The 144,179-nt window shown below is 41.0% G+C and overlaps 2 protein-coding genes across 19 annotated transcripts; both read left to right on the top strand.

The window, feature by feature from the left end:
* The first annotated feature begins 10,939 nt into the window (after positions 1-10,939).
* On the top strand, positions 10,940-43,559 carry znf618 (zinc finger protein 618). 16 transcript variants are annotated; one of them, XM_084035804.1, is made up of 17 exons: positions 10,940-11,176; positions 11,271-11,359; positions 21,875-22,214; positions 23,239-23,316; positions 23,607-23,651; positions 23,912-23,962; positions 27,364-27,453; positions 27,816-27,896; positions 28,747-28,836; positions 29,199-29,288; positions 29,443-29,532; positions 30,819-30,896; positions 32,940-32,984; positions 33,754-33,831; positions 36,592-36,750; positions 36,985-38,084; positions 38,431-43,559. In XM_084035804.1, exons 3-17 carry the CDS (start codon positions 21,902-21,904, stop codon positions 38,977-38,979), a joined length of 2,937 nt encoding a protein of 978 aa, XP_083891930.1. In that variant the 5' UTR covers positions 10,940-11,176; positions 11,271-11,359; positions 21,875-21,901; the 3' UTR covers positions 38,980-43,559. The 16 variants fall into 16 exon arrangements, with proteins under 16 accessions (XP_083891930.1, XP_083891933.1, XP_083891931.1 ...); XM_084035807.1 differs by having other exon boundaries at positions 10,940-11,359; positions 21,875-22,160; XM_084035805.1 differs by having other exon boundaries at positions 10,940-11,359; positions 29,443-29,520.
* A 12,955-nt stretch (positions 43,560-56,514) lies between these two features.
* Positions 56,515-142,262, top strand: pappaa (pregnancy-associated plasma protein A, pappalysin 1a). Of its 3 annotated transcripts, XR_014598970.1 has the most exons (23): positions 56,515-57,773; positions 63,527-64,631; positions 71,587-71,732; positions 72,034-72,327; positions 72,688-72,880; positions 73,113-73,234; positions 80,387-80,888; positions 88,543-88,671; positions 88,853-88,944; positions 91,700-91,896; positions 104,497-104,607; positions 105,220-105,355; positions 105,703-105,916; positions 109,396-109,570; positions 117,206-117,389; positions 117,711-117,912; positions 118,056-118,290; positions 118,930-119,077; positions 119,456-119,571; positions 122,805-122,876; positions 124,165-124,263; positions 136,144-137,059; positions 137,111-142,262. XR_014598970.1 is itself a non-coding variant. In XM_084036064.1 (22 exons), exons 1-22 carry the CDS (start codon positions 57,383-57,385, stop codon positions 136,246-136,248), a joined length of 4,968 nt encoding a protein of 1,655 aa, XP_083892190.1. In that variant the 5' UTR covers positions 56,515-57,382; the 3' UTR covers positions 136,249-142,262. The 3 variants fall into 3 exon arrangements, 2 of the variants coding, with proteins under 2 accessions (XP_083892190.1, XP_083892191.1); XM_084036064.1 differs by having other exon boundaries at positions 136,144-142,262; XM_084036065.1 differs by having other exon boundaries at positions 56,516-57,773; positions 118,056-118,260; positions 136,144-142,262.
* Positions 142,263-144,179: the final 1,917 nt, after the last annotated feature.

Raw genomic sequence — 144,179 nt, 5'->3', positions numbered from 1 at the left:
AAGGTTTGCCTGTGCCCTTGAATTAGTTTTCCAAAGGAATACATTTAAATAACTGCACCCACACAAGGACTCCTGCCATGTTTAGGCCTGGTATCATAGTTCTCTCTCGTTCTCATCTTTGTGTTAGGATCAGTTGTTCTTTGTATTCATGCAAAACACATTTAACTTGCATACTGAACTGTGGTATGTGAAGCAGCTACAACAGGGAAAATAGGCTTCAGCTCTCCTTTCAGCGGTGCAAACTCAGTAGTCAATATCACAAACCCACTGCAACGTGTGCAGATGGATGTATCCATTACCACGGTAGTTAAAACCTACACATGTGAGTCACTCACTTGGACTCTTACAGTGTAGATGTGTATAATGCATGCACATGCAGGTCTATGCATAAGTGTTTTGTTACATCCCTGTGATTCTCAATCCCAGTCACTGACTAGAAGATGCGGGGAGACTAAAGTAAGTGGAAACTGAAAAAGAAGTGAGACACTGAAGAGGACTGAGGACAACATAGAGGTATGGTAATATTCAGAAAAGAGAGCAGCAGGTTGCTGAATGAAACAAAAGGCACAGAAATAGTGCATGCTTTTCTTCCACAAGCCACAACCATAAAATACCCTCCACCTACTTATAAATGAATATTAATTAAGTGCTTAGTTGTTTGTCACGCTACATTCGGGACAAAGGAGACAAACCCAAGCAGCACAAGAGGAGCGTGAGAGCAGATTACACAGAAGGGTGATGAATATGGAAAATGGCTTGTTTGTTACATAACCTATAACAAGTTGGAGGAGCGACAAAGGTGGTGGAGAAGGAAAAGGATGAATAAGGTGACACGTGTCACAGCCAAACTAATGCTGTAAGGACACTGATTTCTACAGTAAGCATTGAAATGATCTACTCTTCTAAATTAGGAGCTAAATTAGCAATACAATACTATCAAAACACTCACGGGTGAAAGTAAGTAAAAGTATCAAAGGTATAATTATATTCAAGTACAAAAAAGTAAAAGTACACTTTACTGCTCCTTTCAGAATGTTGCATTCACATATAAACCTGGATTATTATTATTACTAATGCATTAACCTTAAAGCACTGTGGAGTCTAGTTTAATCTATACAGAGTGCAGACTGTTTTCTATAAGATGATCATATGTTTATAATGTAAAATCCTATTCTGCAGAATAACAAGTGACTATGGCTGTCGGCTACAACATTTCCCTATGAAATGTGGTGGAGTATAAATGGAAAATAGCACAGAATGGAAATATTTGAATAATGCACACGTAGCTGAAATGAATAATTAAGTACGGTACTTTAAAAAAATGTATTTAATAATTTCCCACCACTAGTCTGGTATGACCATGTAGCTTATGCTCACTAATATTAGCACACTTTAGCTAGATATTGGGCTGTAACTGACATTGCTGGGTCAGCTTGTCAAAAAATTGAGAAGAGAATCTTGAAATAAAGGGAAATTGAATATACGATTCTCCTGTAATTTCCACATATAGCCACAGGGGATGCTGTTGAGCAACATATGTGTTCTCAGACTTGTAAATAATCACGAAATTATTCACATTTGTTTTCAAAATGATATTCACTGCACCATATAGGCTAACACTGTCAAAGGTGATACCAGACGAGGAAGAGCCTGTCTCCAAGTTTTGCATCACTGGCAGAATTTAAAGGCCCCAGGGTCCTTTTTGATGCCCTGTCTCTATTATAACAGCCCGCTAATGAGGTGCCATTTATAGACTGTTCATTTATATGATGTCAATGCTGAGGTCAAGCCAACACTCACACACATGCATCTCCATATCTGCGTCTCCAAGGAGCACATTCCTAATGAATAAATGTCATTTATGAATACCTTGAGAAGTCTTGCTTTCCTAATTTATTAGTCCAGTAATTTAGGTTTGGGGTTCCTCTTGACCCAGATGTATTCTGTTACAGTTACATAACTGCCTTTAAATTTCACTAGAAACTAACTGTACTGGAGCATGATTGGTTCTTTGGATTGACCTTCCATCACCAAGCACGAATGTCATGGCTGCCACCCCGGGGCGTCACTTCATTGGAGCTGGCTGTGTGTCCGACTTGGTTTCGCACTGAAAACACGAAACATATTGCAACTTGAATTGTGTAACTTTAACACACAAACGTTCAAAATGAACTTTCCGACATGATTAGTAGAGCCATCTGTGCCTTCTTTGTGAAGTGTTCTCACCAGCTGGAGTTTCTGGCAAGTATTCTTTCCTCTGCAGATGGAAAAATCTTTTTGTTTTCCTTCATACTTGGGGTGCCTTGTTATCAGATGTCGTGCTAGCTTGGCTAGTGTCCGAGTTTTGTTCTCCAGCAAGTTATGACACATGGTGCATTTAGGTCAATGTCACCGTTTTCAATATGCTTAAACACAATTTATCAGTGATAAAATCAACTGTGACAAAAAGCATCACATGGTGGCTTTTTTGACTAAATATGAACAACAATGTTTTTATATGTAAATAATTCAAAAGTAACTTTCTTGGGTGTGGAGATTAGATGAATATTGTAGTAGTCCAAAATTATTTGTATCTCTTATTCTTTGCTCTGTAGGCAAAGAGCAAGTATGCACTTGTTTTCTTGTTTATCAAATGATAGAAAGAAGGGCCTTAATGCATATAACAAACGAATGGAAATCAGTTAACACCTCATAACTCAACTGAACTTCATTAAACTGTCCAACATGAAATATGAAGCGTAAAAATATAGATTCCTAACATTATTTCACCAATGGTGCTTTCAAATAAGACTCCTCAGGAAATGAGAAGCAGTTATGCACCAGAGGAGGACACGGCAGATAACGGCACAAACCATTTCCAAAAGAAAATCTGTGAAAACGAGACAAACAAGTGTTAGTACCACTTGGTGTTTGGAGTTTGCTGTCTTTTCCGTGGATAAAGGGGCTTGATGGAGGTTACATAAAGTTTTCCTTCTAATTAGAGGAGACATGAATGGAATGAGCTGTTATCCTTGCCCTTAACGTGAACTGCGGGGTGTGTGTTTTTTTGTTTTTTTTTAGCTCTCGGAAATAGTGACATCAAATCCGGCTGAACGCTGGATTCTAAAATACAAAGGAATGCGAATGTGGCGGTCCATGGTGGCATACAAATGAATATTTAAAAGGACGATGTGTTTTATTTCTAACCCATAATGCTTTGGTCTGCTCCTATTTATAAGCCACACCATTGGTACTGTCTGTCCGTCCAACTATTTGGTCCAAAGTGAAACATCTCATTCATCAGGATTAATTATAATTAATCTAATTTATTATTATAAAATAATAATTTAGTTGATCACCTGACTTTTGACTCAAGCGTCACCATCAGGTCAAAAATTTGAATCTGTCTAATATGTTTCCCCACATACAAAACTAATAACATCCCAATCAGACAACAGTCATTCTCTTTGTTTAGTGATAATTATCAATTATCAAAACGGAGCTGCTGACGTAGCTGAAGACTCCTCTGGGTTTTGTCCACATGGCGACTCTATCTCTATCCATCCATCCTTGTGTTGGAGTTTGGAATCAAACTTCTATCATGTCAGCGTGACATGACATCATTCTGAAGAATTCAAAGCATGCGTAGCATTCAGTCAAAGTAAAAAAAATCTCAAACATTCTTTATTTCATTTGGTATTGCACCTATCCAAATGAAATGACGAAAAAAAGTTTATAATTCAAACATTGTGTTATTATACAATATAAGTGTTCTTTGTTAGTTCCACATTTGACTAAAGTCACTGGATGCCTGGTAAAAAAATCTCTTTTTGATGAACTCCACTTATATTCTTATATTATTTTCCTTGATGATGATTTTAGGTTGTGGCCTTCTGACCAAAAACAACATCCAAGTGCAGAATGTGAATAACTATAATTAGCGTTGGAAAGGGTGCTGCTGTAATCAGATGATTTTTTTTTTGTCCTTGTGGGCAGCAGAGGTTTACTGGACAATCATTGTGTTATTCTTAGCTTCTACTTTGACTTCTCATGCATATGGAAGCAAAGGAGGTTCAGTCGCTTCACAGTGCCCTGTCATATCTACAATTACATTACTCACTTTCTCCAATCAGGTTCTTACAATGTAAGTGCAGGGATGGTGTTAAAGTGTGTTTTTGTTTTTTGTTGCCGTGCACTGTTGTTATGGTTTAAATCATGTAAGGGACAAAACAAGGAGCCTCTGATTACCTGCAGGTTGAAAAGGTTGACGAGAACATGACAAACAAGTTTGTGGAATATATTTTATGTTAAACAGGTTAAAATATACACTTATATATTCATACATCGAAGCGCTGCTAAATTGAATTACTTAGTTAGCTATTGTTAACATGTAAGAAAGTACAAACTGTAATGAAGTAGAAGTGTAAAGTAGCCTATGGTGACTTGAAATACTCAAGTAAAATACATAGAGTAAATGTACATTCAAATGGTACTTTGGGAAAATGTTATCAATAACCTTTCCCCACTAAAGCCAAATATAAAGCTGCTTCCATCCCCTAAATTATTCTATGAAAGTAACTCTTTCCTCTTTCAGTGTCTGAGGCCCTGGGCATTGGTGCTCTTTATTTTTTATGGGGATAGTGGTGATAAAGTCAAAGAGGCAATGATGTCAACTTTCTCAAGATAAAGAGAGAAGCATTTTGAAAATGCTTATTACCAGCGGCATCAATGACAACGTCTCACTTAATTCATTTTAGAGTTGTTCTAAAATATCTCTTATTTATTGATAAGAAAAAGTTCTCCTATGATCTTTTCTGATTTATTTCTTGTGATGTACTTAACACCACACAGCTGGAGGCTGAGGAAGTTTGACATGTCACCTAGGATCCTCAGCATCTTCTACAGCTGCATTGTTGAGAGCGTCCTGACCGGCTGCATGACTGTGTGACAGCACTGCTGCTGTGGACCACAACAGTGTTGAAGACTGGTGAAGACCACCAGGACTCCACTGCTCTCTCTGCAGAGCGTCTACTGCAGAGTCCACAGCAGAGCCACCTCCATCATCAGAGACCACCCCCACCCCCCACATGGACTGTTCACACTTCTGCCCTCAGGCAAGTGTCAAATGCAGGACCACCAGACTGAAGAACTCTTTCATTCCCACTGCCATCAGACTCCTAAACAGTGACCGCTGCCGACTGGGAAGACCCCACAAGAGCTGCAGGACTGGAGATGCTCGGACCCAGTCGTCTAGCCATCACAATCCTAACACTTGCCCATTTTTCCTGCTTCTACATCAACTTAGAGGACAAAATGTCACCGACTGACAGGTGCCATGATAACACGACAGTGTTATTCACTTCTTCTTGGTCATAATGTTATGGCTGATCTGTGATATATATTATGTAAATTATTACCATCCAGTCTTCATGCTAAGCTTAGCTAAACATCACATTGAAGACAACCGAACAAACTCTAGACACGACTGAAGACTTTAAGATGTGTTTGAAAGCTCCGGAAAAAGCTTACAATTGCACCTTGGGTTACGGTTTTTTTGCTGTTTATATATTTTGTGAAGCTTCACACACATTACAGTTCATACTGGACAGTTACGTGAAACATATCGTTAGCCTAATAGCATTATTGCCTAAGTCATTTTTTGGCCAAATTGAGATATCTGCCTAACCTTCCTCTCCTACCACTGCTGCATCACCTTGCCTTATTGGCTATGTCCTCAACCTATCAGAACACTTTTTAGAGTCCAAAATCACTATCTGCCCAAGTCATCTTTTTGACTTAGGCATGTTTGCCGGTATAAACAAACATGGCTGATCGCATAAGAAAGTTTAACAGAAGTGAAGCATTAGATATTCTCTTCAATTCATTTGGTAAGCTGGTTTATTCCTTCAACTTTCTAGACAGTAAATGTACTCTCAGTCAATCAAGGAGATTAGGAACTGTGTGTTTAAACTTTTAATCACAATTCTGCAACAAGATATGATGTAGTGTAAGAGCTAGCTTATGCTAGCAAAGCTTAATTTGAAGTGTTGATTTTAAGTGTTTTGACAAGAAATACAAGAAGTATTCTTGGTAATATGGTCTTTTTCACTTTAAGAATGTGGCTGCATTATTTGATTTAATCATCAATCATCATATTTGCATTTTCATTCTCATGATCTGCAAAATAGTGCACATAATTCAAAATGCCTTGTCAATGCACTTTGTTTGTTTTCATTATGGCATAAAATATGCAGTCATGAAGAAGAAAATGCAACTATGGTTGTTGATTAATTATATTTATCAGTCAAATGATGCAGATGCATTCTTAAAATGAAAAAGCATTTCTGCAAATGTATTTTAATTTAAACATTGATCACGATCGCTTTCATGTTGGCAAGATTTTTGAAGTGAATCTTTTCATTTAATATGGTTTACTGTTAACACACAGCAACACTTTATTTTCTTCTGCTTCAGGGTCAGGAAATGAACTTGACACTAATTTAGACACTAATTTTTTTTTTTTTCAAACTTGTTCACAGGTCTGGTTGAACTTGCTGTTACATTATCAATAAAAAATACCAATCTGCTTGATAGAAATTGTGTTTTTTCTCTTTTTCCGAAAACGTTCAAATATGACTTAGGCAATTATGCTATTAGGCTAACGATATGTTGATCCTGTGGTCTGTGTGAGGTGGCAAACAAGCACATTTTCCAAAACATCTGCTGCTTTAACTGTGTCAAACAAGGTCAGTCACCGTAGAAAAGCAAAACTATTCTATTTTTGATTTTCCAGTCCAGCATTAGAATTAGAATAGCTTTGTTAATCCTAAATAACACACTTCAAATGGGTGATGGAGGCCTTGGATCCGCCTTTGTCAAAAACATACAATTACCAGAGGCAACGTAACACACACCAGCCAGTATTCCTGGCTGCTTTTACTGGTCTGTGGCCAGCCAACAACTACTGTTGTCTTTTACCCACTATGCCTATTCGGTAAAGGATGGCCCTTTGTGCTGTAATGGTTGGTTACAATGAAATACTCGGTATTTTAACTGTCAACCGAGATCGGTCAGAGATCGGATTGTTCTGTTTACTGATCACGCTCATGCTGTATTTGTGAATGGATGTAATGTATGTGCACTTGCTGCTCATTTATGTTTTCATGGTTTGTGCATAAACAAGCACAGAAAAAAGTACAATATTTCCATTTAAGGTTCCAAGAGGATTTCTTCAGTAAGAGTGTGTTGTTTGTTGATCACTTCACGTAACTTTTGAGTTGGTGATCGGCGGACACGTTGAATTTCTGAAATTTCATTTCTGGCGAGGTATCATCTGTTCTCATAGTATTATATAGATTTGACAACACACATACACATGAAAACAACTTATAAGATGCATTTTGTTTTATAGTTCAGTATTTGATTGTGGAGCCGTGACACTTCTCAGTACCCCAAAAATCAAACCCAAATTATCACAATGTAAGTTAGTTTTGTGTCAAAGGAGCAGAGATAAATTATTCTGTGGGTCTGAATAAGATGTTTTCCGCGGTAGAAAACACCTCTTGTTTAAGTTGTTGTTCTCTTTCTACAGGTTATTTTTTGTCAAATCTTGTTAGACCTAAATCGTAATAACATGAAATGTGGGTGAAGAAAAAATAGCATTGTTGTCACTGTTGGTTTTTCTGCCACTTATTCTACAGAAAGTAGGCTGATACGAGGCCAGACCAACCTTGGGCTGTAAAAATGATAGAGGGAAGATATAGTGTGTGTTTGGTAATATAGAGGACGATACTGTGGTTGTATTATCCCATATTTCTGACCTGCCACATGTTTCAGCATGGGGTAAGAAACATCTTATGTTTAACATCTTAACACCCTATATGTCCTCAGCTACTGTTGTCATCACTGTGGAAATAAACATCTTGAAGCAACACTGAGTCAGCTAAAACACAGCTGAGAGGATGGCCGTTCAAAAATAGTGGGATTCACCAGTTTCTTCAACCACTTCCTGTCCACGTGCATCGGTACCATCACCAAAATGGTCTCACAAATTCAACGTTCAATCAAAAGCAAAGCGTTATTTTCCCTGATAAATATCTCTCTCAGCTGCAATATTTGGAGACTCTTTGCTGTCCGCACCTCAGTTATGTTGACGTTTGGTGAACAGTCCCAGCTAAAAATCCCCCTCAATACTCTGAACATGAACTTGTTTCAAACTCCAAGCAGCAGAGGGAGAAGGAGCAAAAAGTGAGCAGTTTTCTAAGCAGTGTACTTACTGGCTACTGCACTGAATGCAAGAGAAGTGACCATTTATTGGTATGTTGGTGCCCTCTACTGGAAAGAAATGATGAATACACCAAGAGAGAGTGGGTTCATCCAGTTTAAAAGGCTAAATAAAAGATCATAAACACTTCATCGTGATATGCAATGAATCACACCAACACCAATTTGTAATTCCAAGCGCATAAGAGATAGAATTAGCATTAAGAGCAACTCTGCATAACCGATGAAAATGACACCATCCTGACAAGGAGAGGGAAGTGCATCTGAACTGAACTTTCACTGCCCTGTTTTATGATTAGTGTTGTTTTAAATGAGACAGGATGAATGACCTTATCAGCCGCTGTCCATATAATCAATGATCTGAAAAAGGGAAATAATGTCATTATTGAGCATGTTGTCAAAACAGAGAATAACAGGTTGTCATTATGTCTCCACGATTCTTAAAAGACAGGAAATTGTGGAAGCTTTTTCAAATATGAGATATATCTTTATACCCAGCACAAATGGCCCTGCTTAATTTGATATAAAAGGTAAAATAAATAATGCAACACCCACGAGGAAAGGAAAATTAATCCTTGTAATGGATCCAGTTTTTCTGTTGTTTTACATTACATCATCTAATCAGCAGGTGTAATTAGGTTTCTGACACTGAAAAGCCCAATAAATTATGTAAAAGTGAAAACTATTTTTATTTAATATCCCCCCCATAGCAATGATAGCTATCAGAATTTTACATTTGGACGAAATGCAGTTTTCCCTCAAGTGCTCAACATCTGCAAAGTTGCGCAAGGGCCGCGGGTTATCAGCAGTTTCCAAGAACAGCCATACTCTTGATTGGACTCTCATAAACATTGTTATTTTTCAGTGATACGTGTGCAGCTGTAGCTTCATGTTTAGGGTTGTTGTCTTCCCTTCCCGAGTTGTAGACTGCAGCAAGCTTTCCTCCAGGATTTCTCTATATTTTGCTGCATTCATTTGACCCCCCACCCTCACAAGCCCTCCGGGGCCCGCATGCTGCAGAGAAGCATCAGCATGATGCTGCCTCCACCGAGATTTATGGTGGGGATGTTGTTTTTCTGCTGATGCACGGAACGTTTAGTGTTTAGTTTGAGTGTGATGTCCCAAAAATATATGCATTTGATCTCTTCAGACTATTCGTCTTATTCCATGCTGTTTCAGAGTCTCTCGCATGCCCTGTGGAAAACTTCAGCAACATCATGAGTTGTTTTTCCTCAAAAGTAACTTTCTGTTTTGCCACGCTGTGAAGCACCTGGATGTCTACAGCTCCGTAGAGTTGCCGTAAGCCCTTCGGTGGTTTCCCTCAGTGCCCTTCTCAGGGATTCTCCCTTTTAAAGGAGGCAGATTTGCAGTTATGCCACATTTATGATTGGCCTTACTTTTCTCTGAGAAATATTTAGTGTCTTGGAACATTCCCCTAATTAGGATACTTTTCAAAATCAATGTCAAAGTTTTTCCAGGAAATTGACTTTAAATCGACATGTGTTCAACCTGAAAAGACTTGACACGTTCAATTTATTAGGACGCTCCGAAAAACAAGTGTTTGATAAACCTATACTTATGCAACCAAATATTTGTTTCTATTTGTAATTTGCTTTGTAGGGATGTGTATTCACTTTGACATTAGATTCAAGGTTTTTTTTTTCTGTCAGGAATGTCAAACCTTTACAAAAATACTGCATACTACCACAAAACGAGAAGGTACTAGATGCAACCCCCCCCCCCCCCAAAAAAAAACAACAACTGCTATTTATGTCAGGAGTGCACCACATAAGGGCCACAAGTAATAAATAGCCTTCATGTTTTTGATAGTTGTGTTATTGCAGGCGAATACTGTTTCTGCTCATGGGAACCGTTGCTATATTGCATCTATGCCATGTTATTGTATAACATAATATAATATTATTGTTGTTATTGATATTATAACTGTTGTTTTTGTTGATATTGTTCTTAATATTGTTGTTTGGTGTTGATGTTTGTATTATTGTCTAGTCTAAATGATTCAACCCACATTCACAGTCTATATATGCAGAATTAATTCATTATAAATATATTATATAAAAATATTGTTTGTTGAAAAGCCAAAGCGGTGTCTTTAAACATCCTGGCACAAAAACTTTACTCTAGAAACAAACACTAAACTATTCTAAAAGAAAAAAAAAAGATTTGCTAATTCTCAGTAAGGTTTTGAAAAGAAATGTGTTGGCCAGCCAAAACCTTGCTCTTGGTTTAAAAACAACTGCTGCATTTATTTGGCTAAGGTCTGGTAAGGATTTTAATTTTAATTTAATTGCGCAAACTGAACAACTACATTGTTGGACAGTTCTCGAGCAAAGTGCAAATGTAGGGTTTGCATTACCCTCCCCAATATGAAATAAGTAACAAGGAAACACAATTGGATAAGGACTGTCAAATGTATCTGACTAACAGTTGAACCCAGAAAGTGTGCATCAGCCAAATATAACAAAAGCTATTATCTGATCAATAGTGCAGAGCTACCATCAGAACATCCTATTACAAGGTTCTCACACATGAGGCTCTATTTCTCTGCGTAATTTCCACTCTTTTTCCCCGTGTTACTTTACAGTCGGCCAACCATTTTTTTCAGTCTTCTTCCCAGACTTTTTTTTTTTTTTTTTTTTTTTCATTTTTCTTTCTTTTTTTTCATATAGGCTAATATACAGGCCGGCGCTGCAATTTCGGAATCTGCCCTCGTATATGGCGGACGAAATTTCCACGGGAGGAACCGCAACGCAAAGCCCCAGCGCCAGGCACAAACGGAGAGCTTGCACGGACTGAAGTAAACGTCGGCAAAAATTACCATTAATCACGCCATTACTCGTTTTCTAAAAAAAAATGTAACGTAGCGTGTCGCGGTGTGTGCGGAGGAGGAGGGGTGAGGAGGAAAAAACCCGCTGTGGTGAAAATTCTAACATTTGGAATTTCTCATAACTAATTCACAATTTTTTTTAATTTTTTTTTTTTTTGAGGAAGCAATCGTGCAGTCACCTCTGGTCGAGGAGGGAAGATATTCTGGAGCGGGAGCCTGTTTTCGCATGAGCTGCATCGTTTTTTGGAGGTATGTCACACCGCTGTGTTCTCCTTTTTTCTGATTTAGAAATCCTAAATTTTCTAGAAATTTCAGTAGCGGATGTAGAGTTCAAGTCTCCCCCTTGTACTTGACAAATGAGAGCTGGCAGTCCTGTTTCGCACTGTTGCCAGGTGCAGTCTTTGAAGCATAGGAGACAGTCCTAATCTGTTGATGTGTGTGTTTTTTGGGGGGACTGAATTTTCGTAATGAAGTTTCTCGTGTAACTGCCGAGCAGTCGTGTGTGCAGCTCGGTTGTTCATATGAACGCTGCGTAGGTGAAAGCCCCGTATCCACTCCGCTAGCTTGGAGCAACGGGACCGGGCGATAGTGGCAACATGAAGGACGATGAGGGGAGGAACAATCTGAAACACAAAAACCTCCTGCAGCCATGTTTTGTGAATTTCTCCTGCAAAAAAATTCGGAGTTTCCCCCTCTTCTCTGAAAGTCACACAACGCCGACGCTGCTGCTCCTCGCAGGCTATGTGACGGCTTTGTTATTCATTTGTTGGACAGACAAGAGAATTCAACAATACAAAAAAAGTGTCGTCTTGTCAAAATTCGTTTCGATTCTTTTTTTTTTTAGGAAGGATTTAAAATCCGGGTGTCGTTGGCGCCACCTGTAGGCAGCCATTTTGAGAAATTAACAAAACAATTATAACGAGACTAGTTTTGGTGACTTGTTTATATTCAGCTGTATGTCAGTTTGTGGGGATGATGACACACGGCCCAAATGCTGCTCGAGGTGGACACACGTCATCACAAATTAAAATGAAAAGTAGCCCATATGCTGCTTTTCATGCTAATTAATTCAAAATTCAATTTGTCCTCCTTTTTAAACCCTGCATTTAAACCACTGTGCAAGTTAATGTCACTCCTTCAATTGTCATTCACAGTTATCCTGGACTGGAATCATATTTTGCTAAATGTTTAAATCTTTCATTCAAATCAGTTTGTCAGTCTGTGAAATGAAGATAAAAATAAGCCAAATCCACCATGAATCATTTTAGTCTAACAAAACGTGAACGGTTACTGGTGTATGCATGAATGTGTCTTTTTGTGTTATTGTGGGTTAAGAGCTGTAATTTACTACTTAGTAAACATGGAACAATTTGGGCTTTTATTTCTAGAGATTGGAAATGTGTCAGCGGAAAAATAACTGTCCAAAGTGAACTGAACAGCACTGGAGGATGAAAGACCACTGTCAGCAATTTGAGGGCAGGAAAAACAATCACAACCAGTGGCTCTACTGTTTATACTAATCCTGCAGATTTTAATGTAAGGGAAACTGCGGAGGCCATTTTGCTGTGGGTAATTTTAATGCTGACCTTCAAATCCGTATGAATTTGAAAGAGCCGGTGGAATTTGTGCGGTCGGTATGCAAAAATCTGGGTGCAAATTCTGACCTTTTGCGTGGAAGGTCTTAATCAAAATGAAGGAGTTTCAGTTAAAGTCCAGAAGTGAAGACGAGGCAACCAGTGTTTTTAATGGGGCTGGATCACTGTGTGAGTGATGGAAAAGCTCCTGAAGGCCGAGTAATAAGTTAAAACGCTCTCAGGACTAATGCTGCAGCATTGCAATGAGAAACACCTTAAACCCTGATATGGATAATGGCAACTGCATTCTGGGAGGGTTCTCGTTTTAATAAGGTAAGAGGATTGCTGGTATGTCTGTCCTTAAAAGAACAAAAGCTTTGATTCACTGAGGACATTTAGAGCGGATAGTTTGAATGGAGAGGTGAAACTTGCCCCTCCAGGCCCTGATAAACAAGAGACGGCGAGGGATCATATCACAGCTGGGGGGGGGGGGGGGGGCGGGGGTTAGCTGTAATTGTCATTTACTCAGTGCAAAGGTTTTTGTTTTCAGTTCAAAAGGTGAGCTGTGTTGCACAAACATTCTGTCTTTGATGTCATCGCCAGTTGTTTTTCTTAATGCACAATTACAGATTTGTGATTTGTGTTTTAGATGTGTGTGCGTGTGTGTGTGAGCAAACGTGCATCCTTTTTTAAACATAGCAACCACCTTGTGTTCAGTTATTTTCTTAGTGGCATGTTGAAAATGTCGGAAAATGGCTTCACTTAAAATAGTCTCCAGGGAATGGCTTGCCAGGGGTTGGGGCTGCTGCATTAAAAAAAAAAAAAAAAAGAAATCTGTACATTCTGCACATATTTTTCCTGCCTCTTCCTTTGTAAAAATGAACCTTATTGGTTTCATGAATAATGCATAAGGACGTTCAATTGCTGCAGCAATGAAAATTAGGCCTGTTTACGTGCAGTGGTTGTGTACACAGAGGCTTCTTTTTTTTTCCATGACTGTTTTCCAAAGGTAGGGCAGAGCCTGAGTGGCTTTTCTGAAAATACAAATTTTCAGCATAGCAAATCTCATTTCTTTTGAGTGAAAAGGGGAGGGGCGAAACTCCCGCGGGTTTAATGAATCCATAAATCACAATAGTGCCAGGTTTGCTGCGCCTGCGTCAGTGTGCAGTGCAATTTTGATTTTCATCAAAAATTTAATCTGCCAGCCTACAAGGGTTTAGCAGCAGACCGGATGCCGCCTTGAATTTCTAATTTTAGGGGCCTGATCTTTCAGGATTTATTTTTGTATAATTCAAGTCTGCTTTTCAATATCTCTTGTTATTAAATTTTAATTCGTGGCATTAACATATAGATTGAAAAGGTTTTTATGGGGGTTTTGAGTGTATGCTGATGGAATTTTACTAGACGACAGTTTCTTTTCCAGAGCATCGTGTGTGTGTGTGTGTGTGTGTGTGTGTGTGTGTGTGTGTGTGTGTGTGTGTGTGTGTGTGTGTGTGTGTGTGTGTGTGTGTGTGTGTGTGTGTGTGTGTGTGTGTGTGTGTGTGTGTGTGTGTGTGTGTGTGTGTGTGTGTGTGTGTGTGTGTGTGTGTGTGTGTGTGTGTGTGTGTGTGTGTGTGTGTGTGTGTGTGTGTGTGTGTGTGTGTGTCCATTTCTCTGCATTATTGCTTTTTGAAATCATTGCTCTTACACCACCTTGGAAGACATTTATTACAGAGGACAGAAAAATGTGCATTTGATTAAAGAAACAGGGAAAGCAATGCATTTAGTGTGAAACAGATTTTGGTCAACCCTTGCTCTCTAGTCTGACGGCTCTGGATAATACAAACATGCAGTGATTGAAGTGACCCCCACCATCCCCCATTTTAGCTGATTCCTATTTTTAATCCATCCAGAGTGGAAACATTTACATGAGCCTTAAACAAATTTGTAATTTATATTTGGAATCTCTTTTCCTGTCTACTTAACATGCAGAGCACAGTGCTTTTTGGCGTCGCAAGGTACAATTCAAAGTAAGAAAAACTCTCTAAGTAATTTCTTTTGCTTTAACCAAGCATAGTGATTGATTTACTTCATTATTGTGCAGAGGCAGATACAGTACTACCCAAATATAGGCCAATTATTTTAAGTACCTCGACTAAGCGCTGAAGTCTGAACAGAGGTATGTCCCAGAGATGTTTTCTTTGCATGCCTAACCTCCTTATTCTGTAACCCCAGATAGATTTAGTACACTGCTTGATATATATTGTTTTTAATATGCATACACTGTCATTTTAAAACACAGCTGGGCCACATCAAAAAAGAGAACCCGTTTTAATTGATATAAATCACAATGTAAGCTACCACTTCTTACTTCAGTTCCCGTTCCAGTGATGGTAAAGATCTGAGATATGCAAATAACATTTGGTGATTTAATTTAACTATGTTCCCTTTCCTGTTGTTGTAGTTGGTTTAGGTTGTGTTTAATTTGTAAGGAACGTCAAGAAATGTGCATCTGGTTTAGATTTAAGTTCTGCATGCTGCTGTAGGTTACAGCACATCACAAGCCTCAGACTATGAAAGAACAGGAGGACAGACATTTAGCATTTTCACTTTAATTGGAGGAAATGAGCCTTTTCATAAAATCAGGGCATGCATTTAAAATGTTGCACAGGGAATAGTCCAGTTGATAGGGATTGATCTAATTCAGATATGCATGTACTGTATGTATCTTTGCCATTATTTAATTTGATTACAGATGACAAAAGTCAGTTAATTTAGCGATTCATTTTATTTTCCACCCACTGTCGGCTACAGAGTAGGCTGGTAGTGCTTAGTGAGCACTGAAGACCTTTGTTAGCATGCTATGTGCAAATGGTGCTAACAGAGACTTTCCTATTATTTCTAAACAAAAGCAGAGTTTTCGAAGATGAGGAAGACCCAGTTATAGAATGTAATGAAGCTTGGTGGAAGAATTACTTAGATCCTTTGCTACAATAAAAGTACCAATACAACCACATACAAATACTTAATGTATAATAATTAAAGTCAAACTCCTGTGTTTCAAATCCTACTTAAATAAAAGTACAAAAGTACTATGCTAAATATAAGTATCCAAAGAAAAAGTGCTCACCCTGCAGACAAAAATGACCTCCTGTGTCTATTTATGAATGTATTAGCAGTTTATTCTATAGTAGATTAGAAAATTAGATACAATTTTAGATAACTTTAACTTTATATACAGTTACATCTTGTCTGATGGTTTCCAACCGAGGGGTCAGACGCCTCTTAGATGTCACAATTAAATATAGGTAGTTAGATGATTAATTGCACCAATATAATGGACAAATGCTTCAATTTATCATTGTAAAATGAAAGTTTTGCTTAATCTGTTTTCATTTTCTCTCATCTTGGAAAAGAGCCTCAACCTGACTTCTTATTTTTATCGTCACAAGCCATGGTTGGTAGTGGTGTCGCAATATAAAGTTTCATGAATTGGATATATGCAACTAAAGTACAATTACCTGGATTTAACTTTAAGTGCAGTTGTTAAGAAAATCTACTTTAACTCATTCATCGTCAAGTTGAGTGTCACTACATTTGTGCCGTCTTTATTTGTTTTGGCTGGAAGTTAAGCTGACAGAGGGCCTTTAACCTATCATTTATAAAAGAACAATGATGATGACACATTGCTTTTTTTGTATTCATGGGGGATTAGACTTGTCATGGTAGAAAATATTCATATCAGTGTATGTTCTGCCAGAACAATGCCAAATACCGGTGTTGTCAACTTTGAAATTGCTTCCCCTAAGGCTATGTTAGAAAAGAAAAACGTAGAGACAGAGAAACCTGTCTTGACTGTATTTTCCGTGTTTCACAGTGAAATTTGCACAAAAACAGTTTTCTCACACCAAGACGAAAAAAGCACAACTTTTTTTAAATTACTGTGTTAACACAGACTGACCACACACTGTAGCTTTACAGTCTAGACTCTAACTGTAGTAACAATGGAAAACGGACATCAGGAAATTAAAATGTTCCAGTATATCTTCATAAAACTTGAGTCTAGAGAGGAGCTGGCTCAAGGCTGAGCCTAAACTATTGCCGTAGTGGAGAAGTTGATTTTGGCAAGCAAATTAATTCCCATAATCCACCTGCATACTGCAATTAGCCTACATCATGCCTTTCTTCATGAGTCAGAAAATGTTCAAATCGAATCTCTTTCACTCGCAGGTGCTGTTTATTTTTGTGGATATCATTTTTGTTTGAACACTATATGGTAATAAACTATGCTGCATGTCTGTGGTTAGGCTCATTAGGCATTTGTTTTACCATAACTCTACAAAATCGAAATCTAAGGTCTAAATCTATGAAAATAATGTTCTGTCTGCAGCAGGAAGCTAAGAGTACACTCTTGTAATGGTGAGTCTCCCCCTGACAGTTCAGTCCTAAAACTAGAAAATGGAGCGCTGACCATTCAGTTTATGGTGTCGCTGGGATGTAAAATTTGGCACTGCTGCGTGGACAATAAATGGGCGACTAACTTTGCTGACCCAAAATATTTCTGTGCGAGTGCCTGTATCTGAAATGTACCTTTTCATTTAGTGTGACGGCTGCATTTATGGCAGCACAAGTGTCACAATTTCAAGATGTTTTTGTGATTTCTAGCTTTAGATAAAAAGTGATGCATCTGTAAATATTGTCCAAACACAGGAGTAAGTGAACATGAACTCTTCAAAGTGGCAATATGAAGAGGCTGCTCCGGTATAGAGACCCATGATGGTTAAATATTAAATAAATAAACAAGACATTATGAATAAATTATCGCATGTGATTTGCTGTTGCTTTGGTCTATAAGTAGGCTGGATATACACCAAACAAAAATATAAATGCAACACTTTTGTTTTTGCTCCAATTTTTCATGAGCTGAAATCAAAGAGAGAATTTATCATGTATACAAAAGGCCTATTTCTCTCAAATTTTGGTCACAAATGTGTTGGGGAGCACTTCCCCTTTGCCGAGGTAATCCAGCCACCTGACAGGCGTGGCATGTCAAGATGCTGATTAGACAGCATGACTATAGGTGTGCCGTAGGCTGGTCACAATAAAAGGCCACTCTCTGACATAGGGCAAAAAAACAATAACGTAACTGTAGGGTGTATATATGACAAGTATTTTCAAATTCTTTGATTGTTTTATATAGCTCAGAGATTTCTGTGTACATACAATGATTCTGTGAAGGTTAAACCTTGCATTCTGTGAAGGTTAAACCTTGCATTCAGTTGGTGAATAAGTTGTCGAAGCCAGGTTTCTCAGTGTAAACAAGGATCTGGTCCATGCTCATGTATTCAGCTACAGTCCTGTTTATTTTCTGGTGACTTGGCACCATATTATTGTTGCTGATCAAATAGAGTTGGTAGAGCAGGCTGCCACGGTTTCGGTCTCTGTTTAATACTTGATTGTTGTTGAAACGGGAGCTTTACTGACTAGAAAGTCATCATAAAGACTGGGGTGTTGACCTTTTAAGATGCTTTGGCAACTTTGTTGTGCTACTCGACTTCGTCACCACCACCACATATCGGCTTGTTGACTTAGCCTTTCCCTGGTCGTTTGCCTTGTATGCAAAATACTTCCAAACGACACTTTTGCAAAAACTGGTAGGGAAGGCCCTCCAGCAGCAGCACTTTATGTGTTCAGTCAGTTCAGTGTTGAGAGCTGCGTGGCGGCTGCCTACTGCGGCGCTGCTCGGTAAAGTTGTGCGTAGACTAGAGGAGGTGAAGATGGCACCGTTAGATTAGATAATGAATTGCAAAAGTATCGATACTGATACTTATATTTTCGTGTCAAGATTATCCAAATAATTGGGCCATGAAAAGGCTTGTTGTTGCTGTATTGGTGTGCTATTATTACAAGAAAAATGTCTCTTCCCATAATATTAATTTATCCTGTCATAAGTCTGTTTTGCATGGTAGCTTTTTGAGCACATTCACTTGGCAAGGCCTTTTATAGCCTTGTCCTGAAGTTGCAAGTTATGTAATTTGGATAGTTTGGAAATTAGAGCATTTGGGTGTCAAAAAGAATTCATGCCATAAAAGGGCATTTAGTTATGCTGCTCTGTTCTAACTCAAAGTCAACTCAAACTCAAAGTTCAGTCTTTTTATCTGTTCTCAAAATTCTCAAAAGTCACTGATTATTCACGAGGTGTATGCTGGTTGTCAGAGTTATTAGGGGTCATTCCATGCCAACTTGTATACATTTCAGGAACCTCCCAAGGCCAACTCCTCAGATTTTGCTTATGTAGATCTATATGTTTCTACCCACCATGCAAAATAGTAGCTTTCAATTCCTCATAGTTTCAGAAATGAGGACCTTTGAAATTTGGCCCCAAATAAGCCATGTGTCCATTTTTTTTCCAAATTTGTGATCTTATAATTTTATAATGGATCGATCAAGGAAGCTAATATTGCAGATATTTACTAAATGGCATCCACATTTTTCAAGTAAGTAGTAGTTAGCCTCTGGGATACATATTTATCACCCTATAGGAAGCTAAAATGGCTTTTTGGCCAAATTGAGTGAAAATAAGGTATCTGGGGGCCATCCTGAAAATATGCAACAACTCAGAATTGTTTCCTTATGACACAAAATACAGACTCATTATCTATACACATGTATATTTTTGCAAGCATAACATATTTAGGTTATGAATTATAAAAGATTTAACATGAGCCTTTTCCTCCGAGGGTTCTAAAATGGGCCATTTTTGTCCCAGGATTTGACTATATGCCTAGGGGTTTAGGATCTCATCTCATATAAGAAAAATCTACTGACCAAATTATTTTAACAAACACCCGTGGCTTCGTATTTACTAATATTTGTTTTACTTCTCCTTACCTTATAAATCTGAAATGGAACTCTAGCAAAGTGATATTGCAGATATTTATCAACTGACATACACAATTTCAGATTATGGTACGAGAATGCCTGAAGAATGTTTGTTTTTCTATCTGTAGGCAGCTGAAAGTGGCAATTTGGCCAAAAATTGTAAATATGCAGTGGGTCTAACCCCTTAAGTATGGTTATGTGATATTTTTTTCTATTCATAGATGGTACATTATGAACATTGTCACAAGAAATGATGATGGAAATAATGTGAGGAAGGGGGCAATACATTCTCATAGCCTCCAGGAAACGGGAAAGATCCATGCTGGGTGCCATTACTTGATATTCTTTGTGTGGTTGAGACCCCTGACGTAAATCTGGGTGATGTCGGTATCAACACAACATGACTTTAAGCAAGTTCAAGATCTGTTTTCTAAGATGTAAAATTCTGTGCCTCTGAATACAATATATTGCCTGTCATGACAATTACTTTTTTGTCAGTTTATACAATTCTGCAGTATAGATCTCTTTCCTGAATAGTTCCATTTCAGATCTATAGCCTAAGCTGTTAAAAATGAGAAACATGTAATATTTCATTCCTGTACATAACAATTTATTTAAAAAACATAAGCGATGGGCGTTCTTTAAAATACTTTGGTCAGTACTAGAGTTGGGCGGTATCCAAATTTTGATACCGTCAAACCTCCTCCCTATTTTAGTCCGGGATTACCGTGACTAATTAAAAATTATGACGTAAGGCTCCGTAGACGTCACCAAACTCATTAGAGTTTAGCTTCTCTGCCCGAGCCCGACCCGAACCCGGCCCGACCCGGGTCGGGCCGAAATTTCCCAGCACTACCCTCGGGCTCGGTCGGGCCGGGCCTTTAAACAAGCGTTTGTGTTCGTTTGTTCGTTCTTTTTTTTTTCTTCTATCATTGCATTTATGCCTAGCCTTCTCCCCTAATCTGAGGAGAAGGCTAGGCATAAACATTAAATATTATTGGTTATATGTTTAGCAGAGTAGGTCTACGTAAGAAATGTGTAAAAAGTTACACAAAGTAAAAAGAAAAAAAAAAGACGCTACACATCGTGCGCACGCATCATTCATAACGGTTCCGCTCTGTGCAGCTAGATCAAAGAATAAAGGAGTTACGCTAAAGTGCAACATGGAACTTGGAGACATAAAGGATAAATTAAAACAGGACAATTAATGTTGAGCAAGTCATCAGGAAACTCCGAGGTACGGGATCATTTCAAGTGAGTAGTGGGAGAAGGCGATAACATACGTGTCGGCTTTGTCCAGTCATATCCTAATCGCGGCAGCACTAACGTAGCCTATAAATGATTTGTATATTTTTGGGACTGAGTAGTGGTGCAGCCGCACCCCCACTTCCCACGGATATGCACATACAACAGCCTCATGCATGAAAAATAATTGTTGGGTTGAAATCGGGCTCGGGCTCTTAATTACAGTTAATGTGTCGGGTCGGTCCGGGTTCGGACAGAACGCACACAGGCTCGGGTAGGGTCGGGCTTGATTTTATGGGCCCGAACTAAGCTCTACTTCTCATTAGGTCGGAACCCGAAATACTGCCAAACTGCAGAAGTCTTGTTCTTCTTTGAGACGCTCTCTCTCTCTCTCTCTCTCTCTCTCTCTCTCTCTCTCTCTCATATAAGTGCATTGCATTTTTTTAATGACGGTATTGAAACTGATACCGTTGCTATTTTTAAGACCCCTGGTATACCGTATTACCGCCCAAGCCTAGTCAGTACATACATCTTATATTAGACAATCTGAAGAAAACATTTTAAGATCCGAACCCCCTCGCCACAAAATGGCCCATTTTAGAGCCCTTGGAGGAAAGGGCTTATGTTAAAACTAACTGGGTTATCCTGGCAAAAATGTACCTGTGAATAGATAAGAGTTGTTTAATATTTTCAGGATGGCTCCTATAGTTTCACGTTATTTTAGCCTGTTTTGTCCAAAAAGCCATATTTAGTTTCCTATAGACTGATAAATAAGCGTCCCAGAGGCTAACTGATGCCACAATTGAAAAATGTGGATGCCATTTAGTAAAAATCTGCAATATTAGCTTGATATATAAGCTCTATTACATTAGAGATGGCGTAACTAGGTAGGTTCAAATCAAAGCTGGTATCTAGACGACCTGTTCTCTTTAGTTCACGTTAGCTTCTGTTACCTGTCATTTCTGATATTATGCATCAATGCCATATGTTGGGCTAGAAGCCACGCCCGAATCTAGGATGTATGTTGCCACAGGACGGTGAAGTAAAGTCTTTGTCTCTTTCTCTGTTTGTTGTCCTTGTACAGAAGCAGAGGCTCAGAGGAGGTGGGGTCATGAGTGCACAAGAGGCACCCAATCCTGGGAAGGAGCAGGCGGATGGTGGGAGTGCGGCCACAGATGGTCCCTTGCCAACCTTAGTCCCAAAGTCCTTGTGTACAAGTCCACCACCTGTCACTATAAAGAAAGAACCTGGGATCTCAGAGACGAGTAATGGGAAAGTGGGTGATGCCAACCCTGCTGAGATCTGTGTTGTCATTGGAGGAAATGATGGAGGAGCAAGTGAAGGTGGATCCCGTAGAGCTCAGACCGAGGGTATGTTTGCCCTTGGTACTCCTCCTCCAACGAAGAGCACAGACTCATGCATAGGTGTGTGAATATACATATGGGTATATACATGCATATCCTGAATGCAGTCTTGTCTGGTGTCTCTTGACCCTGACTTAACTTCCTGACGGACAAAGCAACAGAATTTAACTGCACAGAATTTGAATGACATTAACATTTTTTTTTTTTTTAAAGTAACAAAAAAATGTCTCTGTTACTCCAGACTTTGTGCACAGTTTGTTTTGGAAGTACTTTGTATAGAAGAAATGGCCCCTAAACTATTGACAGCGTGTTGCATGCAGTTTAATTTTTAGAATGTAACTTTCCAATCTTGTGAGCACAATTTAAGTTAATTCACCGCCATGTCATGTCGTGTTTAGTATTGGACTTGCAAACAACCCTGTCTGCATGGCTAGAAACTGTACCATTAGGCTAAATGACGAAATATTATGTTTTTTGTTATTTGGATGAGATGACCCTATTTTTAAAAGAGATTTTCAGAGTTTTGTTCATATTTTAGTCTGCTTTGCAAACTTAAAGCTCTCACAATATGGTGTTGGCGGTGATGGTTATTATTGTAACACCCACTTGGCAAATTCCTTTGTGAAAACATTTGCACAAATACACAGATGTACTATGTGTACTTTAGCCAGTTTATTAAGTAAACCTAGCTAAAAGTACTTAGGCCGGCTTATGCAGCCGGCCTGGAATAAACCTACTTTCATGGATTTTAAAGGGATTCTAATATTAAGTGTATCCTCATTTACAGTATCAACAAGGAGGACAAAATACTAGAAAAATACAAAAATATAAAAAATGCCTTGACTGGCCTTGATACCAATCTTTGCTCCTGACGATCATATTATTTCAATCAATAAAAATCTGAAATATAACCTTTTTTTAGCCAAAAGGTTCACCGTTTATAAAAATTCAGTTTAAATGTAAACTGAAAGACATTAACTTCTTATTCATAATATCTTGTATGACAATGAAATATGCAATATGTGTGTTCTCCTGATGATGCTGTCACTTTGTGTTTATGACACTGTTTTGAATACTCATGCAGGTTCCTATGTATGTGGGGTATGTGGGAAGAAGTACAAGTATTATAACTGCTTTCAGACACACGTCAGGGCTCACAGAGGTAAGACACTTCTGTTTTTTTTTTCCTGCATGTATTGTCTTTATGAAAAGCCACATAATAGCTGACTGCTCGCTGTGTTTTTCCTCTTCTGACAGTATTGTCCTAAAATTATTCACTTCCTCCGAATGAGTCATGCGTGTCCTGTTTCAGCTAGGAATTGTATTTTATTTATTTATTTCTGTCTTTTTGGCCTCTGGATTGTTTTTAATGTGAGATAGCAATTTTAGCACATTCATCTGTTCACAGATTTCTGTAAGGCTGACTGACCCGTCCCTCTTTCTCCTCTGTAGAATCAGATAATATGGTCGTGGATGGTCTACCCCAGACACCCAACAGTGAGTACACTTTTGCACGCTCATCCAGTGAACACACACAAGTTTATAAGCATGCCATAACAAGCTGTTTATTTTATACCAGGCTCATTTAACAGACATTATGCTATTTTACTACATATCTTTTTTTTAAGATTTTCATAAATCTGACTAAAACAATCCAGCACAACTTATAACTGAAGATACCTTTGTCTCTATGTGACTTTCGCAAGCTAAAAGCCATATTATTTACGCTCATTGTCCCCCTCCCTCTCTTCCATCAGTCTTGTCTCCTCACTGTAGCCGCCTTCCCATAGGTGACATCCTAATACCAGGTACCTATAAGGCAACATCCAACTTTACCTCAACATTTCTGACACAATCATGTCATGTGTGGACTCAATGTTCTGATTATCATAGTGATATTTTGTCTGACAAAATCAGTTCCTCCGATTTAAGTGAGGTAACCCCAAAAACTGAATATAAAATCAAATGCTGCGGGTACGGATGTTGCACTTTTAATTGCATTGTTTATCAGCTGCCAGGGCCTGTATTTATCAGGCATCTTAAAATCACTCCCAGGAATCACGGTGAAAGGACTAAAAATACTCCTACCTCAGAGTAGTACTTGAGTTATTTATAAAGCATCCTACACACGCACTCAGCAATCATTACATGAATGTGCACATCGCTTAAAGGCAGCAGTATCAACATGGCAGGGAGAAAAGAACGCGCAATCATCTTGATGGCGGCAGAACAACTGATTTTTTTTTCTTTTTTAAGCTCTATGAGGAATACAAACACGGCATAACCAAAAGGTCTGTGACGGTGTTAATAAGTAGGCCAGAGAAGCTGCTTGGAGAAAAAAACAAACTACCTTATAGATTAAATTCTTAAGAGGGTGGGGCAAGCTATAAAGCTTTTTTGCTTGATGCGACATATTTACACTTTATAGTTGATAATGGCATGCCAGTTTATAAGAGCATTTTTAAATATAACTTTAAAGCAGAGCAAGTGGCCCCAAAAGTCAGCAAGTAAAAATAAAGCACATATATGGGCAGCATAAGTGGACTGATTTCCCTAGGAAGAATGAAATTGGTTTAAAGCTCAGCTTTAGGGCAGCACAGTGAAGATAGAGCATTCTTTTAACCATGGCTGCTTAATACCAGACATGCTCTTAATTGGTTGCTATAGCCACTTACACTGGATCATTGCAAGCCAACATTTTAAAGCCAACGGAGGCAAATTAAGCCAGACCAACTGATAATGAGTCTGAATTTTTCCAGTTAGTATGGCTTGTGAAATATCCCTCTGTTGAAGGAGTGTGGGCATAGAATACACTTGAAAAGCCGGAGACAACACAGGCTGTAGTGTTGTGGAGTTGTTGGTGCTGAAGAGTATTTTGGGAGCTCGGCTAGAACAGACTTTTTGTAGTTCTGACTAAGTGGGTGTTTAGATAAAAAAATTATGTCTTTAAAAAAACAAAACAAGGTTTAGTGGGGGTGTATCACTGCAGGTAGCAGTCATCCAGAAAGTCTAGTTTGATTAATGGATCATGAGACATTAAAACAATTAACAGACGTTGATATACTTTCATGGTGAAACGGGATTTCACAATTCTTGCCACTGTTTTTTTCCAAAGTCTAACCCTGTAAAATGGATTTACCATTTTTCAGTTTTGTTAAATTGCCAGACAGTATAGTACTTTGTATACAGTATAGTAATATGTGTCATGCTTTTAGTGTTTATCAAAGGCAGATTAATATGGAAGTTTGCATTTTCGTTTGAATAATTGGAGGATTTTCTTAAATATTTCATAGTCATACACCAAAAGCAGTAGGCCAGTTATTACACCCATTACTGGCTGTCATGTCTAGCTTTTTATTTTTATTTTTTTAAGAGCCACTTGAAAATAAATAGAAAAGTAGCGTGTTTGGATCAGATCAGGCTTGTCTCTTGCTGTCCTTGGTGTCTTGAGAGTGTGTCTGTGTGATAGCTAGTGCACAGAAACATAATGGTAAAGGGACAAGTCCAACCTTGGATCATGCATCCATAACTAATTATCTATGTTGTTATTGTGTTATCGATTTACCCAGAATGTTTCCCCACCTGTGCTTGGAGCAATGCTGTTCTGTGAGCTTTAATTACATTGACAAATGCCAGAAACCCACTAATTTGTGGAAAATGGTTTTAATCACATCAATTTATTTTAACAGAATATACATGGTATTGGAGCCTTGAGGTGTTTATAAATGCAATTACTGTCAGGCACCCTAATAATCACCTTTCTTTGCTGTTTTTTTCTCATTTCAAATTAAGCACACATTGCATGAAACCTTTTGCTGTGAAGTGAAGAAAGTGGCTGTTTTAAATCAACTGTTTTGATTTAATTTAACCCCCCCCCCCCCCCCCCCCCCTGTATGTCTTGGACCATTATGTTTCATAAATGATAAAAATACAGTTTTACAAATGTCATCTTACACTTTAAAGACGTGGACAGGAATGATGGAGACATTTCTTTCAGGCTTAAAAATGATCAGTCCTGCGCGTAATAAACGCAGCTTGTACAATACTTAAATACCTCAGGAATTCAGCCAAGAATGCAACTGGTTGAATGGACAGAGTCAGAATGGACTGGAAAACATTGAGAAGTTGTTGCTCTGCTGCTGAATGATAAAACATTTGTCACTTGGGTGTGTAATGTGAGGGGCCCTCTGCTGGGGCAACATCAGTCAGGCATTTTATTATGGAGAGAGGACTAAACCTGGATCAACTGGAGGGAGGAGGTTAGAAATAGATTTTTTTCCTTTTTTTTTTTTTTTTTACATTTGCACTGTGCCATGGTGTTTATGCAACAGCTTGGCGTCGGATAGAATTTCACAGTGTTATGCCACGACGCACTTCAGGTGTTCTTAATTGTCAACAGCCACCTGGCTGCACGGTGCTTCCCACTGCAACAGAAGTAGCTCCAGCAGAGCAAGTAAACTGCTTCCCTTATGTCCTTTCACTCTCTTAGCCCTCCACAGACTCGGCAAGAAATGGCTGTGAAAGTTAATAAACTTTAATACATGTAGAAGAAGCGATGTTAGTGTACCTTCAAAAATGTATGTTGTATGATTTGAGTCACAACAAATTTCAATTCAGTGTTCCAGTTAACAAAACTAAATCTACTTTAACATTGTTTTGATTTATTTATTATAATAATAATAATAATAGATGTTAAAAAAAAACATTTGTGATGTCACTCATAAAAGTAATCAAATCATTATTACCTTTTCTATCACTTTCCCCCCGGGGATTCATCCGCCTATTCGTCTTGTTCATCTAATCTCATTTAGCCTCCCTCTGTTTGTCCGTCCCAATGCAATCAAAGCTTTTCTTATGCATTTTAATCCTATTTGTTTATCAATTTTTTCGAATGCAGAATGACTAAACACAGAACGCTGCCTTCCCTGCCTGTCTTTCTTTGGCTTGATTCAAATTGAGTGTGGAAAGCTATTGGAACACCTTGTGGTACATGGTTGCTTAAATTGCTGTGTTTTCAGGTTCAGTTGTTCCTAAAGCTTTGTCACATCTTACCTTCTCCCATCTCTCTTGCCCTAACCAAAATGTTGCTGTATATCTTTTTATTATTAGGTTATTATTTACCCATGTTTCACATTTGGATTTTAGTCATTCACAAAATATCCATTATCTTTATAAACAAGGCTGGTCTTCTCTATCTATTGATCTGCAGATAGCTTCCGTTACTCCTGTGACATCTGTGGCAAGAAGTACAAATACTACAGCTGCTTCCAGGAGCACCGTGACCTGCATGCAGTGGATGGTAACCAGCAGGTTTTTTTTTTGACAATTTTGCATGAGAATTTTTCTTCCCTTTAAAACCCCAAGACTTGAAAAGGCATTTACTGTCCCCTCGACTTCCTGCACCTGCAACAAAAGCTGAGCAGCATAGTAAAGAGGAGTAGCTCAAAAAAAAAACTCATGTAAAGTGTGTTTCAGACAGGCTAGTTCTCACATCAGTGGAGGTAAATAAATTCCACTATTTCAGAAATAACTTAAATGATTCCCTTCATATTAGCACTCAACTACAGAGAATCATGTAAAGTCAAGGGCGAGAAGGTATAAATATGTAGTAATTAAACAGTCGGAGGCCCTTGAAAAAACACATTTTCTATTCTCTTTCAGATCCATATGAGCAAGTAGTGTTACCTGTGGGTGGCCTTAAAGAGGAGGAGCCAGTTGAACCCTACCAGAAAATTGGACCAAGTAAGACTATTTGATGCACTTTTCTTTTCTTTTTTTTAGTTGGTTCCACGGATGGCAGGACCACATTACAAAGTGTACTAAACGTACAGTAGATTAGGCAGCAAATTGTAGCTCATACATTTTGAGTTGTCCAGGAGATAGAGATTAGATTGGGATAATTCATCACCAGAACCAATTGTTTAAAAATGATTTGATTTCTTTTGTTTTAGGTTATATTCCAATTATGGTTTTGGAGGGGAAATTCAACATCTCACATGTTTAATATACGTTGGGCTGTACCGAATGGCTTATTAGTTATTTAGTTGTCTGTCGTCATATTTGATCACATCATCATCATCATCATCAAAAAAAATCCTCAATGTGAATAAAGCAATTAATTTGCCTTTTTGTTATAACAACTTTCTTTAATGAACCTAACTAGTCCGATTTTAACTAGTTAAATAGATATTTTCAAGCTTACATTTGCAATTTTATCTGCAAATGTGCAGAAATATGGGTTTTAACACCATGAATAGACATGCAAAAATAACATTCAAATGTTGAATTAGAATTTGAATATCCACATTTTGAATGAAGCTGGGAACTATCCGGTACAGCCCTACTCTTTGCTTAGTTGGCCTTAAAAGTCTAAGTAGATTTTAGGTCCATCAGTCATCGTCTGATTTTTCTGAACATGGAATACGTTTGACAGATTGAAGTCCGCCTGTGTCCAGTTCCATTGGACACAGTTTGTAATGAACAACCTTAAGTCATGGTAATGATCCATGTTAGGAAAATTAACATTAAGCATATGAGCTAACTCCATACTGGAAAGGTTTCAGAACATGAGTCCAAAAGTCCTCCTTCGCAGGGGAAAAAGCACTCGCCCATCTCCGCAGAGACAGCGGGTTCAACAGACAGCAGCGGGTGTCCCTTCAAACACAATTGGCAGTGTTCGCAGGTGGGAAGCCTGCACTTGTCACTGCACTAATGACTCCTACTGATTGGGGGGATAGCGTGAAACTCCACGCACTATGCAGGGAGACCCCTGTGTTTTTATGTTCTCTAGTATTGAGGTATGCTACATGTAAATTTTCACTCCGAAAGAGATATAATCAGAATCACCAGTTCCTTCGTCTTCTCTGCTGTATTAGGACCTCTTGTTTTCTGCTCAGGAACTACGACATGATTAACAAAATGATTATGTTCCTTTTGAACACAATTTATCCAACAAACTGGACCTTAATTGATATGATGCAGGTTTTTACCACTGGCATGGACTTTGGTGCAAACAAAGGTTTGATTGTTTGTTCTTGTCCGCAGAAACTGGGAGCTATGTCTGTGAGTTCTGTGGGAAGCAGTACAAGTATTTCAACCCATACCAGGAGCACGTTGCTCTTCACACACCGATGGGTGAGCCCATTTAGGCAGCGCTTAAAGCCATGATGTGTAGGATATGAAAAATGTGTTTGTGCAAACCTCATCTTTGAAAAAAATAAAGATTGGATATCACCCTTGTACGTTGCCGCATTGAACTACAATTGACTGAGAATCTATCTTGATGTAGGCTCCTTTGATCTGAAGACATCCCGGGTACAGGAATGTGGTAGCATGGATATGAGTAAATTTGGCCACAGCCAAACTGGTAAGATAAAAAGTAAGCATTATTTTATCCTACATTTCTTTTCAGTTGTGTTTTTAAGATGTGAAGCAAAGTTTTCATGCCTCATTACCTCCATAATCCGAATGCTTAATCGTGATCCAGATCATGACTAATTGAAATTTGATCATCAAAGCTCAGCATCGTGCACCTGGTAATATTTACACATAATCTATGTTAAATTTGTCATTTGCGATGTAGAGTGTTTTTTAATTGGCTGATGGTGTCAACATGACAAATTATAATACTGTTGGGGATGAGAAATTGAGCAGATTGAAGTTGATAAAATGGAAAAGAAATAACCTAGTGAACATGATCAGAAACCAAACGCCTACTGCCTGTAGTGTTGAATGATGCCATTTTAAAAGGGCAGTGTGACACCACAACCGAAGTGCAGCAGAAAAGTCACAATATCCTCACAGTCCTGCTTTGAGGATTTGGTAGGAATTCATCGGAGCATGCCTAGCTATGGCTAAAGTGTGTCACATCAGACCAGTAGAAAAGGGATTTAAGAGAACCCTAAGAGATCGGATGTACTGTAAGTTTCTGGGTCACCTTGCCACTGTATTTGTGGCAATCCTGCTGCAACCTATTAACCCCTAGAGAACGTTAGTTGCACAATTTAATGGTTTATGGTATGTTTTTTTTTTTGTTTTTTTTTATTTGACTTGAGCACCTTTAATTCAGTCCACACAGATTCCCCAATTTCTTACCAAATTATAGTATTTAAGCTGTTGTCTCTTTTTCCAAGGGAAATTCCCCAAAGAAACATTGATTAAATCATTTTTGTTTATTATAACAAAGTAAAATCAAATGGAGAAATCTTTATTTTAGACTTTTATTTTACCATATTACATATGGTTCATTGTCAACATTGCAGGTGTTTATTTTTTGCTCCATTTCTTCAGTAAATCTTTATCACCTGCTGTCATAAATCATTGATTTTTTTCTCAACTGGTGCTGTATTTTTGTGGGACCCCCCCTCCATCTTTCTGCTAAGAAGCGCTTTACCATAACTATTTAAAGCGTGACACACACTCACATCTTAGAAGTGGGTCAAAAAGATGGAATGAAGAGGAGGAATTAAAGCCATATTGGAATGTAATCTGAACATTTGGATCCTTTTGTCAAGGCTGTTAGTGTGATTGATTTGGATACCACAAACTAAAACTGAGATTAATACCTTTCATGTCATTGACTTTGAGTTGTATCTTGAATTATGAATGTTATCCAGGTTATTTAGCAGGGACATGTCCGTGTTTCTCCTGTGTTTCCACTTGCAGACAGTCCATTCAGGCGGAAACTGGAAAGCGCAATTCAGTCTAGTCTGGTTGACACCAACAGTTCGCAGAATTCAAGCGGTGAGCACCGAGTCACTTATTTTATCTGGATGTGTGAATTTGTGTGTGGTGATAGGTATTTTCAGTTCTGCTACAAAGACAGTGGAAGAGGTTTTCCAATAGAGGAAATGTTAAGGCTGATACAATAACGATTTGTTTCGCCTGTAGAAAAAAAAAATCAATCAATCTGAATGTAAATTCTCTGAGATTTAAATTGTGTTCACTGTTGAACTGAACGTCAAAGTAACAATACCTAAGTGAATAAATGAATCAATGAGCATTCAACTCAAAGTACCTAAATAAATAGCCTATATATATCCGATGAATCTGGATCACAACATCCAACTCAAAGTAATGAATAATTGAAACTGGTACTGAACATCAAACTAACCATAAAAAATCTAGGTCAAGAGCCTTTTTAATTTTTTTGAAACAGAAGTGAAAGTGTGCGTTTCTCACCGCCACATCAGCTGGAGGTTATGACATGTTTTACTTCTGTCGGTTGCTTTTACATGTGCTGTTTTTAATGACCAGTTTTTTGTCATTCTGAATTTAATCATTATTAATGCAATATCCTGAAGTGTGATTTGATGGATTACAGACTTGGAATATGTTCTATTTATTTACAATGGGTGATGCGCTGTTCTGAGGCTTATGACTAGCCAGGATTACTGTTAGTCTTAAATGCTCTTAGAAACCATCAATGTTGGCGCATATTTGAAATAACTTGCGGGGAGAAATAAAGAGAGAGAAAGTAAAAATAGTAGCAAAAATAGTAAAAATTGGTAGAAGTGAATTCATAAACAATTCTAAAACAAAAACAACTGAAAAGCAGTGTATGTATTCACCCCTTTGTTGTGAAGCCTCTAAGTAATATCTGGTGCTACCAATTGCCTTCATTATTGGTAAAGTCCAACTGTGTGCGATCTAAATGTCACATGATGTAACACAATGCATTCCATTATTTCAAATGTGGAAGTATCTGTCCATAGGACCATTTAAAGCCGTACACTTAAGAGCTGCTTCTTTATGGAAGAGTGGCCAGAAAACAAAGACATCATGTTGGCAAAAGGCATGTGGGAGACTCGGTTAGATCATATGAATATTTAGATTATACACAGGTTGACTGTATTTAACTTATGACTTCTGAAGGTAAAAGGTAGCATCAGATTGTATTTAGGGACTTCATAAAAAGGGGATGAATACATATGCATGTACCAGTTTTTTTAGTTTTTTTATTTCTCTCATTTTCTTTTTAAGGTCAGTTACATGAAATCCAAATAAAAATAAAATAATAATAATCCCAGGTTGCAATGCTTCCAAATAGAAAATTCCAAGGAGTGAATATTTTTTCAAGGTGCTGTATGTGAGTGTCGGTATATACAGACAAGGTATTTTTGCAGACAGTGTTTTACTGCTGACACCGAGCAGAAAACTGAGATGGAGAGGAGATAGATGATGTAAAGAGGTTTGTGTGACCTACAGTACCGTGTATTATTGTTACTCTATAAAACTCAAGTCCAAGAGCTCTATTATTATTATTATTATTATTATTATTATTATTATTATTATTATTATTATTATTATTATTATTATAATACTCCACACTGAATGATGCACAGTAACAGGACATTACACTAGAGACTTGTAGTTAAAGGCAATGGAAGCATACTTCCCTAATCAGTTTCTGTGAGCAATGCTACATGAACACATTTTCTGCAGTGGTTACAAAAGTGTTCTTGTCTGTGCTGTTTAATTTGTGCTTTTTCCCCACATAGTTGTTTGTTTACCTGGTGGGATCAATAAATATATCCCTTTTTAATAAATGCAGTATTCAAAATGGTTGTATACAAATTCCCGTGAGGTCACATAATGTTTTGTACCAAGCCATAGAAACGTATAGTAACTGCTCTTTGATTGCAAATCATGCTTGCCTTTTAAAAGAATAACATTACACTCTAAAGGCACTGACTGAATGAACAAGCAGAAAGGGCGATAAAGGGAGATTGAGAAGGGCCCACTGTGTCTGCAGTTTTAACTCCCTCCATGTCCTTGTGCCCACAGGAACTCCGAGCCCTCTGGTGGCCAGCACCTTCTCTACAACCCAGAGTAAGTCCAACCCCGCCTTCCTTCTCAAAGCAGAAAATGTGCATGCTGCCGCCTCCGCATTTCACCTTTTTTTCTGTTCTTTTCTTTTTTTCTTGTATGCTTCAATTTTTGTTAATCTGTCACTGTTTGGTGCAAATAGCTTCTCTATAATCTATTGTGATTAAACAGATTTTCTGCATTCAGCTTTATTGTCACTGGGGAATGTCTGAACAGCATCGTTAATACTAGCCGTATCGTCTGCATTGTGTTCAGATGAAGATGATGTAATTGTCAACTAAATCTCGGCGGACTCATACTGTTACTAGGTTTTTCTTTTGGTGGACAAGGATTGTTGGAAAAGCTGTTAGAATTATTTTATTTCAACATGTAACCATTCATTTTTTTGTTTTGTTGTTTTTTTTATGTTACCTTCATTAGATAGGACAGAAAAAGAGAGTGAGAGGGAAGGGGAATGACATGAAACAAAGGCTTTTCAAACCACGGACATTGTGATTGCAGGACCAGCGCCTTAAACCCCACTGGGATTCCACAACATACAAATTGTAAACTTTGCTGCAATTATTTGCAAAGTAACACAAAAACTGCATCACATTTTTTCAGAATTGCTGCTTCGAATTGAGTCATTTTGGGCTTCAAAAGCAGCAATATATCTTTGGAACTGAATTCCAGAATATATATCGGGGACATTAGAGACGGGTAGATAGTTGCAGTGTATTTATTTTCTCCTCCAACAAAGAGTCAATGCTCTTCTGGGCCTTGTGATTTTTAGAACCCTACACTTGTGGTGCCTGTGGCATCCAGTTCCAGTTCTACAACAACCTGCTGGAGCACATGCAGTCCCACGCTGGTGAGTCCAAGACTACAAGTGCATGTTAAGTGCGACATGGAGACACGCATAATATGAACACACCCTCAGCGGCTGCAATGCATGTGAAAGACGGCGTGATCACACATAATCCTTAGTTGTTTATTAAGCCATTCATTTCTAAATAAATACAATCGGGGTTGTTGCAGATCTGGTTCTGAGGCTTTTTTTTTTTTTTTTGCAAAAGCTTTAGTGCATCATGCATATAATTATCTATTTATTTTTTTTCAATTAATTAAATCAATTACTACACAAAATATCAGGGAAAAGAAGATCAATTCCAATCTTAAGCAACCAGCGACGGTGAATTGTTATTGGGGGAACTACAGAGGGTTTTATTTGTAGCAGGTATGGATTCATTTTGATATAACAAATGATAAAACAGAAAAATTAGATTCAATTAATCCTTGCTACTATGCTGCATAATTGAATGCAGATGAGTAAATAATTTTCATTTATACAACGATGGAGGCGCAATTGATTAATCTAGAATTTAAATTGAACAATTCAATTGATGCAAAATGTGTGTGACAACAAGCAAAACAATCAAATCAAATCATGGTCCCTGAACAAAATATCTGAGGATTTACAAATCTGCAGCTGTGAGCAAAAACAACTAGTACTTGCTTCAGTTTATTATGGTCATACAGAGCCATCTTACGTTACTGTGGAAACAACTACTGCTAGCTAGCAGGCCTGATGCACACAGGACAAGATAGAAGTTAGCGCTAAAAATGAGAACATCTACTGTTCTTATGTGAGTGCTCTGATGACTAAACATCTGACTATAAAGAGCAAATCTCTGTGTGGTGTTCACTTATCTCGAGAACCTCTCATCCGACCTACTACTGAGTCCCTGGTTATTTTCAAAATAGTAAGCATGATTACCAGTTCTCACCATGGGTTCACTGAAGTAGGCAACGCGTTGGGCCGGTTTCAGGGCATCCTGTAGCAGCTCTCACCTCCGGCGACATCGCAACAAATTTCCAAATGGCGTTATTTTGATAAACGGACCACATATTGGGAATTCAGTTACGTTATCCCATGAAAATATTAAAACTTAGGTGACATATAAACTGATATTATGAACAATACATGAAGTAAAATGATCAACTATAAGTAAAACTATTAATAACAATGACACAGTAATTGTCCTGCATTAAAATTTGACTTCAAGTGAAACGGGACAGAAAGGCATTATCAGCACATTGTACTTAGATTTACTGAATGTCTGTTCAAGGTCGAGCTTTTAATTTATACTACCGGATAGTTTAATGAATATCAATTCAGCATATTTCAATTATTATATATTTTGTGAGTAAAATCAGAATCTGCTTTGTAAGCAGCCTCTTTGACTGACATTGTGACACTGTGGTACTACAATATTTTCCTTTGAAGTAGAAGTACACAGTGCATGGTATAGAGTTGCATATTTTTTAAACACTTTTGTTTTTTGTTTTTTTGTTATTTTGGGTACAGTGAGTTTGAAAAGTGACATAACTAAATAGTTTTCATATCTAAACATTACAATATATCTACTGCTGTTTGGGGCCATTTTATTTGGTGGGCCAAGGCCTTGCCTAATGGTAAAGTTTGCACCCCGTGTTTTTTTCTGAACCAGTGATATTTGTGACTGTAAGTAGCTGCAACTAGGTGTGTGACCCAACTACATCATGACACGTGTATTTCTGAGGACCCTTGAGTGGTTCTCAAGAAAGCTGCAAGCAGCAACCCTGCAGGCCAAGCAGGCAGCCCATTTTGAACCTGCCTGTTTTGAACAAGCATTCTACTAGTATTGTTTGATTTTGAAGCAGTAGCTTTATGTTGTTGTTGTTGTTGTTGAGTCACTTGAGATAACGGTCGTCTGTCGCTAGCAGTAGCGTGCGTATAAGACTTTGGGAGCATTGGTAAATTGTAGTCTCTAATGATGTTGTCAGCCTCTGAGGCGTTTGAGCTACATCTGTAATTAAAATGCCTTTTTCAGGGGGAGCTTAAGACCCAGCTAGCCCCTCCTTTCACTGCCGTTGCAAGCAACCAAAGACGGAAATTATTATTATAAAAGATTTCTAAATAACAGAATATATATATTTATTTTACAGTATTATGGAAAAACAAGGAAAGCAAGCAAATATCCATATTTGAGAAGCTGAAACCACCAACGTTTCATTTACCAAGTAAAAATACCGGTCTGTTCACCTCTTATGCATGAATCATGTTGCCTTTCCTTTCCTTTTATCATCTGGACAGTCTGAGAATACTGTTATCCAGGCTTCACCAATTTAATCAAAACGCATCTACACTAGTTGATCATTTATGAGGATTTTGTTGCTGCTTTGGGCCTTGCTTTATGAATCATTGCTGTGAGTCTGATTTTGTTTAAAGACATACCATATGCAATATTTGTGGCCGATCTTATGTGAGAAATGACTCGAAACAAAAACAGGAACCCAGCAGCTGAAATTCTTTTTGTAAGCTGGTTTTCAACAATTATTATTATTATTATTATTATTATACAATTATTTAATGACAGACTCAGGGAAGCTGAGATCAGGATGAATTTTGTCCTATTTTTTGTCCTTTTTTTTCTTTTGCCGACAATTGTTTTTGTTTGTTTAATTTTGTGTCATAATTTTATCCTTTACTTTTTTTTCTCCACTGGAAGCACTTAACATACATGTTCTTAATTAAAACCATCAGATATTGTTGCCCTCTGCCTGATGTTCCATGTTTGTATCTACGCAGCGGACAATGAGAACCACACCAAAGGGGACTCTCCCAAAACCTCCTCAGCCTCCGGTCCTCAAGAGCCGCTGTGGAGAGGCTCTCAGGCTCCGGGCCATCCCTCAGTTAAACTACAAATCCAGCCTCAAAGTATCACCCAGAGAAACCTCACAGTCAACCGTAAGCACCCCGGTCACCTTTCCTTGATTTCGCACTGCTAGTTACTGTAAATAAGGAGCCTCTCGTGGCATACCATACAACAGCAGCATCATTTGTCTATTTTCCTCTGTGATTCTGTACTTCCTTTTCCCTTCTAAGATACAGTGTGTTTACTGCCAATATATCAGACTTAAAAATCATAAACACTAATTATCTTTCTTATGTTTTCCACCCGTCTGTCGTCCTTGCTGGCAGAGAATAATGGACTACCTGAGAAGGAACGACAGCAGGTGGCTGAGCGCCTCTTACGGGTAATGTGTTCAGACCTGAGCATGCTGAACGTGCTCAACAGCAAGGACTTCCTGAAGTTGGCACAGACACTAGTGGATACGGGTGCTCGTCATGGTGCCTACTCCACCCGGGATGCTTTTGGCAACATGAGTGCCTTGGCACTGCGACAGCTGCCCCGCATGTACAACCAAGTCAAAGTCAAAGTCACGTGTGCTCTCGGCTCCAATGCTTCACTCGGCATCGCTGTCACCTGCCACTCCCAGGCGTCAGGCCCAGATGCTTGCTACGTTCTGACGGCCTACCAGGTGGAGGGCTCGAGACTGAAGCGCTACGTGCTCGGCGTGAGGGAGGCCGAGTTGAGGGAAGGGCCCGAGCAGATCCACCAGTGGGTGCAGAATGTGCTGTCTGAGTTTGTGATGTCAGACATCCGCACCGTGTACGTCTCTGAGCCCAAACTGTGGGCAGCAGGATTTGCGGGATCTCCACTTGGCGGGGGCGGCCGGAGCAGGGTATGCCTGCGATGCGCAGGGTGTTCACTCGGCGCGGTTGTCCAGGCTGTTCTTGGGAAGCGCAGCCTCCAGGCTCGAGGTCTCCATGAGTTGGCTGAGCTTCTCTCAGCGTGCCGAGACATCGCTTCCTCCACCACGCTGTCCCTTCGCGAGGAACACTGCACCAAAACATCCACAAGCACAACGGAGGAAGGTACACAGGGCGCCCCCGCACAAAGCCCCACCCCTCCTTGCTGGGAACGTACAGCTGAAGCACTTCTGCAGGTCCATGCTCACTTTGAACATATTTGTGAGGCTTATGGACGCAGTAAGACCACAGCTCCACTCCTCCAAGGTCTCAACAAGCATCTGTTAGGTACGCTGTCTTGTCTTCTGGCACCTCTGCGTCAGGCAGCTCTTGAGCTGAGCAGCCAGAGGAGACCAACCTTACAGCAGGTGCTGCCCGTCTACCTACGCTTGGAGAAGTTCTTCACATCCAAAGCTGGAGAGGCTGGAACCGGCACGGCTAGCAAACTCTGCCACTACTTCCTAGAAGCACTTAAGGAACATTTCAAGGTACTTACCTTGTGTTTTTTACATTAATATAATTTTTTTCTGCTGAAGGTTTATGTAAGGAATACGGATAGGTGTTGTTGAAATCTACCAAGCTGGTAGATTTAATTGCACTTTATTTATTCGAGTAAAATCTTAAAATGGTAATGTTTCAATTACAACCAGAAACAAATTAGCAAAAAACATTTTGCATATCTGACCAGACTCTTGCTGTATCATTATGATTGGCACCGAAAAAGCCGGTTCAATACCCAGCCATAATAAAGAGAGCCTTGATATTTGATGAATGCATATGAGTGATTGGTTTTTGGGAAGAACTGACAGTAATTGAAACATCTGTCTGTCCTAGGTTGAACGAGCCCACCAGGTAGCCATGATCCTGGACCCTCAGCTCAAACTATGTTCAGTGCCGGCCTACCAGCATGATGACATAATCTCCCGCGCATGCGAAATGGCTGCTGAAACCAGGGATGGAGGTATGACTGGTGGCGGAGGTTCCGGCGGTGAAGAGCGGGACACCGATGGCCCACCAACCCCTAAAATAAGCCGCATTGAGGGAGCGGGAAAGAACGGCGGCACCTCCAGGGGGGCTTCCTCATCGTGCACAGTGTCCGGTAATGATGAGGGTCAGAGCCAAGTCAGACAAGAGATTTTTCAATACCTGGCTGAGCCTCTTCTCCAAGGCACACCTGACCTCTTCCAGTACTGGAGCTCGGCGGTGAATGAGAAGTTCCCCAGGCTTTCTCGCCTGGCGATGTGGCTCCTTGCTGTTCCTGCTGTGGGCATACGCAACGAGTGTGTGACTGTCTGCGAGCAGAGCCTGGCTATGAAGAGGAGGCAGCAGGTAACCGCAGAGGAGATGAACAAACTCATTTTTCTTCGCTCCAATATGGGCTAGGAGAGAAGCTTCACCAACCCTAATCAACCAAACCTTCACCTCCAACCAATGACTGAAGACTATTATTTATATACTGTAGGTTTAGACCAAACTTAAATGTATTAAATACTCCTCATGACCGATATCTACAGGAAACTCACATTGTATAGGTTGCAAACACCCATAAAACAATACGGCTTATTCCATATTTTATACAGAGAAAGAACTGTTGTAAAGTGGACAACATGTAGGGGTGGAACGGTAACTCTCAAAAGATTGTCTTGTTTGGTACGCCCCCCCCTCCCCCTCCCCCTCCTCAGTTTGGGATGCACATTTAAGCAGGATCCGTCTTATTGCCAGTGATATGAATTACTCCAGCCTAATGAATAAACTGCTACAATGCTGTTATTCTCACTGGATGGCAACATTTTCAGGTAAACTCAGCTCTCACTGCTTGAAACTCCTGTCATAGACCTCTGAAAACATACATCACTGTTTTGGAGAATGATCATTTTCATTGGTGTATGACAAATACTTCAGGAGGTGAATATTCACTGCCATTGCACCTCTGACAATTGGGTGTACTAGATTTTTGATTTACTATCGCACATCACTGAAAATATATATTTTAAAAAACATATTCAGCCACGGGAGACATGGTTCAGGTATCTGAGAACTAAGTCATTGCAGCTGATTTGATGTCGGCTTCAGTGGCCTAAGAAAAAGAAGCCGTGGCTCATTTGCATGCACTGCACTGCATGCATTTTTCATTCCAAAAGGGTAAACCGCAGCTGATACAACATTAATAAGGATATGATGCTTTCCGTTTTTGTTTGTTACAAATTGTAAAGAAAAGTCGTAAAGTGGTGTATTGTCTTTCTAAAATTAATCAAGAGGTCTTCTGCTGCTAGATATGCAGGTCAAACAGCTAGATTTGCACAGGAGGGCCCATATCGTGATGTTAATCAATCAATCTCGACTTCTTTTCTTTCCTTAACATGCACAAAGAGGACTGCATCATATCACAACCAGTTTCACTCAACCCCCCCATAGCTGGATTAACAGATCTTCTATTATACTCCTACTATAATGTCAGTAAATACACAATATTAACATCTAGATGCCATTTTGTGTGGCTTGATGTTTCCGGTGCTGGTACTTCAGGAATATCACATCATTCAGAGAAATCCATACACTTCTTTATACTGGAGACGTTTTGCCTGCGCGTTCAGACCTCAGATAAACAGCCCTAATGTTGTTAACCATCACTTTTGTAAGGTTGTAGGCATGGATTTAATTCAGATTGCCTATATCTTTGTGTGACTGCCGCTGTGTGTGTGTGTGTGTGTGTGTGTGTGTGTATACGTGTGTGTGTGTGTGTGTGTGTGTGTGTGTGTTTCCTTTTTTTCTCTCCGCTAAATCTAAATTAGAAAAGACTTGTCCACGGGAAAGTTGTCATTATGATTTTATTTATTCTTCTTTCGTCATTTATCATTCTAATATAAACATTGTCTTCCTTATGCGAGCGACACATTTCCATTTTTAAAGCAATAAGCTTTATCACAGGGCATTGTTATCAACCTCTACTAAAAGCGACTGTTCTCACACACGCTCCTGCAGTTAATGGTTACCGGTAAATTATTTTTCTGTTTGTGAAATCAACGTGATTTTTCTCAGGAATGAGTGCACCCAAGCAGGCACCGCCACTTTTCTCCTCACTGTACCGAAAAACACACCAAACTGTGACCTCAATGCCGGGGTATGTACTGAACCGTGACTTTTGTGAAACGTTCCACCCCAAATACAGTTAGTGCCATTTGCAACAAAATGGATCACTGAGGGTTGTTGGTTTATTATTATTTTTTTCAGGACAAAGCAAATTCTGCCAGTACTTCACTAAAGTCAACACATGCATACTAATGACTTTTCTTTCTTTTTTTCTGGATTCTATTATACCTTTGCCGAGCTAATACCTCCTAAAATGACTTGGGTGAATGGAAGATAAACTGTAAATTTGTTTGTTGCCTTTGGTTTTAATTTGTCGAGTACTAGTGTCATCTCTCTTTTTGGGCCTTAAGTCTTCTTCATGCGTCCTCCTTAAACCCTACAGTCAGAACCAACGTCATGCCTTTTTATTGCTGTTAAATGGCCTTCTTTCACCATTTTATGCTAAAGCTCATAGTTTTTTTTTTCTTCCACTCCTGTAGACTCAAAGGGACCTCTGGCTAACTGTTTGAAACAGTGTCCTCTAGTGGTCAAATGTGGACTTAAAAGATATAATGGACAACTGTATTTGACATATGCTTTATTCCAAAGTTCAAGTCATGTCTTGGTTTATAGAACAGGAACACACCCAAGCACAAATATCCACTTTATAAACCTCTACGTAATAGGTCAGGTCTTCATCGGGGTTATACTAGAGCAGGAAGTTGTATCAATAATACTGATCTTATTGTTTGATTTTTGGATTTTCTTTATGGTGCAGCTTAAATCTCCTCTTCTGATGCTAAAGGGTACAGTCAAATGATTTAGCTGCTCCACATGAATGAGAGGCTACATCATACTCTTTAATTCACATTCAAATATGAATCACACTAATAGTCGTGAATTAAAATATCAACTGTAAAAAGGCATAGTATCTATTTTCTCATGTTGCCCAGCTTTAGGCCTCAGCACATCTTAAGGTACAGTCACATTGCACTTTTGCCCAACGAATATTCGCTCAATCCCCCGTTCAATTTAATTGGACAAATGAATCACAGTATCACACCGAAAGACATCACCCTCATAGACGGTTCAGTTAGCGGTCGCTCTGTGCAACAGTTATTTATGACCCAGGTTGGAATTGTTTTGTTAAATGTGACTGTACCTTTTTAGTTTGTAAGGACACAGGAAGTATACAGTAGGTAAGTCAGTACACTGCACACGGGGAACTATAGGTTCTTTGTCTGTTCTCGGCTTTACACTTCACTTCACTCAGTGAGAATATTTAAGGCCACCTGAATGCAGCTGTATTTTGCTATATTATAAAAAAAAATATGTCAACTTTTATTTCCAGAAGGTTAAACAAGCTTAAAATATGTCTGGGAATCAAAGGTTAATGGCTCTGCATTGCAACTCACATCGGATTGTTTTTAATAGACTGTTGCCCGCCTTACCTCCGCTAACAGCTTTTGATTTAGTGTTTCTCGTCGTAAAGAGAAACTTTACCACCGGGCTGAAGAGCACTCTTTCTACATTTTTAACACGTTTTCTGTTTTTCCCCTCGGGGAGGAATGACTTGATTCAGTGGAACCAAGACGTAATCATTTCATTGTGGTGGTCAATATGTATACTACTGTTTTCAAACTGATTTATGTCACACATTTATATTTTGGTAAAGACAACAAAAGATTGCTGTAATTTCTATTTTAAATTAGATTTTCTTTTCCAGTACCAATCCAATGTTTTACCTCAGTACTCAGAAGGTAATGTTGTAATTTAAAGATTGGAAAATCAGATGTTGATACAAAATTTAGCTTTGGTCTAAGATATAGTCAAAAAAACTGTACATTGGTTTGCGGTTTCAGCAGTAATCCTCGATTGAACCGATTAAGGGATTTTTTCTTACAGGTTTTTAAATAAGTATTTTAAATAGGATATGCTCTGGGACAAAATGCCATTGTTGACGTGATGATGTCAGCATAATTTTACTTGGAAATAGCATTCTTTTTGTTGATTAAATGAGAATTATATCTAAGATATGCATGCTTTTATTAAGAGTACCGATATATAAAGTTAGAGCCGACATTATTCACTTCCATCTGGTGAGAAACACTGGCTGGATAGTAGACGTTACCTTCAGACACACACCAACAGTCAGACGAGTTGTAACCCTTCGAGGTGGGAGTAGCGATGCTGATCGTGGGTTGGTGTTTATGTGTTGACATCATCCATTTTCAGAGGATGTATTATGTAAATACAAGAGAACTGCTGTTTTTACGCCACAAGGGGGAGCCTCCATTTCAGAGATACAGTAGGGAACACCAATAACATTATACCTCTATTTTCTACAGTAGCATTTCAAAAGGTTTTTGATATAATAGAAAAACTCAACTTAGATACTGTTAGAAAATTTAAATCCGCTGTAAGTTTTATTTTGTTTCAGGATTTTAACTTATTCAGATAATAATTGTAAAAAAAAAAATATGGTATAAGAATGCAAACATGGAGATCATTTCTGTTTTAACTATGGATTATAGTCTGTATTATCAATTCAGGTTAAGAAATTAGTGTTGCTTTCATCCTATTTTACAGGCATTTCTTCCTTTTATACTCTGCTAAAATGCAAAAAAAAATGGGTTGTCTAATCATTTTGTCTTTTTTTAATGCACTTTGGCAGCAGATTCCTGTGTAGCTTCAGATCTGAGTTGTCTTATTAGTAAGCCTTATTTATACTTTTGTAGCAACACTATTTTTATATAATGGCGAAGAAAGCGTTCAGTGTCATTTTTCTTTTGGTTTTCCTGTGTCATATGTGGCAGCGCTGTTTCAATGTTTCTTGAATACATTACCCACTGTAGTATGTGATGTGTGAATAAACTCCAAATCTGTGTCAATAACACTGGTGTCTGTAGTTAAAGGAATGGCAGCTGTGTGTGTGTTGGGAGAGGAAGGATGATGAAGTATTTGATGAAGTATTTTCAAGGTTTAAAGTCCAGTTTTATCAAAGTAGAAGTGTGTGTTCAAGGATCAGATTGAAACTTAAAAAGCTTTAAATTCCCTTTTGCCTGGGTTTCAGATTGGGGGAAAAAAAAGTTTCCTTTTCAGTCGAGGGGATGAAGTAAAATGTTTAGAAAGCCTGCTCCTGTATTTATGTAGAGGGGAAAGAGGCCTTGTATGAGGGCAGAGCGATTGAAGACTTGAACATGGGGAGTGAATATACAGAGACTGCTTAGAGGTGCGTGCGAGGGTTCCCCGGGGGCCACGGATAAGGCAAAAAGAGTGGAGGGAGCGAGACAGGAAGAGGGAAGGAGCGAGGAAGTGTTCGTCACAGCCTGCTGTCTTTCTCCCTCCTTTTTGCACCCGGGTCAGTCGGCCCCCAAGGTGCAGCAGTCTGCTGCCATGCAGAAAAACACCCGCACTCCTGTCTCCTCCGCCGCTCCCGACACAAGAGCTGCCTACCAAAGCCTAATTTGCAGCACATGCGTCCAAGATTGCCTCCCCCCACTCTTCCTCCACTGCCCTGCAAACCCCCTCACCCTCTACACACACACACACACACACACATGACCTCCTCCCTTCCTCCACACCTCACTGCTGAAGGTGACATTTTTTTTCCACAAGCCATTACTACGGTGAGATGCTAAGTTTGTTTTTGCTTACGGCACCACGTGTTAGCCCTCATTTTCAATCATTTAGGAAAGGCGAAGTGTGGGGAAAACAACCCGCCCATTGGACAATTGCTTCCGTTTCGTTCTGGGTTGAGGAAAAGTTGCAGGTCAGCTCTTTCTCCGGGAAAGTGAGGAGGAGTGTGTGGGGCTCTTTTTGCAGTCGGCACACATACACCATACAGAACAGGAGGGATTTTTTGTTTTTAATGCTACATTGTTCAGTTCTAAAATGAAGAGTTTGATAAATGCAGCAGCAGCTAAATATCAAGGGGTTTCCCTCTGTGTACCGGTGTGTGAACACTAGGTGGCAGTATCTGGCTTTTTATCAGCTGCAAGAGTGGGCACGGTGAACGCAGCACCTATGCAATCCAACGCTACAAACGAAGTTAACATCCACTGGAGAACAAAAGTCAAACATTACGTCATCCTGGAGAGCGTTTTATTTATCAGGAGCTGCAGGTAACCGGGTTCAAGATGTTCATTCCCAGCATGGAAAGCCAAGATGCTGTGAGACTTTCCCACTCAGCCTGAAGACCATCTAGTAATCTAAACTGTTTAATTCTGGGTGTCTGTGTGTTTGTGAACAGAACCTGAGGAAATCCCCTGATGAATCCATGAGCTACTATACATCACTGAACCTACACAGTGTTCAACTCCCCCCCCCCGCTGCTGGCCGACTGCTTCACCCAGTGAGACACATGTAGCCGTCCAGCTGCATTTACAGTAACACAGAAAGTTCTGTACGCCTCCCTTTGCCCTTGGCTGTTACACAACCAAAAGGGAGGCATCGTTTTCCAAGCCCACGTAGCTTAGCTCCCACCTCTGGCACTGACAAGGTTGGCACCTTCACCCCCCTGCACGACCGGCCGGCCATCACAGCTGTCCCGGCTCGTCCGCTCAGTGAGCATCGGAGGGACAGGGAAGGACAGGAGGAAGTGTTCTCATCCTCCTCCTCCTCCTCCTCGTCCCGTATGGAGGAGCCGGTGGCACCGGCACTGTAGTTTTTTCCTCCTGCTCAGCAGGTGCTGACTTTGATCAGTAGTGACATGGATGTACAGAACTGCCAGGGCGCATCCACCCAGCCGCTGTCAGGTGTCGTTCCCGCTAACACTCCACCTAGCCCCTGACCTCACAGGCACCCGGTGCGCCTGTCTGCTCGCCTGCTCCCTCTGCACACACACACACACACACACACACATATATAAATATCTACACACATGCATACACATCATACACTCAGATTAAAGGCCCAGAAGAGTTTGTGGCCTCTCATTGCACCTCAGGGAGTGTCTTAAGTTCTGCCCGCTACATATGACACAATAAAATGCAAACACACACATCACCAAGTGTCTGGTCAGCTGGGTTTTTTTTTCTTCTTTTGCACTTCACACACATACTCACAGGTGCTGACAAAAAAACTAAAAACAAAGAGCACACAGTCGGAGAAGCTTGCGATGAGGAATTTCGCTGCCTATTACAGTAGTAGGCAGAGCACCATTTGAATATTTCATATCCAAGTCAGAGTTATGAGATGACGCCAAAGTGTGAAAATGTGATGTTGGACTCTTGGCTCGGGGAAAGGCGAGTGTGGTCACTGTGAAAAAGGAGGTCAAGGTTAAATTTGCTCCGTGGATATAAATAGCCCCTTCAGTGATGTCCCCCTGATCTCACCGTTATTATTTATTAATCGGCGTCATGATCTGGGGAGCACATCCAGCCTCACCATGCAATTTCAGACAGCTGGAGACAATGACAAGAGGAGGACAAATGTCTATCCAGAATTTTTTAGAGCCTCACAATGAAGCCCGTATATTTGAGGGTATAGTGAAACGAGCCCGTTTGTTTTGTGTAAAGACGTCATTGCCCCTTTTGTGAAACTACCATATTGAGGATTTGCTGACGCTGGTCTTTAGCGGCTGTTTTCCCGCCATCACTGCCTTTTGTTAGTTTTTTTTTTTTCATTGACATATTTCTCTATTCCACAATTAATTTTCACCTAAAGGCTTGACAAGTAACATTACACATACCAACACGTTGCTATTTGGCTGGGAAATTATAACAAAATGTCAGAAGTTGAGAGTAATCAACTCGTCTGTCCCGGCTCATTATACAATCTGTTCCTTCTGTTCCCGTTTTTTTTTTCTTTGCTTCCTTTGCTTCTCCTTTGTAGCGTCTGTGTAGTTTTCAGCTGCTCACTCCGTTCACCTTCTGCTGCACCCTTCAAACTTCTCTCCTTGAAATGAGTTGTTAGACAAAGTCCCTCGGGCTGTGTTGACGGCTCGCTAAGCTAAAACATACACCGAGTACATGTAACATAGTGCATTTAAATCCAGTTCATGACCTGTTTGTTCTTCCATTTCCTCTCTTCCCACCCAAATTCAATAATGTCCCCCTTAATTGTTCTACAAAAAGAACATTTGAAAAAACAAATGTAAATACACCTTTTTAAAAGAATATTTTAACATTGTTAACTCCATCCCAGTTCTGATTCTGCATCAAGTTCTCAGTTTTTGGTCTATGACTGTTTGTAGACTGGAAAACGTGGCTCCCTCAGATGCTTATTTCTATTCCCAAATGTTGGGAAATGCATATATACGTTCTTGTTAAGTTAGGTGAGAAGGCTGATGCCATTCTCATATTGTCTGTTGAATGTGAAGGTAGATCCGACAGTCTTTTAGCTTAGCTTAGCATAAAGTCTGTTAGCAAGGGGAGCAGCTAGCCTGGCTCCAAAGGTAATAAAAGAGTCAGCCTATCGGGACCTACAATGCACATTAATTGGCACGTAATGGTTTCTTTAATTAATCCGTGCATCAACCGAGGAGTTAAAATGCCAAGCTGCAGGTTTACGGAGGGTAATGCTATGGAGGGTTATGCTACGGAGGGTTATGCTACGGAGTGTTATGCTACGGAGGGTTATGCGCCGGACTATTTCCTGGGAGGGGGCAGTGACTTCCTGGACTCTCCATTAATCTCTGCAGTGTTTTAACTGGTAACTGCTAACTGGCTTTGTTTATTTATTTTGAACAATGATGATCTGTCTGTGACACTTATTTAAAATCTTGAAACAATCTATGAATGTGTAAAGAACAATGGAAATGGAAGAGGATAGGTAAGATCAATGGTATTCTGTTTTCACTTTTCTTATGTTTTGTAGCGCTGGGGGAAGATGGGGCTGGTTGATACATTTATTATTATTTTTTTATGTGAACTATAATTGAGCTATTTGTGTTATGTGATCTGATCGTAACACAGTCGTGCGGAGAACATAGTTTTGCGAGTGACTTCCTCCTTCTGGCAGTCCAAATGTCATCACTGAAGTATACTGATTTTAGAGCATTGTATTACAACCCTTTTAAATCTGTTTTATTGCTGCGTGTCATGACTGTGTTGTTAGGATATTGCCCTTAGTTTTAAAAGCATTATCTTTTACCACAGAACAGCCCCGGCCAGATCGCTCTTTATGCCTGGCTCTCGGCCAACCAATGTCATGAGAGGCGTCGCTCTCGAGCTGAGGTAAAGAAAGTACATTTTTAATGATTTAGCATCGAGTGCCTCTCTATTCTATATTCCATCAGCTCATTTCCATGATTTGTAACTACTTGGTGGCTAGAATTATTCCTCTGGGAGAATAATTCCTTGGCACAGAAGCAGACACTCAATTGAAAATACACACTGGGCAATTTTAATTTGAGAGGATACTGAAAAATGACCCATTTATTAAGCCTGTTTGATAATCAAAGCTAATGGATCGTTTCAATTTTCTTAACTCTGCAACTGCTAAAAGGAAACGAGGAGAGGCTGACTGCGCCGTGTAATTTGGATATGTGAAATGAGGTGATTTATAATTAAATGGAAGTATCTTTTGTGATAGTAAAGCTTAATTGCTGAGTTATTTTGTAGAGCAGGGTTTTTTTCCCCCCACTGTAATGACCTGAGATGAATGTGCACTTCTACAAATATTAACCTTTTTTTTTTATTATTATATTTATTGCTAGCAAGATGGTCGTATGTGTGTGTTATTGCCATGAGGAACTGATCGCTATGCAGTCACAGATCTAAATCGCTCGCAAGGTGTCTCGGATCTGGAGCAAACACAGAGGGGCCCAAGGGCATTACAGGTGCATCATGATGACGCACAGCGCTCATCAATGTCCTAGTCCTTGACAATGTCATTCTAAACTGAGGGAAGAAAAGAAGCTTCTGGGATCAGTTCGTGGAGGCAGCCTTGTTTGCATTCTCCCTTTTTCCTTACGCCTCCTAATTCTTTCTGGCGTTCTTTTTCCTCTCGCTCCTTTGTTTTCACGGAAGCCGCTATCTCATTGGTGGAAACCAAAAGACAAGTTGATTGATCAGGCCGGGGGGTATTGATCAAGCTGATCCTTTGCCGTGACCCTTGACCTTCCGATTGACAGCAGCCCCTATAATGAGGCCTCGGAACAGAGACCATGGGATAGGGGGTTTTTGGGAAGGGCATCTGCGGGGAAAGAAGAAACCCAAGGGGATGGGTAGCGTACGCACACACGCACAGCCCGGCTCAATCAACTCGGCGCCATTGTTACATTGCAATGCCCTCGATAACCCCAATTTGCATAATCGGCTTTTGCATTGTTTGGCCCAGACACATTAAGGTGCAGCATTGCATTGTTGACTGCGAATCAGCACGTGCCCATTGTTTGCCCATCTTAATGTAGCATTATGCATTGTTTACTTATGCTGCAGCATGTGTTTTTCTGCTTGCTGACTTCACCATCGCACTAAACGCATTAAGTTCCCAGCCGGAGCAAAAATATACATTACGTCTTACGCCACGCGTTGTTCGCCGAACAGAGCGTTGTTGACACGCTCCACAAAGCACTTATTTACGACACGCCCCAAAGAAAGAGCATAAAGGTTATATGTTTACAAGATCCACTGCTACATTCCTGCCATGGTTCTCTTGGTTATTGTCCCTTTGAACACTGTGACACATTTTCTACATTCCTTTTGAAAAGCCCTGTGTACGTGGGAATTCACTCTGATTAGCGCATTCACGCTAACCGTGAAAAACCGCGAGGTGCATTATTTGCACACTCCCAGGCTCCCACCGAACCTGTGTGGCCGTATTCACTGTTCACTATTCACCGCGTGCACGTGAAAGCTGCAAACCGTGCAAGTGCAGTCGCACGGATGAGTGCCCGTGTGCCAGCGTGCACACATTGACAGAAAGGAGCCGAGACGCCTTGTGAGCATTTGGAGCCTAGTTTTTTTCCCTTTACTGTTAAGATGAGGGTAAACATGCCCTGCCAATGAAACACACCACCTCAATGATATTGAGCAACAAGGCTTGGTTGTGTTATAAAGGGAACGCTTTAGTCGGTGTGAAGCTTTGAGATGTGCTCACAAAGGGACTTCGGGAGAATGTTGACAGGTGCTTGTGAAGGGCTCGTCCACCTTTTGATATTCGTTGATTTAATTTTAGTCCTTCTTGCGTCCACAGCTCCGTAGTGTAGGAAATATTCACGTTTGGGTTTTTGTGCTAAAAATTGACTGATATTCTACAGCAACATCCATCCAGCGGTATCTGAAATGACTCCCAAATTTTCGTAAAAAAAATACCCTGATTAAGTCATAGCTGTATGTATCCATACTCATGAATCTGGTTCATGAGTTAGGACAGAGGGTGTGGCTTAAGTATAGGGGGCAGGGCTAACCCAGGGCATTGAAACAGGTTCATGGGTTATGCAGGGGGTGGGGCTACAGTGTAGGGGGCGGGGCAGAATGTCTATATGAGGCCATGTTACATGAATCCATTTAGAAGTTCTGTGCCTTTTTGTTATTGGTGATGCCCCTTGTTGCTAATTGGCATGAACACAAACACACACTTGACCTCCATTCTAACTTTCAGCCTCCCAGGGCGGAAAAACTTTTTTACCGACCAAATTTTTATGTAAAGATATTCATTATTGCAGCTTGACGTTACAATAAGTGTACATATTTTGATTTAAATCATTTGATTCAAATTGGAATAAGGTTTCGGTTATATTTTACTTTACATTAATGTTAACTGAGCTGCAGTTTGTCATGCATAGCTTTTCTTTGTGCACAATAAGTCCAACTTTCCCATCGTTTCAGGTTCCCTCAGCCTAAATCAAGCCTCTGTCGGCACAGAAGGTGTTGAAAGGACGAAAGGGGCTTTAATCTACGACAAACAACTCTCCGGAGAATCAAAAGGGGTTATATATACTGTAAATAATCACTTTTATGGGCGTGTTTTACAACATGAAAGCCTACACGATATACAGTTTATTTTATGTGCGAGTAAGGGAAGGAGAGTTTGAGTTCAGTGAGTTCAATGTGTTGAATGCGATGTTGAAAATTTGCCCGTGACAAAAATGGTCTTTGCACCCTCTTCCTTAAATCTGCACCCACCCTACAGAAATCCTTTTAGTCACCCTAAATGTTTTAATAAGTCCAAGCCATTTGTCTTCCAATGGGCCATATCCCATTCACCTTACCAGACATTTTTCCACTCTTCCTTACCCAGATGGATCATACTACATCAAGCATCAAAACATCTTCCAAGAAATCATTTCTCCTCTTATTCCTTTCTTGGAAAGCATCATTGGGTGAACTGAAGGGCCTGCGCCAAATTGTTGTCAGTCCTGGGGGCTTGATGCCTCAACCTGGTTAATACCACTGCAGAAACCACTCCACTTTGTGTTTTTATGGACAAGCGTCACTGCAACTGTATTTCAAGTAGGCCAGCTAATGAGCTTTTTAACCATCTCCATATGGACGTGCTCTAACGTCTAGACGGAGGGGCAGTAGCGGTGGCAAGCGATGGTGTGCTGACTCTGCCGTACTCTGCACCCCTGCACGTATAATTCCTCCCCACAAGCAGCAGCGTTAAACCAAGGGCTAGCTTTGGTTGCCGTTAGGGACCCATAATGGGTTATTGTTTACCACACGGCTCACAACAGCAGCTAAAATCCAGGATGTGAAGATGATGAGGAACACACTCCTTGTGCACATTTACATATGTAGACAGTGATGCGATGCTCAGCACGGCTCTGTATTTCCTGTTCTGTTTCGTTTTATTTACTTTGGGAGTCTGACTGCGTATTCCTTTTTCAACTATATCGTATGTCTTTTTAAAATTATAGATCTGCACAAAAAGAAATACTGGCATGCAAAGAGACGATTGTACTGAATAGTCTTAATTGTTATGCTTCTACTGAAACTTACTTATGTGCAGGATTGTCTCAACCACATGTCATTTCTGTATTCATTTATTGATTTGCACATATATAAAAAGAGAGTGAACATGTACATTGTGCAAGTGTGGTTAGAAGTCAAAATGAAGATACCTCCCCTCGATATCAACAGACATACTTTGAGAGAGAACTGAAGAAAAGGCAAAAACAAAAATCAAATTTTTTTTTGTTTACACGTTGAGATGCAATGAAATCTTTGCTGAAATTCCTTTTCAGATGTTTTTTTTCTTGGCTCTCCAAAGCAGATGCATTTTAAAATGCCAGACTTGCATTGTAGTGTGGATGGGAAAATCACGCTTTTATGAAAAACAAAACCTATAGTAGTAAATTGCCAAATTTTCCACCTCCAACTTTGCGTTGATTTAATACTTAGTCCAGTAATCAAAGAATCATGCCGTTGTTACATTTGACTAAAACAAAAAACAAAACAATTCAAAGTCGTTTCTTTTGTTTGTTTGCAGCGTGCACGGCAAACATTTAAACAACAAACCAAAATCGCAATCGTGGACAATTAAATTACATTTTAAATTGTAACCTTGCTCTTCGGAGAAAGAAGCTTTTGTGCTACGAGACGATGAACGTAAGCTAAGGTCGTTTTTAAGTTGTTTTTTTTGTTTTGTTTTTGTTTTGTTTGCCCCCGAATTGTTTTACACGGCGACGGACTTAAACGATGTTTTGCTCCGAGAAAGAGTTGCAATTTGACAAGTGGACAGATGTAGTGTGACGGTTATAGAACAACAGGATTCTCTGTGGTAAGAAAGGCAACACAGTCACATCCTCTTCCTCTTCTCCCGCTTTCTGTTGCTCCACAGCTGGAAGCTATAACTAATATATGATGTAGCACTTGGATAAGGGAGGATAAAGGAGCCGGCTGGAAAGTTATGGGGTGGGATGGGGATGACAGAGAGAGAAAGAAAAGAATGTGATATTTCACTACATATATGATACAAATGCACTTAGGAGAGATGATTATATTACAGATATGAAGGTGGGACACAATCGCGTGCTTCGCTTAACTTAAGGATCCGCCGTCCAACTGATTTGTATTTCCTGTGATGAACTAACGTTAATCAAACAGACGTAAAGAAACAACTGACATTTCAGTTTTCATCAACAAAGTCTGACATTTCACTGATTTCATGCATCGTACCAGAGTAATGAGGTATTTCATGTACATTCTGCCAAATTCTATGATTATGTTTTGATTATCCAACTGTAACACAATAGCACTCTTACATATATAACTATAATATATATATATATATATATATATATATATATATATATATATATATATATATATATATATATATATATATATATATATATAATGCCACTGTCCAGCTGAACTGGCTGCCCTTCCATGCTAAGAGCATATAAATGACAGCTGTCAAAAGCATTAGAACAGATTAAACCCGATTTATGCGAATGTATACATTTTCTGTAATCTTTGCGATATTCTGTTTTAAAAGTGAACAAACAACACCTCCGTCTCAGTGAGCACGTCTCTTATTGGGTAGGGGTTTCTTTTTTTTTCTTTTTTTACCAGAAAGCGCCTGCGTGACAGTTTCCATGGAATCACTGAAAACTGGACCTGGTGCGAGTTTGTAGGTAGCACAGGATTATTCTCTTAAGGGCTTTAATGGGTGTTCTGTAACGGCATTATATTTAGAGAGAGACGCCTTTTACAAGGTCCCGAAACACTATGATGGAATCCTATTGTCACTACAGCTTTTGCGTTTATTGTCCTTTTGCATTTCTCATTCACATTTCAATAAAGTAAACCTCATCTGTATTCTTTTTTCATGTGTGAACTTGTTGACAGTATATCATTTTACTCCCCATATCATCCACACAAAAAGGGGAGAAAAAAAAAACGAGGCAAAAGCATTTAGGTTTGCGCTTTAGAACAGTCACAGATTAAGCTGGGTCCATTAATGGATTATAGGACAATGTTTTTTTTTTCCACATTTGAATCACACTGCTCCGTAGTCACTCTGACGTGGTGGGATTATTGTACAACGCTGAGACCACTTTTCTCTAAACACAAGTGATGGCTGCATCACCGTGGAGAGGAGGCTTGAGGATGCTCCACGTGCAGTCAGTTAATGCAGTCTCTTATCTTGACAACCATCAAATGCACACGTTTTTTTTTTTGCTCCATTCTACTGTTGCACAGAAACTAAGTGAGCTCTGTGTTCATATTTTACCCCTCGCCAAGCTGTTACCTTTAGAAACACAGATGTAATCTCCCTGGGTCAAAAGTGGTCCAAAAAAAGAAGCCCAAAACAGTTTTCCTGCACTCTAAATGGATAATCCTGACAGTGTCACTTACCATTACAACTGAGTAAATATGCACATCAGGCCACACCAAATTAATTTTATGCATTTCAGGATAAAATGTTTGGTTTTCGGCAAAAAAGGTCAGATGATGTGACTTGAAATTGTGAATGTCTTGTATTTCCAATTGGAAGTCCGATTTGGTCACTGCTGCTGTTTTTCCCCCCCTCTTCTGATTTGACAATGTCAAAGGTTTGTGTGGTGTTTTGTTCACCGTTGACCTCTGACTGATCTTAACATCAAGCCCCTGCAGCGCATTCTGCTTTATGGACTGACTCAGATTTGCGGTGGGATTTGCAGAATCGCACGGGGGGCTCCGTGACACGAACCGTCATGGGTCATTGGGTTAAGATGGGATGTTGTCTTCCTGGACCATCAAATCCAGGAATAACTGGGAATCAGCCTGTTTTTTCGAGAAAAAAAAAGGAGAGATATTGTGACACCCTCTCGCTGTGCAAATGGAGAGAGCACGCGGACTGGAGTCCGTGCATGTTGATTGGTCCGTGCCCTGAGGGGCTGGGCGGCTGGGGCAAGACTGTACTAAAACAATTCAGCTCAATCTCCTTGCATAACGGAGGGATGGCAGACGACCTTTATGTGAGCATGTTTCAGGGTCCCCCCCCCCCCCCCCTCAGTCTGAACATAGTGTACCAACCTGAAGGGATGCTGACTGGAAGACATGAGGTCATCTTTCTATCTTCAACCTTTATAGAAAGACAGTGACATTCTGCTTTTAGGTAAAGAAGCGAGGGAATGTAATTACAAGCACACCCTCTGTGATGATACTGAACTCATCAAGTACGTTTTATGCAAAGTACATTTCAAAATAAGACATTACAGTACATTTCATTCCAAGTCTGTGACCCAGTGGTTCTTCGCCGACTGACAGAATAAAAAGCCGATTGAGAAAATGGCCTGCATTTAACCACAAAGTGGGCATCAAACGCAAGCAATCTCATGGGAATCGGGAGTGTTTTCAGAGCCAAACAAAAACTTTCAAAGAGTGTGTTACCATACAACCAAATCTAACAGGAGAATGTGTCTTATCGACCTGTCCTGTGAAGAGCTTCACACACAAAGTTATCCACTGTCTCCTTCTGATAAGATTTAAATTTGCGGTCCATGTGAAACTCTGCTCCCAGCAACTTTCAAGGTCAAACAGCTTTCAATATGTGATCCCCCCCACCACCACCACCACCCCCACCCCTCCTGCTCAAGACACAAAAGGAAATATGTGGCCCAAAGTCGCAACACCGTATGAAAAAGAAAGCAAATATTTAATGTTTGTTCTCTCTTTCCTTTATGGTAGGTGGCAAGTTTTGGCCGTCTAAACACACATTTACAACAAACAACCGTGGGAGGACGGAGAGGAAACGCCAACATTCCAGCCGATTGTCTCTATGGAAAGCCGTTTAAAAAGGTAAAGTCACGCTCCTCTCCTTGTCAAAATATCCTCAGAGTAACAGCAACATTGGCCAAAGGATTGTTTTCAATTCACTCAGCAGCTGAGACTTACGGAGGCTTTGTCGCCGGTCTCAAAGGCTCACAAACTTTAATCGAGAGTGTGGTTTTGAAACTCACATCCATCTAAAGTGACGGGTCGGTAAACATTAGGCTGCGTGAGTCAACCTGAAACGTACTTACATTTTTTCTTTCTTTCTCAAATCCCTTTGGCAAAAAAAATCCTCCTTTGGTAACAGTGACTTGGGAGACTGGAGTTAAATGAGGTTGCCAGATTTTTTTCTTTAATTAAAAAAAACAGGTAGAAAATGTGCACTTAGATGCACTTATTGCTATTTTGTGGTTTAAAAACATCAAACTAAAGAAAGGACATATGGTCCATCAAATTAAGTTAAGTAAAGAAAGGACAAGAACTGCTATGGCTTTGTCAATGTTCTCCCATTACTTCTTTGATCTACTGCTGGCTTTATTTTGAAAAGACATTAATGGGAAACATGACTTTGACGAGACAGTTAGGTCCACCTTTTTCGAATACCTCATACTTTGCCAAAGTTAAAATGGAGGACCTGCCCAAGAGGCTGTGAGTAGCCTAATAGGAGTATTTGCATAAAATAATTGTTTTCCTAAATGTCAGACACTGACCTCTATCGATTAGGTCTAAAACGTTTTTGACATTACAAAATAAAAGCTTTCATCCCTGTATCACATTTGGCACATTTTTTAAAATGAGTCTACACATAATTGTTAAGAATTATTGAGGAGTCATCTGTATCAGCTTTAATGTGTTCTGCTATATCCTGAGGAATCTCAATATGAAAATCTACGACTTTGAAAATGAAATGGACTTTAAAGTGGAGCTTTCTTGGGGGGAGGAATTCATCAAAGATCCCACTATGGGGCTTGGAACAATTATTTTAATATTCCCAGACTGCCTGTTCTGGTCCTCTGTTGCGGACTAAATAGTAACCGCTAGAGGGATACATATACGCCTTTCAAACTCCGTAAACACCATCCTATCACTATGTGCCATGGAGAGGATTGCCGTCAGTGAGAGTTGCCTACCTGTATGACTTCCCACTTTGAAAAAAGCACACACACACACACACACACACACGCACACACAAAACAACCCACAGCCCCGGAACATTTGAAACATGAGTTGTTCTTTAAAAGACTTAGAGAAAAAAACTGCCTCTAAAGCGGACGGCGAGCTCCGACTCCTCCAAGTGTATCTGCTCCAGGCAATCAATGAGGACCGCGGTGCTTACTTCTGCAGCTCTCTGTCCCTCTTCCTCTCATTCGCCTTACCAGATATTATAGTGCATTTCAACTTTTGTACAGACATACCGGGCAAAGGGGAACTTTGGACTCCATTTTTTTTTTTTTTTTTTTTTTTTTTGCTCACCGTTTACCTCTTGTTTCCTGTAATAAATATGAGAGGTCGCTTTGTTGTCACTTTTGTTTGGAATTTAATATGTGGCATTTCTTATGCTGTTTTACGAGTAGGATAAGGAAAACAACAAAAAGGTGTGACAAGAGCTTGGCGGACAACTGTGGATTTCTGCGAGTAACTCCTACCGTCCAAAGGGGATGAGGGGGGCATCGGCCGGACCCCCCTTTTGATTGATTACTTATTAGTCATCCCTTTGGCTAAATGGGACCCATTGAAAAGGCACCGTGGAACACATACATGAATCAAATATTCCTGTGTCCCCTGAATGTCTCCAGAGTAGTTTTGCTTAAGAGAGGGGGTCGTGGCTTAGCATTATAAAGAGGGAAAAACAGCATAGCTTTATGGGTTTATTTAGACAGTTTCTACGGTTTGACATTCTACCGCTGTAAAAAGACAGAAGAAAAAAACTCGAGAGGATTCCAAAGAGGAGAACATTGTGGACATATTTTTTTTCTTATGATTCCGTTCTTTCTTTTATTTTATTTTTCTCTCTTATTTTAATTTTTTTTTTTTTTTTTTTTTTTTGCCATTTCCTTTCCCGAAAAATGAAACTTTGGACATCTCCCTGGGTGTCTTGCCTGGTGATTCTCATCTTGTGTTTTGGATCAGAGTGCGGGACAGTCCGGAGAAAGGGGAGATCCAAGAGGGAGTTGGTGCGCATTAGGGAGGCGAAAGCCACCATCCCAGGGGCTTGTGCCACACGTCTGCCCCGGGGCAAACGCTCTTTGCCCGGCTTGGAGCGACGGGTGCTTCGCCAGCGTTGGCGCTCCTCTAAGGCGGAGGAAAACTCTCCAGATCGGGGGAAAGCGGTCTATTTTACCGGCAGGGGAGACCAGCTACGGCTGAAGCCCGGCGTGGAGATACCCAGAGGAAATTTCACTCTGGAGATGTGGATCAAACCGGAGGGAGGTCAACGATCACCCACAGTGATTGCAGGTAAGGACAGTTTTACACATCCTCCATCATATTTACATCAACTCCTTAAAAAAAAAAAAAAAAATAGTGCAACTAAAAAAGCTGGCGAGTTGAATTTGAAATTGATGATTAAACGCGCAAGTGTGCAGTATTTTATCCCGGTGTCATGTAGTCTGAAACAAAGCAACATGCAGTTTCTGCGAGTTGAAAATGAGTTCATCTATCAGACTAGACAATGATGTAATGCTCCGAAAAGTACAGCGGATATTTTAGGTAGTGCAAGCGTAGGGTCACTGGAGATTTTTGATCACATTTAAGTTTGCCAGTTTACAGAGAGAAATCGCTCCGACGTGATTTTTATTCCCTAAATGAATCGTCCTGGTGATTTTTTTGGTTACACTTCAGACTGGTGCTTTCCGTGGGCTTGTGATCGTGTAGTGAGGAGTGCAGGGCAGCAGATATACGCTGCTGCATCATTTGACCGGCAGCTGATGTCACTGTGCGTAAAATGTAATTTCTCTAAACCGACTTGGCTATTTTAAAACTATGATGTAATGGCCAAAACTTTGTGAGCGAGCACGTCACGTCGGGCACAAAGCGGGAGAGGTCTGGCGCGTGTGTGTGCGTGCGCGCGCGTGTGTATTAGCGTGCGTGTGTGTGTTTAGGCGCTCAAAGCGCGCAGCTCAAGCCGCAAGCTTGAGTGTCCCCCCCCCCCCCAAAAGAATCGACAGTTTTTTGGAAAGGCTACCGGAGTTACGGGACGGGACCGAGAGAAGCAGGGCTTCCCCGCTTCCTGCCCCAAAATGCCCTGCGTGTGTTTATTGTGTGGCGTTGTGCTTTCGCGGTCGCAGACTATATTGCGCGACATCACGCATGTTTCGGAGTCTCTGATGCTAAGCACGACCAGCGATGATGCATCCCTGTCCATTGGCTGCGCAGAGGAGGACGCACATGCACACACACACGTGCACGCGCACACGCGCACTTGAGTAGATCCTTGTCATCAGAGGAAAAGCTTGACACTTTGTAGTTGTCATCTGTGCGCACTGCTTTTTCTCCTGCAGCCATGCGTAAAGGAGCACCAACAAGGTGTTAAAACGCTTCTGCATCAACTGTTTGGACCAATAGCGCTTTTCTTTCTTTTTTTTTTTCATTACAGTATAGGACCAGGTTTTTTTTTTCTTTGGTTGCTGTCTTTTTTTGCCGATAGGGAGCGTTGCATACACAACGCATTGCCTGCTACAGTACTTGTGCAGATGGCTGCCTTTGAACTGAACTGAATTGAACCCATTCCTCCACAGCCTCCTGTATGCCAGTCTGTTCGGTACCAGGACTTAAGTTAACCACTAATATTATTTATATTATGTATTTTATGTCTAACGTCCCCCCCCCCACACACACACACACGCGCACACACGCGCACACACATCACTGATCACTCATTCTGTGTGTGTGTGTGTGTGTGTGTGTGTGTGTGTGTGCTCTGACACTTTTAGGTAGTGCTAGCCAGTTGGCAGAGACATGCTCTGCAAAACCAATCACTTGTTAGTGTCTCAAACTGGGGGAGGGGGTGGTGGGGGTGGTGGGGGTCTGTTGTGACCTGAGTGACCCTTAGATTTAGCAGGATGGACACAATAACAGGAACATCTGTACAGTATTATGCAATCCAGTAACAACAACAACAACACTACCAATGGCCCCCACAATGACCATTGAGTTGAATAAACACAGTCCCAACAGAAACATGCTTTAGTCTTCACACAGTAGGTATTGGATCACATGGTTTTGTACAGGTGTTGTTGTCGTGCGCGCCCCCCATCTTTGACCGGCTTCTCCCCACTTGATATTACCATTCCTATATAATCTTCTGTGCTCTTTTTTTTTTTTTTAAATAAAAAAAGATTTATTCCCATCATTACCCCATCAGTGCACCACAGAAGGGACAAAAAAAAAGGAGAAAAAATATGACCATCAAACAAATTCAATAAAGCCTAATCTTTTAAATCCAATTCAGGCCTCAAAAATCCCAGTGCCTTTAAAAATGCTCCATCCCCTTGTTTTGATCCAGTGCAGTGTTGTTTGCAGCAGCTGTTTTTTTACTGTGTTGTTTTGACCACCCCCCTCTCTCTCTCTCTCTCTCTCTCCCTCTCTCTCTCTCTCTCTCTCTCTCTCTCTCTCTCTCTCTCTCTCTCATTTGTTTCCAGTTTCATGGCTCGTTCTCATCTTTGTTTTTGAAAATTCTTATAACTCTCTGGAATATCTTAATTTTGTAACAATGGATGAGAGGATTGTAACTAATCAATTAATAAAAAACATACAAAGGAGAGTGTGTTAAAATTAAATTCTAGTAGCATATGGGTATGCACATATGGGATTTCACTGGTTTCCATACTCTCAGTGCACATACGCAGAATACACGGATAGCTGAAACAAGTAAAAGTAAGGTAAAACTTAACTTTTACCTATGTACACACACACACACACACACACACACACACACACACACACACACACACACACACACACACACACACACACACACACACACACCAATAAACTGATTTTCTGATAACCCTTTGAGAGGTAGAGCAGGATCACTTTTTGGGTGAAAACAGAATAAGATAAGATAATCCACAGAGATAATAAAGTAAGAGGATAGCACAAATAACAAAAGCATCAGTAGCAGATGCAAAATACAATAATAGATTATGTACACAATATAAAACAAAGTAACAGTTAAAAACAGCTAAAATAGTTAAAGAGATCAATAGCTATTACTTTATACTCTACAGATGACTCGTTAAACCATCATCACACACAGGTGCAGACTGTCATGTGCCCTTTGAATTGAACGACAAGGAGGACAAATTTTCATCTGCTGTCATTTTCCGCATGTGACAGCTACATGTGCTCAGAATTGATCCCAGGTTTTTAAAATATTTGAAACAATTAAAGAAAGCCCACACACACACACACACACACACACACACACACACACACACACACACACACACACACACACACACACACACACACAATCAGAACATCAAGTTCTATGTCCACATGTTATGCAAACTCCTGTGCCCTATTAGCCCTAGTATCCGGGTCTTGTTGGGTCGTCCCGCATCAAAGGAAGAGGAAAATAAATCACAAGAGGGATGGAGGCTGTCTTCCATGACTTCCCGAGGACAATAATATGCAGACGTTAGAAGATAATAGTTGCGATAACAGATATATGTTGGTGTGGCCATCCAGTGTGATGATACATGCAAAAAACTGGTTCAGAAACAACAGTCTAAGACTAAGAGGAAGGTGGATAACATGGAGATCATGACTAAGTGGTGAAAGTTTGAAGAGGTCTTATACTCCTCAATCATTGCCTCAAACTAGAAACACTGTCACAGTCTTCTTCTGTTTGAATCATGGTGCTGTGCCTCTCTGTGATTTAATGTGTGTTTTTCAAAAAGTTTTGTCGAGTACCCCCCAAAAATCCTGATTAATGTCCTCGCATTTAATTGGAAGGTGTGATGACGGTGTCGCAGTATAAGTTACAGTGCAGAAAAAGTGTTGACGTGTTGTGTTAATTTATGTCGTCTGACGTTCAAAAATGTGTTTTAGTGCAACTACTTGTCTATTATTTATGACTTGTTAAAACATTTCGCATTCAGTTGAATTAATTCGGAGTGAAACTCGACCGCCCAGTCAAATGTTTAAAGTCAAGTGTTTTTCAAGTGGTGCGATGACATTTTTATAATCAATATCCCCTGTTATGTTCATTAAGTTTGTTTTTAAAATATCAATGGAATTTTTCCATTGTCTCCTCAGAGAAATTGCTGGCGGTCACTTTAGAATGACTATGAAAAAGTGCCTTTCTTTGACCTTTCAGAGCCCGAATGGCTCAAAAGTAAACGGACTCTTCATTGTTCCCTTCCTCCCTGCTTTTTATCAAATCCTTGTGACATTTTTCTTTGTGTCTCTATGTGTGTGTGTTTTTACTTTTTTTTTCCTGAGTGTGTTTTTCTTGGAAGAAGACAAATGGCAAGTGCAAGGAAGGTTGCCTTTGAACCTGACAGGAACGGCTCTCTGCCATAGCGTGTGCAAATCCCTTCGTGTGTGTGTGTGTGTGTGTGTGTGTGTGTGTGTGTGTGTGTGTGTGTGTTTCTGAGAAGGGCACAAATGTGTACTTTTTCAGTTTGTCTCCAGGTGTATTTTTTCCTCCAACATGTATATATGCATGTCCGCATAAGTGTGTGCATGCATATGTGAGTGTGTAGGTGTGTTTGTGTGAGCCAGAAGAGTCGCAGTGCAGGGTCTGGAAAAGTGTAGTGTGTTAGATTAATTGAGCATGGCAGAATTATGACAGGTGTTTACACTAGGAGCCCTATGAGCATTTTAGCACACCTTTTAGCCTTGAGTGCACTAGCTGACAGATAGTGTAGTGGAAAGCCTGAAAACGTCATCCGCCAAAAGGACTGACCTTGATGCTGAACTCAACCCTTGCTCTTTGAACATTAGTCCATCGGAATACCAGGTTTAATGAATGCATAGTGGAATGTGCATCTAATTAGAAACAGGTCAAAGTTAGCAAGATGTCCGTGCAATCACCATTAGCCAGAACTTATTGCGGGCTCATGTAGTCTAATCGATGGGGAACAAAGGCATTTCAGTGGACAAGTGCATTAACGCAAGGATGTGATCATCACTATGATAATCAGCTTATAATTTCAGGCAGCAGAGATAAATATGAAGGGTATTTACAGGGCGTTTGAGATCCTAGAAGAACTGCAAAGGACGCTCAATATGGCTGAAGCGTGAAGCTCACAGGTCGTCTCTTTGTAGTGGGATAGAAGTCCCACAATGCTCATGGTTAGAAGTGCAACCCTGATGTTAGCAAATCCCAGGGAAAGTATTCTTGTGGCAAAAGTGGTGTCCCTCTCTCTCTCCCAGAATCACCTGCAAACACTTTGACTTTTGCATGCTGAGATGGACCTTGCGAGGCACCTCAAGGTGCTTTGGAATCTTTGCACGGGTCGACGGGACCATATGGACATACGCACGTAGTCACGAACATGCGTTAAAAAACACCCGTGCGCACAGACATGAACTTGTGTGCCTGCACACACGTACCTCAACAAGCGCTAAACAAACAAACAGTTAACATTCAGAGATCCCCTAAGAAGTGAAAACACATTACCATGCTGAAGCTGACATACACGGTCCAAGTGAAACAGGAAAAAGGTGTTTTGGGTGCCTCTACAAAAACAAGGCTTTTGCAGAAAACTAGCCTTTTCTGGCTTCCCCTGGCAAGAGACATTCACACGAATGCCTTTAAATGCGCTCAGTGTTCATGAGAAGCCTATGCAGAGAGATTTCCATGGGGTCTCCCTTGGTTAAACATGCACTTCAACCCAATTTCCAGGACAACAGGCACTAAGAGATGAAATAAGACTGCATATCGTATTGATATATCTGCTACCATTTAGTCTCTGGAACACTTTGCAGAATATTTCAGAATGGTCTACATTGTTCAAAATGTATACATTAACATTGAATTGGCATATTGCCTGACAAATACTGAAATAAAATTAGCATTGTGGCTAACATAGGGGGGTTTGTTAAGATTCCAAAATATTATATTGTGGTCTCAAAGCGAATGAAGAGCAATGGTTTTATCATTGATGCAAATGTTTCTCTCATGTTCACGTCCACATTCACACCTGGAAATAAAGGCATTCACATATTACCTTACGTTTTTTTCTCCATTCTCTTTCCAGGCCTATACGACAAATGTTTCTACGCCTCCAGTGACCGAGGCTGGCTGCTTGGCATCCAGGCAGTTAGTGAACACGGGAATCGTGACCCCCGCTTCTTCTTCTCCCTCAAAACTGACCGTGCCCACAAAGTGACCTCCATCCACTCCAACGCTCGCTATGTGCCCAACCAATGGGCACATGTGGCCATCACATATGATGGCGTGTACATGAAGCTCTTTGTCAATGGCGCCCAAGTGGGCGTCAGTCGGGAGCAATCGGGCGACGTCTTCAGCCATTTGACCAAAAAGTGCAAAGTGCTGATGATTGGGGGGAATGCACTGAATCATAATTACAGGGGAGCAGTGGAGAGGGTGGGCCTATGGAGACAAGCCCGAGGGCAGAGGCAGATTGTCAGGGATATGCAGGGCCACGAGGACCCCCAAGATCTACCTCAGCTGGTCATACGCGAAACGTTCGAGCACCCAGGCCGGAAGTGGTTAACTGTAAAAGATGGTAGCTTTCCTCAGCCCGAGCAGGGTGGAGGTGGACGATTAGGGTTTCTAAGTGCTGTTGGAGTTGTAAATCCTGAGGGATTATTGGACACAACGCTGGACCCCCCAACCTGCGGTCAAACTGTCTGCGACAATGTCGAGGTCATCAAAAACTACAACCACCTTTGGACCTTCCGCCGGCCCAAGAAAGTACGCTATCGTGTCATAAATGTTTGGGACGATGCACGGGTGAAGCCGACCGTATCCGAACACCAGATCAGCCTGCAGCACCAGCAGCTAAATGACGCCTTTAGCCCTTACAACATCACCTGGGAGCTTAGCATTCACAATGTAACCAATTCCTCTCTACGCAACCGCTTGATCCTAGCTAACTGTGACATCAGCAAAGTGGGTGACGATGTATGTGACCCAGAGTGCAACCATCCGCTCACGGGGTTCGACGCGGGTGACTGCATGTCCGGGCATCGGAGCCGTTGCCCTGAGCACAAGCAGGGGAACGGTGCATGCGACCCCGAATGTAACTGGGAGAACTTCTTCTACGACCTCGGCGACTGCTGTAACCCCAACGTGACAGATGTGACCAAGACGTGCTTCAACCGCTCGTCTCCACACAAGTAAGATGGCCCCATTCACATTCTGCATGTGATCCCGTTTGCAGCGCTTGTAATCCTCTTTAGTTGTTTTCTAGGAGACCAAAAAGCTTTTTACCACCCACAACATTCCTTGCTTAAATTGATTTCTTGGTTGACATGATTGAATAATTTTGGTAAACCAACTCCACACCATGGCCTCACATGTCTAGAGTAAATCAAACAACAAGTCTTTCCATACATGTGTCCCTGAAGAGAGGTTTTAATGTCTAGTCCTACTGTTTCCTGGCCATTTGGACGGAGGCTGAGTGTAACATAACTCCCAGCCTGTGTGGCCTGGGAAGTCCTTTGGGAGCAGCTAGTCCAATCTAGCCTTGGCCTGCTTCAATCAGTGTTCCACACTTAAGCAGGGCAAAACAAACGCAACCGGATGACTTTCCTAGTAGCAAATGCGCAGGCCAGACTGCTCATTTTTTGTATAATTTTTTCAACAACTCTCCCCACCTTTTTCTACTCTGTGTCTCCTATACCCAGTGGTCCTAATTAAGCCAGCTTGATTGGAGGAGGGAGTTGGTTTGGAAAGAGTGACATTCTAAACAGAGTGTAAGGGCAATTAGAGGTCAGAAAGGGGAGTCGAGCGTTGCTTTTGCTTGTAGCAATGGAAATAATTTCAAAAACACACCACTCTCTCCAGGAAACCACTGAAAGACATGTTTCCTGAGGAGGCAGGTATGGGTCCCTTAACATGGGTGCCTGAAAGAATTTTCCAGACAAACAGTGTTACAGAATCTCCTAGGTGGACTGTACATCAAGCTGGAGATTATGTGGTTTCATGCGGCTACTTTTGGAGAATACAGAGGCCTTCATAAATGCATGCAAATCTTTTTGTTTTGTGGTAATGTCACTGTGGCTTGTAAATGATGAGTAAAAACTGGCAAGGAGAATAGATCTCTGGAATTCGCTACACTAAGGGTTGTGCCAGACCTTCAATGGCAGGATTGTTTGTTTCTTGCATTGAAACTCAACACAGTAGAATGAGACATTTTTGTGGACAGTGCAGGGGGTCTTCATGGGTACGCCAGAAAAACAAAAAAAGACTGAAATTCAGATGTTGGTCAGGATTTCTTGCCACTGTCATATGGGGACAAGCGAAGGGGAGGAAATCTAGTAGGCCTCGTGTGTGGGATTGTTTGGTTCTCTCTGATAGCATGAATCAAGGAAACCAGGCTGTTTTCAATCACAGCTAAGCTAGAAGCATTGTCTGTATGGCTCTATCCCGTGGTTTAAAATGACCGCAAAATAGCCAAATAATGACTAATTAACAACATCGGTAGGGATAAGCAGGTGGGCTTGCCGTTGCTTCCACAATTCCCATTGCATCCCTTTCAGCTTAGTCATCACTAGAAGCTAATTCATCAAGTGGCAGGCGAAGAACTTCATTTAGACATCAGCCATTGGCAAAACGCTTGCCGTTGCAATGTTCAAACCCTCCCTGCGGGCGTTTGAAAGATGGGCTTGTGAAAGGAAGGATACCAGCGAAAGGAAGAAAGAGACAGACAGAACGAGGACAAGATAATTCTCAGTCAAAAAAAAGAAAGAAAATAAATCGATATAATTTCCCCAAGTGGTTGCTTATTTTGCTTTGATTATGGTTTGTCTGGAGAGACTTGCAGAGAGCTGCACTACAAACAGTTTGACATTCCTCCTTAATTATGGAATTCTGGGTGAACAATGTTTTGTGTATGCAGGGGGAACAATGGTTGTGAGGTACTGCATTTATTTTTGCAGCGTTTGCGCCTGTTACCACTTACGTGTTAGTGTTTAAAAAAAAAAAAATCTGGCTAACACAGGACACAGGCATCTCTGTGGTCCTGCAACAATCTCCCCTCTGAAAATACCACTGATAATAATTCCCCCTCTGCCTCCCTCCACATTTGGCCGAGGAAAATATTTTGCATTGTTTTCACAGCCCACGGTTTTGACACTTCTTATGATTTTTCTGGTGGTATTTGATGTTATCTGCCAGCATTTACATTCTTGTGTCTGGAGGTAGGGGGCATCCGAAATTGTGGCTGCAATTTATACGCTGTGAATTTACGAGATGTGCAAGCAGAAAGGCAAGAAAACAAAATGGCACTGAAATGGCATCCGAGGAAGCTGATGTGTGTGTTTTACTGTCAATGAAAGATCGATGTAATATCCAAGAAATTGGACAGACGATCAATCACATGATATCTGAAGGATTTTTTGGAAACACTTGGAAAAGAGGGGTTTGAACTATTTCGGCCTTGATATGTTTTTGTGGAATGAAGCTCTGGCCTGGCTTTATCAGAGGCTAATAGGTCATCTGTTTTCCCTTGGCCTCTGTCTCTCTCACAATACTGAGTCAATACCTCTCACCGTGACAGGTTAATGGATGGACCACCCTTTCTCTTTTCTTCACTCCCTCTCCTCGCTGTATTCGTGCTCAGAGTGGGGAGCTAATCTCCAAGGCCCTTGACTTGGGTGTTTTACAGTTGGTCGTCTAAACCTTAAGCCCCCGTCCCATAAAACATAATGGAGTGCTTGGGCGTAAATACCAGGAGTTTGCACTTCCCCTTTAAAGCTATGGCACACTTATAAAAGCACCTGTTGCTGAGGTTTCACCTGTGCTTGCATGGGGGGCCGATAGAGGTATTTCTGCTTAGCCAGGGGACTGAGGGGAATGTGGAGTAAGGTGGAGGAGGGGGGCTTCACTTGGGCCGCTAGGCAGGCAGGGGAGTGGCATCTGGCTATGATGGGATAACATATAGCCAGAGACTCTAGGTGGTCTTTTGAAAACGTGACACACTGGGGAAATTAGCTGGAAGTGCCTCGGTGGGGTCATTGTGTTTCAGAAGTCCAGGAAGGTTAAGAAGTTCTTAAGGTACAGGATAAAAAGTTCGCCAGTTTCACCAGGACTGAGTGGTCACCCAGTCCTCTATTAAAGGGATAGTTCAGGTGTTTGTATGTAGACGTTGGTGGGCACACAACCAGTTAGGAGACACAGACAGGAGTTCCAGCACAAGAGCAAAGCAATATACTGCTGTGAACGGTTGCAGTAACAAAAATCAATATCAGTTTAAGTGGACGCTATATTTACAAATAACATTTTCCAACAGAGAATTGAACTGAAAGTGAAACTTATCTAAGCTGTCGTTTCACCAGGCTGGTGACTCTGAAGAGAGCATAGATATGTTAGTCTGCATTTTAAAACTCAAACTCACAGGCAGGATTTCTGGGATCTTAGCTTTGACTCAGTTCCTGTGCATGTCTCTTCTTTGGAAGGGGAAAAAATAATCAGCTGAGTAAGTTGGAAGGTTAAAGAGGAGAGTGCAAGTATAGTAATAAAGGTAGAGATGAATGATGGGTTTAGGGGCTGCGGTGTTGACCGACTCGATGACAGAGGAGCTGAGGGCCCCCTCCAATTTTAATAGTGTTCTTGGCCGTGACAGCGTCATTGCCATGCCAGCTTAACCCTAGCTTTCACACTGTGCCGCCCCAGACACATGTATACAAGGAACATTTATGGGCTTCTATGAATTATATATGGGTGTAAATGGATGAGGTCATAATCCCCCATTTAATATGTATCAGATATAAAAGCATTAACACAGCAGTTTAGCTGACTCGCGCACCCCTGGATCTCCCTACAACAGATACTCTCCAGTGATGCTTGAATTTAGCGAAGCTTGATTTTCTGCACTCAGCTTCTCTATCACTCTTTCACTTCTTCGTTTTTTTCCCCTCTCATTTTCTTTCTTTGTAAGTCTTTAAAAGTTTTTTTTTTTTCTTTTTTCCCCCAAGACATGTCCGAACAGTGGTGTGGTTAAATGCATGGAAAATCCTGTCGTTCCCAAGTGGCTCATCATGACTGAAAAAAAAATGTTTGATGGGAGGCAAGAGAGGGGAACAGGGGCTAAGGGATGGGGAAATAGTTGAGGGGTGGGAGAGAGAGAGAGAGAACGGGGGTGGGGTTAAGGGTTATTGGCAAGCAGGTTTGAGTAAGATATAGATAGACAGATGGAAAGACAGAAGCCCAAACTGCTCTGATGACAAACACCACCCATGAAATCATTGGGTACCAGCTTCCTATGGTCGCCAAATCTTTACCTGCATCTAAAATCATAATATGCGTCATACGTGTATCACAGCCAGACACACAAATGGCCTTTTTCTGCAATCGATTATCCTAAGACTGCCTGCATTTGCTCTGAAAGTCTCCCCGTTCATCAATCCAGCAGGTGAACATGATGCATTTTTGTGTTGGAAGCAATGAACTCACAATAGTTACTGTAGGTTGTGACCCCAAAGTAGAACTGCTTCTTCGCTGACTCCCCCCCACCATGCATGTCTAAAACCTCCGGAAAAATATTTTCTAAGGAAATAATGACATTCCTGAAATTATTAGGAAGAGGTGCCTTATATGATCTATTCTCTCTCTTTCTCTCAGCCCTGGTTTGTGTCTCCAATTGTCCTTGTATAAGCTTCAACAAAGCATTTGCCACATTGAACCCGTTATTTAAACCTCTGTTTTGAGTGAGGGCTGCATCATCACTAAGCAGCTCCTTATAAATAGCTGCCTTTATGTTGAATACACGGAATGAGGCAGGTTGGTTTTACACTCAGTACATTTTAATATTTTATGCTGACATTTACTTTTAAAATGTCTAACTAATAAGCACTATAGGAAAGAGGGAGCACATTGGCACAGCTGGCCACATTTAAAGCACTTAATTACTTTTGAAAATGCTGAGTACAATATAGATTCCGCCGATCTAATAATGTAGTTCAACTTTGGAGTCTTGACATCAAAAACATTGGTCTAATGAGCTATAAAAATAACATATATCATGCATTGAATGAATACTGGCCAATAAAAAGCAAATACTGTAGCTTAACATTGAACCTAAAGTGGTACCGCTCACACAGTTGCACTTCTTTTGGCAGGCAAATGCTCTACTATAATTTAACTGAATTCATGAGATGTCATGTTTTATACCTTCTACGTTGAGCTGCTATGCTTTTTGTGGATATTTGTTATCACAGGGCCATTAATAATACCTTCAGCCCCCCCCTAGCCTGTATGCAAAAAAGAAATGTGATTACAAGTGTCTTTGTGCTGTGGAATTGTACACCACCTTATAACTTTATGATTATTCAAAACATAGTGTAAATATACTTTTATTTTGAGTCAGCTGTTGAGTGGGAGAGTAAATATAAATAGCACACGCCAGGGTTTTTCACTTCACAAAGGCACGAGCCTTTGAAATTTTTCTTTTATCCTCATATTTGCCTGAATTCACTTCAGTGGGACAAATATGATGTGCACATTTGTACTCAAAAGGGATGTAGTGCAAAATGTAATTGTAGGTGTATTGAGTAGACAAAAGTAAAATCTAAAAGTTCAAGTTCATCTTGCAAGAGAGCAGAAGCCGATCAGTTTTGACCAGATATAACTGAAGATTATATGGCAAAGCTTCATTAAGGCACACTTGTTTCTGATCAACTATTTCCACAGACTTTTTAAGTCTAAGAAAAGTAATAAACTATCACTCTTCAAAGAGGATGGAACTTATTGATGCTGCTTGCCAGTCTCGTAGAAAAAAAAGTTTGACGTGTTCATAAAATGAATGAGAGTTTTCCTGGAAAAGTTATCTCTTCGTGTTGAGGGATTGCAGTCTTTAGTGAAGCCTTTAGTTTCAATACCTGAGCAATTGACTGAAATGAATGAGTCAGGTTTATTTGAGAAAAATATTCATAAAAATGATAAGTTAAAACACATTTGTGCTATAGAGGCAACCCGAATAGAAGAAAGAAAAGCTTTATTTCATGGCCACACTAGCACCTCCTCATATATGTAACACATTAATCTGTATATTTATACGGCTTGTGGGAAGATCTGAATAGGAAATATTATATGCATAAGCAAAGTAATTCAGAACACATTAATTTCCCTCGAGTCCATTCAAATAGAATAAAATAAGTGTCATTTTACTGCGGTGCAGCCATTAAAACTATGAAAAATGAAGTCCCAGTGAAGTGGATTTATTCCCACCAGCACCTGTTTGGTAATTATGTGGCAGCGGCTTGCTGTGACATATGTCAAAATAAGAAGACGTGCACTCAAGGGGATCGTCAAAAACAGACAAAATAATGCAAAAAAAAAAAAAATACAAATAAAGGATTTTTCTGGTTATTGCATGATTCACTGTCTTCCAACATAAAACATCCGACATAATGTTGGACACAAACATTGCGGCTTGGCGTTTTGTCTCTCCACACATGAGAACTCAACTTTAAAAGTCATATACACCCATAGCTGCATATTTGGGGTATTGCACTGTTTATTTGTCTCTTGCACTTCCCAAACAACATAATCAACAACTGATCTGTAATCCTCCTTGTTTTACTGTTGTACTGTAAGTGGGGAGGGACTGCAATTAAATGGAATGGAATGAGAGAGAGAAAAATTATATGATTGGTCAAAATTGATACCACCCCAATTCATAGTTCTTTAACATCTCTCTCTAAACTATTTGACATCAGTCATAATAACTCTGCAGATCCACAATCATTGTGCCTTCTACAGAATTACCAAAAATCTGTAGTGAAGACATAATTCAGGACCTTTTTAGCAGATCAGGGAAAGAAAATTACATTAAAAGTGCATATTGTTTAGATGTACCAACTGGATTCAACCTCACATGGTCAATTATTCTTATCGAACCTTCATGCTGTTGGTTTACGGGTCATTACAATCACCAGTACACTTTAAAAGAATGTTTAAATTCAACAGGGACCTAATTCTGAACTCTATCTTCCTTAAAGATAACATTATACTTTTTGGCAAGGTACACTGCTGTAACTCTGTCTCAGTGAAATCTACATTCACCACCTCATTGTAGAGCTATTAACCTAATGTAAAATACTTTTTGTCTTGCTTTTATTTATCTTCCAGAGCCTATTTGGATGTGAAAGAGCTGAAAGAGATTCTACACTTGGATGGCTCGACTCATCTAAATGTCTTCTTTGCCAATTCTTCCGATGAAGATCTGGCAGGGGTTGCCACTTGGCCCTGGGACAAAGAGGCCCTCACACATTTGGGTAGAAGATGAACAGCAGCACATACGTACATGCATGCACGCACGCTCCCATGCACACACACACATCCCCTCCTTGGCAGCCTAGATTGTTGTTTTTGAGTAATTACAGTTCAAGCCCCCGAGCAGTTTCTCTCTCAATCACAGCTTCAACAGGGAAGAAGGTGATAATGAAGCTGACGAGGCCCCTTAATAATGGGCTTTTACTCCAGTTCCACAATTACTTGACACTACATTTGGAGCAGGCTTTTGACTTGAGTGTTTGCAGTGTTTTCATCATGTGTCTTCTTTTGTCATCTCCTCAGGGGGAATCGTTCTGAACCCTTCCTTCTATGGCACATTTGGTCACACTGACACAATGGTGCATGAGATCGGTCACAGTCTTGGACTTTATCACGTGTTTCGGGGCATATCGGAGATCGAGTCGTGCAACGACGCGTGCTTGGAGACCGAGCCCTCGATGGATACTGGAGATCTGTGTGCGGACACCAACCCCACCCCCAAATACAAAGGCTGCCACGATCCCGAGCCTGGCAACGAAACCTGCGGCTGTCGGCATTTCACACACACGCCGTTTAACAACTACATGAGTTATGCAGGTGAGATGGAGCCTCCGCATATGTTTTGCTACTTATCCGGGCAAATACGTTGCAGTTCTGCTGCTCGCATGAAACCGACACACAGAGATCACCCTGGAGGAATTTGTTGAGTCCGTGTGCATACTGAGACAGGTGTGGAATTTAGCAGGGACCTTTCATGGGAAAAACACAGCGGGGGGCACATCCCTTTATGTTGTTTGTGCAGATTTTTTTCCTGTTTCTGTCATAGTAAAATGAGAAAGGATGCTGCTAAATATGAACAGGTGGGATCTAGACCAGCAAAATGATTTAATGCGTACTTCCTGTGACTGAAAAATCCAAATCCAATCCTCACTGATCACCTTCCTCTGTTACCTGCAGACGATGCCTGCACAGACTCCTTCACACTGAACCAGGTTGCTAGGATGCACTGCTACCTGGACCTTATCTACCAGACCTGGCAACCTGCCTCCAAGCCTCCTCCCGTGCCAATGTCGCCCCAAGTGGTCGAGCAGCATCACAATTCCATCACCCTGGAATGGTTTCCTCCGATCTGTGGACACTTTTACGACAGGTGAAATGAGCTACATGGGTTCGCCAATTTAGATAGAGATTTAATACATTATTGATTTTTATTTAAGTTAATATTACAATTTGTGTAATCTAACATTCAAAACGTTGTTACACCCTCATCATTTATTACATAATTTAAATAAATATTGCCTTCACTGTATCTGTACTGTATAAATTATGTGTTTTTGGCCTGTATCTAAGTTGGTTGCTGTGCCTGTCTGTTGGTTTCCTAGAGAAGTGGGATCAGTGTGTGATAAATGCACTGAGGGCAGAGTTCTACTGCAGTATGCCTCCAACTCCTCCTCCCCACGTCCCTGTGCCCCTTCTGGACACTGGTCCCCACGAGAGGCTGAAGGTACAGTACGATGCTTACACTATACTTAACGGTTGCTAGGTTTCGCGGCATTGGGCTCTGTCATTGTCTTTGTCGATTCACAAATTGGACAGGTGTTTCTCAAGTGTAATCTCACAGACGCTTATCATAACAAAAGCAAATGTGTCCTTCTTCATCCTTTGCCCTGCACTGAATCTGTCTTGAGTCAGCATCTTGATTATGATTCTGCTTAAAGCAAATCTAATATAAAACCAGAGCCACATCAATTTCACCCTTAGTTTACGATATGATAACGTGATTTGAGGTCTGCCTTTTGTTGATTTTATGAGTCATCACTCCGACATGCAACAATTTTTGTTGACTGACTCAACCTAAAAACACGCAAATGACTCACTGGATTCATGACACTTGGGCCGTGGGACAACATGGAGGGATCAAGGAGGTCACTTCCCAATGGATGATGCGGTATGGTACCACAATTTCCATATCAGGGCTCAGGCTCCAAACCAAGATTGAAGATCTGTAATCCTGATCCGTACAGTACTGCAGATTTTAAGGCATTTTTTCCGTGGAAATTAGGATTTCACTATTGCTTTAAATGGGGCAAGCTAGTACCAGCTGGGTTATCGAGCAAGCATGTTGCATTATGGGCTTTTGGGGGTTTTAATGTTGCTAAGCTAGCAAGTTTATCCCTGTCGGTCTGCAATGTGTGAGCCATGTACAGGAGTTCAGCTGTTTGCACCTGTTAATGCTCCACAGAGGGAATACATTTGACAACTGGAGAGCATCTCCCCACGTTCTGGCTGCAGAAATAGACCCAAATTTGTCAAGAGATAAAGTCACAGAGCTAATGTTAACAGAAAAACTGCTTCTAAAAATGAATAAAATATATTTTTGAAGAATATCTTTAACTTTGTCAAGAGAAAATGCTTCCATGACGAGGACCAACATATGAATTTTATACATTAATTCACCCTCCTAACTCTTAAAGCGTGGAACAAAACTGCTATGTAAGCTAGGCACTAGCTAGAACTAAGTTAGCTAGCTTGTTATTAGCTAGCTATATGTGAGTGCATTTAGTCCATTTCATGCAGCCATTCAATCGCTACATTTAGAATTAAATATTTTAATTAATGTTAGGTTACTAACAGGGGTGTGCACACTTTACTGTCAGCATCTAAAACTGAAATGTAGAAGCTCTGCATCACTAATGCAGCTAGACCAAATCGTCCAACTCACTCCACCTTTAAATCTAAAAAGGCTTACAGGGCTTTCAGTGTTTTGGCACTAACACTCTGGAAAAACCTTCCTCACATCCTCCTAGTGCTACTATGATCAGTAAGGAACTAAAAAATGAAAGAGCAAAATGCTTACTTCTGAGCTAGTCAAATAAGAGCTGAGCTCCACAAAACGGTGCGTAACCGTACACATGCGCACATATACGAGCTGGTACTTCAAAATGTGCATATATGAACAAACCATCAAACCCATTCAGCCAGACCTTTGATTAATCATGAGTTATATACATTTTTATTTCACATTTTCTTAGTACTGTTATTATAGCGTTTAATTTTATTTTACTACATTTTTATAATTGTATTGTCTTGCATTGATTAGTCACAAATTGTTAAATTTGTGAAATGTGTTTGTCGTATCCGCAGTTTGTACCGTCGTTTGTCCATATATTGTACAAACCTTTACATGTTGTGCCAATATCCTAGACAAAACGTGATTGTGTAATGCTGTCAACGGTGTCAACAGCTCACTGACATATTGTTGCTTTCTAACTCATATTAGTTTATTTGTAATGGGGCTTAATCGTGAGCCAATTTACATATTTTTTAATTATAACAATTACATTTGTAGAGATTTTGATCTGTGATTGTATCACTTTGTGAATGTGTGTGTGTGTGTGTGTGTGTGTGTGTGTGTGTGTGTGTGTGTGTGTGTGTGTGTGTGTGTGTGTGTGTGTGTGTGTGTGTGTGTGTGTGTGTGTGTATGGATGCTGTATAGATTCTAAAATCACTGAAACTTGCCTTCACACTGGCTATGGTGTATGCACCAGAGGCAAGTCTGGGCTTGTCTAACACGCTGTGTGTGTAAACTGTACTCTGTTTTCCCTCTTGGAAGGGGTCCCTGTTTGTGGCAGCTCCCCGTTCCCTGTTAACTCTGCTGCATGCGCCAGCTTCTCACTGGACACCACAGCTGCCGTTTCCTGCTGTGAAGGTGCATATGTGTCCTGCAGTTATGGACTTCCATACTGAATCTACGATACTGTAAAATGAAATATTGGCTTGTTAACTATTGGCATAATGTGCTTGCATTGGAAAATAAGCGTGTTGACGTATGCACTTGTGTGTGCATTTGTGCATCCATCAGCATGTGTGCATACACAAGGCCCTGTTCTCATTTCCAGGGCTTTCAAGTAACAATGTAAACCATCAGCGCCAATATTAGATGGTTTGGGAGTGTGATGACGTACTATGAAGACCCCAAAAAGCCCAACATACAGGGTGGGTCAAACAAACACAGGAATAACAACCAGGAGACCAGTGTTCAAACATGGTATTGATTTATTTTATAGTTTTGCAAAGTGATGTTTGTGACGTGTTTTACATACTTATGTTACATGTTTCATATTTTACTTAGTTTTGTTGCCTAAACCTACGCATACTTATTTTAAGCCCAAACATCATGTTTTTCCTGGACCCAGTGTGGTAGAAAGTGACACCAAGGGGTCTGACAAAGTGTCAGTATGTGACGGGCTGGAATGAGGAAGTGTTGGGCACCTGTTATCTAAGGACCTGCTGTGTCCTCACACTACTTGACTGGGAAACACTGGCATGGTCAGAGAGAGAGCCAGAGTACCTCTCATAAATCTTTACTGCTCTATGGCCTGGATAAATATGGCTTGGAGGGAAAAAAGCAAGAATGAAAGAAAAGCCCAAAACACACATGGATATAGATTCAGGGAGGGGGTAAGAGAGGTTGGGCGGGGTGCAAACCACACAAGATAGTTGGGAGAATTGCATGTGGTTAGTGAGATTCACAAGGGAGGATCCTGGGGTTGATTGAAAACAGCAGTGTGCATGAATGGAAGTGAAAGGTCCAGGATGTATATGTTCGCCAACATATGTGTGTGGGTATGTATGTATGTAGGATGTGTGTGTAGCTCTATGTGTACTCACACACTCCTGTTATTTTGAATAAGCGCATAGAGGTCGCACTTACAAAGTAATACTCTTCATATGCCTTTGTAATATATGGAATGTAGAAACTCTTTGGCGGTGTGTAAATATGTATGGATTTACTCTATACGTCTTAACAGCAAGCATGTGTGTTTGTACGTTTAAGTCAAAGTTATTATTAGAAGCCTCTTTGAAAGTAATACGGTGGCAGCCCTCGCTGGCTCGTGTGATGCCATGCAGCGTTTGAGACATTATTTTAGGATGGAGAGCCACGCTCCAAACAAGGTAACTCAATAGTTATCGGTTATAGAATCAACAAAATACGTGTAATTGTTGCATAATGCGCCACACAAAATTTTAAATTACATTTATTTTAGACCAATCAGCTCAACTATTGGTTTAAACATTGTAATGATATTATTTGACTGTGTAATTCCCTGGCAGCAGTAGATTTATTCTAACCTAATCCAGAGTGTTTTGTGAAACAGAACAAAGATATGCTCACTTTCTATCCCTGTCTGGCAAAATAATCTGCAGTGTACCCAAAAGTAGGACCCATGTTCACTACTCCATGTGTACAACACAACAACAACCAAAAACTATATATATACCAACTGGCAACAACTATGGATTAACCTCCGAAATAGCCTGGACGCAAAGTGATGTGACATTGATTCCTGAGCTGTAGAGCATCTATTGCCTTCATAAAGTGTGTCTGTGAAGTCTCTCTGTGTTAGTGTGTGTGTCAGGGCAAAAGGGTTGAGGGGGTTGATGTCTGCCCTCGGAGTGAGGAAGTGTGTAACAGTGTGTGACAGTGAGTCATCGATAGTGAGAGCCAGAGCCAGACGCTTCTTAGAAAGCATAAAGCGTTCATGCCCGGACATATCCCTGTCTGTTTATTCTTCCGGCTCTCTGGACTTTTTGTGGATCAGTGTGATTCTCCAGAGCAGAAGGATCATAGCTGGATAGTGGACAGGCACCAGCATCTATCCTGGAGTTATACTTTGCCAACTAGTCATTTTTCCGTAAGTTGTATCAAACAGTGATCATTGGTATTATTTTTTTTATCTGTGCATGAAAAGGTTTAAGCTAGCACAGTTGCTGATTATGGAAATCCCAGTTCTCCCATGTTGACCAGTTATCAGATGTCTTAAAAGACAGATAATCGTTGATTGAGAGTGGAATAAAAATGTGGCAAAAAGAAAAATTGAACCCAGCATCAGAGTACTGTCAATTCAGTTAGTAGGAGATATTAATGTTAAAAGAAGTGTTCACCATAAAGAAAAATGTATTTTTTCTCATTATAACCTCCATGCCCCTCTGCCCATATCAGCCATAATCCCACTCAAGCTCTGACAATGATGAAAAAATGCCATTGTTGCCGACAAATATGTTTAACCCTTCAAAGAAAAAGGGAAAGGTTTCAAGCATGAAAATAAGGCTGCGTTCAGACCGACATTATCACGTCGTGGTAATAACTTTCCAGTTGTGAGACCCTGTCTCTTGGTATTCTAAAATGCTGATAAGCCTTCAAACCCATGTAGACCTCTTGGAACTTGTTAAATCTTTTAAATAGTGTCTGAAGCAAAACAACATCCATCAATGACCCCCAATTTATTTTTTATAAACACAGTATTGTTTTTCGTCTGAATGCTTACGCAGCAATTTGAATGAAAAAGGCAGGTAAAGGCATTACCGCCATAGTAAGCGGGTTTCCAGTTCTACTATTGGTGGTGAGTATGTTTTTTTTTTATTTATTCTATTTTTATTTAAAGCTGCATTCACCAATTTTAAGTCACTTGGTGGAAGAAAATCTAATGCAGGCTGACAGATACACAGCTTCCACCAGACACAGTGCTGGGTTGTGAGCACAGTCAAAATTGCAGTAATAAGACTTTTTATAGACAACCATTACCATCTGTTCTGAGGTCATTATCAGAATATAAAACTTTTCAAATGAGAAACAAATGTTGATTTGTTGATGAATCCATTGAATTCCTTATTTTTTAAATTAAAGTAAAAAAAATTATATTTAATATGTAAGGGGACATTGAACCTACCAGCCACCTGTTTTACCATAATTCAGTTGTTCCTTTCCATGAAGTATTCCAATACTACCAATACTGAGCCACAAAATTCCAATGAGATGTAACATTGTCGATTTCAGTCACATTTGTACTCATGTTTGTGAGTTACAGAAACAATAGTTTACGTTGAGCCGAGTGCCTAATGTGTTTCATCTCATTTTCCCCAGAATGGGTGTTTTTGCCGTCAGACTAATACCCAGATGGGATCAGCCAATCAACAGTGAATGAATGGCTCATATTCAAAGCTTAGGTCTGGATGGTTCAGTCACCTTGGGGCCCCCTCTCCCTGCACTAAGGGAATTATAGGTCAAACACTTCAGAGCTGGGCTGTTTATGTAGCAGTAAGCAGCGGATATCATTTTCTTGGGCAGCTGTGTGCTGCTGTGAATCTTAGCAGATTGAGATGGATTGGTATGAAATAAAACATTAATCTCATCACTGTGAATTTGACTACCTGTTGAAGGTAGCTGCTCTCTCTACAATTAAGAAGATAATTCAATATAAATGATTGCAGCTTTGTTGCTCAATTTCAAATCCTTTGCTTGCACAAATTGTTCTGCCAATCACAGATACACCGTTGCATCTGTGAAATACAGTTTACATTGCCTCAGGTTACATAGTGGATGACACTCCTATTCTGTCTCCTCTTAAATCTCCGACCACATTAGCAACAGCGCCAGAGCAGGAGTAGGGCCCATCATAACAGCTGACATTACAAAATATTTTCAGTGGCTACAGCTCCTTTCCTTGCAAATTCAATGAAAATGTAACCAGAAAGCCAGGACTACATAAGCCGAGCAAAGCCAAGCTCTTGGTGTATCTTAGTTTATTCTCTCCTAGCCTCTACCCCCCTCCTCCCCCTCCCTCTCTGTCTCTCTTTTTCTTTAATTCACCTCCACTCTGGCCACACACATACACACACACACGCAGACACACACATACAGTACAATAATAAATGTGTTGAGATAATGTGGCTTGGAAACCATATTCAGTCCTCACTTGATTAAACACTGGAATTTTGCATGGTGCCCAGAAATGAGGTTAGCAAATGGCTTCGTTGGTTGCCAGCTTGGAAATGCACAAAAGGAAATCGAGGGAGAACATAGTGTCTGCTGCTTGCTGGCTTCTAAAAGTGCTTGATGAATGTTAGTGTACGTCACTTGGGATAATTCGAGTTAGCTGTGTGTGGACTCCAAATATGGCTGGAGTGTGACTGTTAGAGGTTGTAATGACTGTGCTGAAGTGAGAACCCTGCACAGGCCCCCTCTCAGAAGGTACACACCTCAGCTCTGCCTTTCCTCTGCAGATGGACCCACAATGAACTCTCAGTTTCACGTCTACCTTGATGTTGCAAGAAGTGTCGATGCACTAAAAAGATTGCTGATGCACATTTTTCGATCGGTCAGCATTCCTAAAAATGCTATTAGCTTCATAATTTACATAGAAATTACTATTTGCAATAAAAAAAAATCTGCATCCTTTAATGAAATTTAAGAACCTGTAGCATATAATATTTGTATTTGTCTCTACATATTTAATAATTATTACCAGAGGTGACAGTGAGTGGCCGATATTTTTCTCACCTTGTGTCCGTGTGTGCGTCATACTGTAGCGGGAACTACCACAGAAGTGCCTTTGAGTACTTTGAGTGTTTGTAGTTCTGTCTGTGAAGGTTTTTTCAATTTGATGACAATACAAGTTGTGTCACAAAACTTGGCAGGTGAGTGTTGTGTAATCAAAGTGAAAGTTCACTTTGAAGATGGGTGTGGTCGGCGCACCGTTGGGCATTATGGTGTGATCCTATGACAAGATGGTCTCTGGTTCATTATGTCAACGTAGGAAATGGCCAGGTGACTTGTGTTTTATGTAAATGTATGGTGTCCGTCTTGTATCCACAGGTCCTCCAGATGTCGAGCAGGCTTGTGAGCCAAGTGTGCGCACCTGGAGCCCAAACGCAGGGATCGAGCAAGGTGTTGTGGGCCTGTCGGAGTGCCCGCTCCAGGGCTGCATGCTCCAGCTAGAGTTCCCCTACCCACTGGTACCAGACTCCCTGACTGTGTGGGTCACCTTCTTCAGCCCAGAGGAAACAGCCTTGCCGGCCATCCATAACATCTTGCTCCTGACAGTCAGTGGGAACAACATCTCATTGGGGCCCAGTAATGTCTTCTGTGACACACCACTGACCCTGAAGCTGGACATAGAGGAAGAGGTGTATGGGGTGCAGTTTTTCACTATGGAACAACACCTAGAGATTGATGCCACCCTCTTGGCATCCAAGCCGGACTGCACGCTTTGTCGGCATTGCCAACCACTACGCTACCGGCTGTTGCGTCAACCACCCTTCACCCATGCACCACACGGTCTGATGTTGAATGAGCCTACCCGCCGATATACAGACAGGTGAGTGTCCTGGTAGGTGAATACTTTTGTATGAGAGCACAAAGATATTCATAAATCCTTTGTAATAAAAAAGGTGAGAAAAGCATATACTTTTTATTAAAGGTTTGATAAAGATAACCTTTCCTCCAGGACAAAAAGCCAAAAAGTGTTCTTTTAGAAGTTAAGGATTTGTGAGCACCACTCAGCTGTCTGCTTCAGAGTGGTGTAATCAGGTTTATTTGGAAACGCCAGTAAGAAGTTGTTTATTTTTCTGTGGAAACTATCCACAAAAATATGTTCTTATGATACCAGATATCCTTTTCAATACCCCAGGAGCCCTTGCAAGGTACTGCTGCTTCTACAGTTTCAAATCTACTGCCCAACATTTGTTTCCTAAGTCACAGGTCAATTGTTGCCCACATTTGTTTTTTCCCATGTTCCATGAATCAAGGGCAAACAGATGGCTTGTTAAAGGTATTATCTGCACACTGTGGTGAGAGTTCAGTCCTTTGCTTTCATGGAATGTGCTGACTCGATAAAGATTGTACTATACATGGCACTGCTGTGTGTTGTGCCATTTCACTATCGTGCTGTCAGCGTGGTTCACATGAGAAGGAAAGTGCTTGATAAGAGGCGAAAGGGTGAGTATGCATGTTATGCAAGATGGAGCGTTGATACCTATGTTCCATAAAGAGTCGTTACACAGCTTCCTGGATGGATGGCTGTGTCCGTGGAAGGCAGTCTGCAGTAGGGATTCATTTATTTGGGGGGTTTGGCACACTTTAATAATCACTGATGTACTGTAGGTAGTTTCGCTGCTGTGGTGTGTTTCACTAGCTGTGGTTGCATTCCAGTGGTAGTGGTCAGTGGCACTGGCTGACTATTCTCTGTTGTGAGACCATATGGCATCTTGTCTCTGTTAAATGGTCAGAGAAGTTTTATAGCAAGTATGTGTGTTCCAGCACTCTCCTCACAGTCTCCTCACTCAAACGAAGAAGTGTAACAACAAAAATATGTGCTTTATTTTTTTTTTTACATAAAAGAAAACATAAAAAAATGTAATTGTTAAAAAACAAACATTTGCAATGTTTTGAGATACTCTTGGTTACTGATGAACATTTGCCTTTATATCTGCATGTCCTGGTGGAACTCCAACTGTGTAAGTGACATGCGAACAGCTTCCATTGCAAAGTAATAATGTGGCATTCTTCATTCTTCAGGATGAGAAATTAGTCAGAGATGTTAAATTCTGTGTTGGATTGATGTTTGATGGCTTAGGTAATGCCCCATCACCCTCACTGTCTGACAACAAGCGTACCCTTTGACACGGCGGACTAAAGACCAAAGTTCACACATATGTTTTAGCATGCCACAAATCCAATGTGAAGTGCTCTGTTTGATTGCTCTGGTGAACTGCTTTTGTTGACCACACAGTAAGCTGCTGCTTCTTGCAACATGTTTTCCATGGGGTTGAATAGCGTGATGGCGTCTTGGTTGGGGGGGGGGGGGGGGGGGGGGTGACCTCCCACTGTCAGGGCACTGGCCTTCACCTGAGCTAGAGCTGAACTGATCAAGAGGACAACTGACATCTTGGCTCCATCCATGGAGGGTGGTTAGTTTGGAATTGCTAAGGGCTGGGAGGTCAGGGTGACAGAGTAAATTACAGGGTGGGGAGTAAGAAGGGGTCAAGTGAAGAGGAGACGCAGGGGTGGAAGGGTGGACCAGTTGGGGGCTCAAGGGGGGCAATAGGTGATGGGGAGAACATTAGGGGGTCGAGGAAGTATGAAGGGAGAGAGTAGGAGGATTGGGTTAGTTTGACCCCATGCGTTTGAGGCACCCCAGCCCGTCGGCTAATCCTCTTCCTGATGTGGGTTTCAGAGCTGTCATTCAGTCAAAGCCTATCTCACAGCTGATGTGAAGAGACCTCCCAGCTGAAGGAGAGAGGGCAGCTTCCCCAGCCAGACAAATCATATAAAATGAATTGGAACTACTAAAACAAATTGTATATCAGAAGTGGGTTTCAGATTTGTCGATGTTTAAGAAGAAGGTTGAATTTTTTTGGACCAAAGGCTGATTATTAATGTGTCATTTCCCATATAAAGATTACAATGATGAATGGCTGCAGTTTAGCAGGTCTATTGCAATATTAACAACAACATGGGTGTGCACACTTTACATCTGTCAGTCTCTTTTAAAGTACCTCTTTAAGGTGTAAACTTGTAGCTTTAGTTTGTTAGACATACCATAGGTGTAAAATTAATAGCAGCAAAACCACAAATGCACATCAGCTGCCAAAAGGAGCGTTGCCCTGTTTGTTGTTCTTGCAGGCTCAATCTAAGATATTTTCTCGACTTCCTTAAATTTATCTGCTTTTCTCATCTGGGATCTCTCAGCCAAGAACAACAAGCAGCTACAGAACGGAAACACATCCATATGCATGCTCACACATAAGCCGAGTGCACACACCAGCAGAGACAGGAACACACACACAGATGGACACAGACACACACACACACACACACACACACACACTCTTCTTGCTCTTGGTAGCAGGCACATACATTAGCACATGCTTCCATGTGTAATCACCTGGTGCTATCAAAACACCTTTGAAAGGCATATTGCAGTGCCTTGTGCCTGACTTTGAGCGTGCGCCAAGATAAAACCTCTATTCCTACAGGGGTCTTGAGAAGAATGTCTGGATGCACAAAGAAGTGCAGATGATGAAATTTTACTTCTGCACCTGAAGTAGAGTCCTCTGTAGTAGAAGTTGAATCTCAGATCAGTTACGTATCATTTCTACTCATTTACAGATGAAAGTGTGGTTTTATGCCAACCGCAGCGTCTCACACAGCATGGCTATTAGCAGTGAGGTCAGGAGGAATCAAGCATAGTGCCTAATTGGGAACAGGTCGAAAGCTACGTTTAAGGAGTTGTTATCACGCTATGAGCAGTTGCACTATTGACCCTTTGGAACCAAAGGAAGCATCATGACACACATGTAACATAATATGTTGCTTAGCAGCATACTTAAGTCCAGCACAGTATATAAAAACACTAATGGAAGTAGATCATGTATACTGTAGTTCTGTATGTATCTGAAATAACCTCCACAATCTTTTAGGAAACACTTTGTTACACCATGCTAAGACCTTCTTAAAACAAAGCAACCACCAAACTGACAATGGTGATCTGCTTCCCATGTAGCACAGACGCCCGCTGGGCAAAGTGGTTCTTTAAATACATCTTTTAAGTTCGCTAAGATGCCATCTGATCTTCCATAGTCTTTATATCAGTGCCAAACATTTTGTCTGGGACCAAAGAGAAAGGCCTCAGTGCCCCCATGTGTGACGGAGCAGAGGAGTACAGAATCCTGACATGCAACCACTTTGATCGGGCGACGGAGCTGCCTGCGTGGCCTTGCAGGTATTCCTGACACAGTGCCATCTGAGTTCTTAGTGTAGTCTGGGTCTAGACCTGCAATTTTAACAGATTTAACAGCTCACAGGAAGAAGTTTGCAGTAGGCCACCATTGACGCTGCTGACTGGTTTGCAGTTCTGAGCCTAGATAGACTTGCAAAAGAAAATCAACGTTGACTATGGACGCAAACCACAGCCTGTGATCTGAGGGACTGTGGTTGTGCACTCAGTCATCCATTTCAACTTTTTGTGGCGGTACACCGACATCACCATACTTCTGCCTTTGCTGCTGCAAAACGACCGTCATTATTCCCAGGATTGCAAGACATGGCTTGATGGGAAAAATGTATGCATGCAAAAAAACGTTTTTTCAGGTGTCTTTGGTCTCTAAATCTCCAATAATTGACCACACATGAAGAACTAAACTTACGTTGATTCTAAGTTATTGGGACAGCACTTTCTTGATTCTTACTACCCATGGGAAGATCGATGGAATAGACCACAGCATAATGAGGAAAACTCATCATATTTTCCACAGAAGTCCCCCTGTCCTATATATACAACTCTAGACCCTATCTTAGAATTCAACACTTACTCCTGTCTTTTCTCCATGTATTTCCATGTCCTTCTCCTCGTTTACCTCCTCCTCAGCCAGATAGGCACTCTTCTCTTTGTTCTTGCTTGTTCTTGCATGACCACGTCTCTCAGCACTGCCTGATTGAGCGGTGCGATTACTTTTCTGTGCATTGGATTACCTACAATATAATAGCCTAGAATTTCTCATTTTCCTTAAAATGACATTTGCGTGCCACCTTCCTGCAATGCAATATGTGTTTTTCTCTTCTTTCCGGCTATTCTGTGTGTTTGCTCTCCTCAAAGATAAAGTCTCCCACAGCTCGACTTTTGCAGGGGCTAAACTAATTCAATTAGGGGAAGGGGGGGGGGGGGGCATGTTTGAGTGTAGCCTGGAGTTACACCAGCATGAGCCAACACTGCAGAACAGGACATACTGAAGTATAAAAGAGAGTCTGTCAGGTCAAACATTCTGTGTTGATGATAATAAAGCCAACATAAATATCTAATCCTAAGCACAAATTTTGCTGTGGGGAAATTCATTTTGTTACGTGATCTTTAGGTCCATCAGTCTAATTGAGACAGTACAGCTAACTTGAACCTGTTCTACTTATGCCTGCCAGGAATAGGATGAACAAACACAGGAGAAACAAAGATGAGTTGAAGGTTGAGCGTGAGCAAACACACACTTTCACGCAATGCGGTGTATGTGCGTGCATACGTTTCATACATGGGTACGCAGAATAGCTGCTTATATCATCAATCATGTCATTTTCAACATTTGTATGCAATTATGATCCTTCTCCCACACTTGGGCTTCACTGTCTTGCCCAAGGACACATTGGCATATGGACAGGGGGAGCCAGGGATCAAACCACCAACTCTGTGATTAGTGGACACAAATGTTAAACTGAACGGTTTGACTTAGAGCTCTTAAAAAATTATGGCTTCCCCTCACTTCACTCAAACACTTTTCTTGGTTTGATTGCCGACTTTATCATTGCCTTTGGTGAACCCTTTTGTGGCGATGTTTGCTGCTGATGCCGCATTACATTACTATTATAATGGCAACAATGGTAATAGTCGTTCATGCTGGTATACTCTTGTATGGGTTTAAAGTCTGTTACTAATACAGAAGGTATTGCGTGTGATCCACCATGTATTTACGTGCGTGTGCATGTGTGTGAGTCGCTTTGTGTAATGGGTATATGAATCTGCGTATGCCCCTGTGCTCATGGGATCAGTGCACTATCCCTGCATGTGTGTCACTGCATTTACATCACTGAAGAGGGCATTCCAAAATGAGGTCTATCGTACTTGATGGTCCACATGAAATGATCTATGGCTAACCTATCGGTCCTATTTACCCTCATCTACCGATGTTGTTCCCCACTCATACCTCATTGTATGTACTTAACCAATGGTGGCCATGATTACACACAACAATTATGCATTCCTATTCCCTTATGTATTGCATAAAATAGAGAACATATAGGATGCATTACGCTCACTCATTATAGTGCTGACACAGTCACGCTTACCAAACATTAAACTGCAATTTGCAATCTTGCTCTTTTAACTCCCTATGTTTTAAAGGTGTGACGTGTAACACCTGTCCACATACTCCAAACAAATGGATTATTGCATTACCACCTCTACTACTGGGTCCCTACAACTTAAATGTATAGGTCATCAGTTATTTTTTTTTTTTTTAAAGAAGCCAATTACTAATCAACAGCAGGACAAGAATACGCAACATTTGCCCAAACTGTTGAAACTCTGAGAGCCAGCCCAAATATCCCTTTTATCTTGTAATATTCATGTTTTGCTTCCGTCTATGGTTTACATTTTTCCATCTTTGTTTTTACTTTGCCATTGAGCAGGGGCTGTATGGTCCATGTTAGATTTCACTTTTTGTTTATTGGATTAAAGCCAAAGTGTTAGAAACGAGAAAATGACTTGTATTTTACTACTACGTCCTATCAAGGCTGAGGACAGACTGAACGCTACAGTGACTTGCCATCCCTTCTTGAGCTACAAGTGGTATTAAAACTCATTTTAGAAGCTATCTCGTATATATATACACACACTTACTTTTTCATGTGCAGCTGATCATTTTAACCTTTTTTTAAGGTTTTATACTACAGTTGTTGCCACATCTTGCACATTGCACCTTGAAAGAGCTGCTAGAACATCATTCTCAATAATTGTGTGGCTCTTATACATTTTAGAATAGTTATATTTTTCCAGCATTAGCAAACATCACATGAGTACATCATGTCTAACAAAGCAATCACCTGACACTCAAACAAGACGGAATTACAACCACACTAAAATAGACAATAAATGGATATAACGAATCAATGAATACATATAATATATTTTTCACAATAAATATAGGACATTTATAGAGCATTATTTATGAGACACACGCACACGCACACACACACAGACACACACACACACACGCACACACACACACGGACACGGACACACAAAGTGTAGGGTCAAAAACTCTGAAAGTCAAAAAAGAAAACCATGAAGGAGAAACCATGACCATAAGTGACAAATCAAGCTAGAAATGAGAAACCAAAACTATAAGCAAAAGGGTGGAAAATTCAAAACGGAAAGAAAACTGTAAACAACATAGCTGCAAATGAGAGTGCTGAGGTGAAAATAAGTTATACTATTTTTATTGTTTATGATAGTCAAAATAGATAAATGCATAAATTCAGAGACTCTTTGCTTGCCTTTACTTGTTTATTTAAACATTTTGTTAAACAGAGTTTTGTTTCTTGTTAAGGAAAGTGATAACGATAAAACAATAATTTGGATTCATTAGATCTTTCTTCTTACTTCTAATTATTTTTTGATGAGTCTGAAGAAACATATGTTGTGTGTTTTGAGTTGAACCCGTAAGGAACCAGTAAACCTGTCCATAGTTTAAAAATGGGCTGGTATCCACCAAAAACAACACGTAAAGGCAAACGACAAATCATAGAGAAATAATTAGCATCAAATTAAGATAAAAAAGGACAACTATTTTCACGACAGCACCCTCACTTGTATTATTTGTAGTTTCTCATATACAGTTTTCTTTCCTTCAGTTTTGTTTTGTTGCTTTGCTTATGGTTTCTCATTTACAGCTTAGATTTTTTTCCCCCCGTTTATGGTTTTGGTTTTCTCATTTATGTTTTTTTTTTTCCTTTCAGACTTTTTTTTTCAGACTTCCTTATCATGGTGACTCAAGAAACCATCATGGCGACTTACACCGGCCAAAGTGAGTAGTCCCCCAATATTTCTCCTGTCCAATATGCATCCATCATGATGGTTCCTTGAATCACTTTGACGAGGAAACAGAACAAAGCTGGACTCAAAGCGGGTAAACGCAGTGACTGGATAGATAGACGTGTGTACAGATGTTATTTGTGCTCTTACTACTTGAGAGACCTAAATATAAAGACTGCAACACACACACACACAAACACACACACACACACACACACACACACTAGCAAACAGAGCAGCAGTTGAGCCGTTCCTCACAAGCCTGGACCAAGTATCTCTCTCAGCTGCCCTTTCTCCTTTTCTTTTTATGTGGTTCTTTATCTGACATTTCTTCGAGGCTTCATATTATCTGGAAATATATGGCCTCACTTGATTCTCGCCTCTCTCTGTGCAGGGATGTGGTGCCACATGTTGTGTACACCTACCAGGTCCAAACCATCTCCAGCCGGAGTGAGAGCGAGCCCTCCCCACCTCTGGTACACGATGTGGGGTCACCCTACTGTGGGGATGGACGCATCCAGAGGTAACAGGCACCCGCACTCATAAGATCACAACATATAGTAATGCACGCATACAGTTGTGCAACGAAGCATTGTCAGAAAGAAAATAAACATCACCCCTAATGTGTTTCATTCAGTATTTGAGTTTGGCAGTGCGTTAGTGTGTGTGGATGTTTTTCTGAGTACTTCCTCTTGTTATTTTAGTTCCAAAGGAGAGGAATGTGATGATATGAACTCTATGAATGGGGATGGCTGCTCCAGCCAGTGCAAGAAAGAGCCCTTCTTCAACTGTGTTGGTAAGTCGAATGGACAGAGGTATTGCCAAAGTTAATATGCAGTCACTGTTTTCTTTCTCTGGAATGCTGTTGAGGAAAATATTGGAACTAGCAAGTTTACCTGCAGTGCTATGTTTGGTCATTGTTTCTAACCCCTGACTTTGTAGAATAGGATACACAATTTAAAGGTTCTTTTATTTATAACTTGCAAACCAATACAATATTAAAACTATGTATAGAATACTATATTAAATACTGCATTTTGCAATGTTTTGCAATTAAAACAAAATAATTTAGATTGATAAGCTTTTGTCATGAACCAGCCCAAATCCAGCTAAAACAAGGGACACCACACAGACACTTATGGATTGAAGACAAACAAATGTATTTAAGCCATATTAGGCAAGGAAAGTGTAAGATGAAAAGCAAATCTAAATAAAGTCAAATAGAAAACACAACCAAAACACTAGTTGGGATGAGAGAGAGAACTGACATTGCCGCCCGTTATATAGCAAACAGGAGGAGCAATTAGGAGGAGTTTATTCAGGTGCGGCTCATCCTCCCAACTGCCTCTTAAACAGAAACAGGACAACACAGGAAACAAACACAAGAAGCCACAAACAGAGTGAGAGTGTTGGCACACTTCTAAGCATATTTTACTGGCCCAGCATGACCTTTTCAATTGAATTGAATTGAATTTTAAGTGACGTCTATACATAAGACTTTCAGCAAGGTGTGATTTGACCACCAGTCATTGAGTTTGACTGACACTGTTTCTTTTGTATTATTTCACAAAATAGAAAGTTTGCAAAGCTTTAGATGAGATTTGACATCTGGGCGTCTTTTGTCCAAGTACTTCATGCCTTTTTGAAAATAATACAAAATGGCATTAGATATCATAATCACTTTGACCACCTGTTAAAAAAAATAAATCTGTGAATCATTATTATCTTAAAGGGTGAGTCATCTCCTTTTACATAGTTGAGTGACTGGCATCTCCTACGTTGTTTTGTTTTATGAATAGATTGATGGTTTCCTGTCCAATTCCCTGCTGTAGACAATCAGTTTGCCCCCCTGTGAGTCAGTGTGTGTGTGTGTGTGTGTGTGTGTGTGTGTGTGCTTGTGTTCGTGTGTGTTTGCTCTTGTACAGTACATGCATACATGGACACACATGTGTGAGCCTCTGTGAAGTGGCCACTTAATCCCTGTCAGATTGCTGGATGACTGCATTGGCTGTACTGTTTTTCCACCAACTGCAGTGCTCAGGGGCGTGTGTGTGTGTGTGTGTGTGTGTGTGTGTGTGTGTGTGTGTGTGTGTGTGTGTGTGTGTGTGTGTGTGTGTGTGTGTGTGTGTGTGTGTGTGTGTGTGTGTGTGTGTTTGTGTGTGTGCCTGACACTGTCTGACATAGTTGTAGTTTTGCACAGAAATCTGACACTATAATGATGGGACCTTCTGTCCATCTGTCTGTATGTGTGAGAGAGTGCCTGCTTGTCAGTGTGTTGGATAGTGAAAGAGGGAGTTGGATGGAAAATTATAGTATACAACAGGGCCAGGGTGCTACAGTCTGGATGAGGTTTAATAAGCTATTCACACGATTGAGCCGAATTATATCTGGAATTGACGGAATCAAAGTTCTTTTCACATGACCCCACCTGGCGTTACAATCCCAGTGGTTATGTCTCATTAGCGCTCCAAGCCACAGTAAACACAGGTGCAGATAAAGCATAAAAGAAATGCAATCTGATTTCCTTAAGCCATATTCACATATTCCCCAATCAGAAAAGTGATACTGTTGGAAGGTTTTCCCCCACTTTGACATGTTGTCAGTGTGGCTTAGGGTGCCGTCTTGGAAATAAAAAACCCAAACAAAAATAAAACAGGTTTGACAGCCTCAGGACCTTTCCTTTCCTCCCTCTATCCATCTTTATTTATCTCAACTCTAGGGCTCTTTTCTTTTTGCTCTTGGACTCGATCACCTTTCCACTTTTCCATTATCTGTTTATTCTACCCCTGTCCAGATTCAAGTATTGTAGCACCACCCATTCTCTTTCTTTACCCCCTCCTCTTCTCTCTTTAGCTCACGCTCTACCCATTACTTCTGCAGCTTTCACAAGCCACTGTTTGAGCTTCCTCATTGCCTCGCTCCTTCCCTCCTTCCTTGCCTCTGCTCCTGCTGAGTGAGTGGCGGGAGCGTATTCTGTATGCCCCCTCAGTAGCCCCTCGTTTCACCATTGCCAGAGCACAGAACTGACTTGAGTTTTTGGCTTTGCTGGAGAGGGCTGGAATTTCGAGGAGGAGGCCCCGGCCAACTTGGCACAGAATGCCGCCTTTCCCCCTAACTGGAACCCCACCGGCTGACACTGCTTTAGCTGAGAGCTGAGAGCAATGAGGCCCAGGCAACCTCCCTGCTCTGCTCCCTTCTTCCTCCAGCCCATGAGCTCCCAGTTCCAGACGTTAACTCCGGGTGGGATGTCTGTAATAAGAATGCATCTTTAACGGTGCAACTTTTATCCCTTATCTTCCTCCCCCTTCTTCATCCGGTCCTCTCCTCAACTTCCAAAATAATAGAAATAAGCTTTCAATAGTATCCTGAAGGATCAGGGGATACATATGTTCCATAAAAAAAGATGAGAGGACAGGAGTAAATAGTAAAATTTGAAGTGTGTAAAGACTCACCTGTATGGCTTTGAAAACACGCTCCGTGGTGGGACCACCACGTCGTGGCGGGGGATCATTTATTTCAAATTACAACTTTTTCTGTCTGTTCACCTGCAGAGGAGCCAAGCATGTGTTACTACTATGATGGCGATGGGGTGTGCGAGGACTTTGAGCAGGAGACGGGCGTGAGAGACTGTGGCCTCTACACCCCGAACGGCTTCCTCGACCAGTGGGCCTCTACTGTCGAAGTTTCCCATGAGGAAAAGCCCTACTGCTCTGGCGAGGTGGCTGCTGGATACCCTGCTGTTACTAAGGTAAGGGCATACACCGGTTTTTATGGGGTATGGTATTTTATTGATTCATGATTTGGTGCAATCGCTTTTTTTCAGCAATAGATGCTTTACAAACCGATGAAAACGAAGCCCCGAATTTTGTGATACAGTGGCAAAATAGAACTTCTCTTGCTTGTTTGCCAGTCAAGTCATTTTGTAGATTGGGACATTTAATTAGATGTCTCCTAGGGACGGTGCAAAAGTTTGCCGCTCTAATTAAAGTAATGCATACTGAAGACAAGAGAAGAAGCCATTGATTCCACGTAAACCTGGTGCAAGCATTGATCTGATGCTATTGCAATGCAGAAAGGTTGATTGCCCAAAACATTAGGGTGACACACACATTTATGTGTACACACACACAGACATACAAACACATAATGCTTCAGACACATGGAAGTGCATTAGGCTCAATCCTATTTAATCCCTTCTCCTTAACATGGATGGTCAAGGCGAAGGCCTGCTGTTGAAGTGTATATATCTCCTTTAAAACCCTCTTCATTATTTCAATTCATTATTTTTATTGGTTTTTCTTGTTCAAACCAAATGTTAAAAACATCGTATTGATACGAGTGTCATCCATACTCTCATAAATGTTTGAACCCTACAAAACCGTAATGAAACCGTGAGGCCTCACAGTGCTCTCTCTACTGAGACATGTGTGTAAGGGCTGTGCAGATGATCACATTTCAATTTAGATTTTGGCTTCCAACAATTATCAAAACAAGATAATACAAAAAAAAAAAGATTATTATTATTATTGTGACGTATTCCGTGTCGCAATGACGCTCTCGTTTTATCTGTGTTAGAAATCCACAGCACCTCCTTTCCTTTACAGCGGTGCACTTTCACCCTGCTTGGTGGGGGAGGATGGGTAGTTCTTCCTTGGAGGTTCACAGAGACCTGGTCTCGGTTGGCTCGGAAGGCCCCAAGGAAAGGGTGGTGCTTTGCATCACTCCTTTGCCCGGACCTTGCTGCTTAATGTTAGCTGCGCCCCTCTCTCTGCTCCCGGTTCAACCGTCAACCGGGGCGGACGGTCCAAAGTGCAGCGATGATGCATTATACGCATTTGATAGTTGATACGGCACCACTTCCGTCCGAGCGTGTGTTCCAACCAACAACATTGCAGATGGTTTATTTTCTGAGGGGAATGAGACACCAGTGGAACATGTCCAAATAACCATAAAAAAATTATTTCTGCTGTGTAGGACACATTGTTCATTAGAAAAGCACCCTTGCTGCAGAGAAAACCCTGTTCCCCGAGGGTCTTATATGATGAGATGACCTCATTAAAGGGTCACTGACTATCCACTCTATGTGGACACCCAAGTGCATGTGGACTGGTGGAAAATATGCAAACACAGGTTAATAAAACACAACGCTTTTGTCACTTCCCATCAGTGCATGTTGCTGTAATCACTGAAATTAACTTCCCCACTTTAGTAACATGCACTACAGTAACATCAAAGGCCATCGAAACGAACCAAATTAACTTTGATGTCACTGCATCCTCGTTTATGGTCGTCGGAAAGCAAAGATACGATAACATGCCGTCAAATAAGGGATTCTTCAGACAATGTTCCAGTTGTGCAATTTCATGCATGTGGTAGGGGTGACTGTCCTGGAGGCTCACGCCACAAATGGAGGCTGGAGATGAAGACCAGGCCCTTGTTTAGGGATCCACTTTAAATGTGGCCAATTCATACCAACATATACAACACAGTGGCTGCTCATGAGCAAATTTATTGAAGTCATTACCTTTTCTGAAGAGGGGTTTAGTTATGTCTCAAATCTGGAATTTCAGATGCTGTATTTTCAGGCAATAGCTCTTGATTCCAATCAGGGATCAGACATAGCGTGCCCAATGAATTCAACATTGTTTTTCTTTTTTGGCATCCAGATCAAATAGTGGTTTATTGTATTTTTCTCACTTTGTTTGTACTTCTTTATCAGAGGTTTCATTTCCTCTGTGACTTTGATTTGTTGGTGGAAATAAATGTGAATATAGACATTTGATATAAGATTCATACATAGTTACTCATGAAGGCATACTGTTGATCTATCTTTGTTTGGATTTGATCACTTTTTTCAGAGCAATGTAGCACTGTGGCTTTGCTGATACAAACCCACATTTAATATTGTCCTTGAAAGGGATTTGGAGCTGTTGGGGTTGTTAATTGATTGTGAACATTGAGTCCCTGGCACTGAAAATGTGAGGAACCATTTGTTTTACTAAGGATCGCTATTATTCTGCTGTGCAATTGCATTATTGGGGAGCTCAAAAGCTCGTAAAAATTGGCACACACTTCAAAACTGGCGAAAATTGCAAATTTCTGCAGTGATTGGGATCAGGCGTAGCCAGTTGGCTCCAAAGCGAAGTTCCTTCGATGTTGATGAAATTTGGTGTGATCATTGCTCTCATCTTAAAGAATGACATGGCAAGCTGTGACTTTACATTGTCCAGTCCGTGCCAAATTGTATATGCTGGAGTAATAGTCATTGCGACCACAGGAAGTCAATCTTATGTGGCAAAGATCATCTGATCTGTATGAAATATAAATGGTGAGGTCTACATACAGTAACAAGACGTATGAGTAGTGTATGTTCCCTTGTGCCACATCTGTTTGTTGGACGAGCCTGACACCTGCTAGTACTTCTTCAGCAGTAGAAAGCCTCAATGCCTAACCGTTTGATCTCAGCCAACCACACTCCCAAGACTATGTTGTTACCACGGCACAAAGCCAAAATGACAGTAAAGTTCTCTCCTCTGAAGTCTGGTTAACCACTAGCATCCATCCCACAATATGTACCAGTATTGTCCTTCGTGTGTGTGTGTGTGTGTGTGTGTGTGTGTGTGTGTGTGTGTGTGTGTGTGTGTGCGCATGTGTGTTGTGGTTGGTGTGTTCATGTGTGAAAGAAAACGACAGAGACAAATGAATTAAGGCAAACTGAGACACAAAAGAGGATGTAAGTGTAAAGGGAGTGTACAAAGAGCCACCAGAACAGCTTCAATGACCCTTGGCTCCAACAAATCTTCCCTACTGGAGGAATGAGGATTTCTCAAAAGATAGAGAAATCTATCGAATATATAGTGAATACAATGTACTAAATATACAGGCCAAACATCATTGCTTCCATGCTCACACCTGTTTTTTTCAACCCCTAGTGGACAAGACGATCAGAATCACTATTTTCTGCAAATGCCAAAAATGACGCACGTTTACTTTCAAGTGACAGAGTGATAGATGGGTCAAGAAGGTTTGACATTGACACCCCCATTCTCTTACGGGTTACTACCAAAAGCTAGCATTGGTTTCTTTCCCTATTCCATAACAAGTCGTCTGTTCTTAAACCCAACATGTTACACTGGTGTTACTTCATAAAACAGTTTTATTTTTGCGACCAAGCTTTGTAATGATTTTAGATGGGTGTCAGGTCATGTGTATGTAATGCTGGAGGGACATTTGAAATATAAATTTGAAGAACCTTTCGCAATTCCACCTGCATAACTGAGCATTTGTGAATTTGAACTCCTTACTCCCTAACTTTGCCTTAGTATGATGACCATGTTGGCATGCTGTAAAAAAAAAGGTCTGTGCTATAGTTGTAGGCATTATATTTGTATCAGACACCGACAGTGCATTGTCCTGCCTTGGTTATAGCTCTCTTCATTTTTTGTGGTCTAATTAAATCATGTTTTCATGTTCACGGCTCACAGCTCTTTGGTAGAGTTGGGCTGGAGATGTGTTTCCCTGATAGAGGACGATCCCAAAGTGTAACCAACTCTCGGCCCGTTTGAGTGCTTTCTGTTATGAATGAGTGTGTTGGGGGTACGAGATATCCTTTAATTTCCTCTTGATCTAGTAAACAAGTCCTGTATTGGGTTTGTGTATCAGTTCCTTTTGATGTCTAAATACAGTGTTGATCGTGCATGTGTGTGTGTGTGTGTGTGTGTGTGTGTGTTGGGGTAAGAAGAGAGAACCAGGCGGGCCGTGGTGATAGGGATCTTTGCGGATGCAAGAAAGCAACAACAGCACAAGAAGGCACTTGAGGAGAAGGAGAGATCATGTATCTGCACGAAATCTCAAGTGCAATGTGTGTGTGTGTGTGTGTGTGTGCGTGTGTGTGTGTGTGTGTGTGTGTGTGCGTGCGTGCGCATATGTAAAAAAACGGATCTTCACAGAAATACATTTCAACTGTAAAACATACAGACAACTACAGCGGGATACTGAAACTCATCCTTTTATCCATCAAATGCCACGGTGAATCTCAATATGCAGCATCTGTGCCTGAGAGCCGGACCTTTTTTTTTTTCTTAACTTCTGAATCTTCACGCTCCAGAGCAAAGCCAAGGAGAAGGATGGGTGAATGCTCCCACATTGAACCACTGCTGAGGGAGGGTTCAGCAACATAAGAATGAATGGTGCATAGAGCCATAAATACATACTGCCCTTTTGTACACAATAACGTTACGTTAACAGAATCTAAACGTGGTGCTGGATCTTCGTAGAATGACACACTTTCCGATTAGGGTCTTGGAGTGTGAATCCCAGCACTGTTGAAGTAGAAGCTACAGTGGTAGTGTTATAGTGATGTTTAATGATACAGAAAAAGTAGTTACATTATGGAAAACATGTAAATGAATCGCATGTAGATTGGGATACTGAGGAGCGATCTGTGAATGAAAATAAATACAAAAGAGCACAGAGCAGGCAGGTGTTGTGAAACCAGCAAAAGTAAGTGGAGAAGGTTCTTCAATAGAGCAGTGTGATCAACTCAAAATACCACATGGACACCAGAGATTGTATGAAGTTAATAAAGTTGAGACAATTTAATGATCCCAAACTGCTAATATAACATTCTAGCCAGGTTTCACAGTTGTTGTTCTCATTTTTCAAATCTTTCATTGTCAGGCTCATTGCAAAAATATTGAAGAACTCTTATATGAATGCAGCAGGGTGGCATCAGCTTATTTAAAAAGATCCTCCTTTCCCCTGATCAAGTGCACACACAGGTAGAGATGCTCAGGCTGCAAACACACACACACACACACACACACTGCCGACTCCATGCAGGCTTATAGGGCAGGTCCATAGGGGCCTGAAATGTACTACTGCTGTCTTTGTGGAGCAGAACATAATGTTCCCCCACTACCACACCATGGAATATGGTGAGCCAGCTCAACTTGTTCTAGAGGGATGGAATTGGAGGACTGGCCCTAGCAACTAACCTGAGCGTGTGTGTGTGTGCGCGTGCATGTGTGTGTGTGTGTGTGTGTGTGTGCCCATGTCCATGTGCATGTGCAGGCTGCTTGCCTTGTGTAGACGGGTTAGTGTAAGTGGCGAGTGTGCATGTGCATGTGCATTCAAACTTTGAGATCAAACAGCAAGCCAGGTGATTTCTCCAGAGAGGGCTGCTGCCCAGGCAATCTCTGACGCAACCCCTGGGCACCCCTGGAGACCACTCCCCTTAATTATACATAAGCAACAGAAGGGATAACATTTTAGTCCTCTCACGCTGCAAGACATTGCCTATATGTGAAGTTCACCCATCTTCAGATGCCAAACAACATACGTGCATGAGGTCTGGATTAAATGACCACGTTCCTCTTAAGGCGAGTGGTGCTTCCGGAGAGGAAGCCACTGTTTTATTCTGATTGATTGATGAAGGAAAATGATAACTGGCCCCGGATTTGCCCCCAAAAAGCAGGCAGTGTGCATTTGTGTACGTCAGAGAGGGATACGTGCGTACTCTATAAGAGCTGCTGCAGAGCAAACATACACATTTACACACATTTTCCTCTACATGCACATGCAAGCAAACACGCAGGCGAAACTTGCACAGGGCTGAAATGCACACACGTACATGCCCTGAAAAACAAAAGCTCACACAGTAGCTGAGCTGTTGCTTTCAGCAGCACAGGAAGGCCAGCGTCTCTGGCACTGTCTCTCCCACCAACATTCCCCCAAACCACACGGCCCTCGTTAGGCACCGTGCCAGTGACATAAGCGTGTGGTAACATTAAAAAGAAACCTCTGGGATGGCGTTCCTTTTTCCCTTTTACTTTTTTCCCGTTTCAATTATTATTGTGGTCCTGCCATGTGGAAACCTCATTGTGACTGGTGTATTTGTTTCATGGCACCGATGACCCCCCCTTAACATTTTCAAGCTGTTAATATGCAGGGTTTTGGCCCTGTTTTATGGAGCATAGGGGGCCACTGACTGAGGGACATTCATATTCTCCGTAGACCCATCTGTTTTCAACTTGCTGGCCTTGTACGCTCACCAATCCCTGTACATCAGTTTGTGGTCCGTGTTACTATACCACCCAGTCACTACTCGGCTCGGCCCTGATGAGAGTTGGATAGGTAAACTGCGTAATTGCACCCACTCTAACGTTTTACATCCCCATTCTCAGTAGGCCATGGAAGTGGCCCATCATCAGCCCTGGACCAATGAGACGGTGAGCTTCAGTGGGTATGGGTGGGGCTGGGTGACAGGACATTACCTCACACACCAGGCGCTCACCAGCATTCCAGTAAACCATGGGATGGTGCTTGGAAACTCATACTAGTTTCTCTCTGTTGCTCTTTCTCTCCACAAATGCCTCACAGATGCTCACTCCTGCTTCCCATGCTCGGGCTTCAAATCCGTATACAGTATATGCCTTTAACAAAGAGAGGGGGTGGGGGGGTGGAAAAGAAGAAAAAGAAATACCTTTTGATGGAAATAAACATGTTTTAGGAGGTGCCGTGACAGGATAAATATTCTCTCGGGAAATTGTTTTCTTAATTTGCATTCGTCCAAAAATTTCCACCTCTCCAGAAATAAAAACAACTAACAAACAAACTGGGTTACTGCCTTACCTCACAGAGACATACAACAGGATCTGAAGCAAGCAATAAACTCTCAGCAGGTATCCTCGACTCCTGGCGCACCAGAGCTCACACTGAGTCAAATAAAGTGATTGGATGGATCACGCAGAATGAATGAACAGCTTAATTGCTGTAGTGATTATGTTTACTGCTAAAGTGAGTGAATGAAGGCAGAAAAGAGAACATTCAGACTTGAGACGCTGGGGTTGGAATCATTAACTGGGAACTGGAAATTGGGAATGTTGTTGTTTTTTTTGTTTTTTTTGTCTTTTCTAATCCAATGCAGGGGTCCTGGCAGAGAGGATGTCAAAAAATTGAATTGAAATTGAAAACATTTTATTTTTCACACAGTCACATTTTTTTTGCATACTTAATACAAACATACACGTTACATAGTGTGTGAGACATTATGTGGTCATGATGGGCTCCTCATGTCTGGCTGTGTGTGGATTCTTCCTGTGATCACTTCGCAAACAATACATTACTGAAGTTTCATATTTGCATCATAAGCTTCATGCTGAGACCCAATACCCACAGAAGAAAACAAAACAGACTTTCATGAAACTGCTGCATCAATTTGTATCCCGTCTTCCCACCAGGGGGGACATAGCAACAGGCAACAAGTCATTTTCAATGGAAGCCGATGACACGAAGCGCCCAACTGACGCCTATAGCACTTGTGTCAAGGGCAAAACTTATTTCAGCTTTAAAATGATGCGATGAAGCATCAACAGACAAATCATATGGTTTTGTTTCACCCTGGTCCCTTCCCTCTAAAATAATTCTCATGCTACGTAAGTACAATACCACAAGTGATACGTCATGACAACGAGAAAAAAAATTCTCGTTAATATATAACTGTAAATAGTTTAATTATTGACGCTATTAGGTGTGGCATGGTTTTATTAAAGAGAGCATGCCGATGTGAAAAATGATCCCTCTCCTCCTTGTTTTGAACTCCATTCTAAGTGAAGAGTGTCAGAAAAGTCCTGAGTTGAGGTCCTTCTCAAGCTCCTGTGTTCCTCTCGTGATACAGGGAGCTGGACCTCAGCACTTCCTCCTACATGTCCGAGGGCCTCAGTAGTCTTCGGCGAACATGTGGCCCATGTTTGTGCATGAGGTTTATTGATTTCAATCCAAGATAGGCCATTTTGACAATCTGGAGGCTTCAACATCAGTATTTGAGCCAAGAAGGATGTGTGTGTGTTTGTATTTCAGTCTGTGCATGTGTACAGCTATGGGCACTCTGCAGCAACTCTCAGTGGAGGTGATCTAACTTGATCGGCATCAAAAGGGGAAAGACTGTGGTACATTAAGGGCTTTTTTTAGGGGGATGTTCCTTATCCGATATGATTGTCCCGGGACAGAGGAGGTTGTATTTTGTACAGATTGTAAAGTCCTCTGAGGCAATGGGGCTATATAAATACATTGAATTGAATATTAGTGTCATTATCATTCTATTACTCATTCTTTATTTACTGTCCACTTCTTCCCTTTCCAAGTTTATGTTTTAGCTTCATGCTCTTAATGAATATTTTTTACAGTACAGTCATATTTTAAGGCTAATTTAAGGCTGAAGGCTGCGCTCCCTTTCTCCTCAGCCTTTTCCGGTTTCACCTTGGCTCAAGACACTTAGCTCTCCTTTTATCTGAAGTGGTGATTTACAAACACACCAGTTTGTGTCTACAGACCAGCGATTGGCTGTTTTCTGCCAGTCTGACTAGCCAGCTGGTACAAATTAAGACCATGTGTGTAACCGTGTGTGTGTGTGTGTGTGTGTGTGTGTGTAACCGTGTGTGTGTGTGTGTGTGTGTGTGTGTGTGTGTGTGTGTGTGTGTGTGTGTGTTTGAGTAAAGAAGTCATCTCTAGTGTTGCTGTGACTGTTTTATAAGGAAGGCGAGAAGTTGTTTTGTTTCAAATAGATCCCAACTTGTGACTTATCTACCTGGAAGAGTCTTAGTTCCTTGCTATGAATCAGAACAAGGGGGTTGTGTTTAGAATGAGTGGGGCTAGAAGCTGTCAGAAGTAATCGCTTTGGTATTTTTACTAAATAGGACTCCCATTTGCCTCTTTGTGCAAAAGCAAAACCTCCATGCAGAGAGGCCAAATCCCTTTAAAACATTTATGGCAAATTATGAGCATTACGTTAGCTCATTCATTTTTACCTCGCAAACAAAAGATTTTGCCGTACTCTTCCCCTTGCTTTTTCCAACTGAAAGCCTTCTTTTGACTGTCTTTTGTCAACAGTTCCTGCTGTGATGTTGTAGTTATAATCAAGCAATCCATTTGAAGGTCGGCTGGCAGGTGGTATATTTTATAGGCATAACAGATTGGAGCAGGGCAAACAAAAACAGGTCTTAGTTTTGGATGCATATGCGCTGTTTCTTTACCTAATTTGCATATTTTGTTGGTGTCTCAATAACACCAAGGTTCTCAATAACATTAATAGAGCAGCAAATAACTGTGTGCCAGTTTGAATATATAATGGAGCTTCTCTGTGCTTTGTTTACACTGTCGGTTTTTTAGTGCATGCTAGTGCATGTGAGCATGCACCACTGGCTAGCTTGTGGTCTCCCTTTTCACTGTGCTCAGGTTACAGCTGATAACCCCCCAAGTAAACACTGTTAGCGCTGATAGCACTGTTAGCTGTAATCCGCCGACTCAGCTGTCACCATGTGAGAGCCGTGTGGAAGTAATAGATATGCTGTGAATTTTAAAATTAGCATCTTTAAACTCATAGCCTGAATGGGTGGCGATTTTCCTTTTAGGTTATGCCTCAGAGTCTTTGATATGACCTCTGCTTTGGTTTTATGTTGGCCGTGTTATGTGGTGCTTTTGAAGTCCTTTGAAATTAGAGTTATTATCATGTCTAGAAACATGAAAATGCAAACCTGTGTTTTCTATCTCATCACAGTTAATCATCGCGTGCTCTGAATACGACATCATACAAAATAAATTATGACTTAGAAATCCGACTATCCAACTATTTGTTCAGTGTTCCAGGATTCCTAATATCAGGGACAGGTTGTTTGATCAGGTCTTGCAGTATGTCTGCGATAGAGGAAACTGCATCTGTTTTGTATTAGTTCTAATTGGATTCAGCTGATGTATTTGCCGTAAACTTTCATTTTTAAAATCTTACCGTTTCTGAGACAGATTATATAAAAAGGGAATGAAAAAAGGCATGCCGAAGACATCGAGAGCAGCTGACTTGTATCTTTCAATAACAGGTACATTCTCTTTACTAGAATATCTATCTAATTTGTAATGCTCTGGTTATGACTTTTGTGCTTCTGAAAGCATTTACTGATAGTAAAGTGTCATTTCATTTTACACATAACCATCAAAAGATTAAAAGTAAAATAAAATCTTGGAATTTTTATAGAAAATCCAATTTGAAAGCTCGGGTCCGGAGCTACTTGGCTGCAGACTCTGGAATTTCCACATACCGCAAGCTCCAATTTCCTCCTGCAGTCCAAGGCTTGTGAGTTGGGTTAATTGGTGACTCTAATTTGCACGTAGGTATAAAAGTGAGTGAGATAGTGATAATTGTCTGCCTTAATGTGTCAGCGCTCTAATAGACTGGCAACGTGTCCAGGCTGTACCCAGCCTCTCACCCAATGTGTGATGGCCCAGTCTGTTTTGACCTATAATAGGATAAGTGGGTACTAATGAATGCATGAATGGCTGAATGTTTAACATCAGAATGCGTCGAACTCAAGCAGCCTTGCTTGGTTGACTGCTGTATGGGTGTAAGTATATTATTATCACCACCCTAACCTCTTTTTTTAATGACTACATCAAATCTTTGGCAAGTCTATTTAGAGTGCTTGACTCTCGCCATCGTTGGGAAACGTGTTGGAGGTAGTGTAATGAACCATGGGAGACTTGTGAATTCCCTCTGATACTTTACGATGGTGTTTGCTTGTGCGTAGGGGCTTTGGCAAGCCTGGCAGTGTTTCTCTGTCATTGGGTTGTTAGTAAAGCACACCAGGAGATGAGGGAGTAAGGATGAGGGGGGATGGGGGGGGGGGTGTAGGAAAGTGTAGGTATATTGCCACCTGAGCACCTAGAGCCTCCCCATGACTGGGAACCAATTGTGTTGGTTCGGTAAATCAAGCCCAGACTAAAGTCAGAGTTGGGCTGAGAAACAATGTTGGACTCCCTGCACTTGCTAAAGAAAAAATAACCTTCACTTCACGTATGGTCAATATCATTAAGCAAATTGCTCTGTTTTCTGATTAATAGAAAACAAATTAATTGACCTCAGTTGGGACAAAGTCTTGTGGCAACCAATCTCAGGTGTTTGTCACCTGCATTTCTCATTTCTGCCAATTCAGCTCTGGGCAAAAAAAAAAGGTCACGTCAACAGATCCAGGGGACAGATACATAGACAGATAGCTGGTCTGGCCAGTTTTCCATGGTGGCAGGATCTAGCCTCTCTAGCAAAACTCTCATGTTACTGGTGTCCCATTTCACTAGCTCAGGGCAGCGGGCGAAACTCGCCGTCCTTGGGTATGTGCCCTCTCTCCCCTTTGTCTTGTGTTATCTATTGCTCAATATCAACGTGTCCATCTGTCTTTTTTTCTGTATTTCTGCCACGTTTCCTTGCTTTTAATCATAATCAGCCTGTTTTCCCGGCATCCCACATGTTCCTCATCATCCTTACGTAGCTGATGCGTTAATATTGTGTGGAACACAAATCATAGAGGGGTCCTTTTCTCCTTCTGTTTGTCAACAAAGTCACAGTGATGAAGCAACTTTGTCATTGTGGAATTTAGGATGACTGGATCCCAGTTTTGAATTAAATTGAATTCGTTGTCCTTTTGAAAGTTCTGCTCCACCCTAATCGCTGCTTCCAATATAATGACAGAGTGGTGAAGTGAGCTGCCAATCAAGATACCTGGATTTTCCTGATTTTTGGTGTCATCAACATAACTCACAAAGATGGTAGAACAGATCTCTGGTCGCAATGAGCGTATACCATAATACCAAATTCAACCACCTCCGGGGATACATGGGCAGTTTGATTGCCATTTATCATATCAGTTGACATATTACAGTATATGTCAGCAGTATTAATCGATATCACTGTTTTGTCTGATTAATTATGTCACATTGTTGACTCTGTTCCATCTGTCCCAAATGACTTCTTTAGCAACAGACGGGCTGCTTTCAAGGTAAACGGTTTTGGCAGGTGTGGTGTGACAGGGTTTAAAACGCCAGCATACGGCGAATGAACACGGCGACTAGTACAAAGACGAGAAGGAGAGAGGGATATGGGACGTGCAGCGCGTGACAGGTTGCTGGGTTCATAAACAACACACAAACAAACAGTCCTGCACACAATGCACGTAAGCAGCACGTTAGCCAGCCAACAAACAGCTGACAGCTATGGAAAAACAGGGGTCACAGCATTTAAGGCCAAGACCTAACCAAACCGTTAATTTAAGCATGTCTTCTCCAGAACCTACTTTTACTTTTTCTTTCACTATGAGTGTGGCGTACTGTGATGAAAAACGAGTTGAGAGAAGCAGCGAGCTTTTCAAATACGATAACTGACAACAGCAACACATGTCATCGCTTGTTAGCTTTCTGTGAGATGGATTTCTACTCCTTTACATGTGTTACATAACAAAATACTTCGGATCCAGAAAAGTGGAAAAAAGTTGGAATGATGCATACATGTTCCCTTATGTTTCCCCAGACATGTCAGTCCAAGGTGTTTGATCTATCCGATGGAGTGTCCCAATATGCATGGTTCCCCTGTCGGGAGGCTCATAAGTCAACCTGGGGCTATCCTAACTATTGGCTCAAGGTAAGACCTATATGAAAAGAATGATGCATTATGGTCTAATGTGCGGCAATTTGAAGAAAGTACACTCTGTTACCTCATGGGTATATATAGATAATTTCTTTCACCCCGCATTGATACTTTAGAGGATGATGTGCAACAGGTGCTTGGACTGAGAGAGGAAGTATTAAAAATTGATTTGAAGGTACAATAAGAGTCCTACTGAGCGTTCGACACAAACATTTAGTTTTTACTGCTTCGTTAAGTGGTTTGCATGATTAATGATTTTCTGCAGGAAGCCATATTTTACTGGAAATTCTAGACCTTTTTTTATACTGAAAGCAATGCCCAAGGTCAAGGTGGGATATTGGACGCCACTCCACCTTAGGTTGTGAAGTTCCCCGTCCTCAGTTCATACTATTCTTAACTGGGACACCATGCGGTGCATAACACAGGCATCATTATGGTGGCAATCTTGAAGAGTTATGCACCAAATTGATAGCGTATGTGACGAATGAACATGATTCAAATTAGGGGGGGGGGAGAAAAACATTCAACTCCAGATAGAACCAAGAGGATACAGTTGCTTTTTGAGAATTTGTACTTAACTTTTCCTTTTTGTTTCCCTTCACTCAGGCCCACTTTTCTCATCCCATGGTGGCTGCAGCAGTGATCATACATCTGGCTGCTGATGGGACTGGCTACCTGGACCAGACTCAGTGTAACATCACTGTCCAGCTGGTGGACACCAAGGAAGGCATCCATAGTCTAGGTGAGGACTGTTGTCTGTGCTTTTAAAAAACTCAACTCTGATGATGTCTTCAGCTTTAACTACTGTAACTAACTAGAGCTTGTTATAGTTGAGCAGATATTATATAGAGTGAAGCCCCATTAGCCACTCTCATCCATCTTTTCAGCTTATGCAAATGTCTTCATTAGAACACTGTATCACTCTTTCAATACCAACACTATTTAGCTCCCTTTTCCAGCCTTTTCTTCTCCCTAAATTCACTTTTAAGGTTTGCCCCCATAGTTTTGATCTCCATTTCTGTCCCGTTACCCCCGCCACAAAATAATACTCCTCTGTCCTTTGTCTCGTCTCCATCCCCAATGCCACAGGCGAGTGGCGCCTCAGCTGCCGCACCAACCCGTTGGTGATTCCGGTGAGCCACGACCTGTCTGTGGCCTTCTACCACACCAAGGCCATCCTGGTCATGTTTGCCTCGCGCCTCGTGGCCATCTCCGGAGTAGGCCTGCGCTCCTTCCAGTCCTTTGACCCCATCACGATAAGCGGTTGCCAAAGCAATGAGATCTACAACCCCACAGGCCAGAGGTGAGGCCGAGAAAAAGGGAAATGCAACACTGATGAACATGAGGCCTACACATGTTACACACACATCACAACCGAAGACATGCATATGAAATCATAAGATTATGTCCACGTCTACACGGACATGCTGCCACACACATGCACAACTTGCACAATCTCTCGCCTTAAAGGTACAGGAAACTCACGAGGCTCAAAAGCACAAATTTGTCTCGGAGGGCTTTGCTGCAGTCAAAGTAGATAAAGGGATCCCTCTTCTAAGATGAACAGACATGCATTAGTATATACTGTAAAGAGTAGTTATGTTCCAGTCCTCTAGGCAAGGTACGAAAGATTGTGGATCAGAAAAAATGTAAAGCAAACTTCCAGGTGCCGCCAAGCACCGGTAAGACCTCGACCATAAATGTCTTCTTTACTGCTTAGAAAGAGACAAGTGATGCAAAGTGTGTGTGTGTGTGTGTGTGTGTGTGTGTGTGTGTGTGTGTGTGTGTGTGTGTATTTCAGCCAGAGAGAGGGAGAAGCATGTGTTAATTAATGATGCCAACAAGCTGTTTAATGTTAGAGGTCTGCCCAAAGCTACAGCTATAACAGTAAAACGTTCTCGGTAACAAATATATTATCACTGGAAATTTGCAATTAATTTGGACCTGTTGCTGAGCGCCGCAAATTTCCAACAATCGAGCCACGGCAGTGGTGCCTCCAGCACTAGATCCTGTTTACCACCCCATTTTGTTGTTTGTATTGAGTTCGGCTGAAGTGCACGCTGAATACAAATAGTCATTTTCTTTTGAAAAGTCCTGCCAAATGTTTGCATTGTTCACAAGTTAACTAAATAAATCAGCCGTCTATCAGGCATAAAAAATAGAGCAGTTTTCCATATTTGGACATTTTTCTGCGTGACGAAACGATTCATAACAGCTGAAATCCCATCGTCTGACCCAGGGAATAAAGATGATTAAATGTATCTAAAAAGGCCTTAACATTTATTGAAGACCCTTGGCAAGACAATCAACACATATCTGGCTACAAAATCTACATTTTTGAGATTGAAGTACCTTTATTTTTTTTATCTGCTACTAAAATAAAAATAAAAATTTAAGTGCCAACCACATGCTGTCAAGTCACTCCTCACAAACGCAGCCAAAACCAGACCACACACGCACAAGGAGTCACAATTTACCAATTTCCACACCACTGTCATGCATGAAACAATTCATACTTATGATGCTCCCACAACCCTTTCAACAAGAAATCCACTAATAAACACCACAATAAACAAAGAATGGATGGTCGGGGGTCTGTGCAGAGAGATAGAGCTGTTTGTGGCTTTTGTTGTGTGCCAGTGAGACATCCAGCACCTAAATAGATTAAAACTGCTGTGTATCTGCACCAGCCAGGAAATTGTTTGTTACCGCACACACACACATACACACACGTACACACACACACACAGAAACCGAGTAGTTGATTTCTCCCAGAGTTCTCTGTGACTTTCCTTTCTTTCATATTCTCACCACTTCATCTCATTTCCAAAGGCTTCTTGAAAACGAAAATCAATGCCCACTAATCTTCAAGTTTTCACTTGAACACTCTACAAGCTGAATGTTATGATATAGTATTATGAACCGTTTTTATTTACTAGCATGCCCTTACAACATCTGTAAAGAATCCTGGCTTCGGCCTCTTTATCTCTATATGTCATTGATCTATTTCTTCTCTTCAATTGACTCCAATTTATCATCTGCGTATCGTCTATACACACTTTCTAAATGTCTTCTTCATTTTACCTCATGACGACTTTGCTTCCTCCTTATTCCTATTCCCTCTCGCTGCTTTTCCACATCCCCCTACCCCCCCTTCACATGTTATCCCATCCTGTCTTCTCATCCTTTACTTTCACATCATCTTCCTTTCCCTCTAACCGTTTGCCATCTCCCTCTCCTGAATTCTCCCCTTTCTGTGCCTCCTGCTCCCGCATTCACTCTCTCATTCTCCTGGGCTGAGCAGCACATTTCCCGTAATACTTGCTTCCACAAAACACCACATCCCCTTTTCCCTGAGTTGTTAACAACAGGAGCTATTAACATGACTCAGTTTTATGTTCCATGCTCGTCTGCAAACGCATGCACATGTATGTTTTTCCTTTTTCTCTCAGTTTTTGCACAATGTTTCACCCCTCATGTATCACCTCTTACATCGAGAATTGAAGGAGCTCTGCTTTTTTAAGTTTTCATCTTTTTTTTTTTATTGTCATACACACTGTTATATTGTGCTTTATACTGTACTTCTCATATGCAGGGGAGTAGGATAGTTTTACAGGTAGTTAATTGTAATTTATGTCAGAAATTCCATAGTGACTAACAGAAAACCACAAAGAGATTTTGTTCCAAGCCAAAGTGGCCACAGAGGAGGCTTCTAGGCTTCCCTTGTTTGTCCTCAAAAAGCCTAAACTTAAGGGACTTCTACTCTCCCGCTGCAGGAGAGGAATAGTCCCTTGTACACAATCGTCACCTGCTCAGCTAAGCAGCTTGTCAACATCAACGTTTTAATTCAAAGCTTAGAATTTAACTAAGAGCTCATTTGATTTTACTTTTGCTTTCCTTTCATGCAGAGTCTGTGTGAGTGTGTTAGAGTGGGAGGGACAGTGAGTAGGGAACAATCTAGATGCACAGAAGGTTTGTTTCATTAATAATTTGAGAGAAAACTGAAAGATTCTGTGTGCAGGAAAACACATGGGTGAAAGAAAGCAAAATAGAGATTCTTGCAGTTTAAAAATGTTTATTTCATCCTCTCTCTGTGCCCCCATACCTTTCCTCCCTCTCTCTCTCTCTCTCTCTCTCTCTCTCTCTCTCTCTCTCTCTCTCTCTCTCTCTCTCTCTCTCTCTCTCTCTCTCTCTCTCTCTCTCTCTCTCTCTCTCTCTCCCTCTTTCGCTGTTGGCTTCATAAGGGAACCCTATACTGTAGAATGTGCACTGTTGTAAAAAGGTGCCTTGGGCATCCAAGCCTTCCAAGAGCAGTAAATGCCTTCTCCATCAGGCTACCAACATAAAGCTGTGGCCAAACTCTGCCATTGTAGCCAGCACATAATATTATCCTGTCGCTTTTAATTCACAAACTACACTCTGCTGTGTGTGTACATGCGTGTGTGTGCGTGCGTGCGCGTGTGTTTGCGTGCGGCTACAGACACCCGTTTCATGCGCATAGCAAATATGGCAATCTTTTCTTCATGTGGTTTATTGATTTGATATGTTAAGCAGTCATTGATGGATGGATGTGGTTGACTCAAGGCTATTCTGTTTGCAAGCAAATGTGTGACTGCTTCCATGTTTGCGTGTCTGCAATGTTATTTTAAACACAAAATTTATGTCGGTTGTAACTTTAAATGTGGTTTTTAGTTTCTTTCTCTCTCTCACTCTCTTATTCCCCAACCCTCCCTCCCTCCCTCCCTCCCTCCCTCCCACACACACACACACGCTCCCTTGTAGTTGTGTACATTATTCGTGCGAAGCCATTGACTGCCAGGAACCCTTAATCCGCAATGCAGAGCTCAAGTGCAGTAGCCCTGGCCGCCACTTCTACAATGGAGACCGCTGCACCATCTACTGCAACTCTGGATACGTCCTGCAAATCCACCAGGATGATGACATCATCAAGAGCCAGGTAAACACAGTGCTACACACATGTTTGAACACACGCACACACACACACACACACACACACACACACACACACACACACACACACACACACACACACACACACACACACACACACACACACACACAGAGGCAGTCCAGGAGCTCAGTGCACAAAGAGGCACATTGAATGCATAAAAGTACACATGCAACCGCTTAAGTGCAAAAGCATTTTACAGCATATGGGAACATGCGTGCAAACATGCATTTGTGAATGCACACATGAACATGCATCGATGCAGACTCAAGCACACGAATGGCCATAAGGAGGGACATGCAGACACGCTTTCCTGCTGCCCTCCTCTCTATCTGCATTTATTTTGTCACCTGCAAAAACTAGGCTTGGCACGGCAAGCCTCCCGGGAGGATGACATCATGAACATCCAGGTAGATGAGTGCTGCACTGAGGAGCGGAGACGCCCCAGTCTTCTCCTTCTGCTGGCTTGCGTCACATATACGAACACGCAGACACACACACACACACGTATACACACACACGTATACACACACAATTATGTGTACACGCATATTCCTTACAAGCACAGGCATAATAGTGTTTAGTCTCTCACTGAGCATGCTGCACCATCACCTCAAACAGTCACTTTGTATCGCTACTCCACCGGGACGATGACATCATCGCATAGTGTCTGCTCCCTCTCCCTTCCTCGCTCCATCCCTGCTCATTCTGCACACATTGAAGTCTCTGTTAAAGGGCAGAGAAATTGCTACCGCTCACAACATGAAATGCTTCCATGTCGATACCAACACACATACAGTGAATCTCCTGCATTGAACAGGACGCAGATGCGGATGCAGATACAGTGTACGCACAGATGCAGAAGTAAACAAACAAACAGGGTAGTTGACACCGCATCGTAAACCTTTTTTGGATCGGGGCCAAGCTGCTGTAAAAGCCATATAAACACTTTATCCTTCTCTACAGCTCTGTAAATAAGTCGGCAAGACAAATTATTAATGCTCCCTCAGAGAGATCGGAGGTTCAGAGAACAAGAATCATTTTCTTTGCATGTGTATTTCAGTCTAGGACCACATGTGTGGTTGAGTCCGTGTGTTTGTGAGGCAAAAGTCCCATTCATGATATACGTTAGTGCTTTCATTCACAACACAGTCGAACGGCATTGTGCCTCAAATGTTAGGTCTCGAGGTGGGAACTCGGTGGCCCAGATTTTCTCCTGAATATTGATCCCAACTCACACATGACCACTCGCAGGAAATGCTCCTGAACATTTCAGGGATGGACTTTGTGTGTGAAAGAGACTTAACATTTTAGGGTAAATGCTGGTACGGCCGTGTTGTTAATGGGAGCAGCAACATTGCAGGATCCTGCACATGGAGAGTTACGTCCAGAGTCAGCGAGCCAATCTCAAGACTCCGCCAATGACACGTTCGAATCTGTGAATGTTTCTGATTCAAGGTTACGAAAAAAACATATCTGGTTTCGCAAACTTGTTGAACATTAAAAACATTACCAGAACATTGGCACCATACAATCCAGTTCCTGGCCTGTCAAGTTTCTGAAAATAACAAGGGACAGCCTCTGCCGCCATCTGGCCATGTCCCATCTTCTTCTTCTGTTGAGATTTATGGCGGTTGACATCTATAAGTGTTGCATTACCGCCACCTGCTGGATTGTCCCTTGTCCCATCTATTCCAGCACACTATGTGTGGAAGTGTGACTCTTTATGTATGTTTAACCAGTTGTTCTTTCTTCGATCTTTCACATGCCTGTGATCAAGATCCATAACTCGTCATAATTGGGGGAGTTTCTAGAACGACAAAGTCGTTCCACTGTCCCTCTATCTTCCACTAAACGGCCTTATTCACAAATACTGTTTATTGTACCGGCACCCAGAAACAAGTGCATGTCTGTGTGTGTACATGCACCACGGCACATCACATCCACATCCATACATGCTCTTTGTACCAACACTATGAGAATAGCTCTCCATTGAATCTGCACAAACTTCTAATTGCATTACGTTTTGATTGGCAGCGCACTAGTGTGGCTATTCATCAATGTCAATTCATTTAGTCATAAATTATGCTTTTCAGAGAGGGAGAGGCAGGAAAGCACAGAGAAAGTGGGGCGGAGGGGGGGGCGGGAGAGAATGGAAAACAAATTGGGGCCGTGCCAAATATCAGTTTTTGGACTTTGAAGCTTTGCCACAAATGATGTCTGACAGTTCAAAGGTATTTAGAGGACTTGTTATTTGTAAACAATTTCCATTTCATCCATTCGTTCCATGAAAGGACCTCTGGTCAGTTTTGTTGGTTTCAGATCTCCCTTAGCTCTAAACTCATTTTATCAACCACGCAATGTCAGTAAGGACAAGTGAATGGTGGCAATCAACTGAGAAACCACTGGTTTAAAAAAAGAAAAAATGTTGGTGTTGCAAACTAGATGTGCAGACTGACTGATGCTTACAATTACCATAAAATGATCTAATCCTTTTTCTTTTTTTTTACTCGCTGTCTGCCATCAGCAGTGGCTCTATAACCAGCTTGTTGATCCATTTCAAATCCAGTCTTTTATCCTCAAAGAGTGAAACAATTCTCTGGAAAATAATTTCACCAGTTGCGCGTCCCTCCAGGGTGAGTAGAAGTCTCTTCCCGGAAGTAAGTTGGAACATTTGAGATCAAATGTAATAAAGAGAATGTGTTTTACGTCAAATGGTCATAGGAATTGGTCAAAGGGCCAGTGTTATAACGATCTGGCAAGCATCTGTACATCTGCTCTCATCTCGTTATCTCATGTGATGGTTGAAAACAACACAAATATCATACAAAATCATTTTGACCTCCTATTTATATGTTCCCTTCTTTTTTTAGCCACACAACGACTTAAAAGACACGTAGACCTCCATACCAAGGTTAAAAGTGCAGCATGAAGCACAGCGTTGTCTCCTTTCATCAGGCAATTACATTCTTATTTCAGTGATATCAAAGTAGTTCTGGGAACACCACCTTGTCAGATAATCTTCAAAACAAATCTGTTTCCATCACATGCTTGATTTGTGTATATGTGTCTGTTTCCCCTACCGTTCTCTCTTTTTGTAATGGTTGGGGAACACTGAGTGCTGGCACTGAAACAGATAAAGTTTTATTTCACGTTTGCTTTCCCTTAACAATCTCTATATGCTTTATGACTGTCCACCATAGAACAAAGAGCAAGCTCATCAAACCATCATTACTTGCCCAATATAGTATGTAGTATGCCCACTTTCTTTTAATGACAGAAACATCCGCAAAAACTGTTACACACATTCAGAAATGACTCGGTATAATTTGGGCCATTTTATCCAATATAAATGTTAGGGCTATTAAGATCCATATCAACATATTATTTCGGTCAGTGTTCACTGGAGTGGGCAGTCAGCCAACTTGGCTAGAGAAATCATTTTATGTGCATGTTTTAAGGACACCCAAATGCAGACGTCATGATGTTCTCATGCATGGCTTTACTGTGGGTACTCCAGTTTTCTCCCACTCCACAGGATATGCATGTAAGGAAATATGCTTGCTTTTGACCTTCATCAAGGCGCTGGTCTAAGAGCTGGACTTGATCCAGAGGTGCTGCCTTCAGCTAAGTGTGGGTCGAATGCTTAAGACAATTATCACCATGGGAATTAATTCACTATAACTCAACTTTAAGACCTTATTCCAGGCTCACATCTCTTGCCTCCCATCCAGGGACTTAAATAGTGAACAATAACTGGAAATAATGCCTAAAGATATTTGGTATTACTTTAAACATGACTGCTACTTATATAGTCGCGACTATTTAATGTTCAAGGAAAATAATCAGGGTTAGAACAAATTTTCCAGGGGCTTTAAAGACACAATGAAATGATGAATACATTTTCCAAGTTCTATTTAAAATCACTCTTGTAACCAAACGTCACCCACATATTCCGTTTCTTGAGGAAATAAAACACATAACAAGACTGCGAGTTGAAGGTCAATCAGACTATTTTTCACTTTGTACCTTTCCTCCCGTTGTGTACAGGGGTCATGGACCTGACGTTCGGAGTGCTGTAGTGCCACAACAGGGAATACCTTCAGTGGGCTTCACCCTTGTTAACCTTTAAGCAACATCTCTGTGAATGAGAGTGAAGGTGGCGTATTGTAATCCTAGTTTTTAAAGCACAGGTGGAGCACTTTAACATCGTCACCTTGTTGCTCCTTAAGTTGCTGACTTTTTGAATGCTGAGTTAGGATTTGACAGTTGAATGGCATGTAGCAGGTGATTTATGATTGGACGAAAACACTAATGTGAATTCAAGTTTCAGTGTTCTGCAGTGAAGGATTGTCAAAGCCTATAGACCTCCATGTCTGCTAATACAAACTGTGTCTCCTTCCCTTGTATCCACAGTGGATTCATTGATTCTTCCACTCAAAACAAAAGCTTGCACATAGTGGTTTGTAAGACAAGTCAGTATAAATAAAACAGCATAAAACAACCGTACCCTTCCAGAATTTTATATACTGAATACTGATTCTCTGTGGCACATTTTATGGTTCTGAACACATTCTTGTCTGGAGTCTGGAGTTTTTCTACCAGAAAGTGTGTATATTCCAGGCAAATACAACATCTCTGCTCTTTTCTTCTTTTCCTCCAAAGCTGTTTTATAAGGGCTCTTCCATGAAGAATAGACAATAATAAATTACACATAATTCCACTCTAAAGCAATACTGTAATAACTCTACTGATCAATGTACAACCGTGTGTTATGACTCTACTTATTCTATGCGCTAATGTGTTTGTGTGCTATCCGAGCTAAGGCAAACCCCTGAGCTTAAGGAAGAGGCTGTCAGTCTGTCGGTTCATTTGTCTGTTAGTCTGTCTGGCTTGAATTAGGCAGAGTAGCCAAAGGTTGTTAAAATCGCTTCTGGAAGAGAAATAGTCAGCTGTAAAAATTTTTACAGGAAGGAAAATTCCCACACATTTACACACACAGTACACACGCGGGTATACAACCCTTACACACTTGGGGATACATGCTTGATTAAATGCATAAGCAACTCATGGCAGATGTACGTAAATGCAAATGTGTTGCCGCGTGTGCATCTGTGCGTGCGTACACTTGACCGTACTTTCACACGTGTGTTAAGATGGAAAAACTTGTATCTTAACACACGCCTGCACCCATTTCACAAACTTACATTCCATTTGCACACATTTTTTACGGTCAGCACATTAACACTAAATAGATCCTTCCACATTTCTTCCATGCAGACTTTGTTCACAACCTCCCATCATGATTGACTCATTCATCTCTACACCCAGTTATTTTCCAGAGGGGACTCACATGCGATGCATATGTTACTTTGTTGGATATCCAAATATGAAAGGAGCTTATTTATTTTGAGGGAACTTGATACTGTTATGCAGTATCATATAATGGGATCAAGATGAAAGATAGAAAATACATGGGAAGAGAGAGGTTATGAAGTAATAGATATGTAATGCTAACTGAGTCCAGCTTGTGTGGCCTTAAAGTTTGGCCACTCTTTAAAAAGATGTGGGTAATTAAGGTCAACCAAAACAGGGGTTAAATGTAATTCTTGGTAAAAACACAGATTTGCCGTTTTCTGTTCTGAGAGGGAAAAGTCAAAATGATTGAGCGCTCACAGCCTTATTGTGAGATTTCTTGGCACCGCTATCAATTTAAGCATTCCTACTGCGTTACATAGTGCTAGTTAATGGAAGAGGAGGAAAACAGTTGAGGTTTAAAGGATGCAATGACTCCCCCATTTTGGTCTCATCACTGCAAATATCACACCACAAACCATCTAATTTACAGGAATCAGAGCTATTTCTATAGGAAATAGACTTAAGTTCAAGGAAATGTTTATGGTGAATAAAAGAAAGGAGCTTGCCGTTCTGAAATCTAATGTCTTGGAAACATTCTGGTTGCCATTTCTGCTTCCAGGAAACTACATGAGCATGTGTTTACCAGCAAATACTCAAAGCTATTGATGGTAATTTTCTTCAGAAACACATCTGTTTCTGTGGCTGTCCAAAGACTTTAATAAACCTGCGTAAAGGCGACCTGCCTGCCTGCGCTCTTATTGTTGTCACCGGTGCCACAACCTACTAGCTTGAGTTTCACAATGGCCACACTCGTTTTTTACATTTACGAATGATAAATCTGGGGGAGGGAAACCTTATGGTTGCCATTGTTAACGTCTTTCTTGCTAGATTTAGCGCCTTTTGGAGCTAGTGCTGCTAGCTACTTTCATTGGAAAAGAGTAGGTGACACTGGTCTGGGTTTTTCGTTTGGATCATTATTAAAATTGAGCATGCTAGCACTAGTTTCTCAACATTACCCTCTCTAGCTGTAATGCTATACTCTATTCACAATGTTTTCAACACTCTCGCTCAGGAATGGTTTCCCATTGATATGTATACAGGATGTGTAAACATCGAGTCCACACGCACACACACATGCACATAATTGATGCAAGACACGTGCTGTTTGCAAGCCTCAGTCAGACCTTGCTAGGTCATAGCTCCTTCAGCGGTAACCTAAATGGCTATTTCTTCTTATCAGGTCAGGCAACAGTCATTTTACATTAGGTCCTATATTGTACTGTAGACATGAGCTACTCTTTGTTCGTCATAGCAGAGTGGTGTCACCACGGTTGTGTTTGACTCCAGGCCTGAGTCTGTTTTGTTTTTGGAGATTTTTCATGTTCTCCCCATGTGTCGATTTCCTCTGGGTTCTCCAGTTTCCCACCACATTCCCACAACATTTAAGGACCCAGTCGCACAGGTTGCACGTTGTTCATTTGAAAAGGTGACATAGTGTGCCTTGATATCGAAGCTAATGGGAAATTTGCTTTTTTTTGTTGACGGGCATCTGCATAGTTGGCTCCTGTCAATCGCTTGGCCATGCAGCACACGTTTATGTAATTAGCTAAGGAGAAACTGCAACCATAGCAATGATTTGTCTGTTTTATTGTGCATTTTCTTTGTTTCCCACCAAACAACATAACTGACTGATTGCATTACATTTAATTAATATCATTTTTGTTTGTTATAAAAGTGAAAATAGCTTCTTTTTATATCATAATTATCATCTTATATTACCAAGTGTCATAATTAAACAGAAACTAAAAAAGGGGATAGGAGGTTGGCGTTCCAGTCGTGAAAGATTGCTTCTCCGTGTGTTGTCACACTTCCACCAAAGTCAATGTGTTTTGTGTTAGGGCTGATTGTGCAGTTGTTGGATATCATTTGTCTGAGTGCCATGACTTGACCTTACAAACGCTATCAGCAGTTACTTGAGCTGCTAGGTAGCCTGTCAGGCTTACTGACATACAGTAAACTAAGCCGGATCAAGCTTTGTCAGGTTACACACTGATTGGAGACTTGTTGGATTGAGTGCTGAATTGCTGTAGTCATTTTTTTTGTAAGGTAAACATTTATGTGATGTGTGTGGGATATCAATCTGTCATATCAGTGCGCAAATTAATGCTTGTGTCAAAGCATATTTATGGATATAGCATACTTAAGAATAGGCCTGTAATCCATATCTGCCATCTGTCTATCTGACACTCTTGTCTTACATTCCAGTCGGACTCCGCAGTGACTATAACCTGCGCAAACGGGAAGTGGAACAAACAGGTGTCATGTGAGCCAGTGGACTGTGGTCTGCCAGACAAATACCACGTTCATCCTGCCCATTTCACCTTCCCCGAGGGCACCACCTACGGCAAGAAGAGCACCTTTCAGTGTCGAGAACCTGCCCAGCTCGTAGGTGAGATACGTAGCAGAGCATACAGACACGTCTGCAGAGATTAGGCTGTTATCTTTAGGCTCCATGAGTTTAGATGACAGTCAATTTGACTGTCAAAGGTCGGCAGATTAATTATATGGTTTTGCACATGGGGATCCTGATACATGTTTTGATGCTTTGATGTATTCTTTTTTCAACTTTTTGAACAATATTGCCATGAGAGATTACAAAACCTTAAAATAAACATTGGAATAACTGACAGGATTGCAGGATTTTTTTTTCTTTTCCACAAGCCAACACTAACTTTTTTCATCGACCCCTTTCCCCGTTGCTTCTCCTCAGGTACCAACAACACTCTTACCTGCCTAGAAGACGGTCTCTGGTCGTTCCCGGAGGCTCTTTGTGAACTCCGCTGCCCAGCCCCTCCTCCTGTACCCAATGCCGTGCTGCAGACCAAGCGCTGCAACGAGACGGGCCTCAAAGTGGGCACACTCTGCAAATACAAGTGCAAGCCGGGCTACCATGTCACCAATAAACCCAAGAGGTATAGAAAGAAATAGAAACTGTTGTTTATTTATTTGTTTCTTCGTCAGAACTGAAAGTTAGTCCTGGTATGAGTTTAAATTGTCTTTACATTAACCTCTATACAAATATATGCATTTGTAAATGTAAATTCTTCCCTTTCAGGCGTGCATTTAAGCGCCAGTGCACGGAAGATGGCAGCTGGTTAGAGGGGGCATGCGAGCCAGTGACTTGTGATGCCCCACCTCCCATCTTCCATGGCTCCTATCACTGTACCGACGGCTTCCGCTTTGACAGCGTCTGTAGACTCAACTGCTCTGATCCTGCCGGTAATACCGCTCTCGCCGCCACAGGAGGCTCTGCCCATACGGTGAGGCTGCTGCACGCTCCATGCAAGCAGGTCTGTCCATCTCTTTCCTCTCCCCTATTCTTGCTTTACCTATATGTACGTCTTCTTTTTGTCCTGTGCTATAAAAAAAAGTAGACATTCTCTCTTTTTCTCCCGTCTTTGCATCCTCACCCCATTCAGGGTTAAACATGGCGTAAAAGTAATGAATGGTACAATCAAAATATCCCTTCACAAATGCAGTATTAGTCATGTTGGTTTGAATATTGTTTGTTTAAAAACACACTATTGTAACCTACCACATTATAGGCATAATACACATACATAATACACATATCATATGATGATAAGATGAAAAATATCTGATGTTTCTTACACTGCACTCAGTGTCTGAGCACTCGTCTCGCCCTGCCTGTTTCTCTCCCTGTCTCCCTTAGCCCTACTCAATTTGACGCCATGCTAATTAGATTGCTATTGATTTTCAGAATAGTCCTGCCACCACAGACTTTTGAAATGTATACACCTTTTAATCTGCTCTCCCTCTAAGGCGTTGTGGGTTGGATTACTTATAAAAATTGAATTGTATTACCCCATTTGCAGCGGGATGGCATCTCAGTGTCCTTGGCCTGCTAGTGTTTGCGTGTCAGGGTGTGTGTCTAATTGTTTGCCTGTCAATATGTGTGTTGTTTTCAGGCCGCAGGGTCCAATGTGATCCGTTGTAGGAAGGATGGGAACTGGACAGGGTCGTTCCGCCTATGCCCACACAGCAAAGGCCAGTGTTCTTTACCTCAAAACCTCCATTATAGCCTACAGTACTCATGCAAGCGAGGACACGGCATAGGTCTGTATGCACAAATTTACTGCTGTATAACAACAATTCCGTTTTCTTACTGCTGATGTCATCCTTCATTGTTCGTATTACTCACAGCTGTAGTTAAGTGTGCTATTATGCTTCATTGTTCACATAACTCATTCCTTTTCATTTTTGTGCTTTTTGCAGTCATTTTAATTTGTTCTTAATGAGAGTCAATAAAATTGTCTGAACCACTGTAATGTAATAGAGCACTTTTGAATTTTACACAGCATCATAATCATTTGAAAGTAAAGGGGAAAAGGAGACGTCATTTGAAATGCTTTGATCTCAGTTTTTGTCTGTGCATACTTTTACCGTTTTTTTTTCTTTGTATTTTTTCTCTCTTGCTCACACACACACACACAGGTGAGGAGTGTGAGCTGATGTGCAGAGAGAGTAACAACGACGTGGTGATCCTGCCGAGCAACATGACAGTAGATCGTGTTCTTAAAGAGCACTGGAGGAACCCACACAAAGTCAAGGTAAGTTTCCACGTGTGTTTGTTTGTCCACCTCGCAGCTCCGACACACGCACTTCACAAACTTCCCCCATCCACAACTCACTTGTAAGGAATTTCACGTGGAGTGTCTACATCCTGGGTCTATTGCCCACAATGCTAAATGCCACCATGGCAACTCTTCAGACATTTTTATTCTATTTTTAATTGCAAGTTTGAAAACATGCTGCCACCCTTTTTGTGAGCATGTCCTCAATGTGACATTTTCAACTACCTTCTTGGAGAAACAACAAGCTGCAAAGCATCTTTGGGAATTAAGTTCCTAAGATTTGTATCATTCAATTTCCTGTGTATTTGTCCTAACCTAAAATAGCCTGTAGTGAAAAAAACAAAATAGAAAAACACTCCACTCACATTGTGGCCAAGTAGTAAAAACCTTATCAAATGGCTTGTCATCAGTAATCACTATAATTTTCCAAAATACATGTGAAGCTCACTGGTTAATAACCTCATTTGATTTAGATATACCTCACAGATAGAGACTGCAGTGATTAAGTAATGTTTGCTTAAACTGGCAGATAGCAAAAATACATAGGTTAAAGGTCATTTTGGGTAAGGTCATTAAACACAGAACTGTACACCTTGTCCCTCTGGGAGTGCCACCCCACCCCCAAAGGTGTAATTTGGGATTTTTAGGAAATTTGTGGGTGGGGTCAAGAGGCGGGCAAGGGCTGTGGTGTGTGTGTATGTGTGTATGAGTGTGTGTCTTTGTGTAGGTAGAGAGTACTAGACTACACCCACTCTTTTACTTTTAACCTGATTAATGTCAATGATGTGCAATTTGTTTTACATGTTTTTGTCAGCTTAATGTCCTTTAAGCTGCAGAATCAGAGACTAAACAGCATTGTTTTTTGTAACCAGAGAAGGACTTAAGAGAAACCATGGCCAAGTAAAGGAACACATTGCTGTATTTCTTTTTCCTACAACCCCTTTTGTTTTTGTTTCAGAGTCACACTGAGTCAGCAGCTTTTTGTGGTGGATGTCGGGAGAGAGCGGTGGCTCGGGCCACGTGGACATGAAATGATCTGTTTCTCATAGATTTGTGTAATTGATATGATTTGTGCTCAGTGGTAATGTGAGACCGAGGCCCTGCTGTTGGGGGCAGTGGATAGGATAAGACAAGTCAGGGAAGTGAGGGTGGTGGGTTGGGAGATTAGAGGAGGAAGAGATTTCAGTGGTGGTGTCCACTTTGTTTTGTCCTGTACTTCTACCTGTCAACCAATAGATTCCAAATGGACATATTCAAGAGGACACACACACACACACACACACACACACACACACTACACTAATAGTTCAGAATGATTACAAGCATCCATCAGAAAATGATGAGCACGCAGAAATTAGCCTTACATGTAATCATTTGTAGGACATTACATTTGCAATTACACCTATGTCCAAGTGCAGGGGACCCTTTATGGTTCACCCTGAGGGTGCTGCCCATTTAATTCTAGAAGTAGACAAATTATTGCAACAGGAAGCGCAATGCAATCATTATCAATCAGGACAACGGCGTACAGTTGTAGTAACAGTAGGAGTGTAGTAAGTTGGAGATATCATAACATGCTCCTAAACTCCCCTAGATTGGGGTTCTTCATACAGCATCTACAATAGGATTCATGTCCCCGAATGCACTTTCTAGTTCTACTTTGCTGAGTTGGAGGTTAATGTTGCCCACCTTAATAAGTGATGTTGATTTATAGCCTTTAAACTAGTTGTATTTCGGTTCTTAGTGTGACCCACTTAGAATTCTCGCCTGCTTCCCTACCTCCACCTCCTCCTCTGCTCTTTCCTGTCCCTCTGTCTCTAACAATTCTGCGCCCCCAGCACCCTCCTCCCCCTTTATCAGCAAAATTACCCTGTCGGGCTTGCTGTGGAATTAGTCATTTTCTACATGACACGACCTCGTCTGTGTTGGCGCTGAGATAGGGATCTATTTTTATGTGGTATCAGCGCCCCGGGGAGGCTTCACAGGGTGAGGATCCTATACGTAGTGAGAGGTGAGGCCAGGCCACAATCATGGATTATCATGATTTACGGCCTTGCTGAGAGAAGAAAAAAAATTGAGAGAGAGAGGGAGAGAGGGAGAGGGGAAGAGAAGGAGTTTCTGCATGACATCATCATAGCAGAGCATGGGAAAAAGAGAATAGAAGTACAGTAGTTGCAAAAAGTTTCACCTATAAGACAAAATAATGTGCTTAACCATCCAATATATAGGGGCCAAGCAATAAAGCCCTGTCCTGAACACACATGCATTCACACAGACATTCCTGCTTTCTGCTATGCAGTACTATATCATCCTCAGATGCTATGTTGTTCTTTCTCTCCACCTTCAACCCCCATCTTTGTTTTTTGCATTGATTTGCTGACAGCACTGAAATGAAAAATACCTTAGTTTGCAGCAACAAAAGGAAAAGCACGTCAATTTTGGGAGATATTGGGACACGGGGGGTCTGAGGAATGGACCAACTAAGGTCAGACAGTCCTTTGCTGTGGATGACACTTTTGATTGTGCACGCTACTATCCAAGTGTGGGGTCACAAACAAAACCCTTCTCCACCTGTGCATTTTTTCATAGGCCTACATGAATGTGCAGGCAGGTTCACATGCACAGTGCTGCCCATATCCCCTGGACACGAATGCTTTCCATTGCATTTCAATTGAATGAAGAACACAGTGGGAGAACAGGATGGAATTCCACATATTCTGCAAAGATATTTGAGAAAAAACCTCTATGTCTCTCTCTCTCTCTCTCTCTCTCTCTCTCTCTCTCTCTCTCTCTCTCTCTCTCTCTCTCTCAGCTCTTTTCTAACCTGGGGCCATGACTTATGAAAAGAAGCATTTTCATTTATTTATTTTTTGTTTTAGCTGGTAAAAATCAACCCCCCCTGAGGTGGAAAACCAGTTTGTGTAAATAGAAGAAAGATTAACTGTGAAACGTGTTTGTGTGTGTGTGTGTGTGTGTGTGTGTGTGTGTGTGTGCGTGCATGTGTGTGTGCGCGCGCGCGCGTGCATGCGTGTGTGTGTGTGTAGCTTAAAACCTGATTTTAGTTAGGGTTCAAGTTATCTGGACTGAAATGCTGCTAGAACTAACACTCTCTTGGAAAAGCTGTTTACATGCTGCACATAAGTGAAAGTAATCCATGCACCAGTATTTAATGAATTACAACTCACCTCCACTTTTGTCTTATCTTTCAGAGTATAGTCTGTACGATGGGACTGAAATGGTATCCACACCCAGAATTGCTCCACTGCATCAAAGGATGTGAGGTAAGGACTCGACCTAGAGTAGAGTAATAGTCTCATCTATCATACAAGACTTTAATACTTTAAACTTTCCACCTTCTTTGACCCCAAATCAACAGAGCGATGAGAAATCTCTGTGATATGTTGCCAGTTTTGAATTTAGACGCTCATAGTGGCCAAAATTTCCATTTTCATGGTGAATATACTCACTCGTATAAGCCTGAAAATAACACAAAACATACACAGAGACACGCTTGTGTGTGCAGATAGGAATGATCCCGTGAAGAACACACCCAAAGAAACATCAGTTCACTTTCAAACAAATTAATCTCTTAATAGCCTGCAAATATTTCACGAGACTTTATCCGCTTTGCTTGGCCAATGGAGTTGGACAGACAATGGTTTGGCAGATGCTGGACAAGTAAGACACTCAGGCCAACATGTACTGTTGAAAACTGAATCTCTTGTCAGAATACATGGATTTATAAGTCTTTACTTACGCCCAGGTTGGGCTGAGATTGGCAGGCTAAGTGTATGTATGTGGAATGTATTACTTTATTCAACAGGAACAGTGCTTGCTAATATCATTTCTGAGAATATACCAGAAGTAATATACTAGTGTCAAAAGTACTGTTGTGTTTTTATAACACACTGGGAAGTAGCTGTCCACGTTTTAAAAAAAAGCTGTTGCCACATGATTATCTGGTATTACCTCTTACACACGTGATCATGCGACTTAACAATTCAATTTTAATTCAATTTTATTTATAGTGTCATATCACAACAGAAGTCATCTCGGACACTTAACACATTGAGCAGGACTAGAATACGCTCATGATTTTCTAAACCTGTCTTTCCTCTAAAAATGGTGAATTTGCATGTGACGACGCTCTTGTGATAGAATTCCACTTCACGTTAGGGAAGAGTGACATCATCTCCTCAGTTTAGGTCAATTGGATAACCTGATTGGTAACCTTAGTGCAGAGGGTGGGGCCGACCCAATAAATCACCTTATTGGAGTGTTTTGTGAAGTGAATAGTTTATGGTGTCCTCAGTTTGATTTACGGGTCTGGCCCACTAAAGGCTTAAAAAGTCACAATGAAAGATGAGGGAAATGTAATGCATGAGATTCATCAGGAAATTTATGCAGAGACCTCTCAAATGGCCCGAAATGCTTAAGAGGAAAGTACCACTAGAACAAAAGGCTACTTTGGTAATTAACCTTTTCGCCATTATCAACCAGTTTAAAAGTGGCACTTTACTTTCAGTGTTTTTCACTAATTATACACTATCTGTGATCTCTCCGGTATAGCCATTCATGGGAGACAACTACTGTGATTCGGTCAACAACAGAGCCTTCTGCAACTACGACGGAGGCGATTGCTGCCAATCCACTGTCAAGACCAAGAAGGTTGGTGGCATGCTTGTACCTCAGAATAAACCTCACCCTGGAGACAAAGAGATGATGTTGGATTTGGTCTTTGTCACACTGGTCAACAGTCAGTGTTTGTTCCCCAAACTCTGGAGTCACACAAAGTTTAGGAATGAATCCCACCTCCCACATGTGATCATTTACTTTTCCCTGTGCCAAACCCTTTTTTTTTTTTTGCATCGAGTGGAGGTTGCCATTATCAAGTTTTATACATTATAATTTTTAATTATACAAGGTAGGGATGATGGAAACCATAACTCAATACACTGCTGCATTTCATCCCTTGGAACATCTCTAAACAGATTCTTCCTTTGCTTTGTGTCCAACTTTAGATTACTGGTAGACAGATTACTGATACCACATCCAAGAGAGTGGGAGTTTTCAGACTTCATCAGTGGTCATTGTTTTCCTGTGATATTCAATTTCCTAATGTGAAAAAAACGCCTATATTTGTGTGTCTGTATCCACACGAAGTTACCCACGACCAAAGTGTGTGTTGTGGGTTGTGATCTTATTACAGCGAGTAAATATCATGATTATAAGAACTTGGACTGCAATTGACTTCTTCCTCTTATGATCAACAGAAATTGAAATCTGTCAACATCCAGTCAGCTGTGTTGCATTTCAGCATTAAGCTGAGCATGACAAAAAGTTTGGTCATCCTGGTAGTAACTCTTTTAATTCAGGGAGGTGCTTTGTCTGGCTCTTTCCAGCCAGCTGCTGGCAAAGGAACTGATTGGAAGTGTATTGTAGCTTCCGTGCAGCAGCATCTGCTTCTCTGGCCTGGCCTGTTTCTGTGAATCTGGCGAGGGACTTGAGTTGTTCTCCTGGCATATCCATCTGTATGTCTGGCTGGACTTATATTGCAGTCTATGTGTCTCCCTGGCTGTGTCTGTGCGTCTGACTAGAGAGCCTCTTCATTTCCTCTCTGGGGAAAAAGGACATACGAGGGACATCTCGTCATGTTCCATTGGACAATCAAAGTTGCCATGATTGATTCTGGTCCGCCTTCACACACATTTGGGAGTTTTTGGTCAATAGCCACGAGCACAGAAATAATCATGTTTTTCCGAGCTATCATGTTTCCAGAGACAGCTTCTTTTCTGTTAATTATTTGTCCCTTTTTTTTTTAGCATTTTGATTGCCTTTGACGGCTCTCAATATGTCGATGCCTAAGTCGGTGGCTTGTAGCTAATATAAAGCTTTATGCTATAACAGCCATATGAGAACAGTGAGGAGCGGCAGTCGTGAGCTAGCCACAGCAGCAAACTCAAGCTCGGATAACAACACACACAGAGGGAGAGTGAACAAAAGAAACCAACACTGACAGCCGTAACATTTTCACTCTCGTTTTCACTGTGCGAACGTCTCAGCGAATACAGCCCAATGTGTTCTGATCTAAGATTACATCATATTTATGACTTATGAAGAGTCTCCGATGTATCCGAGCCCCCACTCTGAGAGATAACGTCAAGTTGCATGATTTGTCTGAATGGCTCTTTCCAGAGGGGTGTAGGCGAAACCTGGAAGTGGAGAGTCGGCCAGATGGATTGCGCAATACCGGGACCTATTTTGGGCTTCAATAAATTAAGCACCAAAGATTTTTACACAAATTGTACGAAAAATAAACACACTGACATCATTTTAGCAACAGTTTATTCGATTTTAAATTATGTTTTATTGGTAGTAATGTACTGTACAACATATTCTCTGCAGGGCCGCCAACTTTTCAATTTAGTTTGGAGTGAGATAGTAAAATTACTAAAGATTTGACAAGGTCATAGTCAGAAGTCATCCTGAGCAGGATTACATTGGCAATTTCAGCAAAGCTCTGAAGGAAAAGATTTTATTTAGTTTGAACATGAGGACGTGTTTTACAATGTAAATGTAGCACATTTTTTTCCAAAATTGTGTTTTAGGATAACATCATATTTTATTCACTCAAAACATTCAGCAAATCTCAAGTTTAACCTCATAGTATAAGAATGAGGACATTTGTTACAATATAATTTCAGCTGGCTTTCTACTCATAACTACTCATAATAGCAGTCAAGGACATTTTGAGCAGAAATCCATTGCACTTCAGCCAATCCTGTATGGAAACAGTTCTATCAAATCAGGACTTCTTCGCTGCCATATATAAAATGTGAGAAATTCCTGTAACGCCGCTCCACAGTCGTACTGCATGAATCAGCTGCTCAGCTGCAGCCGAACAGCATGCAAATGTGACTTTGGTTTGGTTAGATGCTGGTGTGCTACTTATTGGTCAACCGGTTGCTGTCAACCAAATATCGAGATGACACTGCAGCCAGCAATGGGCTACCTGAGAAATATAACTTCATATTAATTAAAAATTTGAATCTTCAAACATTCTGTGAAATGGCCTCTATGCTGTTGCAATCACAAAATGTGCACCAGGTCCCAATGTTTTGACTAGAGCCTGCATGATTCCTGGCCAGGGGATATGTCATATGTCGTACAAAACAATAATTCAATATTACTCCAAGATCTACCATATGTTTGGTAACTTGCTGCGCAAGAGAAATCACATATTATACGCTCTCTAGCAAAAAGAGTTCTGGGCCAATGAGGTTTAAGAGGCCAGACAAGTACAGTTCATACGTTTGATTTCACTGTGCTACTCGGTTAAAAACATACACAACCCACCTCCAGCTAGAAAGCAGTCCAGAGGTCCACGTGTTTTTTCTTTATTCATAACTTCAGTATCAGATGTGAGTTATTGTATCCTAACTTCAATAGCAGCAGGAGAGTCGGTGAGCAGCCCGCTGGGAAGTGACCTCACTCCTTTAGTGGTTTGGCTGCTGTTGATTGACGCTATCTCATATCCACATCTTTTGGCACCGATTCAGTGCAGGGGCTCAGCCAGAAGTTGCATTACTCACGTTTACTGAGAGACCCCAATGGGAGGATAGCCTCCGCTGAATTACTGCAGCAACGAGAGGTTGAGATAGGTGAGAGGAGAGCACGCCGTCGGTCTAGCATTTGTTATTTTATATCAAAGGAGAGCACGGTCACTTTAATGGAACATCCTATGTTTAGGTGTAAGAAATCAAGTAAGATACCTATTCAGGGTTTTAGCTAACGTTTCCCACCAAATATCACATGTGCTCCAAGCTGAAACATTTCAGAGCGTATAAAGAACTTAAGGGGCACAACAAAATATCAAATGTGTTTTTCCTTAATAAAGGGATGCAAGGAGACGTTTTACAAGCAACATGATTTAATGTATTTGTATACAAAAATGTTGTTATTTATAACTGCATCAGGTTCACAGTTTATTTATTGTCGTTGCCCCTCAGTCCCTTTATGCTTCACGAGAAAAACAAAAAAACGAACAAAACAGAAGTGCATTCCTGTAGCGTGCTTTTTGAATTTGCATCAGGAGGAATTTATGAGCAGCAGCAAAAACCCTGGTGAATTCTCCCGCAGATAATGCAGCCAGTATCAGCTTTAAAAAATCCATATCAGGGAAACAAGCATCATTCATGTAAACATTTTTTTTGTATTAAACATATGCAGGATACATGCTTTATGAGCATGGACAGAAGAGTAGACGTGATGCAAAACTTTCTTTGATTATGAAGCTCCGTGTTGCCGTCTAGTTCTCACATTGCAGAATGAGGTCTTTATTAACGGTGCTAAACATAGTGACGAGTGACTCGTATGAACGGTTCCAGCATGGGATCAGTACGCAACGCGTTAAGCCTCGGTCACGCTTTCCACCCTGACACTTGCACAGATATCAGCTGACACGGAATCGTGACCTGTCCGGGGTGCACCCGGCCTTCACTCAATGTCAGCTGGGATCGGCTCAAGGCCCCAGCAACCCTGAACAGGATAAGCTACAGATAATCAATGGATATCCTTATTTTAAGATGAGCTTTTAAACTCTAGCTTTGCTGAGGGGGAGCATGTTGACTTGCTTCTCTTTTTTTTTTAATGTACGACCGAACATTCAGCAGGGAAGAGTGCACTATTGTTTGGTCTGTCCGTCTGATGCTGGTGGGGTCCTCACTCTTCAATACCACTACTTACACAAAACCGTCAGCCCATGGCTTGTAAGCTATAGTGGAAGATAATTTTCTCTTTCCTCCGCTGCCGGGTCTCAGCCATCCAGCTGCGGTCAATCAAACACGGACCCGACACTCCAATGACTGAGAGGAAAAGGAATATTTTCCTTCCTTTTAATAATAGGAAAACGTTAGGATAGAGTAAAAAAAGATGTTGACATTTTTTACTGCATTAAGAGATGACAAAATCTGATATAAGTTAGTCTTTAATCCTTGTAGAGGAATCTGGCCCAGGTTTACTGCTGCTGTGTTTCCAAGTCAAGGATGCTACATGCCGATGGTCTGCAAGTAGTGTCTGCAAAACAGGTGTTAGCAGTTCGCTGAAATAATAACTACAGGCAAATGGGGGATTGAATTGCCGACTCCATACTAACTTCTGTCATGCCAGCTAAGACGGATTGGGTTCAATTCCATCAACCGAAACATTCGGCGGGCTGCTACAGTACACAATAAGTATCATACTGGAGCGGGGCTCAAGAACTCCAGGCTTAAAGGCATTTTACCCTGGCATTATTTGAAGAAAGCAGTCTGGCTGGTGTTCCCTTCTAGTGGGTCCCCTGGAAACTATTTGGAAAAATAGAAAAAATTGCTCTGAAATAACCAATCATAATTTGATTTATCGTCTGCCAGGCGAGGGGCGAGGAAAGTGACCGTGGGTGAGAAACAAACAGGAAACACTAAGGATTTAAGCTGATATCTGAAATGAATACAGAAGGAACGGAGGAAAGCCAGCCAGCCATTGATGCTGCTTGCCTGCACACACATGTTGCTTAATGCACAAGGCTAATATAAAACACACATGGATGAAACTCAAATTAACCTAACACGTTTTAAATCGTGAGCCAGAAAACCATCTTGTTGTTTAATTACCAACGCTATACTATACTTATGTTATTTTCATTTTGGTGCTAGTGTTTATTTACACATTTGGATTGTTTTGTTATTGCACTTGGGCTGAAGCTTATCCTCATAGTCATCCGCATCTGATCAACTCATTCAAAACAGAAACAGGGTATTTTGCACCTGATTCTGATTTTAACCCAAACCAAACACATGCATGGCCTGGCCAAGGACGGAGTTGCATAAACGCCTGTAAAACCAAAACAAAAAATGACACAATATGACGAAAACCAATCTGTAACTCATTTATGACTGCCTGCAGGTGCCAACCATGCAGTGCTTTTCTATTTGGTGGGAAAACTTTTCTCCCAACCATGAGTGAGGAATAAGTTATTTAATTGATCCGGAACAAAGATTTTATTGTTGCACATTCTGTTGTCTGTTTCACAGAAGAGACCATTTCATGTCAACTATCCATCCGTATCTATTGGTGATCCAAGTGTTTCTTTATATGCAGACATCACTATGTGTTTTATTGCAATGTATTTAATAGGCCTGCTCAACTAAAAGCAAACATAGACTTATGGAAATCATTTATATTTTCAGGTTGGGTGTAAAGGAATAAAAATCATCCCAAGCAAGTAATATTTGCAAAAAAAAAAAAAAAAAAGAGCATATACCACATATTGCATTATATAGAGAGGTGTTTTTGTTATTTAGCCACACTCTCTGATTTAAATGATGTACAACATGATAGATTATCTATCAGTATAACATCATTCAGTTCAATGACAATAGAATCAACACCTGTCTCAAACGGTTTCCACAACAATTTAACATGATAAACTTCATGAAGCCAGGATCGATTGCATGACTATTATATTAGACTGCAGTAGTTCTGAGGTGTTTACTGTCAAGTAACGGCACTTAAGTGGAATCAACCAGCCATGCACCGACTCTCTCCATCTGCCCCCCTCTTACTCACATTCTCATTCAGCCTTTCTCCTACTCATTCACTGACACATACTCATTCATGATACATACTCTTCCTCACTCTCTCTTTTTCTCTCTCTCTCACACACACACACACACACACACATATGCCGGTTGTTATGCACAAGAGGTCTGGTGCCTCAGTGGGGATCATGCTTGTGTTGGTGTCCCCAGTGTGTTGTGACACAGCACATGGGAGCAATGACACCAAATGATCCACACACATCTAATGTTTCCCTCTGATCTTTGGTAATGAGGTGAAGGGAAAAGAACAGAGCCAAAATGAAATTTTTACAAAAGACTTTCATTCTCCCTCGTCATTCAGAATCATACATCCTTTAAAATACATCCTATTCCGCCTCACTTGTTTACAATATCGCGGTAATCTCTTCGGTCCATTGACGGAGAAGATGCGACACACTGATGAAAACATCTGCTCCCTCCTGAGCAGAAGAGACTTAAGTTACATCTTTACAGCGGTTTTATAAGTTATTATTGTATTTCCCAACATCAGATGTCATGCCTCTCATGCTGTTTGAGTGAATCCACGGTCCAATATGAAAATCATAATTTCTGGAATGTAATAAAATGTCTTCCAGATACAACAATTGGGCAATTTCAACTCTTTCCAAACAAGCCTAAATACCATTGTAGGAATTAGGTTATTATCAATTATTAAAGTTTTCCAGGTTCCTCCTGCTTCTCCTCTTTCTTGTCAACTAAATCTGATAACAGCTGAATAACTGAGAGAAAAAAGGAACAGTATCATGCAAAGGAATGGAACTTAGCTGCTCATTTACTTTTACTCCCCTTTTCCAGCGAATCCTGCTCTCATCTTTTATTTTGATAGAGATTTGTGTATTAAGGAGTTCTGGATGACTTGCTGTGTATTATTCCACCCCAGGAGCTTTGAAGGTGCAAGGACTGGTTGCACGTAAGGTCACCACAGGATCTCCCCTTAATAGTTGCAAGCTGTTGGCTGAATTTGGAGAGGCAGGGAGGAGAGGAGGCAAGGTTATGAAGCATGCCTTTCTGAGAGTTGCCTGCGCAAGACCCCTTCTCGTAGGTGCCCCCCTATTTTGGAAGGAATTCCTTTCCCTCGGATGCTGGAAGCAGAGAGCACCGATTATATAGTTACACGGCTTGGCCTCTCTGAAACAACTTTTCCTAAATATTCATGTAGGTTTTTCTGTCTACGTTGGTGGTGGGGATCTTGGGCGAGTGCTGAAATCCCTCTGGCCCCCTCAGCCCTGTTTACAAACTCTCAGTCTGGCACAAGTTTGCTCAATACGTGACTAACTGTGTGTCACGATTGATGTTTGTGCCTAAGACGAAGGTCTGTGATAGCCACAGCTGACCACTTAACCTCTCCGTCTGTGTTGTTGATTCACGTAGACAAAGCCCTTTCAAAACAGCGCAAATGTAATTTTCTTATCTGGGTTTTTGGCTGTTACCAGATTTAACCACGTTTAACTTATTTTTATATAATCCGCACAAATCAAATTTCTAACAGACCCTCTTTTCATCTTTTGGAGCTATTACAGACAGACACACAGACAGATGTTTATCAGCAGTGAAAAATATTGTTTTGTTTTTTCTCTAATTTTCTGCCTTAACATGTTCTCCATCAAATATCCACATAACAGGATGCCAAAAGTGCATGCCAGCAACAGCTCTTTATTTTGTAAACCTCTGAGGGCAACTAAATAGACTTTATTTCCCTTTGCCAAGGCTCTGCCAAGACAGTTAAAGGGGAGGAAGGGCTAGAGATAGGAGCGGGCCTGCACATACAGTAGGAGGGTTTCTTGCTTGTGGCATTTAAAGTTGCTTATAACGTCTTTCTATTGTTTTGTTAAGCCACTACAATGCAACGGTTATGGCAAAATATTGAATAGGCAGCAGCATGCCACAGCTTCCTTCATTCTGAACATTTCTGTGTCTGTGTGTGTGGAGTAAGGGCTGAGGTTGGGGGGTGGGGGTGCATCTGAGAGGGGAGGGGAAGGAAGGATAACGGGGAGGTAGGAGCAGGGCTTTCCTACACAGCTGAGCGCAGTTGCACACTGGAGGACACACACACACTCCCCACATTTCTTAAGGGTTTTGGCCAAACCAGTCGCCAGCAAAAAATATTGTTATTGCATGTTTCTCGAAATGATGGGCTACACGAGTGATGAAAGTCGACATTTCTGAACCAAAAGCAGGTTTCATAAATATGCGCTTGCAGAAACGCACAATGCCACGTGGCTACGGTTGTGAAGCGATCATAAAACGAACGGTTGGGTTTAGGCAACCAAACGACTTGGTTATGATCGGAAAAACGATCATAGTGTGTGTTAAAATATCAACATAACCACGTAAGATAACAATCGTAACAACGTACCTACCATAAATAAATAACAACCGGCCTTGGCGGGATTTATTATGCAGTGTTATGTAACGAGCGTAACAATCGTAAAATATTGAACTTGGGCGAACAGGAAAGTTTGTGTGCAGTAAATGTTTTTTCTCCAAAGAAAATTACATTTTTTTGTCTGTTGTCTCTGTTATTTATCTTAAACACAGCTCACTGTTTGTGTTCCTTTAAATGACATTTGCATTGCAATGTTTTGTATTGTTTCCTAACTCTTGAGAACAGAGATGATTACATTTTGGGTAGATAAATATACATTAATTTATATTAAAACACCCTTAGAAAACACAAAGTTCCTTTCTATTCCATACAATTTTTACTCTCAAAATGTCCTTTAAAGACTGACCAAAATGTTGCTTGTTATAATTCCTTCCAATTACAACTGTTACTTGCTAATGAACAGTGTGCTATGCATCCCTAGATCAGCCAGATCCCCTTTCCCCAGGCCTGTGCCCCTTCCACACCTTCTTCCCTTTAAGCACAGGCTGACATGCACATACTGCACACACATAAATGAGAGGAACTCTGTGTTATTTTGACCTGTTCCTGAGATGGTAGGATGGGGCTCTGACAAGGTCTGCGTTCTTCAGAAGGGCTTTCATGTTGCTGTTAGTGGGTGTCCTCCCCCAGCCCTCCTCCAGCCCTGGGACATGGGGCAGCATGAGGGCCCCCAGGCCCACAAGGCCAGCCAGTCCCATTTCCCAGCCACCCTGAGAGAACCCTCAAGTCAGGGCCAGATGTGGCAGCTGGCCCCGCCACCCTAGAGGTCAAGGTCAAAGGAAACCATGTCAAATTTACCACCCACCATCATTCTCTAGATAGAGAGATAAACAGAAGTGGCCTTGGAGGGGAAGTGATGTGTAGTGGAAGGGGTAGTGGGGGGGATTTGAGCTGCAAGAGAGAGGAATTATGAAGCAAGGTAAAGTGAGGAACAGACTCTAAAGGTGAAAGTGCAAAACGGAGAGATAGTGTAATTAAATGGAGAAAGTCAGGTGGGAGCGAGGAGCCCCATGTCCTTGGCTTCAGTGTGCCACAGAGGAAACACTGTTCATGCGGTTTACAGTTGTTTCTGAAGTGTGTCCGGTCTCGGCTTGTAAAGTCGCCACATGTAGGCCTCATTTTCCCAGAGAAGTCTGGGCACTGCCCACCTGGCCCTCACATTAGGAGCACACCCCCAACAAACAACTTATTTTATACCCTATTTCAAAGGGGAACCTGCGTCACTCCTCAGTGACTAGCATACTCCCCAATGTCATTCCTGCTGTCAACAAATCTTTGACTCCCACAAACTAGTGGTTTCCTGTGTGCTGCATTTACAACCAACTATAATGTTTTACTTTTACTTTACACTGCCGTGCAAAGCAACTAATTCCACAACTTATGTTTAGCAAAACTAAAAGAAAGTGCTATATAGTCGTTATAAAGAGGGTTCGTTACTGTATTTATTTTTTTCTCATTTTAAAAGAAAAATCTTTGAACATCCGATTTTAGATCAATAAATATATAATATTTGAAACACGCCACTAGTTAAACAATTTATTTTTTAGAAACAGTCTTATTTGTAATCAGCACCTCATCCTTCCTCGTCTTTTTGTAAGTCAGCAACTCAACAACCTTAACCCTTGTATGGTATTCGGGTCAAATTGACCCGTTTCAAATTTTTAAAAGAATAAAAATGGTACAAGTATATTTTTTTCTACCAGAAACTTAATGGCCTTAGCTTATTTTCTGTGATAAACATGTACAAACAAAAAAATAATAATGTAGCACACATGCTACTATACCCCACACATTAACATCCTTCATATGGTCTTCGGGTCAATTTGACCCGAATACACAGAGACACACAGAAACATGCCCACACACACACATACACACACACACACACACACACACACACACACACACACACATACACGACCCAGCCAACAGGCTCTAAAATACTTTTTCCACTTACACTGGGACAGAGACTTCCATAAATTAGCAGGTTTTTTTACGAGGTTAACTGGTATGAAGACACTGGAAGTGAGTTAGCTTCAAAATCTCCAACTTGATGGTGTGAAATATAACGGACTCTGTGGATGCATCTTTGAGTGGCTGGGGAATTCTTGTTTCTTGCTTATTCCAAAAGTTATTCCATAACCCTCCCAGTTTTAACTCAGTATGCACGTTGATTATTTGATGGCATACGTAGTAGTCTGGGTAATTACACAGCAGCTTCTCCATACTGGGATAACAGTCCCACGACCCTCCAAAGAAACCACTCCCCCCAAAGCAGCCAGACAGCTTTCACTAATAACCTTGTACTAATAGCTGTGTTTGGCATGGGGCCGGCTGTCAAGTATTTGTGTGAGTTACATTAGCCAATATTGTTGTTACATTTAAATTGTATACACAGACCCATTGTGCAAAAAAGACAATACCGCTCAGCCCTTACATGAACCCCCCTCGTAGATTGATCTGATAAGCCACCAGGACACAAATCATGCCTTTGGTCTGCCGCCTTCCTTCCATGACTTGGACCACATGTGTTCCTTGTTTGGCCTGGACACATTTTGTGTACCCAAGCAGCTGAAGCAGGCCCCCCGGGGGGTGGCGAGTAGACAAGGCAGCAGCAGCTGGTGCTGGTGACGCATTGCCAACGTTATCCAGTGACGTCAAACGCCAGGGGCAATGGCCAGTGATCTTTCAGTGCTATTCTCACCTGCCACTTTGACATCAGGACAAACTGAGATGTCAATTTCTCTGACATTCTGTATACCATGACAATCACCATGACAGGCTTCTCATTGGCTGGCAGGTGTCCACTATTGTCTTGTAGTTTAACTGAACACCACCGACACAATTCTTTCAACTTTTGTCACTCTTGATTAATGCCATACTATTTACAACACGGAGGCTTCGGTTTATGTACACACTGTGTACACAGAGATGCGTACCCTCTACAAAGTGAGACAAATGACCTAATGAGAACCACACTGATTCAATTTCAAACCTGTTTGATATTTGCAAAAAATCTGGTCATCATCAACTACGAGGAGAGAGAGAGAGAGAGAGAGAGAGAGAGAGAGAGAGAGAGAGAGAGAGAGAGAGAGAATTGTGTACGTGTGGGTGCATCTTATAAAGGGCGAGATAGGGGAACGCTAGGCGATGTCCATGTCCACTGGAAATATTATATGATAACAACTATTATATTATAACAAATATTAGTTATCGTGTTCCTTAAAATAAAATGTTTTCCTGTTCAAGTGAAAACGATGATAGGAGCAAGAAGTCAACTGACGTTTATATCTTGTGACAAAATCCACAGAGGGAGGAGGTTGAAGTGGATGGATTTGGGACTTTGGGTCTTTTTAGGTCTGAATCTGAACCATGTGGTTATTATTATAATCATGACAAATTGTTCATTTTAAATGAATCCTAATTGTTTTTGTAGTAGAGCCATACTATAGCAGCATAATGTCTGAAAATATATGTTTAAATGACAACTTCATTAATGCGAGTGTCTTTTTCTCTCCCACCCAGGTGATTCCATTCCCCATGTCCTGTGACATACGGGATGAGTGCTCCTGTCGGGATCTGAATGCTATAGAAAACAGAAAGGAGGAACATGTCCATTCCCTGGGGTGACCAACCTTGAGCAGGGACCTCTGTTCAATGTCCCAGGACCCTTGCTCCAACACAACACAGCCGGAGTGGCCGAGGCAGACCCCTCCTTCATCCTCCTACTCGGCCTCCCAATTTCCTGCACATGCTGCTTAACAGGCATACCTCTCCATCCATACTGCAACCCCAACCAGCTGAAATGCCTCCGCCTCCACATCACAGAAAGACCAAGAATACTGGATGGGACTTCACAGAACACTTCATTTGTCAGCTAAAAGGAAAGTAACCCTGCAAAAACATCATAAAAAAAAACATATATAGCAAAGAGAAAAAATAAATTACATGAAACAGACTTTTTTTTTGAAAGAAGAAAACAAACAAACAAAAAAACCTAAACATAACCAAGCCTAGGTAGCATGTCTTTTGTTCAGTTTTGTGCTGGCTTCAGTGTCTATTTTAGTGACCCTGCTCTACAATCACATTATTGAACCAAAGGTAAATCAAAATGTGCAAGTGGGGGATTGCGTTGATGTTGGCTCTGTGTTTTGCAAATATGAAGGAAATCAAGGCAAATGTAAAAAAAAATAATAATAATCCTCAGACACTTTGAAGGCATGTTCAACACCTTTTTCAGAGGGGCTAGGAGTTTGTGCTTTTATCATTCCTGTTTTCAAACTGGTCAGACATTCTGTATCTCTATTACCTTTATAGTAAAGTGTGTTTCTCCATAGGCAAAGTCAGAGGCTATAGAGGTTATTCCTAGCTTGGTGGGGAATGTGACAGCCATATTGTTAAGTTTCAAGCCACAGACTCAACACGAAAGCCAAAATAAAACGTGCAAACACACAACACACACACACACACACACACACACACACACACACAGACACACACACACACACACACACACACACACAAACACAAATTATCAACTAATCGTTGACCAGCCACACACACAATTACCTAAGACAATTTTATACTTAGCAAAAATAGCAACATCCTGAATGCCTAATTAAACCTTTTTTAAGCATGGCTTCTGCTACTGTGTTTGCTGCTACTTGCCATCCTCACATCATAATATATAATCGGGTTAGACAGCTTCGTCTGCCTTGCTGCTGACAGGACCTCTTTATAGCATTCATTCACACTTGCACGTTAGTCCATAATATTTTCAGAGAAACACATTGACAACACCAGATATGAAATGCACTAAGAACTTTAAGAAAAACCCAGAACCTCACTCGTCATTCCCTTTTTAACTTTTCGAGAGAAATACTTCGTACATTGACCACGACTTAAAGAATGTCATCGTTAACACCTCACTTCGGGTTGGGGTGATTTTACTCTCAGTTTGAACTCCTCCCTCATGGCGCCTGATCAGACCTTTGTTACCTCAACAACTGATAAAAAAAAAAAAAAAAATTAAAAGAAGTTGAAACTGAAAATAAAATGATCCCAGCCCTGTTCAGAATGTAGTCGATGCTTGTCGGGAGTCTGCGTCTTTTTTTGATCGCACAGCACTGCACAGCACAGTCACACAAGAGTACAGAAATAAAGGGCTGGATAAAAGGCCGTGGCTCTTAGTGAGAACGAGTATAGACAGAAGGAGACCACATCTGACACACAAATGAATACACATATACTCTCGTTCTCCCCCTTTCCTCAGTAGTATCGGACTCTCGGCTGTAGCTCCGCAGGCAGCAATGTTATACATGAAAATGACATTTGGATGTATATGTCAACACAGCATTTGCAGTCACAATATGATCAAAGGTCCCTATGATTCTCTGCTGGGTCTAGTGTTTAAGGAATCCATTTAACCATTGCATTTGTCTCTGCAGTAAAAAAAAAAAAGTGCACTTGGTTGTTCTGATCAGCACTTTTCAGTATTGTGAACTCGGGTGTCCGTCCCCACCAATTAACTTCTTTAGATTATATGGCTGCTACGATAGCTTTGTGTTTTGTTATTCTCCATTAAAGACACATCCACACTAGTTTTTTCTCATGCATATTTTGATAATGAAGGCTGCTTGAAATAATGGTCCAAATTTTGCTGCTCTCATTCGGCTGCAACCATAGTCGTGGTTACAATCCAGCATGGTTATGACTTTTCATTTCATTTGAGCCAATGGCACAGTCCCTCTGACTCATATTAGGCTGCTATAGCATTCCAGATCATACTCACGAATCATCGTACACAGCAAGCTGTACAATGTCAGACCAGTTTCATGTCATTAAAAAAAACAATGTTAACGAAGAACTAAGACAATACCATGACGTGCAGAAAAAGTGAGAAGGTATTATTTTCCACCAAATACAACGAAAAAAAATCAAAAATATCATGTAAATATTATATGTTCTTGATGGACAGGAACGTTGAAACATGTTTGTTTTTTGTTTTAGTTTTCATGTATTTCATTTTTACAAAATGTCATATTTAATCAGTGTTTATATTATTGACCTCAGTTACTGCACTTTTTTTAGTTTCCATGTAAGGAGAAAAAGTATATCTTTCGAAAATGTTTAGAAGCTGCTAATTGTCAGAATGGTGATCTGAAACAAACTGTATGTTAGGATATTCGGTCGTTTGACTCCCTGTGTTGCTATTAGCTTTCCTGTCATTGGTGTTTTATTTTGTATCTGGCCGTAGATGCTCCTCTCCAACTCAAACTGACTTTGCATTAGAGGTTTTCAATGAAGTAGGGAGGTATTGTCACTATGAACAATGTATCCATCCATCATCCATGCACCCCCCATACCCCACCACCACCAAAATAGGATACATATCAACACAACACTTTATGTATAGAAGTGTATTTAAGGTCTAGCCAGACTGGAAATTAGTTTGTCTTTTGTTTCAGCCCGATGCGTGTGTGTAATACATCGTTTTAGGTTAAAGATGTACATTTTGGCAGAGAAACCAAGATATGTCAAAGGGGAAGGAATAGCTTAAATGAAGGAATTCCCATTAAAAGGGACTCATGAGATACTTTGTAAACTTTTATGAAATATTTGTAAGGACGTTGTAAAGGCTACATCATCTAAAAAAGATTGCATTTAACACTTTATATGAACACATATATAGCCCTGTTTAAAAAAAGACTTGTATTATGTTGATATTATCAAAGTATATGTAATATTAGTACTCCATACTGCTGCTTTATATAGTAAACTGTTACCAGTGGGGAGAGACTGACCTGCAATCACTACACTACGCCAGTGACACGCAGTACTGTGGTTCATCATCTGCAATCGAGGCCACTGGAAAGCCACGTTAGCCGTTTGACCGGATGAATCAGAAATCCGTCACTGGATCCTTCCCTTCATTCTATGAACTAACATAGCCGTCGTCGCTTCCACATACTTCGACTAACTTAGAAATATTCTCCTCACCAACTACTTGTATCATTAGTCGATGTCTGGATACCAAAACAAACTGTTCGTTATTCCGATCAGAAAGGCTACCGAATGTGATCGCATGTCAACTTGAAAAAATAAAAATTATATTCTTAATATTGGAGACGGTATCCATAAGCCATAGCTAACCAAGATCTTCATGGAAGGAAGTATAAGATTACACATTGGATGAGGACATCACCTCTCTACTGTAGTCATCACAGGATCCCTTGCTGTACCTCATGCCTGTAATGTTTGCTGCTTCTATACTTTTTGGTATTTTAGTGACATTTTTGCGTCTCATAACAATGGTGTAAATAGTAGAACTATTTATTGAGAGTGTTATACTTTTTTAAGTTATATTTAATGTCCATGTAAGTTATTTTTTACATTGTTCTTATAAACAAAAAAAAAACATTATCGGTTGTGAGTCAAAACTGTCATTTTGTCTCTGTCATCACGCTGTTGTTGTGATCATTGCTGTCGCGCATTGTTCAGACATACAGTTCACACTTTCAGGCCCACAGCCACACAACAACCTGTCTCATTGGTCGATGAGTGTAGATGGACACTGCTCGCATCCAATGAGGATTCACCACATGTTCAAATGTAACTGAGTGCAGTGTATCTTTTTCCCTTTAAAACCAGAATGTAAAGTTTTTTTCTTTTGTTTTTATTTCTTTATTTGCTTATTTGCTTTTTAAATGCACACATTAGCCATATGTACAAGGAGTTGTGAAAAGAGAACCAAGTATATAATGGTCAAACATAAATCCATAATATAGCAAACTATGTTTTTGAGAGACCAGTGTAGGGCGAGAGGAAATATGTGTACGCAGTCAGCTGAGGACAGGAGAAGTGGTGAAGAGGGGGATCAAAAAGGAAAGAAGGACTGGAGGTCAGAAGGCAGTCGATGGTGTCCCAGATGGAGTGCTCTCGGAAAAGTAGAAAGGTGGGCAGTGAGAGAGGTGGGGATGGGTGGGCTGCTTTTCCTGGCCTGTCTAGCTATTTGTCCAGGTGTGAAAATGTGTACTCACAGAGGCTGCCCCTGGGCGAGGGGTGGCCGGCGCTGACTGGCAACAAGCCGAGGCCAATGAGTCAGAGTTCCTCCTGGGGGTGGCAACCGTCCCTTTCTGGGACTCCCCCCCCCCCCTCCCCCCACCTCACCACTCCGCCTCTCCACTCCTCGACACACTGCCTCATCTGTCACTGTCAGGTATGCCTGCGTAGGGCTGCCAGGGTCAAGCTGGCCCTGTGAAAACGAGAGAGGATGTTTGCCCAGCTTACGGTCGCCTTTTGAAGTCAGTCTGAAGGAACACAGTTCTACTCACCTAGAGCCGACGCTTATCACATAATATCATTTGTGTAGCGGCCCTTTTTGACAGGCTTTGATACCTTCTCCACAGTCGCTCCTTTGTTTCTAATTTAACACCAGGTTGTTGTATTGCTCGTCTAAAAATGGCAGAAGCTTTGTGTCTAACTGATTACAAAGCGAGGGGGGAGTGTAAGAAAGAGCGTCTGAAGCCCTAATATTTTTTTTTTTTTGTTCAGATCAATGTGGAGAAAAATACTGATGTGCCATCTTGTTGTAAGACATTTTCCTTGTGTATTGTAACACATGAAGTACCTCTCACAGGCCTCTGGTTAAAGAATGATCCACTTATCTCTGTTTCCTAATCCCTCAATAAATAAAAAAAAAGGTGAATTGTCCTTTTTTCTAAGTGGGAAGTACAAAAAAAAGTGTATTTACATATTACGTGGATATCTAGTGGTATTACGATGTTTCGTACCCGATTGCTCAACAAATATATTTTAAGATGTAAATAATAATATTATATGATGATTGTATTTGCAAAACCATGTACTAACTGTTTGGGAGTAGCTCTTGGATTGATTTTTATCATAACTATTATACAAAGAGATGAACCGTGAATATGTTGTGCATTGTGTCAAAGTATCACCTGCAAGACAGAAAAAAAAGAAGACGAAAAAAAAAAAAAACGACCTGTGATGCTTTACCACACCACTCGCTGTCAGCATTTATTTGTTCGTAATGGCTTAGTACAAGCACTGTTGTCAGTTGTCTAAACCATGAATTTATCCATTGAGTCATGAATTATTTATTTGTTGCCAAGATGAATAAAAACCATAATGGTCATTTCTGCATCTTAGGAGTCTGTTGCAATTGATCCTCATAACCAAACTTGACTGATCTTTGTTATCCATCGACAAGTTCATTTCCTATTTTGTCTGCAAACAGCTTTCATTTTTTCCCCCTCACTCCATACTGTATATTGTCAAGTCTTATCCCAACGCCTTTGTGTTTGCTGAGAATTTCACCAACACTGTAAAGGTAGCCATCAGAGTCAGTAGTCCCTCCCTCCCTCTGGTGGCCTCCTCTCTCTTTGGTTCTTACACAGTATGCACTTTTTCAGGCACATATACAACAGATTGGACTTTTGTGTTTCAATCGATATTTCTCTCTGTTTTCACAGTTGCAATTATATATATTTTTTGGTGCTCTGGTACATGGCAAAAACATGTCTGATGTGTACTATATTTTCATAAGGAAGAGTCATAAAGATGAGTATCATGTTCATTTTGCTGTCATTTATTGTGTAGAAATAAAACACTGGTTAAAGTGAACATAAGCTTGAGGAGTGTGGTCTGTTTATTTTTGGAAAGTCCGTCATTGCTGCTGCAAAAGTATGTCCAAGATCATTTTTGAGCTGCTTTCTGTTGTTTGTTTGTTTATCTTCCTATTGGAAGATCCATAGTGGGCCATTTCAAAATGCAAAAAATGCTGAGGTGGTTTCTAAAAGAGGAGCTCATTCTTTAAGCCGTCACTGATACATTGGCATCAAAATGAGTGCTGTTCCTGGCACACCAATGACGTTAATGGCCTAATTTGTGAGAATGAACATCAAGCTACTGATTTTTAAAGTGCAGTTAATGTTGCATGACTGGAAAGAAACTGGATCTGAGCTTAAAGGAATAGTTTGTTGAGGGAGATGGAAAAAGAAAATGCTTCCCAGCAGCTCACATGCAGAGAGGCATAGCCACCTTCAGTTAATGATATAAATTAGAGTAATTCATAGGGGATGGCTGTCTGTTAGTTCAGTGACTGATTTCCACCCTCTTCCAACTCAATGTAAATATTTTTAGGCTGGATCATGTGATAAATTTGGTCACGCCCGCTAAATAACAGCATTGCATTCTACTATTGCTAAGTTTAAATCTGATCACAGTTAGTTTAATCTGCGTCTCACTTTGTCTTCATGCTAACTAATTCTAATATAAATAGTGCTGTAATATTGTACAACTTGAGTGTAGAGGTTCGAAACCGTGGGGTCTACTCTCCACTGAGGTCTTGAGTGAGTTCGGGGAGGACACACAAAGTCACGTGCGCCACATCAGCTGTTCCCCGTCAGGTTAAGTCTGATCTGAAATCAAATTGAAAGGCTTCAAAATGTTTAATGGCGAAATAACGTCAGATATTCAATAAAATAACCAATTCCCTGATTATCTGTTGATTTTTTTTAAATTGCTTTTGATATAGTGAAAAAATGCCAACTGTTACTTGCATAAAATCAGCAAAACACAGAGGAGAACCTTTCAGTATTATGATGGACGACGCAAAGGTCGTCATTCTGGTTACTGAATACAGTGACTAATCTGGTGTTCTTCTCATATTCCTGAAACTTTAAACCTGTAATATCCAAATTGTATTGTGCTACAATCTCAAACATGGAGTCTTTCATCACTGTCACCTTGAAAGTCCTCCTGTCTGCCTCTCAGGGTGCCAGCATATGATTGAGGGTGAAATAACAAAATATATTTCCATCTCACCTCCTTTTATGACATATAACTGCATATTTATATAAAAATTAGGCTGTCAAACGATCACTATTCATAAATATACCCGAACATTTTTTTTCTCTAAATAAAGTTGGAAATGACCACCAGAATTTCTAAGCCTTGCCGAATAGGGATGCACTGATACCACTTTTTTTTCAGGCCGAGTACAAATATGTATATGAGTACCTAATAATACCATTGCAGTTCTAACATTAATTTTGAAAACATTTAACTTTGTGTTTGCCTGATACAAACAGAGCACTTACTTGACAGTCTGTTTAGTTTCATACTGCAGCTGCTGATAAATGATCATTTCACATGTTTGTGCATCAGGTTATTGTTGCAGCTGGGCGGCTTATTAGGCTCAACAGTGAGAGGTTGATGTCTCATTGCTGCAGCGGCATGCGGACGCCCAAATAAAAATATTTGATATTTTAAAATATTACTTTTTTCAACATACTATACTATGACTTTATTCCGACATGCTATACTATGACTTTTTTGACATGCTAACACAATTATGTTTTTTGATATATTTTTCTATGACATTTGTGACATGCTATATCATCCATCCATCCATTTTCTACCGCTTATCCTGTATTTAGGGTCACGGGGGGGCTGGAGCCGATCCCAGCTGTCATTGTGCGAAGGCAGGGTACACCCTGGACAGGTCGCCAGTCTATCACAACATGTAGAGACAA

Source organism: Eutrigla gurnardus, assembly GCF_963514095.1.
Source record: "Eutrigla gurnardus genome assembly, chromosome: 19".
NCBI lineage: Eukaryota > Metazoa > Chordata > Actinopteri > Perciformes > Triglidae > Eutrigla > Eutrigla gurnardus.
Note: the sequence above shows the minus strand (reverse complement) of the source record. Positions and strands in the feature narration are given on the sequence as shown.

Coding starts and splice junctions, on each gene's coding strand:
- pappaa (XM_084036064.1), top strand. CDS start 57,383: ATGAAACTTTGGACATCTCCCTGGGTGTCTTGCCTGGTGATTCTCATC. Junction 64,632..71,586: donor AACCGCTCGTCTCCACACAA/GTAAGATGGCCC, acceptor TTTATCTTCCAG/AGCCTATTTGGATGTGAAAG. Junction 80,889..88,542: donor ACCCGCCGATATACAGACAG/GTGAGTGTCCTG, acceptor CTCTCTGTGCAG/GGATGTGGTGCCACATGTTG.
- znf618 (XM_084035804.1), top strand. CDS start 21,902: ATGAGTGCACAAGAGGCACCCAATCCTGGGAAGGAGCAGGCGGATGGT. Junction 22,215..23,238: donor GAGCACAGACTCATGCATAG/GTGTGTGAATAT, acceptor ATACTCATGCAG/GTTCCTATGTATGTGGGGTA. Junction 23,963..27,363: donor AGGTGACATCCTAATACCAG/GTACCTATAAGG, acceptor ATTGATCTGCAG/ATAGCTTCCGTTACTCCTGT.